The sequence below is a fragment of the Watersipora subatra genome, chromosome 10 (assembly GCF_963576615.1).
Source record: "Watersipora subatra chromosome 10, tzWatSuba1.1, whole genome shotgun sequence".
NCBI lineage: Eukaryota > Metazoa > Bryozoa > Gymnolaemata > Cheilostomatida > Watersiporidae > Watersipora > Watersipora subatra.
In genome coordinates this window covers 54820435-54944525 of record NC_088717.1, presented here as the reverse complement: position 1 = coordinate 54944525, position 124091 = coordinate 54820435, and the positions used below count along the sequence as shown (strand labels likewise).

The 124091-nt window shown below is 35.7% G+C and overlaps 2 protein-coding genes and 1 long non-coding RNA gene across 7 annotated transcripts in view; 1 reads left to right on the top strand and 2 right to left on the bottom strand.

The window, feature by feature from the left end:
- The window catches only part of LOC137405613 (uncharacterized), a 3082-nt gene extending 2427 nt beyond the window's left edge, over positions 1 to 655 (top strand). Inside the window, exons 2-3 of the long non-coding RNA XR_010979785.1 lie at positions 62 to 180; positions 571 to 655. This is a non-coding gene — a long non-coding RNA (uncharacterized lncRNA). The remainder of the gene's footprint in view (positions 1 to 61; positions 181 to 570) is intronic.
- A 38119-nt stretch (positions 656 to 38774) lies between these two features.
- LOC137405604 (AF4/FMR2 family member 4-like) lies at positions 38775 to 103664 on the bottom strand. Of its 4 annotated transcripts, none has more exons than XM_068091923.1 (21): positions 103581 to 103664; positions 92494 to 92610; positions 79702 to 79822; positions 74492 to 74565; positions 68681 to 68902; positions 65240 to 65608; positions 63964 to 64147; positions 63091 to 63234; positions 61971 to 62095; positions 55784 to 55846; positions 50419 to 50716; positions 49611 to 49775; positions 48347 to 48667; positions 46185 to 46415; positions 45803 to 45918; positions 45487 to 45646; positions 44424 to 44575; positions 44158 to 44238; positions 41541 to 41742; positions 41081 to 41252; positions 38775 to 40045 (listed from the first exon to the last, which is right to left on the bottom strand). In XM_068091923.1, exons 2-21 carry the CDS (start codon positions 92517 to 92519, stop codon positions 39897 to 39899), a joined length of 3375 nt encoding a protein of 1124 aa, XP_067948024.1. In that variant the 5' UTR covers positions 92520 to 92610; positions 103581 to 103664; the 3' UTR covers positions 38775 to 39896. The 4 variants fall into 4 exon arrangements, with proteins under 4 accessions (XP_067948024.1, XP_067948025.1, XP_067948023.1 ...); XM_068091924.1 differs by having other exon boundaries at positions 79702 to 79819; XM_068091922.1 differs by lacking the exons at positions 92494 to 92610; positions 103581 to 103664 and adding an exon at positions 88458 to 88537 and having other exon boundaries at positions 79702 to 79819.
- Positions 103665 to 104581: 917 nt separating this feature from the next.
- On the bottom strand, positions 104582 to 123425 carry LOC137406609 (histidine--tRNA ligase-like). 2 transcript variants are annotated; one of them, XM_068093205.1, is made up of 13 exons: positions 123301 to 123410; positions 122217 to 122406; positions 121790 to 121885; positions 120676 to 120871; positions 117543 to 117688; positions 117152 to 117259; positions 116210 to 116308; positions 112239 to 112332; positions 111714 to 111841; positions 108823 to 108985; positions 106846 to 107036; positions 105142 to 105288; positions 104582 to 104948 (listed from the first exon to the last, which is right to left on the bottom strand). In XM_068093205.1, exons 2-13 carry the CDS (start codon positions 122328 to 122330, stop codon positions 104877 to 104879), a joined length of 1554 nt encoding a protein of 517 aa, XP_067949306.1. In that variant the 5' UTR covers positions 122331 to 122406; positions 123301 to 123410; the 3' UTR covers positions 104582 to 104876. The 2 variants fall into 2 exon arrangements, with proteins under 2 accessions (XP_067949306.1, XP_067949308.1); XM_068093207.1 differs by lacking the exon at positions 122217 to 122406 and having other exon boundaries at positions 123301 to 123425.
- Positions 123426 to 124091: the final 666 nt, after the last annotated feature.

Sequence of the window (124091 nt, the reverse complement as noted above, 5' to 3'; positions counted from 1 at the left end):
CTCTTATGTTCATATGATGCTAAGGCTGATAACATAAAGTTCAATTATTTTCTATTGTTAGAGTTGTGTCTGACAGTACGAGCCGTCATGAGCAAAACACGCAATGAGAAGACAACTTCAATAGCAGGTGGATGTTTGGCAGAAAAAGGAATTGGCGAACTTTTCATCCTAAATATCAACGTAAGACAAAGATAGAATATCTTTATAACTGTCTATGGAACTATTACACGTACATGCTATATCCAGATATAGCATGTTACTCTGCAATAGATTCGCTCTGTATATTTGGAACCGACAATTTCCAGTATGTTGTGCATATCCGGTTTAATAACAAACACACTTTAATTTACCTCGTTGTAAACAAGAACATAATTTTATGTCTAGAATTGTACTGCTCTGTGTGATAATATATGGTAATGTACAGTACTGACTGCATAGCGATGTACACTACCGTACACTACCGTACTGTATCATGCTAAGCACACTGCATTGTACTGTACATTGCTGTACTGAACACTACTGTACTATATTACCAGACTGTCATACATTCGTCTGTTTTTATTCTTTTAGGTTGAAAACCTACAGTGCAATACCAAGTATCAATAGAGGCTGCCGACAGCACTCTAGAAACACCTGACTCATACGACAATCATCTGCTATTTATTAACATTTTTTCTAAACTTTCATTTTTGAGACAAATTTTGTAACAATAAAAGCCAACAATCCAGAACTTGTATCACAACGCTGGGCTGCACGGAGGAAAGTTTTTCCTCACTACAGAATATCAAAAAATTCATCTCTGTTGTATATCAGGCATAAGTCTCCGAAATTCAAGGTATATCTCATTTGAACATAAGCCATTCCTTGTGTTTAGTGCTTACAAAAAGACACCAGGTTTTTTAGCCAGTAGAGTAGTTTTATCTTTAGTTTATTTGAGTTAACATCAAATATGAACTTTTCCGAAAGTTACCCCAACAGCCATGTTGAGTTGATTGCTTGCTCTCTCACTTCTGAATTTATATGGACAAACAGGCACTGGCCTCTCCAGCTGTTTCAGTCCGCACTGTTTTGTGCTTCCTTGATAAATTCCACACCTAGCAGACAATGTACGCGCAAGCCCCTCGCTTGTTAGCAGAAGTGTTATAGCGATACTATAAAATACTAGCAAAGAACGCTCAAAGAACTCACTCTAGTAGGACTTAGGATGAAGGCTGGTAGTAGACATAGTAACTTAGTGATTGTGTTCAAAGGGAAATACATATACATGAACTAGTTTAAAAGCTTATTAGTTTACTCACATCTTCAAATCAAAAGTCATCACATGAGGCAGCAAAACTCAGACTTGCATTTTTAACTTAACCCTTTATGATTGACACAGAGAACTATTTCAGCTTCCCTACTTGTTGTTATAGCTAAACTTCTTTTTCCACAAACACTAGCATTCCTGCAACCCCAGGCTCACAGATGAACCCGCAAATCTCGCAAGTTGTAGAAAGTTTGCCATCAGCTGCTTATTGCTTTGCACAATGAGGGTCATTTTAATGTGTTTGGTATGATGTTAGTACCATGGTTACCATGGGGACATGATTGACAAAAGTCTGTTACGGACATAATGGGAATTGAACGCTCATCAAAAGACAATTTATAAGTGTCTGACAAAAGCTAACTTCAGAAAAGTTCTAGTTAGTCATGAAGGGTTAGTTAGTCATTCAGGGTTAGTTAGTCATGAAGGGTTAGTTAGTAATACAGGGTTAGTTAGTCATGAAGGATTAGTTAGTCATACAGGGTTAGTTAGTCATAAAGGGTTAGTTAGTCATACAGGGTTAGTTAGTCAAGAAGGGTTAGTTAGTCATGAAGGGTTCGTTAGTCATGCAGGGTAAGTTAGTCATACAGGGTTAGTTACTCATGAAGGGTTAGTTAGTCATACAGGGTTAGTTAGTCATGAAGGATTAGTTAGTCATACAGGGTTAGTTAGTCATGAAGGGTTAGTTAGTCATACAGGGTTAGTTAGTCAAGAAGGGTTAGTTAGTCATGAAGGGTCCGTTAGTCATGCAGGGTTAGTTAGTCTTACATGGTTAGTTAGTCATGAAGGCTTAGTTAGTCATACAGGGTTAGTTAGTCATGCAGGGTTAGTTACTAAATTCAATTTCAGTATCAGGGTACAACATGGTGTATGACAGCGTATACATCATAGTGTATGGTAGAATGTATGACATGGTGTATGGTAGAGTGTATAACATGGTATATGGTAAAGTGTATAACATAGTGCATGGTAGAGTGTATAACAAGGTGTATGATAGGGTGTACGACATGGTGTTTTTAATAGAGTGTATTATTTGGTGTATGATAGAGTGTATGACAATGTGTATTATAGAGTGTATGACACAGTGTATATTAAACTGTCCAACAAGGTGTATGATAGAGTGTACAACATGGTGTATGATAGAGTATGGAGTAGCATATGATATAGCATATGACATGATGTATGATAGTGTATGACATAGTGTATGGCATGTCATGTGACATATCATATCACATAACCTTCCACACAGTTTGTGATATCATGTATGGTACAGTTTGATCACATGAAAAAGATCTATAAATAGACTTTTTGTTGTTAGTATCATAATTAGTAAAACAAGATAAGGACATGCAGTTGAAAGGTCGTCATTTTTTGGCAAAACTTGTTTCTTTATTCACTGAATGTTACAAAGTTGATTATTGGACCAAACTTAGAATTATCCGGTCTCGTACAGGCCTAAGTATATAATACAATTATGTTGTCTGATTCAAGCACTTGTTGATCGCTGTCAGCTCTGATACTCTCCGTCTTGTCCTCATTCTAGACTTTCTCTTAGTAGAGTACTGCCGCTCTATCTGGTTAATGATATGCATTTCATATTCATTCACAGCCTCTTCGGAGCTCTGCACTTCTATAGCCTCTTGACCGCCTCCTTGTTTTTCTCTGATTGCAGTATTACCCTGGTTAAGAAAAATTACTTGTTATGATATCTATTTATAGAATTGTAATGCGCAAAATATTCAGCCTATAAACTGTGAAAGACAAATGCTAGTACTACATACCATGCTAACAGACAATCCAATAATGCACTAGGGTCTAATGTAGGCCTATCTAAGTCTATATATATATATATATATATATATATATATATATATATATATATATATATATATATATATAAAATTGAGTAAAAATGAAAGTTAAAGTTAAGTTTAAAACAACTTTATTACTAATAGTTTCATATTGCCATGCAATAATCATCAGATAAAATTGTTAGCACTGAAAACGACTTATATATAGATGGAAATAAAAGCGTAGGTCTTAAAATACCTAAATACACCACTGATACGTAGGATTAAAATTAGCAAGCAACACGATTTAAAGCCTCAACAATGCAGAAGTTGTTGAGGCTGAGGCTGTCGTGTTGCTTGCTAATTTCACTACATACTCTATACACCCTTTTATCGATTGCATACACTAAATGAAGTATTAATTGAAACTCTAGGAACTCTATTAACTCTATGAAACACAATGATTTTTCGTGTTTTAGTAAACTTCTATTTCCGGTTGTTCGTAAGGTTCAATTGTGGTAAAGGCTAATACTTTTTACGCAAACAATTGTATTATCTCGAGTAGGAATAACCTCTACATTCCCTCTCCGTTCAGTCAGACAAAGTACCAGACAAGGACAGTCCGATATCTCATTTCTTCATTTGTACCAGTATCAAGAGGTACCAGTATCGTCATATTCAAAGTTTCTGCTGGAACAGTAACTTTCTTGATACACTCACACTTATATGCAGGAATTGTTATTATTAATTCAACAAAATCAGTATTTTTATTTTTTTTCAGTTCTTATTAATGGTATCATTACCGAATCATCTTATATTGTAATAGTAGCAACAATGAGAGAATTTGTTTCTCCGGTTTTGAATACAAAAACAGCTTGCCATGTGAAATAGTAAAGAATTCATAATCAGAATATTGCTGCCAATTAATGACAGGTTCTTATTTCAATAGAAAAGCTTTAAAACAAAAATCAGTTTTAAAATTACAGAAAATATTTTTGCTTTCTGTAGTTGTCTCCTCTATCTTACACAGCATTCTTCTGCGAGTCAATAAAAACATATTTTAAAATAGGTTTATTTAATACTTCCAACTAGGTTTCATTTCTCAGATTTAAATGCAATTAAATATTCAGTAGACTCTTTATATGTTGCACATGTTACATTTTGCACAGTTACAGTGGCATTGAAATTGTGTCTTGCAATATATAATTTAAATTCCACATGTTGTCTAAATTCTATTATTTAAATATAATATATTTAGTTAACAGTAAAAATCACATAAAAAATAATCAACTGACGTTTTCAGATTTTAGTGAGAACTTCGCCTAATATGAATCTTTGTTGTGTTCTAGATAAAATTGTAGTTTAAAAGTTCTAGTAGTGAATTTTTTCAACTGCAGCAGACACACCTTTTTCTGACTTTTGGGGTATATATATATCTGCAACCAACAAATTCAATAATACCATGGCAAAGAAGCTATCTAGTGAAGTGGATTCTATTAGGGTCAGGAGTAAACAACTCATTTTTCAGTAAGTTGGTACTTATCTCAGGGATAAGTTAATCAGATGACCTTACAAGACCACTTTTCAGATTCAATAGCAGTAATAAAGAACAGTGTGGCAGGTGACAAATGCCAGGTGGCAGATGTGGCAGGTGAGTTACAACAATTATTGTAATAAGAACAAAAGTATAAACGTTACGTTACACTGAAGACTAGTTATACAGTCAGTTACAGTCATTCAGAAACAAAGAGGATATTCTGTGTAATTCTTGAACCAGACAGATATATCACACAGTAAAATTACAACATATCAGTCCTAGCTTTTGGAAACACGTTTCTTTAGAAAGCTAGCCTTAGCGCCAAAGCAGATTACCGCAGAAACAGGGTAGCCATCAGTAGTTTTTTGCACGCAGCAAGTAAGCTAGAAGACTTAGTCTCATTGACTCGCTACATTAGAAATACATATCAATACATACATAGAACCATAATAGCCGCTATATCTATGGCCTCAACAATCATGCTTTACCAAACTGTATAGCTACAGCGCTGGCTCACCTTCACGTAAGCTTGTACAACGTTAGATGCTGCAATATGGTTTCCTATCAACCAGATTACTAGAAGCCCAAAGAGGCAGCCTTCATAAATCAACAGATAATTGGCCCAGACCTTGAAAACTGCGAAGCTAACCACATCGATAACCTTTTTCGTGACTACAAAAGATGTGACAGAAAACATTGTATATCAAAAGTAACTTCATGGTTTATATAAAAAAATATACAAATAAATGTATGTATGCTGTTATATTTTTATCAAATTGTAGTTATAAAAAAATCACAAAAGTAAAGAAGTCACTTTAATGACTTTAAAACAAAAACAGTTTACAAAGGATTAGCCGAGGGTGACTGATGGTTGACCGAAGGTTGAGATAGAGTTGACCAAAAAGTGGCTAAAAGTTAAATAAAATTTGACGAAAGGTCAACTAAAAGTTTATTGACAGTTGACTAAAAGTGATAAAAAAGTTATCAAGTTCTTTCATCTCGAAATCGCTTTCTGTCTTTGTTACAATGCAAAGAAACTTTCAAAAGTAGCCGCATTCTGTTCCAAGATTGTTAGCAAGATAGAGAGGAAGGGAACAAAACCTGATAGACATATAAACCTCATAGACATATAGACCTCATAGACATGTAAACCTCATAGACATATAAACCTCATAAACATATCAACCTCATAGAAATATATTTCTCTCACCAACTGTATAAATAGCTCTGTTTCTATTGCTGATCCAGCAAGAGTAACTTTCTTCATCCCAAATCGTTATGGATTCAATAACTAGCTCGCCATCAATGATCTCCCAGCGACTAGTGTTTACTTCATATTCATTTTTATGCCTGTCAGAGATATAGAGAACATTAAAATTATATTATTATATAATGATATGATAATATTAATTATATTATTATATAGAGCATATGTAAATGTCAAGCAAACTTTTATACAAACAATGTTGCTCAGAAGCCTCCTGCCATGCAAAGTGAGAGCAGGCTGAAGCATGGTTACTTCATGATAAAAAAGTGGTTAACCTAATCAATTATATATGTTGCATTACGAAATATTAGGTAATATTACACAACATTACAGTGCATAGCGTCACATCATGCAGTGATGATGGTGTCACCGTTATGTTGGGTAGCATAGCGTCATCTAGCGTTGCATTGAGTTGCATTAAATTACCCCATTAATTGCATTACTGCATTAAATGCCATTTCCTCAGCTGATGTCTCCGATGCGGAATTAACTATTAGCGATCAAGCGATTTAAGCCAAAAAAGGGTTCGACTGATACAACAGGTACATGTCAAAACCAAGGTATTTGAACCCAACTTTAGATCGCGACTTATACAGGGTCGACTTGTACACCGGATTTACGGTATATTTGTCAAATTCATAGCATCTTAACGAAATGCCAGAGAGGTTGGAGCAAACTAATTTTAACACTAAATTCCAACAGTTGATATCTGAACCAAAAGTCATGTCCTGTTTTTCTCTATTTTGCTTCATCACTATTGTAGCGCCTATAAAACCACAGCTCTACTGTAGCACCCTAATGTTTTGCAGCATGTTTATCTTAGCAGTTTTTCGTGTTTTTTTCTACTGAGTTTCAGATTTTTACCAAAAAGTAGCAATGTCAATAAGACCCCGAATATGTCGACTTATAAAATCTTCCTACTGGACTGAGATGACTAGATAGAATTAACTTTTGATGAGTTGAGACGAGCCCCAACATTCCTCAGAATGTAAGCTAGAAACTTAATAGAGTTTTGCTAAAGCTATGTTTGGAACCATTTAGAACAACACTCAGGCAGTAGAGTTTTGATTTGTGAACAGCATGTTGGTAAGTGTCTTTACTAACAAAAACTATAGCATCAGCTTTGCTAAAGACACCAATAAATCTATTGAGAGTTTTAATGGTATATTTGAAAGTTTTAGAGCGACCAAAATACACTCACATAGAACAAACTTGGTTAGATTTCATAGATGGTAACTTTACACAGATCTTTTTCAAGGTCACACTTGAAAGATTCCTGGCTAGAACAAGTTCAAGAAACATCTGAGCTCAATTTAAACTCAACTAACTGTTTCTGTTTGATTGGAACAGGAGAAGACTCATTAACTATCATTAACTATTAAACCTTATGTTAGAAGAAAAGCCTAATGAATTAAGTCTAGTCAAGACAATACTCCGAGATAGTACTAGCAGTTTTTCATCTACTAACTCAGCTATTGCTTTTTTAACTTAGTATCATTCAAAACAACACTCAGGCACTAGAGCTGTGGCTTGTGAACAACGTGTTGGTAAGTGTCCTTACAAACAACAGTTATAGCATCATAGCATTATAGCAAAATAGCATTATAGCCACTAAAGACACCAACCAACCTTTTATTATAGCAATGACTCCCAAACACTTGAGTAGTACAGTTTGGTACTCAGTTTTCAGAAAGGATTCTATGTTAGTATTATCACAGTCTGTTGAACTAAGAATGTTGTGATATATATACATTCGACACGCTAAGTCATCAATCTACACTTATATATTACCCTTATTATTACTTATATATTACAATGTATATTGCTATAAAGTAAATTCTAAGCTTTACCATTAGAAGTATGAAAAATGGTTAAAATAGAATTTAATCAACTATTATGACAATGAAGTATCTACAGATAGTGCAAATACATGGTGTCTTCAGACTGATTTATTGCCATGCTACTTTAAATACTATAGATGTTATAGATATTACAGTTAGCTTTAAAGACCTTGTTTAATATGCAAAGATTTAAATCTTTACCCTGAAGATTAAATTCTTTACCATTTCTATTCTATTAAAAATACATTTGTAACCTATAGACATGTGTATGTTTCTCAAAGTATGTCATATGTGTGTATGCATTCCGGCTATAGATCTTAAAATCTTGGAATAAAGAGTTCACACCAAAGCATCTGATCTCAGACCCTCCAAGGGCCGCAGAGATTTAGGCCGCAAAGATTGATTTGCTTGCTAGCTGACATATGTCACTATATGGGAGCAAATACCCAATGGCGTTGCGTACAATGCAGGGTCATAGCATAATGTCACGAGAAGCTGCTGGCTCTTATTAAGCGTAGTCAAATTTTCCATTGGCAATGTGTCAGGCTAATAGCAAGTGGCAGGCAACTTTTATTACTTCTCATTGTTTATAACCTCATTTTTATTACTAGGGCAACGCCGGGTAGCACAGATAGTATTTTTATATAATCAAAATGTCGAATAAGGGGCAGGTGAGTTTTTTTTTACACACTGCATGTATGACTCATGAAGGTCAAATGTGAGAAGTAAAGTTCTTCTACTGAAATGACCTTGGCCTTTAGCATTTTGACCCCTCAATTTTAACTCAACCTGATAGTGTGTTTCAACAATATTTATACTGTTATTTTGTGTTCAAGAGCAAACTAGCTTATTGTGATACAAAGTAAAATAATATGCTGCCCCTTTCTATAAAGATTCAGCAAGCATCCCAAAAAACTTTTGTTAAATAAAAGTAAGAACCTCCATGTTTAAAAGAAACATAAGACAAAAACTCTTCTTGAGAGATATTCGCATCTTGTTTTGTAACTATAAACCTGAGATTGCTTTTCTTTAATCATTACAGTAATACTTCAACTTACGAGTGCTCCAACGTACGAGAAACTTGAAATACGAGCCAGCTTTCAAGCACGTTTTAGCACTAACATACGAGCCATGTTTGAGATACGAGCACTTGAGTCAGTTGCCAAGTATGCCGGAGGTGTTTTATGAGAACAGCATCACTATGTATTTTTCAACTGCTCAGGTTATACTGTTGTACCGTGTTTTTGTGCACGATTTTCTGTGCAGAATTATGTGAATTAAAAGTACTGTGCGTAGACCGAAAGTTTGCCAGTAAAATGAAAGATATTACAAAGAAAAAGCAAATGATAACAGTCGATATTAAACGGAAAAATATTGAAAAATATGCGAAATGTGTATGTGTGATTCAGCTAGCTCGGCAATATGACAGAAATACATTCATAATTATCAAACAGAAGGATTATATTCAGGGCATTTAGTTCGCAAAAGGACTAACCATAGTTTCTAAACGATGCAGCGATCTTCACGACCGCTGATGGCATTGGACAAACAATTGGCCGGTGACAGCGTAACTGAAACGATGCTATGTGAAAAGGTCGGCGCTATCTATCCAAACTGTTTAATAGACATTCGTACAAGTTGGCTAGTGGTCGTGCGTTAACCATTTGTGGCGACACCTGTGTTCGTCCTAATCGCAACATGTTGCAAGGGCGACAAAGGCAAACGTCCTTAGATAGGTTTATCTTAAAACGGCCGGCTAGTCGTGAAAGCGAAAAAAAGGAAACATTTCTCGCTAACCAGCGAGAAATTTCAAACTAGGAACGCCGAAGAAATTTTAATTACGTTTAGTTGACAATGAGAGTTTGCTTTTTGGTTTGCTTGTAAGTTTGTCTTTTAACACTTTGATAAAATCCAAATTTACCAAAGTCACCTGTTGTAACGAAGGATAACTTATATCTCCCTCCCTGGCAAATGCGAGTGTTAACTGCTATTGTATGTATTTAATTTTACATTTTAATTAATCACATTTCCTTGCATTGTTTTTTATTTGTTGCTTTTTGAAAACATGTACTACGTAAGGACAATAACCAACATGTTCTTTCTGTTATAATATCTTGTTTTGAGTGTTTTATTTGCTTGTTTAGAGTATGGAAACCAATCAATATATATTTAATGGTTCTATATATAAATGAATTGCACCAACATGCGAGTAAATTGACATACGAGCTCAGTCTCGGAACGCATTAAGCTCGTAAGTTGAAGTATGACTGTAATGCATTCCAGAGATGTTGACTACATGTTTGCAGTTCTTAGCCCGGTAGGTAACACTGGTAAGGGGCCTTTTAAGGTAAAAGTTGGTAAATTTTGCTGTTATATTATAGATAGATCAAGTTCTATATGTTCCATTTGAGTAATACCACAATATATGCTTGCACAATTTAGTTAAAAAACTAAAAAAGTCTAGTTTATTATCAGCTTTGCTCATTTTTTAAATGTTTCACAATGTTATAATAATGATGGACTATTAAAAATAACTAACATGGTGCAACCAACAATGGAAGTTTCTATTTTTGATGATATTTGGTAATCAAAGTTAAAAAATGATACAGTTTTTGGTGATCAGATTTAATAGAAAAATATGGTAAGAGTGAATTCCTTGAATATAATACAACTATGTTTACCCTCTTTCTGGAGTTGTTTGTCATTTGTCTTGTATTTTTGAGAGTTTTTAAGAATTGCCGGATTTATCATTTTAGATGTTTCACTGATTATGACTAGTCCAACATGAAAAACAGTCAACTAATCCTCAGATTTTAGGAATAATATTGTATTTTAGCCTTAGCTGGAGTACACAAGGACATATAATAACTGAGACGGACAGAATTGATTGAAAATTGCATAGGTGGTAATGTACCAACACAAGCTAAAGCCCAAAGTATTTATACTATGTATATTATACTATTATTATATTATATATATTTATTCTAGTGTTTTTTGTGGTATGATAGCCAAACATTTGCTTTATGACGGTAAAAAGTTTTTTCTTGGATTAGTTTGCAGGTAATTACCATTTTGGTCACATATCAATGAAAGAAGCATAAAGAAGATAAATCCATGTTTATGTATTCATGTAAGACCAAACATATTCTTATCGCATTTCCATTCCATGATTGATATTTTTCAATATTTTGTCATTCGCACCCTTCTAGAGTGCGCATAGGAAATCTGAACATGCTTTTACAACAACCTGAGCTTACTAGCTGTTGAATAAAGTTGTTAGACTTTGGTTGGGACTGAAGTTGGTGCCTTAGAGATTAGCTGACTGAATTTTTAGCAGCAGATAACATTACAGATTGGAGTTGTAATATTATTTCAGTTAAATTTTGAACAAATACCAAGTTTTATTAGCATTTCCAAGTTATGGAAATGGCCAGAAAAAATTGAGATCTTCGCAAAATATTGACCAAAAACAATTGCACTGCTATATAATTATTCTAAAAGTGATTTTTTTAAATTTTTTATTCAAGGACCTTACTAATTTATGCAGAGTGTGAATCAACAGGTTTTTAACAGATGCCTTCCAAGAAAAGCTATTTATTGCAGACAATTTTTTAACTTCATATTGGTATTTCTTTGTAGCACACTCCACAAAGTAGACGAGCAAGCTAGTGCTGGGCACGAGTACTTCTTGGCCAACGAGTTTAGACTCAACCTTTTCCGTTCAAATTTTTAGAGTATAAGGTAGCTGACAGTGCTTGGCGTGAGCACTTATTGGCCAACGGGTTTACGGGTATCGGATTTGTTAATACGAACTTTATGTCTAAAATTTCCAAATATCGTACATATCTTAAAATTTACAATGCAATTATAATTCAATTCATTTATAATTTTTTACTAGTTCCTATCGACCAATATTCGTGTTCTCAATGTTAATGTCTTGAACATTGTTGTGTAGTATGTATTTAACAAACAACATCTAAGCCCTATCGTTGAGTAAACTTTTATATACATGTAGATAGTAAAAACCGATCGGCCGCATGCCAAACTGGAAAACAGGAAGTATAGGTATTTACAAACGTTTACGTAAACCAGAATATATAGAGCAGACAACTTCAACACAGTTAGTAGGCGGGTTGTTAAGAAGTGCTCATAGTGCAGGGCGCAATAGACTGAGTTTTTGCCCACTCTACTCAACGAATTTGAGTACCAAAACTCGAACTCGCGAGTCAAAACCCGAACTCGCAAGACCGAAATACTCAAAATTTCTAATACTCTAGACTCAAGAGAAGATGAACCCGCAAGGTCAACGTGTTTTATTACCCATGTTCAGCACTAATACAAGCCAATTGATGTAATTCTATTACCAACAGTTGATATTCATTTGAGATTAAAATGGTACAGACTCTTTCGGTATTAGTAAAATCTTCTTCGATTTTGTGCTATCATTATCTGCCATGTTGAGGAGTCACGACATGTAGTGTGGCATATAGGTAAGGAAAATGTATTTAAATAGCCAACAGAAGAATTTGGTATCGCATTCACCCATTGGTTAATCATAGGCTTTGACATTGTATATGATACATCTATGTTCTGCCTAAAAAGATTACCCCCTTATGTCACAGTTTAGAGTTCACATCACAAGTGTTGTTGTTTCCAAAACTGCTTTTTGCTTTTCTAGCATTACAAGAATTTATAGAAAAGGAAATATTCATGACTATACAGCTATAAATAAATGAAATTTAAAAAATTATCAGTCTACTATTAAAGTGAAGTTTTTCACTCTAAAGTTATGTATGCTTTTCGATATACAACTATGTAACTAGTCATCTCCTTATTGGGCAAACATTTTACATGAGTTTGTAATAACTAGTGCTGTCAGCGGTAAGCTAGATTACCATAAAACAGATACGAGTTGGTTCCTATTTTTAAATGTTGTTGTAGATATCTCTTCATCCTACATATAATGTCATTAACCGATGAGATCACTTATTGCATATACTGTCATTAACCGATCAGATCACTTATTGCATATACTGTCATTAACCAATCAAATCACTTAATGCATATACTGTCAATAGCCAATCAAATCACCTAATGCATATACTGTCATTAACCAATCAGATCACTTCTTGCATATACTGTCATTAACCAGTCAAATCACTTATTGCATATACTGTCATTAACCAATCAGATCACTGATTGCATATACTGTCATTAACCAATCAGATCACTTATTGCATATACTGTCATTAACCAATCAGATCACTTATTGCATATACTGTCATTAACCAATCAAATCACTTATAGCATATAATGTCATTAACCAACCAAATCACTTATTGCATATACTATCGTTAACCGTTCAAATCATTAGTTGTGTATATTGTCATTAGCTGATCAGATTACGTATTGCTATAGATTTACAATTGCAACAATTCATTATTTAGGTCATATATGCCAAATAAATCACACATAAATATAACTAGAAATTCCACTGTCATACAGCCTACGACCAAAGTGATATTGGAAAAAAGAAAGGGTACTGATGGTTGAGAAATGCAATATTAGCAGTCAAATGGCACTGCAGTGCAATAGGATAACTGCAATGGTAGCTGTAATGTACTGGGTGTGGGTGTTATTATATACAACAAATAGCAATAATGAAAGGAAAAGATTATATGTTTATATCTCTCCCCCTGCAATAGGAGAAATGCAATACTGGCCAATATTAAAAGTAAAATGCACTGATATTATTAGAATAACCAATATTATTAATATAGTAATAATATAAAACCAATACACAATTTTGTTTACATTTAAAAACGTCATAGTTTTTATAATCTCATAAGTATAATCTCATAATCTTAAAATCTCATAAGAATTGTTAGAAAAAAATATCATCGTCATTTCCTTTACTTACACTGTGTTGTACATCAGTTAGAATACCAAAGCACTCAAGAGTCTAAAATGTCAGTTACTTTGAAATCGGCAAAAATGAAACGATTTCAGTACTCCTACGTTAATACAGAAACCTTCGACAATGCTATAGACTGGTGAAATGTGCCCGTTATTTTTTCGCGAAATGCGCATGACTTTATCGTTCTATTCACTGTCGCTCGGCGTTTCAATTTCCGGTCTTAACTTTTATTAAACTAAGCTTTTCAAGCGTTTTGTGGCGATTTTCGTCCAAATTAATCTGTTTATTTGTGTATAATCCGATCAGATGGGTAAGTTTCAAGATAATACCGACGGTTTACAAAGATTTGGTAACATATTTAAATAGGCTTAAATGTGTTTTGTATCGTTATTATACTTTAACGACTCTACAAATCGATAGTGGAATTTTTTGATGAAATCTTTAGACAAGGGTTCGTCTCATTGTTGATGATTAATTTTCGTAAGTTGTGTGCACATGCATTTATCATAAAAACTCTCATACTTCGCTTCCGCTCATTGTTCGTGGGATCACATGCACAGGAAAATCAATAGAAAGATAGCACAATAGTCTGATCGTAAATGTACAATAATAAATGAGTGAATGCAATGATGAATGCAGTGAATGACTGAATGAATGAGTGAGTGAATGAGTGAGTGAATGAATGAATGGGTGAGTGAATGAATGAATGAATGGGTGAGTGAATGAATGAGTGAGTGAGTGAGTGAATGAGTGAGTGAGGGAGTGAATGAGTGAGTGAGTGAATGAGTGAGTGAATGAATGAGTGAGTGAGTAATTGAATGAATGAATGAGTGAGTGAATGAGTGAATGAGTGAATGAGTGAGTGAGTGAATGAGTGAGTGAACACATGAGTGAGTGAATGAATAAGTGAGTGAGTGAATGAATGAATGGGTGAGTGAATGAATGAGTGACTGAGTGAATGAATGAGTGAGTGAATGAATGAATGAGTGAGTGAGTGAATGAATGCAGTGAATGAATGATTGAAAAAGTGAATGCAGTGAGTGAATGAATGAATGCAGGGAACGGATGAATGCAGTGAATCAATGAATCAATGAATGAGTTACTATGAGGTGGATTAACAGGATAAATATACTTGAGCACAGATGTTCCGTTAAACCAGATGACAGTCTGTCTGGAATCCGCTCCAGGGCAGCGCAGAGTGAGTCTCGCTTCAAGTTTCACCAACAAAGTTTCCCTCAGAGTAAAGGGTGTTGTCACATTTTCTTTTACTTCTGAACTTTCAGTGGTTGTGATAATGAACCCTGCAAATAGATGTGGTTCATAGATTGGACAGTTTTGCTAGCCAGTGACCAATAGACTTGTGAGTTGGCCATTTATACTGGCCATTTGTGACAGTCAGGAAGCAGATGTCAGCTGGGTCTCAGTTAAAACACTATTTTTGCCATCTAATTTTTAATGGATGAGGAAGCCAAAAACCAATTGACAGCATGTGTTCTACTAGCAACCCAAATAGAAGCCAATTCTACTGAATATTTAAAAAACTAATCGAGTTAACAATAATCTACTTGCTTTATTATAGAAGGTTTTTTTACAAGCAAGTTTTACAATTAGATAATTACATAGGTGAGAGCCAGAAATATCCTTTGACTACAGGCTATCTTACCATCTAGGAATGACATGGGCAGCAGACATAATGAGGTAAATACAAAAATACCAATTCAAGTGTAGGTAAATTTGCAGCCCTTGCTTATGGGTAATTTCAAAAAGGGTTTTGGATCCTTTTATCTATATACATATATTTCTCAAAGTATGTCTGTATGTCGTATATCTGTCTGTCATTCCGGCTATAGCTATTATTAGAATAGCTGTAGCTGGACAACAATGCAGGCAATGGCAATGGGGCAATGAGGCAATGACTAATGCTTGAAAGTTACTGTTGTTTGACAAAGTTTTAAAACCTTTACAGTTGTTTTTATTTTTCTCTTAATTTATTTCAACTACACAAAACACTTCTATCAAGATATGTAGTTTGAAAGTTAGAATGGGAAATGTTGTTATATGTTAAAAACAAATCATTTTCTGTCCAAAGACTTTTTTATTACCCGGGCAACGCCGGGTAGCACAGCTAGTTTCTTATAGTTAATTGACTTTTTGTTATTATATCAAGTTACTAATCACTTGAGGAGTATGTTTAACCCTACATGCTTCCTAGAGGAGTTAGGACTGAGAAGAGTTTGAATAGCATATAAACTACAAGGTCATTAGAAGTCTTGTACTTCCTTTAACTCTCCAAAGAATCTCCAAAATTTTCGAGCCTTTGCAGCCATGTCAAAGCAGTCAGTTGGAGTTGTCTCTCCAGGTCTCTACTGCAGCAGGAACAGATAACTTTCTAGCTGTATCATGCGTGTGAGGGCCTACATCTCTTGATTACATGGTAGCTGAGCTTTCGGTTCTAGGCGGTTGCAAAATATCCCTTGTCATAGCTAGTACATTACTCTGTTGATTGACAGCCACAATACAGTTGTTCGGGTTATTGATGTGTAGGTGAATCACTGGGCACTGTGAGGTGTTTGAGTTTGAATCCCACCCCTCTCACATTTTTAGGGAAGTTATGGCAGTTTCAGCCTTCATTGGGGTATGTGAAAATTCATGATAATCGAGTTGAGGAACATATGTTAAAAACCAGTAAGTGCATGTTCAGTGGTATGTCATTAAAATCTGTTATGTGAAATCTTTATAATTATTTGTAACTTTTGAGGTTACAATAACCAAATACTAGCCTTATAGAAAACACATTTGGTGTATTCTATATATATTTTTTACTGAACTCACTCACTGGTGACTGAAAAAGTAATTACTATGTCATTCACATATCACTGAAAGAGGATAACTCTAAGATAATGTACACATGTATTTAGTGGTCAGTGTAATTACAAGACTACCTAGCAATGTTTTTCGTTTTAGTTGTTTTTTTATGACATAAACTCACTTTTTTATTATTTTAGACCATACATATTACAGCTACATGTATATAAATAAATTTCAGTGTTTGTCGTTTGTCTGTTATTCTGTCATGTGTCCAATTATAAATATAAAGTTATAGAAACAAAAAATTCACTTTGCGGTGGATTTGAACTCAAGTCCCTAAGCTCTACAGACAGGAGTTCTGAGTTACCAGCCTACATGTCTATCTGATCGCAACAGTGAATACTTATGATACTTATGCACCTGCCAATCTTTAATGGCTACTCACTTCGGCTATCACCGCTTCACGCTTTCCGTGAGAGCTCATGACGCAAATTTTTTCCTAACTCTGACATAATTTATAATAATGGCTCTTATTATAGTAAAGATTTAGATTAGTTTAATTTACTAAAATTCACTTAGTATAGAAAATTTACCCAAACTTTTAGAAACTTTAGCAACTTTTTTGCACAAAAACTGTTTTATTAGCCATGCGATGCCGGGCATTCATCTACCGTAGTTTATATATATAAACCTTAATCAAGTCCGTCGTCTGTCATTGGTATGTCCAGTCAATTTAAATCTAGCAACCAATAAACCGCATCACACTGAGTTTGAACTTGAAACCTCCGTTTCTGCAGGCAGACATTAACCACCCTGCTAAGCTGTCTTTATCTCTCTCACATATCATATCCTTTTTTAAAATCTAATAGTTTGGCATATTGAAGTTGTATTACCACTCTTACTTCTAGCCATGATTGCACGTTACAAGCTAAGTATGTACTTTTTATTATTAATATTACCTGTTGCGTTTGCTTTTCTTTTAAAAAAATTTTAAAAGCCATATTTATATTCATTACCTTTTTATTTTGCCATTTTCAATTGTGTTATTTCAGTTTACATGCCTTCAATTTCTTGTTCTACTAGCAACTATTCCTAAGGTTAATCGCCAAAAATTGTAAAAACTAAAAACTTTTCACACGGACAGGTGTATGTTGTATTATTTCAAATAGGAATTCTTTCTACATTGTATCTCCATTCAACCAGACAAGGTACCCTCATGTGCTTCACAGCTTCAGTGATGTATTTAATTCCAATATCTCATTTTTGTCTGTACTAGTACAGTTGTATTCAAAATTTTGAAGAATAGCTTCTGCTGCAACAGTACACTTTGTATACATTTCTATGTACTCGTTGTTATTATTTAAAATAAAATTCCTAGATATGTTGAATAAATAATAACAATTTACTCAATAAAGTCTGTTAATAACCGGATAAAGTCTGTTCTACTACAATGATTACAATGAAAAATTATTTGGTACTGATACAGTTAATGGGAACTGAGAAAACAAAATAAAAATCCTAGATATGTTGAATAAATAATAACAATTTACTTAATAAAGTCTGTTAATAACTGGATAAAGTCTTTTCTACTACAATGATTACGATGAAAAATTATTTGATACTTATACAGTTAATGGGAACTGAGAAAACAAAATAAAAATCCAGGATATGTTGAATAAATAATAACAATTTACTCAATAAAGTCTGTTAATAATCGGATAAAGTCTGTTCTACTACAATGATTACAATGAAAAATTATTTGGTACTGATACAGTTAATGGGAACTGAGAACTAACTGTATACGTATCAAATAATTTTTTATCGTAATCATTGTAGTAGAACAGACTTTATCCAGTCATTCCTTGCTAAGTATTCCACATTTAAACACCTTTACAGTTGTTTTATTTTTGCTCTAAATTTATTTGAACTGCGCTAAACACTTTTTCATGATATGAAGTTGAAAAGTTAGAATGATAAATGTAATTATGTTAAATAATTATACAGCCTAGTACTATACATATTTAAGAAGCAAGTTTTATAGATACTCTGTTTTCCAACAAAAACATTCTCAAGAATATAATCTATTTATTGGGCACCCATTTTATTCTATCCTGTGATTGACAATAAAGATCAACTAAATATTAAGATGCTGCTAATACTCTAAAGGTCAAGAAGTTACTTTTATAAAATTACATGTATGTTTATGTTCAAAATCATGTTAAAATGCCAAATTTGTTGATGAATATAAATTTAGTTTTTATTGTTTTTTGGAATAATTTGCAGCTACAGCTGTGTTACACCAAAATCAGGCTAAGTAAGCAAACAACAGCTGATATTCAACAGCATATAATAACATTCATCTGTAGAACATCCTTAGTTTTCCATTGATGTACATACTGTCATAATTCATCTAATAAATACTTAACAAACTATGAATTAATAACAAATAACGTGTTTATTCAAGTAGTCGTATGTTCACCACTGTATAATGAAATGATTGCTTGTCGCTTGATACATTCCTTGATAGTTACTGATTCAATATTTTTCCTGCTACTCCCTAAGCACACTCTAAGCATATAGGCTACACTCTAAGCATATAGCATGACCTTGACATAACTGTTTGATAGACGGACAGCTTCTAGCACCTGACAAGATAGGCTCGGCTTAGCTTCATGTATGAGCCTGGAGCTGTTTTTGAAGCTTACTAAGTCTTCGAGGTCTTATAAACTAGCAAAAGCAAATCCATGCATAGTAGTTCATAAATTGACTAGTTGTTGTAAGATTCAGATTGAAACTGAGTTCCCAATCACCATCCTCTCTTTTCATAAAATACATTCTATGGTAAATGGTTGCCTCTCAGCAGATTCTGCTGTGCACAGCATACATACGAATACATTAAAAATCATATTGAAAATATTATAAATATAATTTAATGATTTTAAATAATTTAATAAATTTATCAAATTCATAAACTTTAATTAATTTATTATTGAATAATTTTTATTTTCAATGTATTATAATAATAATAATCAATATTATATAATAAAATAGCATGCTGGTAGTCAATCAATATCAACTATTAGTCAAGTTTATAAAAGAAACAAAAATAGTAAATTGTAAATTAAAATTAAAGATCTTTGAAAAATGGGATGTTATCTACCTCGATAATGTACTCCTTCTGTTGCAATTTCACATTTTGTTGTACTAATTGAAACCTTTCTAAATTTTTCATTTCATCTAATGAAAGATTTTATTGCCCACAAAAATCGATAAAAAGTATAAAAGCTCTATTCATTTCTGATTGCTTCATCTATGGGGTCATAGATCAGGTTCATGGTTCATAATGAGTTCATTGATTGATTTACTCATAGATATATAATATATATCTATATATATTATATATCTATATATCCTTATATATCTATGGATTTACTGAATCGGTATAAGATCAAGAATTAACAGAGATTGTAATTAATGTGAAAGAAAGGGAAAGAGTAATTATTACAGAACAGTTCTTTTTAGTGTAGGAAGATGGTATTAAAAATGTGCATGTAGATACATTAATATGTAATATTAAATTAGTGTGAATATTACCCATAATTCCTATAAGCCAGGTTAACACCAATATCTCTAGTAGGTGAGTTTATTGCTTACTTGTGGTTGGCTCACATGATTTGCTGCACGATTCTTGTTGGACCTCATCAGAGATTGCGAAGAGTGAGGGAATAGTGTACAAGAAGGTGGTGTGACATTCGATAATCTTGTAGTTGTTAGATGACATTATATCATCTATGATGGCGGGTTGGACGGCTCGTTTTCTGTTGTACCTTCTGGCCACACACTTTCCTAAAAAGGTTATGTTATTATGATTATTCCTAACAAGGAATGCGTGTGCTGCAGAATTATCAGCGAGTCATGAGTTTGCGCTGCCAAATACATTGCGCCTAATCATCTCTACACTAAACCAGTTGTTATTAATCCGGGTTTGATCAAACCCTAGGTCAGCGAGGTAGTTTTTGGAGTTCAGTGGAGGTCTCTTAAAAGCAACAGCAAAAGTCACACTAATTGCAAGGTCAGTCTTTATAAGAAGGCTAGATTAATGCCCGTTGCATAAGTAGTAAAAAAGTCTTTGCATAGAAAATATATTTTTAAACGGCAAAGTTTCTTTATTCAATGAATTTGAGTAACTTAAGCTAGTCTAAATCTTTACTATAATAACAGCCAATATTATAACTTAAGCCAGCGTTAGCAAAAAAGATTGCATCATGATCTTTCATGCATTTATGACTTTCAGTGTGCTAGCTGAAGGTTGAAGCATATTATTTAACCAATCAACATTAAAGATTAGTAGTTGTAAAATGTATGGCTGCAATTATTCCATTGTGTAACACTGCAGCTGCTTGGTCTAGTGGTTAGATATGCTTATCTGCAGGTCTAGAGGTTATGAGTTCAAATCCAGTGCAAAACAAACTTTTCATTCCTTTAACTTTATCACTATAACTGGACACATAAATAACAGACAGACAAATACTGAGATTTATAAATAAAAAGCAAATATGTAATTTTTTGTTAGTTCATGCTTAGTATTGGTTTTGTTCTTTAAACAAAGTAATGTTCATGTAGTCTATTTTGTGTACTAGTAAAAGATACGTCTTGAATGTGAAACAAATATATTTTATTTTATTATAAAAATGGTTCGGTAAAACCACAACTGAAACTGATAGAGGTTCAGTTCATTCAACAAGGTTGGGAACTACTGCTTTAAACAAAGGTCAATGATTTTAACTTATGCCACCAGTGAACCTTCTAATTGTTCTAGTCTGACGGTGTAAGCAAGTTGTTTAACTAACTTCTGATCAATATGGCGGATGTGACTGAGAGAAGGTCGAATAAATATTCAACTTTTTTATGGCAACTTGAATCCTAGCTGCTAGGCTAGTTAGACACTCCAAAAATCTGGTTGGTTCATTAAAGATAAACCATTCAGTATATGTAACAGTTAGCAACCAACTGTAATAAACATTGGAGTTATCTTTACTGTATTTCGTGATTATTAGCTAGTTAAAACCTATTGAGCACTATTTTGCAGCCAAATCAAACTACAGTCAAACCTCTCGCACTACAGTCAAAACTCTCGCACTACAGTCAAACCTGTCCCATTATAGTCAAACCTCACAAACTGCAGTCAAACCTCTCACACGATAGTCAAACCCCCACACTACAATCAAACCTCACAAACTACAGTCAAACCTCTACTCATGATAGTTTCTATATTAAAATCTTTCGATATACAGCATAATATTTGAGCAAATATTTGTCACGACATAGGAAGTAATTTTTAATAGGCAACTTCGACATTTTTCAAATCATCACATTTTGTAAGTAAAAATATTGATAAAAATTAGAAATAGAGCGAAAACTATAAAAACATTAAATAGTAAATTTTAAATATATTGACCATTAATTATGCCACATATTTCTATTACACCCAACTTGACTGCTGTCGAGCCCATACTTTTGTTTACATGTCTCTAAGATAAGGCAACGGTAGAAACCATTAATTACTTTATTAATCTAATTCAGGCATATAAGTTAGGCTTGTACTTTTAGCTTCTTACATATTTTATAAAATAAAATTGTTTCACTACTAATCGTCAGTACTTAAAGTGTTCATTGGCTTTGGAACAAATTAAACAAAAAACAGTGTATTCTTATACAAAGCTTCGATTCAATATACAATGGTCCCAACATACAAGGCAAGTATTTGAACAGATCAACTTGGTAGTATGGCAGTTCTCATCTCTATGCACTCTGGCATGTCTACTGCAGAGTAAATATGGCTGAACAATAATATTTGTGTGGGCATCATAAGTGTCAGCCTCTCCAGTTATAATCACAGTGGATTTCTGCTTACCAAAAGAGTTCCGAATGTCTAATTCGCTCATCAATGATGTTATTAGTGCGAGATGTAGATGCATTTGGGTGTCAGTGATATAATAACCCAGAATACCAAGTACCACTGATGCTGTTTTAGAAATATGTTTGGATGCAGCATCATGCATCTGTGATTATCTTTATGGATCAAATCTAACTATCTTTCGGATAGAACGTACTGCTTACTCACCCCTCCTTCTTCTGTTACCCCCCGTTTCGCACCCCGAGTCGCAAATCGACCATCCTGACCACTGAGTGTAAGTTTCTAAGTTGGAATTACTGTGCAGACGTTTATTTGCGGTGCTCGGGTTACTCGTCACCTAAATGTACGAGACTGTTATCAGAAATGCTGCGAGTCAGCAGGCAAAGAAACAATCCGTATGTTAGGCCTGTCCTTCAGACCCTACTAAATATCTAAATACAGTCAAACATGGATAACTCGGCCACGGATAGCTCGAAAACATGGTTAATTCGAACGGTTTCTTTGGTCCGTTCCCACGTAATGATAAATTGCTATAGATAACTCGAACTCAACACTGTTAATTCGAACTGTTTTTTTGCCCAACGGCTACCGAAACGGTTGTTATCGCTTTAGAAAATCACTTTATTCAAAGCCATAGAGGTAAACCTCATCTTTTCGTAATTCATAAGCGTTGTTATTACCACCATCGGCAAAATAATTTTGTCAACGACTTTTCTAAAGGTTTGGTCAAATTTGATTTATACTGCTATACGATTAATAGCATGGGCTTGCCGGGTCACGCGCGCAAGGATTTTCGCCACGCACATACAAAACAAAAACAGCATGTTGTTTTGTATGTGCGTGGCGAAAATCCTTGAGTGCGTGACCCGGCTAGCCCGTGACGAATAGTTTTCCGACGTTGATTCCGTGTTGAATCAACGTCGGAGTGTAGAATGTTTAAAACGTCTTAAAATTGTTTTTATTAAACGTATACGTTGTCATAGCTAAAAAACTATTCATCGTTTGACCTAAACACAGAATACGTGTGTACATTCAATAACTATCCATTCAAAAAGCGTGAGTGATATACAATGTACCGTTAAACCTCGTAAAACTTTTAATTGAACTGCCTCGGAGTGTTGCTCTTAACGAATCCCAGGTAAAGTAAGGGATTTTTCTTTGGTAACTTTTTCTTGAAGTTGCATAAACTTCAAGAAAACTCGGCAAAATTGATCGTGGGTAAAACGCTCAAAAGAAAAAGATGTTTTTTTTTGAGCATTTCAACAACGATCAAGTTTTGCCAATGTCAAGCTAAAAAAAAACGTCCTGGCAATAACATCACCTCAAACAACAAACCAATCTCAAGTGATAGAAAAATCTCTATACTTTTTGATAAAAACGTTTTAAACTTTACATTAGAAGCATTTAATTCGAAACAAGCCATTTGTGCTTTTGATTTATATTATAGTTTGCATATGTACATGTATCTACTAATAAATAAGTAAATACATGGACTTGTGACAGTGCTCTGATAACTAGAATGCTCTGATAATTCGAACACTTTTGCTCGGTCCCTTGAAGTTCGAGTTATCCATGTTTGACTGTATCTTATAAGGAATATTAAAATGCATAGCCAGCGATGCAAACTGATGAATTATTCAATTTGTTTAAAAAAGGACTTGTCCAAAAGTAGCTTCTAAAACTAATCTTGTTCAGTTTGACTAATAACATAACGTAAATAACTTTGAGTAATTTGGAATTATCTTCTTTATTAAATACAGTACCTAGATGTAAAAGTGAAAATGACTTGAGTTTAGACTTAGTTTTATGTACCTACTTCCATTTTGAAATAAATTTTTATTAAATTTATTTCAAAATTTATTTTTTATTAAACTTTTTTATTTTAAGCACCTAGTGAATTATCTTACTAAATTATTGGTTTTTATTAAATCACTAACAGTATATTGATGAGGTGGCTTTGTGCTGTAGAAACAGCGCATCAGTATCTTTCTTGCTTTTTGTAGCTCAGTTTTGAGGCTATTTAGATAGTTTTTGTTAAATTCAACACCTAAAAAGAAAAGCTTATTGGATAGATCGTTGATTACCCTTTTAGTAATGCCAAGAGGTGGCAGCTCAACATCTACATGATACAAAACAACAGCATCATCCACCAGAGTCACCTTGGGGGTAGTTAATTCGGCTATCAAGCTTTGCCTCATGTCTGCAAAAGTACGTTCACTCGTTACAGAGTTCAACCACAGCAGGCTTATAAACGGCCCATCTTCCTCAACATTTGTATAGATATATTACTTTATTGGCAATAATTTCATTTCAAACAAAAATGTTTTACAAATTAAACCATACAATAATCATAAAAAAGGCATCAGTTAATCAATCAAGTCAAATAACTAGTTGGACAAATAGTGTTTAAAATACCTTTCTCTGCTAAGAGACTGAATATTAGGTAGAAGATTGTTAAAGCAGCTGGTAATGGTATTTTCAAAATAATTGTTAGGTGTATGTATGCAATTTGTAAGTTGAAATGAGTTGACTGTCATGTAAAAAATGAGAGCACAAACCATAAAAGATCTTGGAACCTTAAATTGACCGAAATAGATGTTAAGTATAGTTGGATACTTGTACATATGTGTAGATATGTTCTTTATATATACTACTAGTAGGCTGGTAGTCTAGTAAAAAATCATCATGTGTACTCAGTTTGTACAGAATTATTTCGATGTGCTGCAAGGTGGTCTACTGGTGCAGTTGGTAGCATGCTTAGCTGCAAAGCTGGATATCAGAGTACAGTTTTTGCTCATTGTATTTTTCCTCGTCGTAAAACTCTTCGGTTTCGGACACCTGGACGAACGGCATGGTTCTTACTATAGCAAAGATTGCACTATTTGCAAGATTAGTTTATGAAAGACAACCATGAAATTTGCGAAATGTACCCAAGTCCTTCTGCACCACTGTAGACCAAGCTGTTCAGCATAATCACTGACTATAAACTAGGAGAAGATAGCACAACAGACCTTGCTATGTAGCATCATTTAAACTTTTCTGTTAGACTGTTTATAAAAGTTTGGTCCATTTTAATAAAAGGTCTAAGTTGTCATGACTTCATATTGTAACCTGGCTGGCTCTGGCACAAGGAGATCAGAGAATTGACTCTAGTACCTCTGTTGTCATCCTCCACAGGCACACAGTTCTACATACTCCCAAAGTCACAAGCTCAGTAAGTTAAGGAATGAGAAACAGAGATGACTCATGTTCGGCGGTGTTAAGACTTTCTTTGTAAGTTTTATCAGCCATGTTCAGGTGCCTCAAGTGCTCAAGTTCAGGTGCATCAAGTGCTCAAGTTCAAGTGCCTCGAGTGACTTTGATAGGTCTCTTATGTACAATCGCCAAATTATTGATATCATTTTTTTTTCGTTGCAACCGGCTAAAATTTACATGCATTTTTGGCCACAGCCCATAAAACATCAATCGTTTTTACTAGTTTTTTCGTGTGTAAAAATTGCTGGCTATTGCTCAGGGCGGCTGACCTATGATTATTGGCATTCGATCATTACACATAGAACAAGCATGTAAGCACAGATCTTTATTTTGAAACTAGATCCTGATTGGTTGAAGCATTTAGAAACTTGTACTAGCAGTTTATAGACAGTAGCGGACAATTCTTAATATTGGTTTATATTCTTTGGCCAGTCACTTGGTGACTGGCCAAAGCCGAGGTTACATTTTGGGTCGTCACTAAATACATATTTATGTGCATTGTCATCTGATCAATGGCTTTTCATATGTTTCAATAGAAAGGGCTATTCATCTTACATAAATTTATACTAGGATTCGTGTTCTACCGACCACGTATTCCAGCGCCACGCACTTGTACTAATCGCATCACAAAATCTCTGAACATATTTTTTTATTCCAAACTTGCTTGTTTCTGCAAATCTGCTACAGGTTTCAAAATCTTGCCTAAACTATGCCCAGAATATATGTATGTATACTTCCATACATATAACAGAATAGAAAATGATGTTTGTCATATGTATACTTCTATACATATGACAAACACCATTTTCTATTCTGTGACACCGACATATTACATCCACCTTTGTGTTTTTCAGTTGATGACCTTTCTGTTACTACAACCTTCAATTCACCATCCTGACTCCTCAGCAATACTATTAGATTACCAACTTTTAAAACACGTTTGTTTAACTCACTTAATAATTCCTGATTTCTGTAATTTCAATTTTTCTTTTTTGGTATGTAACAGAAAACATCATTTTGTTGATGTTCCCCAATTTCAATAACAAGGTATACATAAACACAGGTAGGCCTACATTCTAACCAGTTACTAAAAAAACTGGTACTTGAAATGACCGGTAATTTGGTGATTCTACATAAAATAATTCGGATAATAATGTGATGTTAGGGGTCGTTTTGGTTCAACACTACTTTTAAGAAATTAGCAAACACAGTGAGTTATAAATTGACGTAAAATAAAACTAATAACAATAAAATGCTTTGTAATTATATTTGGTACAAAAAAGACACCTCACTAGCTTACTTTGACAGGTACGAGACTGAGGACTCCTTTCACATGCAGTTCTTGTAGACGTCTCCAAGTCATCTATTTTTGTGTACGACTGACAAAAGTAGGAACCTACATACCAATAATTTCTGTTTGGGACGATATTTACTCAAATCTGGTTTATCAGCTGAACAGACTGCATAAAATTGCTATGACTCATTAGTACGATATAACTCATTAGTACGATACGACTCATTAGTACGATATGACTCATTAGTACGATATAACAACATAGTCTGATATGACTCATTAGTACGATATGACTCATTAGTACAATAGAACTCATTAGTACGATATGTCTCATTAGTACGATATATCAACTTAGTACGATATGACTCACTAATACGATATGACTCATTAGTACAATATAACTCATTAGTACGATATGTCTCATTAGTACGATATAACTCACTAGTACGATATAACTAAATAGTATGATATAACTCACAAAACAGTCAAGCTGTTCAAGAACATTCTTTTATGTTCGCTTGTGTGAGGGTTGGCCTTGAAAATTAGAAATGTTGGCTGTATCTAACCTAATAGGCAAATGAATTTAAGTTTTGAGAGATATTTGCTTTTAAAGAATTGCTAGAATTATGCTAGCAAAACAATATCGACCAATGACATCTATTACTCAAACACCTTCATCTCCTGGCTGCACTTGCTCAATAATTAGTTCCTTCTCAGTGCCCACATAGACTCGGTCTAGCCTGGCGGTGCCAGTTATGTCCACATCTACCTCTTCTGCATTCGCCTACAAAATCTAATAAATACGGTATCTATCCTAATGTAACAACTACCATAGATTACAGCTTGAATATTTATTTCAGGCCTTTTTTTTGACAAAATGTCAAAATATAATACCTAAAAAGTATATTTTTGATAAACGGAAATTAAATAACAAATTCAACTTGTATAACAGTTTGATTAGTATATTACTTTATTATATTACATTATTATATCATTATTATATCATTATTATATTATTATTGTACTATTACTATATTACAATCATAAGGAACTTTGCTGAGTGCTTTTGAAAATATGCAAACTTTTGAACTAATTTTTTTTTACAGAAATTTTATTGGACGTTAGTCATGTCTGCAACAAGACTATCTTTTTTTGTTTTGAGAATTGCATGTAAATTTGTCACTCGTTCAATATCATTCAAACACTTACTGACCAGTCATTTTACATCTAACTCTGTAGTCAGTCACATGAGCCTACTCCGAGATCAGCTAAATAGCAAATTAGTAATTGTTCACTTTGTTTGATAATAATTAGACAAATTTTATGTATTATAGCAAAAACTAACAGCTTCATTACATAAACAAGATTTTTAATTTTACTCTATTATAAACTTGTAGCTCTAAGCTTACGATGTACTAAGGTTTGTAATGACAATTTCTCAGAAGGCAGAAGTTAATTTGAGATCGAGATTCACAAACATTTAGGAATTGCAGACATACATCTATTGAAACATCTATGGTTACAAAAAGTATAACTATTCATGCGCAGTTCCACAAAGGAACAATAACATTTTTTGCAAGTAAATTGTTTTGAATTGAACTGAAATTGTACGTTGTGACACACAAGCAGCATCTGCTGGTTTTACATCTATTATGAAAGCACATTTTGTAATGCTCAAGTTGATTGCCCATGAGAACTTTAATCACCTCTTCCTTTTTATCTTAATTATTTAATTATTTAAATAATTAAATTAGTTTAATTATTTAATTAAATTATTATAATTACTTAATTAAACAATTAAAATAATTTATTTTAATTATTTTAATTAACATAAATTATTTTTAATATTTTATTAAAACTAATTATTATTTTAATAAATAATTATTATTAGCTTTAATTATTTTTCTTTCTTATCTATAAATAATACAATAGTGATACTTACAAACAGCGCTTGAAGACTAATGCGCTGACGGAGCACGGCAGCGACTCTGATAGGGAGCCGCCACCATTTGATGCGGCCCCGCTGCTGTGTGTTGTTAAAGCATATAGGGCAACTGAGCACAACTCTATCTCCTATGTCTACAAAGACTGCAACTTTTTGGAGTCTATCAACCACCTGACCACCTGCCAACAAAAGATAGTTTTTGGATTGATATGTTAGCTTGTCTTGCTAGATTTCGATGTGAGGAATTTAACAGTGTGTAAACTAACTTCAACTTTGCAATGTAAACATGTTTGTATTTGTTCACTCTGTTAACTCGCGGACATGTAGAGTATTAAGCAAATCAAACAGATGGAGGCACACATAAAATTTTCAACAACGCTGGCAATCTGATTAGCTGGTGGGGTAAGATCAATATCGAATGTATAGCTTGGTATGTTTATATTCGGAGTTATCAGTCTACCTTTTATTTCTAGCTTTAGCTTCTGTTTCTCCATGTTGAATGTAGTTCACCAAATTGGAGCGATTCATCACAACTTGCAATAATTAAGTTGTTAGTTACCAGTTAGTACTCTAATCATTGTTTACGCTAATAGCTGTTCTAAAAAATGAACTAGAGCGTTTAAACACAGGAGTGGGTTACTTCATGTATTCTGTTTATTAGGAACCAGTACTGACCACGAAAAGTGAAAAAGTACAAAGAAAACCAGAATAAGAGCCACATGAACTCAAAAATCAAAAATACCTCAAAATAGCTTTTAACCCTAAATCTCAATTGTGCTCATACACCAGGTCATACTTAAGCTATATGTTGTGAGTCATACACCAGGTCATACTTAAACTATATGTTGTGAGTCCTACACCAGGTCATACTTAAACTATATGTTGTGAGTCATACACCAGGTCATACTTAAACTATATGTTGTGAGTCATACACCAGGTCATACTTAAACTATATGTTGTGAGTCATACACCAGGTCATACTTAAACTATATGTTGTGAGTCATACACCAGGTCATACTTAAACTACATGTTGTGAGTCATACACCAGGTCATACTTAAACTATATGTTGTGAGTCATACACCAGGTCATACTTAAACTATATGTTGTGAGTCATACACCAGGTCATACTTAAACTATATGTTGTGAGTCATACACCAGGTCATACTTAAACTATATGTTGTGAGTCATACACCAGATCATACTTAAACTATATGTTGTGAGTCATACACCAGGTCATACTTAAGCTATATGTTGTGAGTCATACACCAGGTCATACTTAAACTATATGTTGTGAGTCATACACCAGGTCATACTTAAACTATATGTTGTGAGTCATACACCAGGTCATACTTAAACTATATGTTGTGAGTCATACACCAGGTCATACTTAAACTATATGTTGTGAGTCATACACCAGGTCATACTTAAACTATATGTTGTGAGTCATACACCAGATCATACTTAAACTATATGTTGTGAGTCATACACCAGGTCATACTTAAGCTATATGTTGTGAGTCATACACCAGGTCATACTTAAACTATATGTTGTGAGTCATACACCAGGTCATACTTAAACTATATGTTGTGAGTCATACACCAGGTCATACTTAAACTATATGTTGTGAGTCATACACCAGGTCATACTTAAACTATATGTTGTGAGTCATACACCAGGTCATACTTAAACTATATGTTGTGAGTCATACACCAGGTCATACTTAAACTATATGTTGTGAGTCATACACCAGGTCATACTTAAACTATATGTTGTGAGTCATACACCAGGTCATACTTAAACTATATGTTGTGAGTCATACACCAGATCATACTTAAACTATATGTTGTGAGTCATACACCAGGTCATACTTAAACTATATGTTGTGAGTCATACACCAGGTCATACTTAAACTATATGTTGTGAGTCATACACCAGGTCATACTTAAACTATATGTTGTGAGTCATACACCAGGTCATACTTAAACTATATGTTGTGAGTCATACACCAGGTCATACTTAAACTATATGTTGTGAGTCATACACCAGGTCATACTTAAACTATATGTTGTGAGTCATACACCAGGTCATACTTAAACTATATGTTGTGAGTCATACACCAGGTCATACTTAAACTATATGTTGTGAGTCATACACCAGATCATACTTAAACTATATGTTGTGAGTCATACACCAGGTCATACTTAAACTATATGTTGTGAGTCATACACCAGGTCATACTTAAACTATATGTTGTGAGTCATACACCAGGTCATACTTAAACTATATGTTGTGAGTCATACACCAGGTCATACTTAAACTATATGTTGTGAGTCATACACCAGGTCATACTTAAACTATATGTTGTGAGTTCATGTTTAATTTTAATTTAGCTTTTCTTTAATTTATAATTTAATTTAACAATTTAATTTATATGTTGTGAGACAGTTTAACTTATTCTACAATTAAAACGGTTAGTTCCTCACGTTATTTTACCAGAAAACCACAATCTAAACTGATACGCTACTTCCTGTTTCCGATAGCAAAGAACACGCGGAAGTGAAATCTTGTTGCCAAAGCTATGTAGCCTTTGATAACGAAAAAGTTAGTCTAACAATGTTTGTTTCCTGAATCTAGTTGTTAGTATAAGAGTGTCAGATACTAACAGCTCGCTTCTGTGTTCAAACTGTTATTGAACTTTCATTGACTTTAATCCTTTCTTGTGTAACATACAATAAAATTGTGGTTATTAAAAAGCGTATAATTGAAAGTTTTACTTGTGGGTAACTTGAAACTAAGAACATACATATGCTACCAAAAAATTTCAGTTGTTTAAAACATTTTAAACAGGTAGAATTTTATATGGTTTTCAAGGCGTTTGTTTGCCCATATTTACTATCTTCTTTATCCAAACATAAGATGTTACACCAGTATGAGGAATTATGGATGAACTTACTTTTCATGTATTTTACGGACTTTTAAAATAAAGTTTATCTAATTGTCACCGAAAAAAAGGAGGAAACAATTTTTGGTCAAAAGAGCTGATATGCTTTTTAAGGTGGAGACACCTTCATAAAATCACTTCTAATTGGTTTTTATTAAAAAAGGATTTCGATTTAACATTTTACAAAACTGTAAGTTGTGTGGCTGGAAGAAGATGTTTTTTTTACCTTGAACAGCTTATTTTTTTAATATTTTGTAAAAGTGTAAAAAGTTACTCATGTCATGGTTGTACTTACAATTCCGTGCAGGTCGCCCGTCTTTATAGCCTTTTTGAACCGTCTTCCTCTTAACTCGGTCAACTTGTTTCTCTTTGTTCTGACAAAGTGCTGAAGGAAAAAATATCATTTGGTGAATGAAAAGATCCTATCGATATTTTAGATTTTTTTGCCGACACAGAACTAAAACATCTTTTGTGTTCACTCATCCAAGCACCATAGTTGTGATTTAAAAATTGCCAAATATTAACCATTTCTAGTGAAACGTTGTTAGAAGAAACGCTATAAGCGTACATACATGTGTATGTAATATAAAATAAATAACATACATGAGCCGTGCTTACCTGGATATACTAAAACAGTGAAAAACAGAGAAAGCAAGCAGTGTATCTTTAGTGGAAGCATAGCGCTAGTTATCTTTCATAGCACTACGTAGGGCGTAATGCAGCTCACGACATGAATATTTGACACGTTCAGGATTGTGTGCAACATTGCGTATCAGATTGGTGCGCAAACTCAATAAAATGGCTTAAACTATGTTAGTGTTTAAATTATTCTCAGACAGGTTTAGCTCGAGTTCCTTTCACCATAATACCACCAGATCAGCAGAAGTTGTAAGGGAATACCTTTGTTAGTTTAAAAGCAATATCTATTAGATAACTCATTATAATATAAAAATTTATTTTATTAGTTTTATTGAGTTCTCATGTTATTATTTTATTTGTGTGTTTTAATCTATTTTATTTATTTTTGCACGGCCTGATTTGTTTTTGTCACCATTGAATGTGAAATAAACGTACGATCAAATCACAAAACAGATTGTTTAAATTTTCCTAGAGTTTAACACTTCAGACTTACTACAACTGCTGCCTTTAATTTTGTTAGTTGAGTAACCCCATTACAGCTAAAATTTTTGTAAAAGTATTGTAAGATGGCACTTACTTGCGTATCAATAAAAACATCAATAAAGGCATCAATTATTAAGCTGTTAATGTTATTACTATCAGAGCATTGAAAGCATAAATGTACAATCAGTAATCAAAGGTCAATCAACAAAGTATATCACAAAGACAATTATATTTGATCTATATATTTATAATATGCTGGATCTTCGATGTCCTATTGATGCAGTATACATAACATAGATATTCAAATATATATTGTAATAACAATAACATTTATAAATATCAAAGTTTATGCGCCTGTACGTCGGTATGTCCAGTTATAGCTATTAAAATCTTTGAATGAAGAATCTGTATCGCAGAAGATTTGATTTCGGAACCTTCCGTTCCCCGGACGATATGCTAAACCATTGAGCTAAGCGAGATTGATGGATTCATCAGGCGATATATGTCGTTATGTGGGTGAAAATACGCTACTGCTCTCCGGCGCCTCCGCGACGTAATTTTATGCTTGCTCTCACAGGTATATATATATGAGCAATCTTTATTGTGGTAATCAATAGTCATATTTTACAACATGTTTTCCACGAGATACCACAGAAAAAGATCTTATTAGTAAGCGTACTCAAATTAGCTATTGGCAATGTGCCAGGCTAATGGCAAGTGGCAAGAAACTACACTACCCCTCACTGTTTATAAGCTGATTTTTAATATCCGTGCAGCGCCGAGCATTCCGCTAGTTTATATACAAATGAGATGTCTGTACAAAGGGCTTGAATGTCTAAATACTCATGATAGGACAACCACTGCTTGAGTAGCAAAGCTTAACAGCCATGCCACTAGAGTAAACATGGTAGTAATACTTACAGAGCAAGATTAGGTTAAGAGAATAATCAAGAGCAAAAACCGTGGAAAAATTGTGAGTATTTTTTGTTATTTCTACCTTCTGTTCCATTGCTGGCCATTGCTGACATTACAGATTTGTATCATTGCGCTCCTGGTTCTCCCAAGTGCCTCTCTAGATCAAGCAGCCATGAATCATATTTTTTTGCGATGGGAAACAGCTACGGGTTTTATACAATCCTTACTTAGATGACACTATCCAAACTTCCATAAAGACAACACCGGAACTGGTGATCAATGACTCTCTGGAACAAATGCTAGCTTTGCTGCTGCAAATGCTCCTTGCCATAGCATTTATCAACAGCATCTACATGCAGTTCATCACCTGCTGCACTCTCCATATAAACATTCATACACTTTAGTTGCCACAAGTGTTGTGGAGACTGTGGACTAGGGGAATGGTTGGATAAACGCCTCACCACCAACAAGGTCGAGGAGGCGGCCCAATATTATCACATAGTCTGGAACACTGTTTCTGAATCCAATGAAACAATGGAGACGTCAAGTAGAATGAGCAAACACCTGTTTCTAGAGAATCGGGACCTTTTTGATTGACATTTCCCTTGCCACTCTTTTCACTTACCTACTAAATAATCTCATCAGTTCTCCTTTCGGCCCTTTTCTGGACAACCACCTAATTTTAATCATCACTAGTCAAAAAGTGTAAGAATCTGATTCATTTTCTCTTTGATTTCTAAAAACATAAGAAAAAAAGAAGACAAATCCTCCTAAGATAGTTTGTTGACCTCACATTATCACTTTTTCAACTAAACAAGTCATCTAACAGTCATTTTGGTCAAGCTCTTCTCAATTTTCTTGCTTCTGTTGGTTTTATGTGGCTGAAAGTCACTCATATCATTAGCTTAGTTTTTATTGGCCAACTTGTAGTTTTTTAAATCCATGTTGTTTTTGGCTGGTCTTAGAAGGTCTTCTGCGCATAGAAGTGAGTTTTGCCTTGTGCAAAAAGTATAAAATGAGTCGCAGTAGCAGTGTTTTTTGGGCAGAGGAATTTTTCATTGGATTTGTCAGTTTACTACGATAATCTAAAACAGTCAAATTTGCCTCCTCAACGCTTCGCAGGAACGCCCATGTTCAATCTAAACTTACAGTTCATTTGCAGGCATTCCAACAATCAAGAAACATGACTGAAGCTCGATTAGTTGTGAAATTGTATCAACCCATTCAAAATACACTTTGCACCATCGCCAAAATGATCTCCCAAATAAAAAAGATTTTGTGTTCTTCTATGTCCATAAGTCTGGTTTGTAAAAGTTAAATAGTTACAAAAGTAAAATATTACATGCATGAAAATAATTTTGACCTAAATGTGCTAATTTATTCCACAACAATTGTAAGGCTTATTTACTTGAATACTCATAAGGCATCACTCACAATTCTCACCCTTCAAGCGTAAACATTCCGTCATATATCTAGGCTTTTGTGAGCAAGCCAAACATTTTCGTTGGAATCGTTTATCTTTTCCGCATAAACAGCACTCAATGTGAACTAGGATGAAAACTAACTAGTGATCACACTCAACAAGGTCTGCATTGTACATGTGTATGTATGGCAGGTCTGTATAGTACGTGTAAAACAGGTCTTCATAGTACAAGATTAAGGCAAGTCTGTATAGAGCAGGAGTAGGGCAACTCCGTATAGTACAAGCTAGTGTAAGAATGTATATTACAAATGTAAGGTAGGTCTGTATAATACAAGTGTAGTGCAGGTTGGTATAGTACAAACATAGTACAGGTTTTTATAGTACAAGTGTAAAACAGGTTGGTATAGAATAAGCATAGGACAGGTTTGTATAGTACAGGCGTGGGGCAGGTCTGTATAATCTAAGCTTAAAGGTTGACTTGCAACAAAATTCACATTAAAGTTATTTGGTATCAAAAGATTCACCATGTCTTACTCTGTTGTGTTGTAGGTGCCAAATATGTGGAAATGTGATTACAAGCTTTTAAAAGCTCAAAAACGAAAAGCCGCCGCAGATTGGAATCTCTTTATTTCTTTGACGTAGTCATTACAGTTGATTATTGCCTTGTCACATGATGTTTTCACGTGAATTGAAAGTCCAATTAAAAGCTCAATATAAAACTTATCGCAACACTAGTTTATAACAAACACTTCAGGTTTTACCAAAGACCCTGTATCAAATATAGATGCTCGCTACTTTACAGTTCTGTTTCGGCTTGATTTAATCGCCAAGTCGTAATCTGATCATGTGACCCAATACTTCGCAAATAATTTCAGCAGCACTTTTCGATTATCACAGGTGACCACCAGGCTCGTCATGATTATCAGGCAATGATATGTACTCCTTCGAGCTAAGGTTAAAAAATTAAACGAATTTTTACGGTAAGCTATAAGATATCAGTGCTAAAAGTGACAGCATTACAATGACGATAAAATAGACGCGTAAGGCCAATAGACATGGTTTTATTGAATGCGTGAATTATATTTGTGAAAATATTTCGAGGAATGAAGTTGCATGAAAGTGTAAACAGAAACCATCTTCCACAACTACATCACATTTGAGCCGTTTTGAAAAGAGAATCCAAACTACAACGGCCTCCTGTGGCTGCGATTAACTGTTTGTTTTTTAACTTTTAAGAGCTTGTAATCACATTGCTATATATTTCGCACCTACAACACAACAGAGTAAAACATGGTGAAACTTTTGATATCAAATAATTGTAATGTAAATTTTGTTGCAAGTCAACCTTTAAGATGGTCTATATAGTACAAGCATAGGGCAAGTCTACAGATGTTCATCATGATTGTGGAGTCACTCTCATTGCTGAGCTGCTTAACCAGGAAACAAATCACTTTTTATTTGTATATAGATATTCGTCACCATTTCATGCTGCTATCTATGCAGATTCGCCAGTTTGTGGGCTTAAACGCCAATTATATACACATGTACAGCAATACATGTTTACAGCAATACACGAGTACAGCAATACACGTGCACAGCAATACACGTGTACAGCAATACACGTGTACAGCAATACACGTGTACAGCAATACACGTGTACAGCATTACACGTGTACAGCAATACACGTGTACAGCAATACACGTGTACAGCAATACACGTGTACAGCAATACACGTGTACAGCAATACACGTTTACAGCTGTACACGTGTACAGCCGGTAGAAAAGTAGATAAAAAAGATTAGTTTGCTGAGTGTCTGCTAGCAAACAGCTGGGAGTCAGTTTTCAAGTTTGATTGGTAAATCTGCAGACTTCATTTTAAATGACTAAATAACAAAAAGCCCAATCGCACCAGAAGTCATTGGCATGAATGAAAAATTTACAAAATTTGTTTGTGCCATGTCAACTATGGTGAACTAAACTATAAAAAAGTATAAAAAAGATTGCTGAAATTAGATAACCTTGAGAAAGTTTTATTTAGTATAACATTACATAATAATAGTAAGCATATATATTCATAAAAATATAACATTTAAAAACATTAGCAGAGTTGAAAAGAAGGGAATTACGAAAATAAGGGAATTATAAAAATACGACAATTGTGGAAGAGTAGATTAATAAGTGGATACTTGTCTAACTTTCTTCGATTGACCTGATTGTAGAAGTTATGTTCTCTTTTGGTAAGCAATTCGGGTTCATCATAGGTTTGGATTCAATAATTCTTAGGCAGTAGTTCTTCATGTGAGTTTGATTAACCCTAGAGGCTTGGTGAGGCACTCCAATGAGTTCAGTGGAGGTCTCTCAAAGGCAACAGCAGAAGTCGCACTAATTTGCAAGGTCAGGTCCTTAGGTAAAAATAGTGTATATATAATTTGATGTGAGCTCAAGCATTGTAATGATTTTCTTTGAACACATGTTAATGTTAATCATGTGATGTGAATTAACATTACAAATTAACATTTGAACACAGTGATGTTAATGTTAATCATTTTGTGCACCAGTAAAACATATACTTATGTCTTCAATGTGAAAAAAGTCATATTTTATTTTTAAATAATGAACGGTTTGGTGAAAGTGCATATAGACATATGAAGCTGATGTGGTTAGGTACATCTAGCAAGTTAAGAAAGAACAACTATTCTTAGGTGATCGCCTGTGCGTTCAAAGCTCTGCATATATATTATACAATTGTTTATCCCTTTGTCTTAAATTTGCTCCCCTCTATTAATACATCGCTGGCTAAACTAGATCTTTTCTGATTTTAAAAACACAAGAGACGGAGTAACAATAGATACAAATACTCGATTTGACACTCAGTTGGGGCACTACTGTAGAACCTTTCAGCAATCAGTAGCTGAAAGGTGATAGCAATTACAGACTTCTCATTGTATATTAGACATAGTTCTGTCCACATTACTTCACTAAATCTATTTACGTGTTTTGTAGTACAATCAGCAGTGATAAAAATAATTATACCAGCAACCAGAAAGCTAGCTGGTGTATGTAAGACAACAATGTAAGTAATGTGGTATGCATGGCATGGAAGGTGCTGTGCCCTCCCATAACCATAATGGGCAATGCTCTTGCGGAGTGCGCGCAGTATTTAGTTGTGATTTCATAGCTTCCATCTTTCATAGCTATCCGTGGTTCACATCAATCGCAGCTTGCGTAGAAAAGCGCAACACCTCTCACGACATTGGTCTGAACCAAGGGTTGTATCCTTATACAGCAGTGCTGTACCATTAAGGTCTTTCTTTTGAAGTTTTTTGAGGTAATTTTCATTTTACAAAAGGCAAAAAATACCAATTACTGATTCATGTTCTCAGAGCCTAAATACACAAACCAACTATGGGTTTCATTCATTTAAAATCAAATAAACCGAATTATTTGCTAAATACTTAGAGTGCAACTAGAATGCTATAAGTGAAGAGACAGACATATTCATAGTTTGCTTGTTTATTTTAATTGTGACCACCAATGGTAGCTCACATAACATTTCTGACCACCAATGGTAGCTCACATAACATTTCTGACAGCAAATGCATCAGATGACCAAAACCAACAAAAAAGCGAAAGATTACCCCTAACTCAAGCTCTCTATATGCTTCAATTAGTTTGGCAAAAATATAATAACTTCTAATGTATAATAACATTTTGACTATGTTATCAGTGAGTGCTGATGTCAGATCAAGAGCCTTGCCAATGACTTATGTAAGGAAAAGGCATCAATAAAAACGCTAGTTTTCTACAAAGTATATTACAAAGACAATTATGTTCGATCTATATATATATATAATATGCTGGATGTTCGATGTCCTATTGATGCGGTATACATAACATAGATATTCAAATTTATATATAATAATAATAATAGTAATATTTATATATAAATGAGATGTCTGTACAAAGGGCTTGAATGTCTAAATACTCATGATAGGACAACCATTGCTCGAGTAGCAAAACCTAACGGCTATGCCACTAGAGTAAACATGTTGGTCGTTGAGTTGATATTGTTGCATAATAATGACAATGCATTTTAAATACTTAAATAATTATCGGTTTTTTATAATATATAGATATTAGTTGAATAAAAAACTAGTAATCAATCTTTCAATTGCATCAAAACATTTCTGCCAGTAAAAAGAAGCAAAGAGAGACAAGTGTACGCTAGTCATCTCATACATCAACGAAGGGAGAACTACAAGCGTGGGCAGCGTTATAAACACAGCAGACATGGGAGTCGTCACATCAATGTAAACATTAGTAGAAAAATGAGCTCAAGTAGGCAGGCGATAAAGCTAAAGTCATTTGGTCGTACCAAGTTGTACGGTAATTTGGGCTTCGGGTAGAAAGACCAGAGGACACGTGTCGCTAGCTGTCGGAACGAATGCTTTGACACCGTGACATTTGGCACCTGATTCTTCCATCCGTCATGGCAACACAATGTCGGGCCTGAGGGCGGAGTAGAAAAATATTTTATGGACAAAGTGACTATCTAGACTGTGCACCAAGAAGAGTTGAAGACAAGAGGGCGGAAAGGCTGATCATTGCTGAGACTGCTGTCATGAGTATGAAGATGTGTATGAAGTGGCAACGTCCAATTCCTTCTTGAGACGAAGACATGCGGTGTGCACGTAGTGGACGAAAGGCTTGCTATCGGTAAGTATGTCAATTCTATACTCTATATCCTTGTCGAAACGATCAAAGAATTCTACAAACGATAATTAAACCAAAATTCACTAGCCAATAGGAGGGAGCATTTGTAAACTAGAGTCAGCAGCTATTATGCCTGATGAAAAGGGGAACATGAAGCTGAACAAGGCCCTAAGAAGAGTTGCAATGAGCAAACAACTCCTCCTTTATAAAGTTGAACAAAGAGCCAAGGAATTAGCACAAACATCTCACTCATTGGCTAACTTCTCGACCTGCCAATGACAGAAACTACAAATCGTATAACAAACAAGACAATTTGTGGTAAATATTTAAACAAATATTAATTTACTAATATCAATAGATCTATCATGGATGGTTTCGAATTCGCTACATGTAGGGGTAGACAATTGTGTACAAGTGAGGTTAAGATTCCAATTGTTTAACTTTCCCGATTTTGGGAAAAATGATGTAGTTCTTGGCTTAGATTGAGATACATGATGATATATGAAAACAAAGTAGGGTAAGGTCTATTCACAGCGGATAAGTGAATCCATGGCAATACATAAGTACAAGTCAAGACCTGAGATATTTGTTAAGTTGGACTTCCATATAGTAATTTTTATATCAATAACGCATCGCTGAAAAGGGCATGGATAAAATAACTCCCAAGTGTTTAAACAGTCGTAAGACCAAATAATCGCTTATTATGCACCCCATTTCATAGCGGATATTTTTTGGCATTAATTCCCTTCTAGCATCCAAGTAGGAAACCCAAAAATAATTATTTTTGGGTTTTCCAAATACGTTATCACGTACTTACAGCTTATCTATTAATTCCAGCCAAATGATTTTGGCTGTTGCCACAGTCAGCTATACCTTTCCCTTGAGCCTTGCTTATCAACAAGCTTGTACAGTTACAGTGAATAGACAGCTAGTAGTTTACAGAGACTATCTAGGTAAAGCTAACAGTTGCCTTAGTCCAGACTTAATCAGAAAGTAGAGGTCACTGCGAGCCAGACCCAGGAGTAAGTTTTTGGTGAATATGGCACCATAGTAGGGCTAAACAATGCAAATAATGGAACATTATGCGAACCTTTTCGGTCATGCTGTGTTCGCCAGAAAGTTGCAGTTTTCCACTGATCGATAGAGGCAGGCAGGTAGTTCATACACTTCATGTACTCGGCCACATCTCTGAGTATTGGATCTGGAACACTGACTGCCGAAGTGTTGGGTGGCAAACTAGTACCCCTTCCTGAGTCTGAAGTCTAATTGAACAGAAACAACAGGAATACATTAGGCTAGCTGCCACACAGATACTACCTATATTTCTCATCGCAGGGCAGAAGTTAGAGTGAGGCGAGGTATTGAAAACTTGAGGTCAAACAAGAAGAGAAAATAATCTATTAAACAGCAATCCTTATAGAGTGACAGAATAGCTCCCACTAGTTCCTACTGGTCAAAGCTGTACCATACAACTTATTGTATTCGGATAGGAATTCTAAAACAGATAGGAACGTAAGCAACGCAGAGACAACATGCGAAAAAGTACTTACGAGAGAGCCGGTGGAGGTAATACTGGCAGGGCTTGGTGCAGCTGGTGAGTTGCCAGGGGGTAAACCGGTGTGGGTATGGGGTGATATGGGCTGTTTGGTTTTTTCACGGTGGAGGAAATCCTCAACACGCTTGCCAGACGAGCTCGCTTGATCTTTGAGTAGTTTGTAGCACTTGTGTCTTAGGTGGCTCAGTACATAGTGACTACAAAAGTGAGGAAAATCAACTAAATAATCGACTAATGTGGTGGACTAAGATGTCCCTACAGCGCTAGTAGCACGCAAATAAACAAACACTTTTGAAACGACTTCATATATTTTATAACATTGCCAAATGTTTTTCTTGAATGCGAGGCTATCACGCGCATACAATCAGGCTTTTCTGCTCGGTTCCCTGTGTTTTGGAACTAGAACCATCTTAATTTTATCAAAATTATTTTAGAAGAGCATTTCATGGCTACAACAAGTTAACTTATAGGTTGACTTGCAACAAAATTCACATTACAGTTATTTGGTATCATGCTATTCACCATCTCTTACTCTGCTGTGTTGTAGGTGCAAAATATGTGAAAATGTGATTACAAGATCTTAAAAACTCAAAAACAAACAGTTAATCTCAGCCACACGAAAACAGTTGTAGGTTGGAATCCTTTTCAAAACGGCTCAAATGTGATGTAGTTGAACACGATGGCTTCCGTTTTCACTTTCACGCAACCTCAGTTGTCAAAATATTTTCACATATATACTTCGCGCATTCAATAAAACCATGTCTATTGTTTTACGTGTCTATTTCATTATCATTGTAATGCCGTCACTTTGAGCACTAGTATCTTAAAACCTAGCCGAAAATTTTGTTTCATTTTTTAACCTTAGCGAGGGGGTGCATATCATTTTCTGGTAAACATGAGGAGCCTGTTGGTCACCTGTGATTGTCGAAAATTGCTGCAGAAATTGTTTGCCCCATTTGGCGAGAAATATGGGTCACATGAACAGATTATGACTAGACGATTAGACCAAGCTGAAACGAAACTGTAAAGTAGTGAGCATCTATATTTGACTATCTATATCTATATGAGGGTACCCGGTAGTACCCGAAGTGTTTGTCATAAACTAGTGCTACGAAACTTTTTATATTGAGCCTGTTATTGGCCTTTTATTTCACGTGATAACATCATGCGTCAAAACAATAAACACTTCGAGTTGAATACGTCATCAAAATAAGGAATACCGACCTACGGTCACTTTTTAACTGTTCAATTTTGAGCTTTTAAGAGCTTATAATCACATTTCCATATATTTTGAACTTACAACACAGCAGAGTAAGACATGGTGAATAGCTTGATATCAAATAACCGCAATGTAAATTTTGTTGCGAGTCAACCTTTAAGGAGAGAAACCACATATCTTAATTTTAGATAATCACCTCAAGTTGGGAATCAAACTATAAATTTCTAAGTTCATCATTCTATCCGATAGAGAAAATACAAGTTACTTATGATATTAAACACATTCCTTAAATTATTTACTATGAAACTTATTTAGCAACAAATTCCTGGAAGATTTGAAAAGCAGATCTGGATTAGGACAACTTGTTTGCAGCTCGAAACACCAGACCTACCAGACCCTATAGGTCTTTAAAAACTTTCATATAACAAAATGAAACAGGGCGAATCCGTACATTGGTTGAGTTTTATGCCATGACGACGAAAAGAAACAAGACAGTAAACTTTGAAATTGCAAAAGTTTAGTGACAAATGCAATTCTACATTATAATGTGCAGCAATCTTATCACAGTTGAAACGATTTCTAGTTGAAAAGAAAATAAAACAGGCAATTGAAGGTGGTTGGTTCAAAATGGCTGTGGTGAATGTCAGCAAAAATACAAAAAGTTCAAATAAAAATTTATGTCCATCAAATGCTTTGCAAGCAATTCTCTAAAATATTTGAATTTTTTCAATAGTAATCAGCCAAATTTCCTTTCTGTTTGATTATCACCTGGCAACTGCAGTGATTGACACCTGTCAACTGTAGTGATTGACACCAGGCAACTGTAGTGATTGACACCTATCAACTGTAGTGATTGACACATATCAACTGCAGTGATTGACACCTATCAACTGTAGTGATTGACACCTATCAACTGTAGTGATTGACACCTATCAACTGTAGTGGTTGATAAAAAGTATTGTTCAACACATCTACTCTAGTATTAATTGACACCTTGAAATTACAGCTATAAATACTGTAGCCATCTTGGCTAGAGTCTCTTTGAACTTTCTTCAACTTCCTAAAAAAATGCTGGCATCATCAATAAATCTAGATAAGCATCGTTACCAAATGGGTATTATTTAGGTCAGGAGCAGCATATTCATTGCAGAAATCACCTGAATCTTTCAAATAACTCTTGCAAGTTTCCAGAAATTTATTTTCACAAAACCTTTGGAAAAAGTCAAACGATGGTGAAATACTTTTATTTAGTATGAGACTACGTGGGGTGTAGCACCACAACTACATTTAAAAAAAAGAATTATCATTTTCTGTTTAGTGCAGACTGCATATGAAAACACTGAGATTAGCTTATTTTAATTTAAAACATCCAGTTTTCCAGTTTTGAACTTACCAAAGCACCTGAGTGCACTTGTGTATCTGTGGCTGGGTTGAGTTTGATTCCTTCAGGGCAAGACATTCACCAAGAGAAATCCTAAAGGCATAATAAAGCAAATATTACAGAAATTGACATCGCATGACCTAGGCTAAAACAAGTAAAGATTTAATAGTGAACAGAGAGAAATGTGCAAATCATTTACTCCACCGGAGGTTAAAGTCACCGGATATAATAACTAGGCCAGACTTACTCTGAGTAGGTAAGCGTAGATGTGTACTTACTCTGCATAGGTAAGCGTAGATGTGTAATATGGTTTGATTGATTGTATGGCTTTAGGGTCCTCAGCCTCTTTCCCAATGCCGCTCATCATAAAAGTAACCACAGACTCGACGGCAAGAAGATGCTTTAGGGGTTTGGCATTTGGGTTTGAGGGCTGTAATAAGAGAAAGGACGAATATTGAAATGGAGCAGTTCTCGCTAAATGTATGTCTTGCAGCTTGCTAGTGATTGGTTGACAGTTCATGACCTTGACAGTTTATTATCTCAACTCTATATAATCAAACCGAACTGAATCATAGGATGAGGCCCTACTGAAGATGACACACTATTGTCTGGTGTGTCATGGCCTGAAAATGATTACACCTGTTCAGCTGGCCAGGATTTTATTAGAAGGTCAAATTATACCTCATTTTTAAACGAGGTAAACAGCTGAGTGATGACAATTCTTGTTCTTGTTTATAACTAGGATATAGATCCTATCAGAAATCAATAAACTTTCAGTTAATCAAACATTTTGAATATGCATTTGAATATTTTAGTGAGAATGGTACATAATCTAGCGGTGTTATTCGCATTGGCATTTAACAAGGGAAAAAGGAGTGATGACAAACTTACTGTTTGTCATCACTCCTTCTATAAATATGAATAATCAAAATAATAACTCCAATCAAAATAATGAATTTTGAATAAGAATGAAGTTGAAACTTGATTATTTACCAGAAAAGACCATTTACAACTCTTTTCAATTAATTTTCCAATCATATGCATAAAGTACTGATGGAGCTTGCGTGAGGTTATGATTTACTTGAGACGAGTCTACGTACAAGCAGCCATTTTTAATCACTAATAAAAAAGCTGAATCACACATCGCTGTCACTGTAATGCTGCCAGTCAAGATGATAGTAAACACAGATCCACACATGGGAGTGACTATAATTCGTAACAAGTTGGACAGACAAAGTTGACAACAATGACAAACCTGTCTAAGACGTAGAGGCCTAACTATGATGTGAGGGTATGAGTAGTAGTTAGTAGGCAGGGCTGAGTAGACCAAGATTCACTCACCATGTTTGTACATCTGTGCTTGAGCTCTTTGGCTTGGGCATGGAAAAGGTGTGAGCCAGTGTAGGAGGGAACGACGCTGAGTCTAGGGCCTTTCCCTCCTGAGCTGTAGTCCGTCACGTCAGGCAGATCTAATGGTATATCTTCATCAGCTATTGGCTTCCTGTCACATAACGTTCTAGTTGACTATTTAAAACAGGTACTTTTTTGTGACTGGCCGACATCACAACTTGAGCTCTAGTTTACTAAAGACTGCATCATTGCATTTTTGAGATTAATTGCTAAAAACCATCCTCAGTAGTCGTACCATGACACCCACCGTTTTTTCGCTTCCTCCATGGCTTGCTGGAACGAGCTGGGTGGAGTTGATTTACGTTTGTAGGGCGGAGGAGGAGATAATTTCTCATTTTTAATACCGGGTAAAGAAGGAACATCCTATTCAAAATAGAAAGTGAGCCAGTACTGGCGATGTTGACAAGGCGGGCAGAACTGCGGAAAATGTGAAAACTGGTGTGCAGGCTCAGACTCAACATGTAAAGTATTATTTCACTTAAAGTTAAAGGGCATACAGCAAGTATAATTCAATGCATAATATACATTCGTGTAAGAAAATAACTTAGCCTAAATATATAAATCTAGTATAAACATAAAACAAGGTTTGTCCTTCTAATGAAGAAGATAACTCCAAAAGACAGACTTACCACTATGGAAGCCTTAACACTGAGAGTTTTACGAGATGGAGGTCGGTGGAGCTGTTTGAGAGGTATTCTCATTAAAAGAGTTGGCCTCCCGTTGCTCATCTGGTACTTATCAGGCAAACCAGAGCCAAAGTGATCAAATGCCTCGACCTTTGGTACAACAGGTGATATCGGTTCGTGCTTGGCCAGCAGACGGTCATGCACGGGAGATGTTACAGGCTCCGACTTGATTTTCTGTTCAGCAGCAAACGGCAATAGGAAAAGCTTGAAATGTGTACTGCATTGAATGTGTGTGCATTTATTGCTATGCTCAAAACATTCACCTTAGAAAATAAAAACAAACCTCACATATTTACAGTTTTATAGCAACAACAAGGAAACAGTTTATAAAGAAGTTTATTGGAGTTGAATCTGATGAGAATACTTAAGCAGCCATTCATGACGTTACATCAAGTGACTTCTTGTTCCATTTTATGACCTACGGTAAATACCTAACCTAATCAGGGCAGCGTTATTGTAAATATTTTTCTTGGCACGAGACCAGCTACTGCGATGACCAACAGAGAGACCAGCTACTCGATGCATCTCTTAATTACATTTAAATGATATGACTTTGCAGTCGATGAAAGTATTCAAGAAGCTGCACATATATACAGTTTACCTCTACAGTACTGCAATAATAGCGCAAGGATAAAAGCTTAAGTCACCGTGGATCAGAGGACTTAACAAAACATGTATGAAACAATCTCATACGTACTCAAATAGATACGCACATTGAATTTCTTGAGCGTGAGTAACTCTAGTCTACACCTATAGAACACTCATAGATGTCTTGAGCGTGAGTAACTCTAGTCTACACCTATAGAACACTCATAGATGTCTTGAGCGTGAGTAACTCTAGTCTACACCTATAGAACACTCATAGATGTCTTGAGCGTGAGTAACTCTAGTCTACACCTATAGAACACTCATAGATGTCTTGAGCGTGAGTAACTCTAGTCTACACCTATAGAACACTCATAGATGTCTTGAGCGTGAGTAACTCTAGTCTACACCTATAGAACACTCATAGATGTCTTGAGCGTGTGTAACTCTAGTCTACACCTATAGAACACTCATAGATGTCTTGAGCGTGTGTAACTCTAGTCTACACCTATAGAACACTCATAGATGTCTTGAGCGTGAGTAACTCTAGTCTACACCTATAGAACACTCATAGATGTCTTGAGCGTGAGTAACTCTAGTCTACACCTATAGAACACTCATAGATGTCTTGAGCGTGAGTAACTCTAGTCTACACCTATAGAACACTCATAGATGTCTTGAGCGTGAGTAACTCTAGTCTACACCTATAGAACACTCATAGATGTCTTGAGCGTGAGTAACTCTAGTCTACACCTATAGAACACTCATAGATGTCTTGAGCGTGAGTAACTCTAGTCTACACCTATAGAACACTCATAGATGTCTTGAGCGTGAGTAACTCTAGTCTACACCTATAGAACACTCATAGATGTCTTGAGCGTGAGTAACTCTAGTCTACACCTATAGAACACTCATAGATGTCTTGAGCGTGAGTAACTCTAGTCTACACCTATAGAACACTCATAGATGTCTTGAGCGTGAGTAACTCTAGTCTACACCTATAGAACACTCATAGATGTCTTGAGCGTGAGTAACTCTAGTCTACACCTATAGAACACTCATAGATGTCTTGAGCGTGAGTAACTCTAGTCTACACCTATAGAACACTCATAGATGTCTTGAGCGTGAGTAACTCTAGTCTACACCTATAGAACACTCATAGATGTCTTGAGCGTGAGTAACTCTAGTCTACACCTATAGAACACTCATAGATGTCTTGAGCGTGAGTAACTCTAGTCTACACCTATAGAACACTCATAGATGTCTTGAGCGTGAGTAACTCTAGTCTACACCTATAGAACACTCATAGATGTCTTGAGCGTGTGTAACTCTAGTCTACACCTATAGAACACTCATAGATGTCTTGAGCGTGAGTAACTCTAGTCTACACCTATAGAACACTCATAGATGTCTTGAGCGTGAGTAACTCTAGTCTACACCTATAGAACACTCATAGATGTCTTGTAGATGCCTGGGCAACAAGAAACCGAGTAGGACAAGAAAATCAAAGAGGATCTCACCTCGCGATTTTCAGCTTTGACTGGTATGAACGCTGAGTCATGTGCACCGGGCGACTTGTCAGAAACTACGTCAACATCGACATCTATGTCGATGTCATCGTCACCGCTTGACGAAGAGGATGAGATAATTGGAGCAGACGGTTTTGATGCGGAAGAGCATGTTCGAGATTCCTCGATAGAATGATTCTTGCTATGTAAACGATCGACAGAAAGAGTTGTTGAGATGATGGCCTTATTTGTCGATACTGCACTGGGTGCATGCTCATTTTCAGGTTTCTTACGTGGTCGTCCTCTCTTTGCTGTGACTTTCGAGAGATCCGACTAAAAGGCACGCAGGATACTAATGGATGCAGAAAAGAAAAGAGGGTAACAGTCACTATTCCTCTAAAAACTGTGAAAAGTTCAAGGTCTATATATGCTTGGATGAGACAGTTGTACTCATAACTAAGGGCATGAAACTGGAGCCTAATCAATAGCACTTTAGAATTTGGTTAGTCAACAGGAGTGAATAGTCATGGAGTCAATAGTGTTATAGAGCAGGAGTCTTTCGTTTTCAATAATATATAGCAAAATGACAAGTTAATAATAAATTTTAAGCAATACATTACTAAATCTATTTACAAAAGTACTCCACAAATACCCAATAGGAATTATGACCGCAAGCTACAATACTAGTAAACATGGTTATGTTGTCTAGTATAATTGTCAAGACTAGATGAAACTCAACCCATGATTGGCCGTTTGACATATAATTTTAGTCCATGATTGACTATTTGATAAATAACATCCGAGATCACGATTGGTTGATTGATATCAACTTAGCTCAACAACTGGTTGATATAATTGTAGCTCATGATTGGTCGATAGACAAATATAACTATAGCTGAGTCATGATTGGTCGATAGGCAAATATAACTATAGCTGAGTCATGATTGGTCGATAGACAAATATAACTATAGCTGAGGATTAGTTAGAAAGTCCCAGGTTTTTGAAATCAACTTGACAAAAAATCTCAAAGCCTGAAACAAGCAACATTTTTATTTGTTTTTGCTCGCCAAAACTTTTGCACCTTTGCAGCCATAAAATAATACTATAAGAGAAAATATTAACATGTCGGAACAGACTAAGACACTCCTCGAATTTGGTATATCAGATTTGGAAACAGTAAACGAAGAGCTATTTCACCTATATCAAACAAACGACCATCTCCAGCTCCAACTACTCCAACTATATACTTATACGCTTACGCGGTTGTGATACAAACCTTAGGTTTAGAAGAAGATGAGAGGCGCTTCTGTCTGTCTGTAGTAACCGTTGCCGCTACTGTAGGTAAATGTTTACCAGTTGTCGGCGGAGTGAAGTCAGGGTCAGTAATGCGTTTAGCACCCTCCTCTTTTCTAGGCCTCCCAGGACCTCGCTTTCTTTTTTCCTAAAAACATTACACAATGTCTCTAGCCAAAGGTTTCCATAAATAGTTTCACAAACAGTGATAACAAACATATTCTTTACTCGGGGATTGGTAAGCATGTTTAAAATCTTTTTGAGAAAGCAAAGCGTAACTCAGTATTGCATAGATGTAACAAACAGAAATACTTTTTAATTTACGCTAAAAGACACATGATGGAGGTTGGGGGTGCTATGCGAGTATTTATTACCAGACCGCAACAATGGCTGAGATTAGACCGAAGTACTGCCTGATGTATTTCTGTAAAGCGGTGATGAAGCCATCCTATACTATGCCTAACCATGCGCAACGTAAGCTAGCTAGTAAGGAAATACTGGCTAGTTCTACGAGATTTTCCATGTCAAATGATTAGAAAATGAGCACCTGTTACCAGTGCCAACACATAAATACAGCGTAAACAACTCGCCCTTATAAGCAGCGCTAGTCGATTGAGAAAGATAAGGATGTTTGTTGACGTTATATCATATGTTATCATTGAAAATACCTGACTGCATAAAATATGGGATGGTAAAGAAAAGTCAACGCGAAAGTGAAAAGATGAATGAAAGGGGAGACTGGATTTGCCAACACAGCGACCAATTGACTGCTGTGAAACTGAAAGCCATACCTGAACTGGTAGATCGGAGTGCTTCCCAGCCAAAGATGTACTACTGGAGACTGGCTTGGAAGAAACTGACTGGACGGCTGGTCTGGAATCAGGTTTTTTGTTGGCCACCGACGTTTGTGGATTAGCATTATAGTAAGAAGCCAAGTCCCAAACCTGAGGGCTACATTCGGTAGTTGCTGGAGGGGCGGGTGACCGTTCCAACCCGAATAGCATCGGGGGAAGTCCTTTCTTCGGCTCTTCATCACTCGAGTCACTCTCAGAGCCAGAAGAGGAAGAACTCGAGCTGTCAGAACTGTCACTGAAATCGTCAAACGGATAAGCAAATCACAGATATGAACTAATGTAGTTGGCAGATGTTCATCATATACACTAACAGGACAACCATTAATCAGTTTTCCAAGTATTCCAACAGATATGATCGTACATATGAAGGAAATAAAGACGAGTCTCTTTAAAGATGAACTTACACAAAATTTAGGTAGATTTTGTCAGAAGATACCGGTACTTTTCAATCATTTGCGATTCTTTTTGCGACTGCCAGGATGCTCCAAGATTAAAATCGACCAAACTGGATCGCGGTTAAAACGCTCAGAAGAAAAATACATGAGAAATGATGTTATTAGCTGTTATAGTAGCAATAGTTGATATTGGCTATATCGTTCATAGTCAAGCGTTACTCATTTTCAATTCTCAATTCTGTCTGTTTCTTTGCAAATATAGACGTCTGATCACCTTTTTGTCGATTTTAATCTTAAAACATCCTGGCAGTGAGATCACCTCAAACATCAAAAATGATCACGAATGATAGAAACATGCCGATACTTTCTAATAAAGTCAACTAAACTTTGTTTAAGTTCATTGTTAATGGTTTTGAAAGTTTGATCCAACGTTACAAAGCGTCACACAATGTTTCACTTATAGTAATACGCAGCGGGATGGAACCTATGGTAAATCCTTGTAATCACCCTTCTTATCACCAATTAACGGAAAAGGGATAAGCTGGCCAATCAGGATGGCCATTTCAGCTATCCTAGAACAATGGAGTTACATAACCTCCACACATATAAGGACCAGTTTCAGAAGGACAAAGACAGACGGGAGCTGAGCTTGTCTGGTTCGTGGCATCTGTGGACTGGGAGTCCTAAACCGATTTGTTGTCCTTGATACTCGGCAACATAACTTCGATTTGTCAGAGCGATTTTGCAATTTTCCGATTTTCACCTACCACCATTTTAAACGTTGAGCTTGGATCATCGCGAACATATTTGTTGATGTACATTCTTTACATCATTTTATGCTGATATTTAAATTCGAGAATCTTGAACAGCGTTTCGACATTTTTCTTAATGGTCTAGTGATTGTGAGGCGATTCGACTAGCTTCAGGCCTTATGCATAAGCTGTGCTAATAGTCGGCAGAGGTACTCTTGATTCATTACCACCACAATACATGAAATTCTCTAGCTTTTCATGAATTTTTTTCAAACTGATTGAAGCAAATATTCCGCTCACCATATGAAGTAATTTCAAATGTACGAGTTTAAAAATTATTCGTAACATTGCATTTTCGTAAAACAACATACGTATGCAGCGCTCCTTAAAATAAATACTCACTTTTAAATTTAAATAACGTTAAACAGCATTTCACACCTTGAGTTTCAACAGTTAAAATCATAGTTGCGAAGTAGATAGTGGGAAAAAGTGTTTCATGTGAAGGGGGAGAACGGAGACATTAAAAGTTGAAATTGGTAAAACGTCAGCCATGTTTATGTAACGTTACTTTCAAGTTGAAATACCTAACATTAGATAAGCTCACCGTTTCGACTCTAACCCTATACCTAGACACTTGTTGTATCATTATCAAATACTATACTACAATTACCATGTCAAACATGAGTTTTTGGTGCTATATTTTTGCATTTGTTTCAACGCTACATGTAATAGTGTATGGTACCTAATGTTAAGCTTTCGGTTAAAAGAAATTATATGTATATTAGTAAAAGATCTACTGCAACACACTGAATAACTCCAAAGCTTGACAGTGTAGCTTTTAAGGTGTAGCAATTCAGCTAGATCTTTTTATTCATCAAATATGGTAAAACAAAAGCAGTACTACACGAATACAAAATTTTAAAATCTAGATATAAACAATGCATTGTGTTCGGAAATTTTGAAATGTTGAATGCACTTGAACATAGCTTTACTGCTACAAAATAATACTGTAAAACCTCTAATTGAATGCCATAACGCTCTATTTTTTAACCCTTCTTCTATAGCTGTGGTCAATTGGGGAAGGCGTTCGCGAGATGCTCGCATTTTATTTTTCAAATGGCTCGTCAAATTTTAGGGAAAACAAATTTAGCTCTGTTACGGGTGAAGCGAATGTCGCCTATAATTTGCTCTCTTTTTTTAGTGAAGTGGCTCTAAAATTTTTTGATGCAAATCTGCTAGCTTACCTCCAACTTGTCAAATATCTCTTAATAAAATATGCATTGAAAAACCGGTTTATACCAGTTTACCAGTTACCAGCTACCAGTTTATATCTATCGCTTGCAATTAACCTGTGTCCTGCTTTGCAATTGGTTCGAGCTTTTCATTTTTATTTCTTTTTAAATTTGAAGACATATTTTTATTGTATATCTATATTTACCAATGTTGCATTAAATAAAGCTCATTGCACCCATTGATATGTTTGCTACAATTCGCAGCCAAAACTAGCTATTTATGTGCAATAGGAGTTACGAGCGCAGATCAATTGTAAGATCAGATTACCGCAATCATGCTATCAAATAATACGCCAAAAATCTGCAAATTTTCAAGTTCTAAAAATAGACTATCAAATCCTACAAATATATATTCATGAACAAGTGACACAAACGAACCATACTTATATTACATGTAGAAACAAAGATTAACATTTTTCAAACAAAAATATTTGCATCGCTTGCTAGGATAGCTGCGTTCTGATTGTTGCTTTCTATCGAATGCAACAATCTTGTGGTTGTCCAATACCTTCCACAATGTCATCTGACCTCGATTTTTCTTCTGCACTGTTGAACTAGCATTCAGCACAAATGCAATGGTACCGATATATTTAGCACAAATGCAACGAGTAAAAGTTTTGCTCGCTAAACGTAACCTTTGGCCCAGAACTTGAAGATCATTTATGTATATGTACAAGGAACTATACGTTAAACAAGGAACTACTATTAGCCTGAGACGGTTATTAATCATTTCTATGGTGTTGATTTCAAAGTTCATCTACCATCGTAAATTCAAACCATTTTTATATATGTACATGTACTTCGAAGTATCAAGACGGCATTAAGCAAGACGGTTATTAATTAGTATTATTAGCCTGATACAATTATTAATTATTTCTATGGTGTTGTTTTTAAAGTTTTCATGGAAAAAGCGAAAAGCTTCAAAGTTGGACAACAAGAGAATTGATTGTTATTAATGTAAGCGATTCATTATTAATACATGTTTTTATTGATCACTTGATATTATGGGTTCATAAAGATCAAAGATAGTCAAAGTGGCATCAAATGAAGGTGACGTTTATATAGAGGGTGGTGCTCTATTTTTCAACTCTTCTCTCATAGTGACAGTCAAATAGAGGTGGCGTTCAATTAGAGGTTTTATAGTAATCTATTATCTATGATAATCTCAGTATCTATAAGTTGTAGTAGTTAATTGCCTCACCCAGTGAGACTTCTAGCTTTACCTTATTGTCAGTTTTAGAAATAAACCAGAGCGCAATTCATATCTAAGGAAGGGCATTGGCAGCATTTATTGATTTACATAAATAGCAGCTGATGTTTTAGCCGAATAATTTATTTGGTGTACAAAGGTTAGAACCAGGATAACAAACATGAAATTAAATACATAGGTAGACAGGAGTGAACCATGCATATTTATGCTAAGAGGGTTGTCAGGGAAATGATTCCGAAGGGTAACGATTGATGCTGTGAGTGAACACTTGTAAGTAGGCGGACAGAACATTTAAAAGAATGCTGATATTTAAAATAGATTGCCATCGTAATTTCAGCTAGTAGCAGATATACATTAGCTAGACTAATGCGATTGAGAGATGACTAACTGAGAAGGAATGAGAAAGCATTTACATACTGCATGTATGTACCTAACCTACCTCAGCTTGCGTACCTAATCTCGCGTACAATGTACCTCAGCTCGCGTATGATGTACTTCAGCTCACGCTGGCCTGCTGATTATAACCTTAATTACATTATGTACCTGGTTTGTCTGCTTATACAGCTAAAATACCATGACAATACCTTTACCACATATTATAGGTATGTTGCTGCATGCATTATACGTGCTAAGTACACTCGTACGATTCTTTTAGAGTCATAAAAAAACTTGGTACATTAGAACCTAAAATCATACCTAAGCAATTGTGCTGTTGATAGATGTGCAATGCTTTCAGGATGTACAAAATGCATCTGTACGTTTCATAATGTACAGTTGCATCCTAAACACTAGACTTGAGAATTTTGACATACAATTTGAACTACTTATCGTCTCGACACTGAAACCTTCCTCCAAACATTACAGTGTAAATATAAGAAAAAGCTAGTACAAATTTAAATAGAAACTTTGAAATATTGCAAGAATTTAAATCAAGTTAACTTGAACAATAGCTAGTATGAGTAAGAGTGGGTTGTGCCACTATGACTAAACCTACACATCGCCGTGTGTACACACCCACCTAGCTCAATGGTAATACAACAATGTAACCTTGTAACCTTATTACGTTACAAGTTACAATATATGTTTATCAGAATATTTGCTCCGATGTTTGTTTGTTATCATTTACAACCAAATAAAGCAGTAAGAAACAGCGATGAGCCATAATTAACCATTCTGTCAGCATTAGAAACACCCTACATAGAATATTTAACCACATGAACGAACAGGTATTTTCGAATTTGTTTTGAAAATGGATTCAATTTTTTCAATATGTAAAGTCTTTTCAGGTTATTTTCCTGGTCAATTTTAACAAACGCTAGTACAAGTACACTAGATATTTACTAACACGCCTGTATAGTGGAAAACACAAAAAGCTACTTTGTACATAAGTTGCATGACAGTTTATGACTAGCCTTGTGTAGTTTTTGGTATGACCTTGTTACCCGACAACGCCGATATACCCTCAAAATGAAGACATTATTGGATCTAAGTTTCACCAATCTTACAATCATTTTCAGATGTGAGACAAACACCTACTTCAAACATGTCTCACAGCACAGACTCAAGCAGCAGATAGAAAAAACTCAGCAGTAACGAATCTCTCCCGCAAGATTAAGGTGATGACAGAAACGAAGGTTATCATATCACACATACCTGCTTGAACCGCTGTCGCTACCGGCATCTGAGGGGCTGAGTTGGAGATCATCGACGATACCACTAAAAAGAAAGGAAAATAGTGGCTTGGATGTTGGTTTTAACGCGAGCATCGTGTCTACGTGCCTACATGACTTCCCCGTAGGCGTAAGAATGATGAAGTGAATGTTGACTTTAGCTGAATAGTGCAAGCATTGCATTAACCTCAGCAACCAATGAGAGAGAGAGAGAGAGTCGAGTCATTGGCATGATGTAATGAAGCATTCCCAAGTTGACAATCCTACGTCCTATAATCTATGCTAAATGAATGCTCGGTAATTTTACAGGAGAGCAAACGGAATTAAAAATTCCCCATTCTTTATCTATACTGTGTGGCAATATGGACACATGACTAATTTGTAGATCATCGATATGTGTAGATGAGCTGTACACATGTAGTGCTTCATGATTGAGAACAGTTCTAATGGATAAATGATACATAGTGCATTGCAAGAGGTCAATTTTGTGAGGTTCCAATACAGCGCAAAACAAGCAGATACATTTATTACACACAATAGGTGTGTTAGTAAGTGCTGTATCTAGTACTAGTACAGTAGACATTCTTATAACGTATACCTCCTATAACGTGAAATCCAGATAAACGTAAAAACTTTCTGTTAAATTTGCTTCCTACAACATAAAAAATTCCGTATAACGTAGTGTCAAGTCGGGGGAGGTTTTAAATTCGATTTGATTGTTAGTTTATCTCGCAGCACTTGCGAAAGAAAAACACCTTCTGTATTGCAGTTATATATACTTTCTATATATAAACTTTCTATATATACTATATATACTTATAAACTTTCACGACATTCTAGTTCGTTGTAATAGATCGTTATATGTGTCGACAAAAAGGAAAATAGGATAGCTGCGCAATTGTTCATAAATACAAAGGCAATCGATTGGTACAGGTGTTACAGCGTCAGACTACCGATCTAAATGTCATAGAGTTGGAGTATCGTCGGAAGTTATCTTTTATCCTAACCTTTTATCCCTGGATACAGATAGACGACCAACAGGTAGATCCGCTTTTATAGTAAAAAGATTGTTGTTTTGCTTTATTAGAGACGTAGGAAAAATTTGTTATTAGTTTTACTTTGCAGAATAGATTTTGCTGTTTAGAAAAAATTGGCAAATTATTGTGAATGCAAGTCGAAAATGCGCAGTCCCCACCCCATCAACTTGTTGTAAATTTACCGCAATCATGGTCTATAAAACCAGTGAGATTGATTATAAAAAGGAGAAAAGTTGTCGATGCAAACCAGTAATACTGCAGTTACGGTAGAGCCCACAAATTAAAAAAGTTAAGTCAAGTTTTTCTTTTTTGCATGGGCTAAGATATGAGTTTGGAAAGATCTTGGAACAGATTAGACAATTTACATGTATTTCACCATTCTTATAACCTAAATTACCTACAATGTAAACGTTCCTGGAATGAATTACTTACGTTGTAGGAGCGCCTACTGTCGTTCAGTTTAATCGAATGTTCCCGATATGTCAGAACTATAAATGGGAAATGGCCATTTTTAAAACCCAAACAGGAAAGGAGTTCTCTTGGTACAGCATGCCTATACCAAAGGAATACTGTACGTTTTAATGAAGGACTGCCTCATTTCAGAGTTTCCTTTTCTTGATATGTTAGAAAAAAGCTTTTTATAACTTGAAGCAGATGGTGGTTTTGTTTCCTTAGAAGTAGAAGAAAATAATAACATGCAACAAAATTATCACCACAATTACACGCAGAGATACAACAATAATTTCTGATTAGAGATTATCTGGGTGGCTTGTAATTGTGAGTACACGTTTAGCATCGCTATTCAAGATTATTGTAATATCTTGTATTATCTGGTTTTATTGACAATGACAAGAATCAATCTTCCAGATCCAACTCCACACTTGACACAAATGTTTCCGCTCAACAGCCAGTATACGATACATCATTCCTTCAAGGACTAGTGAAACAACTAACACAAAAGAAAAAGCTGACTCGACTTGGAATCGTATCATATCATGGAAAGAAGGCATGAGGAAATTATGCCGATCTGTCAGGCATCAGATGAATAAACGTGACAGAAGCAATCCTACGTATCACCTAATCACAGATGCATAAGTGTGAGCTAAACAGGGCGAGAAGCCAACAACTCATCACATCACCTCTTATCAACATATCATTTTGTTTCACACATCGGTTTGAGTGTTGTAGGTTATCTGTCAGCTCAGACGTCATAAACCAATAATATCAAAATGTTATCTACACGCCAACTCTACATTGTCAATCAATATACTAGTTATTCAGTGGCGCATATTGTCGAACTAAACTGCCAAGGAACTCGCTAGATGCGTTGAAAGGTAATTTCATTCAACTTTTCTTTAAAAATGAAAAACAAAAGTTTGCAAATAGTTCAGTCAATGTATTTCTCCGCTAGATGCTCACTATAACTGAGGACAAGCGATGAATATTTGTAAAGCTTGTTTGTTTGCTTTAGTTAAAGGCAAATGATTGTAGGACATATTAGCTATAGCTGATAGCGAGTCAAGTATGAGAGATTTATTTGTCTGACCTTATACAGATCTGGTATCTGCAGTTTGCTACATAGCGGTGTAAATATCTTAGCAATGTAATAGTTATTCAATTCCGACCAAAAGAGCTAAACTTTTAACAGCAAATCATCATTAACAACATGGAAAACCATATTAGGTGGCGCATACTAGCAACTGGCACTTAATAACGAGAAGTTACTAGTGAGCATATGTTATTTCATATTAGCACTTAAGAAAGCAAATGGTATGAATTTACAGTTTTCAAATGTGTCAGCAATCTGCGGGATTTGCAGCAGTCACAAGCCTTGCAAGTTGGCTATGTTGGTTTATAGTTTATACCATGGATTGACTATTATACTGGTCTATACAATGACAAGTTCAAAAGAATTGACGTAAGTTTTTCAACAAGTCTATCAACTACCAAAAATTGTTGACAAGCCTGGTGCAATTACAATATTGGCAAAGACTTCAAATAAAGCTTGCTATCATCTATCTAATATCTACCATCTCCGAGCATTGAGCAAATAAGGAGAGCCTTTTTTTCCTTATCTGCCCATATCAGCCCCAATCATCAACTCAAATATTGGAACTGAGTGATGCGAAATAAAAATTAATTTTTTTCACAAAATGATGGTAACTGACAAAAATGGTTACAAAACAGAGAAACACGATGAGTCTATATGTGGAGTTGTCTTTACACAAGGTGAAGTTTCACCGATTCGCCATGTAACAGCAGTAACTGGCTCTTGTAATTAAATCATGTTCTTTATGGCTACTCCTAAATTTGTCTTTCCAAGTGCACTTCTCGGCATTCAATTAATGCTCACTCGCACGTAGGTGATGAGTGGAACTGTTTTTAGGAGTCATCACAAGCAGTGTTAGGGAGATAAGCGGATAACTGATGCAGATAAAATGCACAAGGTCTACTTTCACAACTAGACATGAGAAAATCATCAGTGTACAGAGAGTGATTCGCAGCGATGTATTCCTCATCAATAAGGCCATTTAGATTAGATAAAGTTGCTGGTATCAGCCAGAAATGGTTAAAAGTAAACTTAGTGTTGCTTATTAACCCTTTTGCAGGCATAGCGACATTTTTGTCGTTTTGCGATGCCGACACCAGTGGGCAGAGCGACTAATATGTACACGAATGTTTTTAAAAATTATTTTCTGGTTAGCTAATTGCCTTTTCTTGTTTAATTTTTTATCAATAGTAAACTACAATAGATTGGTCTCTGTTAGCAACAAAAAATAAGCCATTTTGAGAAAAAAACGATCGTTTTCGCAATACTAAATGAGCGAAAAATCCGCAATAAAAACATATTTAAATAAAATTGGGAATTTGTTTGTAGCTTGCCTCTGCTTTCTGAATGTTTTCCCAGAGTGCAAAAAACTTTCTTTTACTGTCATGGTGTCCTCCAAAAGCTATAGGCATAGGCAAGGCTATAGAGAAACAAGAATAAGAACATGGTGTGAAAACTGCGATGTAGGCCACTGCAAGGTCGAATTCTTCCAAAAGTACCATAGCTAGAGAAACAGTTATATGAAGAATTGACTTGAAACATGTTTGCTTGTATTTACCTGTATTATAAAAACATAATACACCTATACAATATCATAAATAAGAGTGTATCAATGATTTTATTTTTATATCTATTTGTGAAAAACTAATTTGCCCAGGGGGTTTCGAATAGCCAAAAAACTCGCCTGCAAAAGGGCTAAAACGGAATGAAGATTTGCCAAAACATGACAAAATACGACGTATGGCACGAAACATGTTTTTTAGTTATATGGCTTAAACACAGCCATAGTTCCTGAATCCGACACACCTATGTTCAACCGACATCGAGAAGCTGCAAAACTGTAGGTAGAGATAAACCAATAGATCAGCTCTCACCAACTCTTTTGCATTTGAAATTCACTTATTAACAACAATAACTATTTCGCTTGCAATGCTTTTATCAATATATCGTATCAATATGAATAAAATATTCACTAATCCAATAATCCAAGACTTCCTTAGCAGAGCATCAATATTATTTGTAAATAACATTGACGAGTTATTTCCGCAGTCAACATCCGCACGAAACAGAAATGTTTCAGTTTTGGGTCAAGTTCAGCTAGTTGTTGCTAAAATGAAGCAGATTTTGATTATCTAATACAACTGATCTAGTTGATAAGATTATCTAATACAACTGATCTAGTTGATAAGATTATCTAATACAACTGATCTAGTTGATAAGATTATCTAATACAACTGACCTAGTTGATAAGATTATCTAATACAACTGATCTAGTTGATAAGATTATCTAATACAACTGATCTAGTTGATAAGATTATCTAATACAACTGATCTAGTTGATAAGATTATCTAATACAACTGACCTAGTTGATAAGATTATCTAATACAACTGATCTAGTTGATAAGATTATCTAATACAACTGATCTAGTTGATAAGATTATCTAATACAACTGATCTAGTTGATAAGATTATCTAATACAACTGATCTAGTTGATAAGATTATCTAATACAACTGATCTAGTTGATAAGATTATCTAATACAACTGATCTAGTTGATAAGATTATCTAATACAACTGATCTAGTTGATAAGACGTAAACACTGATTTTCAGTTTTTTGAAACATGAAGATACGAAATGCTGTACTCAAGTCTTGTTGATAAATTAATAAATTTGGACTCATAGCTTTGTAAGTTGAATCATGTAATAAATAGACATTCAAATACGCGCATAAGAAGTTAATCCATCTCAATATTTACTTCATTTGTTAAAACCATTGAATGTTGGAATGAATATTTTTGTAGTAATGTGTGAAAATTTGCCTAATTAGTTTCTAGAGTTTGAAACAATTACGTATAACACTAAAACAAAAGCTTTACAGAAACTATATACAGAGCTAAATGCGGAAAACTACGCTAACAAACTAGTAATCATAAAAATTGATTTTTATTGTTACTTAGATAATGTAAGTGTAGGCTCGGTATAAGTTAGGCTGTATAAAGAATGATAAAATGCATGGTATAAACTACTCAACTTACACTAGATCTAGATTAAATTCACCGAGTTATATAATTTTGGGTATTTTTATGTTATTATCTTCTATGAGGTTTTACAACTTTTACTAAAACCTGCAAAATTTTATGACATGGCAGACCAGATATACTGGAAATTAATTTGTGTAATGAGAAAGATATTTGATCAAATTTTGAGTCACGCATTGAGAAACTTGAGTGTAGCGGTGACAAGTCGAGGCTTGCCCCCAAGTTGTATTATATATAAAACATGAAATACATTCAATGTTATAATAGCATGAACACCAGCAGCCTATGGAAGTACAAACAGACCAAGTAATCTGGCTATGCATATATTACATCTGTATCCTACGCCATCTTGGTTCGATATCGCAACATTAGATTGGACAGACCTCTGAGCATGGGTGAAACCCTTACTTAGATAATTAAAGGTGAGGTCTACTTTCTTATTACAACAAATGGCTCAGGATACGCTATCTAAAACTTTGTTAATGGTCAACTTTTCATAGGCATATAAAAAGAAGCCAAAGCCCATTGTCTCTTCAACACTTACTTGGATTGGTTTTCTGGTTTGGGTGGTAAGGATGGCTTGTTGAGGCCACCCTTTGACATAACCTCTTTCACATTGGAAGGATGCCTTATCCTGTCTGGTTTACTAATGAGACTGTCACTGCAGGCCTACAGAAATGTGTACTACGCACATCAGATATCATATCTAGACAAGACCCTCTCCACAGATAACACCTACAGCTAAACAACATTCTTCTACAAGAAAACACCCTTTACACAGACAGACACCTCCCTTTATACATCCATATAACACCCTTTACACAGTCATATAACAACCTTTAGACAGTCATATAACACCCTTTACATAGGCAGACACCTCCCTTTATACATCCATATAACACCCTTTACACAGTCATATAACACCCCTTAGACAGTCATATAACACCCTTTACACAGACAGACACCTCCCTTTATACATCCCTATAACATCCTTTAGACAGTCATATAACACCCTTTACACAGACAGACACCTCCCTTTATACATCCATATAACACCCTTTACATAGGCAGACACCTCCCTTTATACATCCATATAACACCCTTTACACAGTCATATAACAGCCTTTATACAGTCATATATAAAACCCTTCTACCTATACAAAATACGCTATCTATAATTTGACAACTATCTGTTTCAATCATCAATTTATATCAAAGCAATTATAAGAATTTATATAGTTGTGTAAGACCTGACTAGGAAGGTAAAACTTCCCCAAGTTGGTCACCTAAGATGGGGACAAGAGGGATACCCACCAACTAGCGATAACCACCACAGAATTTTTGCTTTCAGAAAGTACCTTAAATACCTGCTATTCATTAGGAAGACTGAACATGGAAACAAGCCACCCAGCAAACAGGGTAACAGAATTTGCATTCCAAGTTGGAATCTCCATCGTAAATTACTAACGGAAACACAATGCCTAAAAGTTCACAAAACTCTCTAACACGCTGAACGCAAAGCGCTACATTATAAATACAAATTACACGTAAATGTAAGGAAGTAGACAGAACCGGAGATGTACAGCGCATGAAGATACCATTTGGTCAACAAATTGAAAAATGGGCAGAGACTGTCTGTTTTCAATTCAACAAGTCACGCATACCTCTAATGACTTGTTGATGTTCTGGAAGCGATATGGGGAAGTTGTCTCTATCTTGCACGGAGTTTGTATTTCGGTTATCTTTTCTGTAGGTTTGATGAGCATCTCTTTGAGTATCTTATTAACAGGCAGGTCATCTTTGTCACCCTAGATAGTCAAAGCTATTACTACAAGCACTGACTTACTCAGCAGGGCTGTACTGCTCAAAAGTGCAACAATAGTCAGGAAACTGGGTGTCTCTAATCCCTTGTGATCTCTATTAAAATAGCCTTCAAGTCCAAACGCATACAAATAGAGAAGAAAATATCAAGTCATTTAGTCCGTAATAAGATATAATCCTACAGCAAAATCTACATGAAGCTACAACTGAAGGTAAGTAGAACATGGAGAGTACCTATCTTTTAAAGTACTCAAATCATATCTCCAATCTGCCTGACCACCCATTACCTTCCTACTTCTCTAAAACCTGCTACACCTTATACCAGACACCAACACCTTGCCATATTACAGTATAAAACAGTGTTATGCAAAAAGAGCTTTTTTTCACTACACATAATTTACAATTTTTTGTTTTTGTTTTTTGTCTCATGGTCTGATTTGCTTTAAATGGCACTGACTGGTGTAAATAATGTTATATTTATCTAGTGTGCGAATACAAAAAGACAACTATATCTTTACCCTATTTATCTATCTATCGATCTATCTATCAATCTATCTCTCTACCTATCTACTTACCTATCATACAATACATAATCTATAATCTGCGCAAAATGACTAAAACTGAGTCAATTCCAATGCCAGAACAAAAACCGGTAAAACCGCCAGCTCTGTTGTTATGAGCAGCGAGTGTAAACAATGATCGGATAAGAGGACTACCTGAAGTGATGCGGACTGACTAGCATTGATAGATGGAATGACTAGATTAGTGGGCTTTCCTCCGGGACGAATAAGTCCGTTGATGACCCTATCCTCCTTCTCTCTCGACTTGTTCGCGCTTCTCTCATTGTTTGAGAGGTCTGTGAGCGACGTCAAGCCGGGATACTTTGTTGCACATTTGTTACTACAGAATTACACATGTGTGGATAGTACATCACGACTACTAGTTAAATTTATTTATGTTTGGTTGATGCAGAAACTTTATGATTTATTCATGTTTAAATAAAGTTTAACATCTTTTATCAGGAATGGCTTGAAGCAACCTATCTCTTGATGACATGAGTAAAAATTGATCTCCTTTGAACAGCAGTGCCAGATTTATTTGAAAATAATCGCAATGCTTCAAGGAGTCGTTTTTGCACATCTCACATAAGCCTATACAATGTAATGAGTTCTGGACGGTCTGGCTAAACAATTACTAAGTCATAAAACCTTAGTATACCACTGCAGACTAACATATTAGTTAACTTTACAGACTGACTACACAGATCTTCAATGTTCAGTTATCAGCAAGGAAACATCACTGAGGTGACTAAATCAATAACAAATGACTTTCATTTCAAATCAATCATACCAAATAGCGAATTTTATTGAGTACAAAATCTGTAATGGGGCAAAGTGAATTTATTTGGAGACATAACAAGTTATCATATAATTTGAATAAACAGTATTCAGATAATCATTACCTGGTAGGCATGAACAAATCTACTATTAATTGACTAAGCCCGGAGAGTTATTCCTTTCTACATCCCTTATAATCGATACGATACTACATCGATAGCAAGACTCCCCACAAGCGAATCCAGTAAAAACATCTTTAACATTCACTGAACACGCTTATAACATGACAAGCCATTGATTATCATAGATTACAAACATTAAATAGCGATGACGATATGTGGTCGGCTTTAATGCTACACCAACGCCATTTTAAGTGCATGCTGAGCAAATTGATAATTAAATCTAATTAAAGCATACATCTATGTAGACAGACAAATGACTGGAAACCCTGTCATTATTTTGCAGTTATAGCTGGCAGCGCCTAAGCAGCTAGAGAGAAAAAAATGTAGCTATCCTGGTCACAGCTAGAGATAGCATTTTCTGACTGACCCGCATTACAGGAAATATTAGGATACAATCTTCTTTAAAAAATAAAGCGGCTAAAATATAATAGAGTAGCATTCAGAGTGATATGAATGAGCAGACGACGACTCACCTATTGCTAGAACCCTGAGCAGTTGTCAAAGAGCCACCGAGGTTGCTCGTGTGTCGAGACGACAAACTCTGATCATGTAATGATGCCGAAGTTGATTGCGAGGCAGCACCACCACTATTTGAGTGTTTAGACTTGTTGCTGGAGTGCTTTGAGCTGTGTAAGTGATCAGTTGCATGCCTAATGCTAGTCGACTGTTTGTCAGTAGATGACCTGGCTGAGAGGTCACTACGGTCGCTGCAGACGGACGATGATCGATGCTTTATCTTCTTGGGTATCGTAAGAGCTGCCACCGGTTCCCTGACTGTCACGGGTGAATGCGTTTTTTCTTTGTCCGTAGATTTTGACTTCTTTTTAGCATGCCTATCCTCACTACAAAAGCAGTTTTAACAGGATGATAGCAAAATACAGTCAGACAACATTACACAGAGTTGTTGGTTATGTTCAATTAAAATTTAGAATAAGTGGCTGCTGGAAGCGTACACATCAGTGACAGCAAACATGGAAGTCACACCGCGAAGGCTTGCCCATCATCGGTTTACCGCAATTCAGGGCGACTGTAGTTTCAGCTTGTACACAAATGTTAAGCTCCGTGATATGATTGAATATCTACCGCTAAAACCACGACAACCGCTAAAACCACGACAACCACGACGGGTGAGAACAATTGAGGGGTGAGCACGCTTGTTTGTGTACTAAATGTAAGCTGAGCTAAGTAACTTACTATTGAAGCACCTCTCTATAGCAGCAATATAGATAAGGCACTTTGACAGATAACAGACACCATCCCTGCTACACCAATACACTTACCTGTTACCTGCCACTTTTCTTTGTTAAAATGCGCTACTACAGCAGTTATACATTTTGGCAAGCCAAAAGTGATAAGATATAAACGGTGTTTGACAGGAAATTCAGATACACGGCCAAGCAACTGAGGCAAACGTGAAAAAAATAATTTATCGTTCAGATATAAAAATGCTCACACGACCCTAGAGCCAGTTAGTACATCGCTGTTTATAGTGTAAGAAAAAGAAGCATATCCAGCTGCACGCGTCTATAAAAACGTTCTAACTTCTTAATAACAAGAAAGTATTTATGCCAATTATTGCTAGGCTGTGCCTGGTTAGCGTTTGCGCTGAATATAATGACAATGTACATGAAATGATAGAGATAGGGATAGGTAATTACAAGTCTAATGCTTGCACTAGGACACTGTACTTTCCATCCATCCTTCTCCTGGATAGCATAGGAACCCAAGTATCACGAATACAGTCAAACTATCATGAACAATATTCAGATCTTGTTTTGAATGACATGTTATAATTTCTACTGTCGGCATTCCCACAGTAATCAGACCATAAAGGACTGCACAATAAGTTAACAATCAGACAGTAAACCTAATTTGATCTCAACACACCAATGAACAAAATTTTATGGAATTTTGTGGCATACAATCTTCCTTGACTGTATGGAAACCCATTGGCACTATAGTCTTTCAAGAAATAACAACTCCCATGAAGACAATCTGCATAGCATCACGCAGGTGGACGCAGTACCTGCATGCGCTGGCTAAATTCAAAGTTTAATGATGAAACAAACTTTTGCATGACACTAAGTTAACCTAATTTCCGTGCCAACCGATCAAGGTTACACGTTTGGCAATGTCAGCAGTTCTCACACATTTGGTCACTTGCTATGGTTAGTCAATCTTTCAAGCGTTTTGATAGGAACTTTTTCTCCTAAAAGTCAAGACGTCGTTAAAAGTCTATTTAGGACTATTCAAATTTCAGACCATGTGAATCGTGATAACGGTTCATTGTAATATTGATAAAACTTCCTAATTATCATGCTTTTATCTATTTATAGACACAAACACCTAAATAAAGCAAACCATCGCGACTAGCGTGTCATAACTGGATTGAAATTATTTCTATTAAAATGAATAACATTCTGCAGATATACCTAATTGCTGTTCACAGGAGGGATGACTTTCATTCCATCGCTTGTGCCACTGCATTTCGGTGGAAACAAGAAACACACAATCATTGATGGTATCAAAATATCAATGACATCAAATTGGGCAACACTGAAACCAATCAACTAGCATTTAGATAAAACAAACAGAGAAATAATAAAAAACAAGTTATTCCTTCTGGAAGACTGCGAGCCACTTGGCAAACCTCTTCAGTAGTTGTCACCTCTGTAATAGTAGTTTGCAATTGTAGCAACCGGCACCGAGTCCCCTTGCCGTGAGTTGCGCAGGAACTAGACATGACATGTTTTACCATCTGAGAGAATATACTGACCACTTCTAACAAGCTACCAATGATTAACATAGAAAAATATTTACTTATGTATATTTATTATGACACTCATCAATAGACATTTGATGGTGCCACTGCTTTGTATTAAAGAACAGATCAATGTGTGAATAGGTTTCAAAGAGGAACCAGTTTCAGTAATTAAATTGGGGCAACACTGAAACCAACCAACTACATAGCTTTTGGATGAAACAAACAGAGAAATCCCATCATAGAAACATGATAGGCTTGCTAGGACATGTTAGTCAACCACATTCCATTGGTATGAATTATGGGTGTAGCTACTACTAAGCTATGATCAACGGCGACATTACCACCACATAACGGGAGAAGGCCAAAACAAACAATATTTTCCAGTTTGTTTTTATTGAAAAAACATGCATAATCCTTGTTATTATCATGAGAAAGTTAGCTAGCCATAAAAACCACTGTCACATCAATTCGTCTAGTCTTTGGAGCAAAATATATACCCAAAGGTTTAGCCATTCCCAAACTTTGCATATTTATGTTTGCAACTATATTTGACTCTGTCCCAAGAAAAATATATGTTCAAGGACATGGATGGCATAATAAAGAATAGGGTTGACAAAATTGAACTTTTTTGCCTTCTAAAGTTACACAGCCACAGCAAAATAACTCCATTTTATTAATCAAATTTCGTTATATAGTTTTAATAAATTAACCAAACAAGGCAGTTATGAGAATTTGCTACAACGTAAACGGCTGTTTTCAAAGGACTGCTTCCGAAGGGCAACCCAGATTGCTTATAAAGCAAAGCTGACAAGAGTACATGCTAAGTATCACTGGATTGGTAGAAGAAAAGATTGTGAAGAAGAAATATCTGTTCATAGTGATGTTATCTTAGGTTAAGACACTTACACGAGTAAAATATTCTACAGCTGAGTGCACATACTGCAAGCACAGTACTACTAACTACTCAAGGGAACGATACCTCAGAGTCGACAGACAGGGTGGCACCAAACACCCTCACTATGAAAAGGACATCCCATAGGAATGCGTATAAAAAGGCACAGCATCCACTCAAAAGAAAATCGTAATTTCCTGTAGTTGGAGAACGCGGGTTGTTAAGCTTTGCATGTGGCATGCACCGATATTCACTTACCTATGTGAAGATTTACGCTTCTTATCCTTGTCTCGTTCCTTGTGTTTGTGTTTATGCTCTGAGCTGTCCGATTTCTTTTTGGGTTCACGACCTGTTTTGTTGTGTTTGTCCTTATCTGTTGGCTGTGGACCACCCTCTGGATGTGTGGACACACGCTCAACACCACCACGCTGACTGTTTTGTTGAGCTTTACTTACTGATGGTGCCTTCGGATAGGCAGGGCTAAAAACAAGAAATACATAATTGGAGACTGCTAGGTGAATTCGATTGTAATTATTATCATTTAAAAAAGTAATCATAGCCCGGCGTGTTAGACAAAGATAAATGGTAGTGACTGTGACCTTTCCAAGTAGCTCACTTGGACCGAGGAATGAACCCCAAGTCTCCGTGGTCCAGCAACTAAAAATTCTACACTGGTAACTAGTGTGAATGCAAGGAGTTGTCTATACAATTAGTCTATACAAAACTATCTTTATAAACGTAGCGTGTAGGATTTGGAATACTTGACTGATTTTTGTACATATGTACATGAGTAGTTAGCATTGCTATTTGCGCCATTTGTTATGCAACCATGATTCCCTCAAATACATTTAATTCATTAACAATTCATGTTGAGCCTTGAAGTGAAAATTTTGCGGGAGTGTTCATTAGATATTCTGAAAAAGGAATATTGAAGTCATAGTACATGAGCGAATGTTTGGTGCATAATTCAATGTGTCTATTGCTAAAAACTGACTTCTCTGGTACGCAAACATGAGTTTACAAAAAATTGTTTTGAAAAGGAACACCTATTTTTGAGCTGGTGTAAGTAGATTGGATGGAAATTTAAAATTTTTTTTATCACAAGATATTGGGAAAAATATAGCAAATGCAACAGCTATTCATTAGTTTTCAGTAAATTACGTGTATGGCAGTGTCGTTGACTTGAATTACAGTGCATCCTCGGGTTACGATGACCCTGTTCTACGATTACGATGACCCTGTTCTATGATTTTTTCATCCTGCGATGTTGAACAAGCTGATTTCTTGCCCTCTCCATACGAAATATTTTTCGCCATACAAGACAACAAAAATTTCTCTGGGAATTCAAATTTGGCAGTCGGTGTGCTAATTACATCGGATTAAGAAATATGCCGATATGCTTTTCATCAAAATCCTTCTAACAGCAAATGAAATAGATACAATTCTCGATCTCACTCAGTTCGGCGTTATTCATTATTAGTTATTGTGAAGACGAAACCGGAAACAGATATGTGATGAAATTTCAGCGATGAAAAAGTTGAAGTTCGGTAAAATAGTTAAAAACACATACTAAAACTTAGCTTCAAGTCTGTGTTTAGTAAGCTAAATTCATCAAGTTAAATTCAATGTTTATTTTTTTTTTTGCCTCAAAAGTAAGAACTCCCTACGGTACGCACTGCACATAATACATCGTAACATTACATTTTATCGTTACAGATCATAACCACTAAATATACTAACGTTACTGTAGGTAACTATAGTTACCATAGTTATATTTTTGGTACCTATTTTTAGTATGTAGCCTACATTACATATATAGAATTTTAAATGATTTTATCGGGGGGGGGGGGGGGGTGTTTTGCATTAGATATTTACTATGGGTTTCTATACCATTCTATACGCAATTTTCATCTTATGATGCCAACACTGGGACGAACTAAAATCGTATGGCGAGGGTTCACTGTGTTTTGCATGTGAGTGAAATTGCCATAAAAGAAAAATCTTCAGTTGTACTCCAACAACAAAATCTGCCTGATCTAAAGATATATATGTAATCATATAATGAAGTGGAACAGCCGGCGTTGCCCTTTTTTTCTACTAGATGAACTCCCAACGAATGGAGAACAACTCGACAGCAATCCAGTCCACTTCGAGCTCAATAAGCGCTCCGGAAAATTATTTGCTTGTATGAGCCGTGGTGTAATTCAATCAGCTCCATGTAACCACGATTATAATGTATGTAACAATAGCTTTGTTAAACATAATAAACAAGGAAGTGTAGAATGATTGTTTAAAATTTATATTTAAATTTATGTTTAAAATTTAATTACACAGCAACAATGCCAAATGAGATGAGCAAATTAGTTGGATGGAATGACAGAGTTGGAAACTTGTTTACACCTAAAGGCTGGTTCACACTATATCCCTGTATCAATACTTTGGTGATCATCGAAGATAACAATGTTCACACTGTCACAAACCCATCCGCGTTTGCATCAGCAACTACTCCGTGACGTAGTGCTCTCGTTTTTCTTTCTAACTTTTCACGAAGAAACCTCTTTATTTTGGCGTGATCAAATTAATTACTATTTCTGCAGCAACTGTCATAAATGGAAATAAATAAATCACGCTATCTGCAAAAACACTATCGCCGAAATGGTTCACATTGTACAGGCTGTCGTCGATGCTGGGCAAAATATCGAAAAGGTTTTCCGGAAAAACTGCAAACTTTCCTGACATATCCGTGTTGCTTCGTCGATGCTATCGGTCCCTGGAGCACAAAGTCGATGACGTAGGTCGAAGGACAACGCCGACATACAGCGATATAGGGTGAACCTGCCTTGACAGGAGTTAACAACTTTGTAATGCTCACCATAGTCTTCCTCTAATCATATTCAGTGAAACTTCCAAAAAAAATCCTCATGAATAAATATAAAAGGTACTCAACCAAGTGCCAACCGCCACTCTGGATTACTGTGTTCGAGAATGATATGGGGCCTGTACTTATGGGAGAGAGAGAGAGAGTAGAGAGAGTAGAGAGGAGAAGGAGAGGAAGGAGAGAGAGAGGCCAGGGCTGAAGCAAGATAACATTATAGGCAAGAACGTGATAGGGGAAGATGGTGAATATAATCCACCAGCATGATTAATGATGAACGTGACGTATGTATGTTGGGCTGGGAAAGCCAATGTCAAAGGAAGGTTTCTACTAGGTTTTTGTTAGTTTCCAAGCTTCCAGCATTGGACAATAAAATCAATTGCCCTTGTATCTCCTAGCGTGGTTACAACACGTCGCCACACTGACCATACAGCAATAACGAGAGTCCCTCTCTCTGGCAAAGATCTTAATAGGCTGCACACACGTGATATCATTAAAACGCTTCAACAGGTAGAACCGTAGCACAGATTAGTAAGTTGTTTGGTAACTAAAAGTTACTTGTTTGAACTAAACTTCTAGTCCAGCAAGTGGAAGCTGTTTAGAATCATGATTACAACACTGAATTACAGAGCATTGAATCATGATTAGTGTCTCAGTTTTGCTGCAATTACTAGCTAATAAAAGTAGGGACTGATTTGATTTCTAGCTTATGATTGACATATTTTCTTCATAGTGCTGCTTTACCAAAAACAGTGGTTTAACTGGTTCACTTGTCCATCCTTGTGATAGTAAGAAAAGTTCTCAAGACTAACCGTCACACTGTATATAGCATTTGAGAAACAGCATAACACATTTGTTAGTCCAGTATTGTGTCCTAAACCTGGTTAGTTCTCAACCTAATAGGCTCATAAGCTAACAGCACACTTTTAATTTGTTTGAACCATTGATAAATTTACATCAACCCTAACCCCTTTACGTCAACCCTATACCCTTCATGTCAACCCTATACCCTTTACGTCAACCCTATACCCTTTACGTCAACCCTATCCCCTTTACGTCAACCCTAACCCCTTCACATCAACCATATCCCCTTTACGTGAACCCTATACCCTTTAAGCCAACCCAATACCCTTTACGTCAAGCATAACCCAATTATGTTGACTTTACAATAGGGGAGGCAAGATAGGGGGCTAAATATTGAGTCATTGCTGTAGGTCTACCATAAATATTTACTCTTTTTAAAATATATTACAACTGTCAACAAACGTCGGGACATTTGTTCATACAAAGCTGGAAAAATAAGTTGTTTACACCTTTCCACAAACCAGCTAATCAAACTCAATACAAAATCCTTATTGGCAAAACAAAACAATAACAAATGTAATGGTAATAAATGGTAATAACCAACAACGGTAATATGACAATGCTCACGCAAGAAATTGGCCCGGTTACTGTTGCATGAAAGTACGAAACACAACAGATTTCTAGACAACCACGATAGAAATGCTGAGTTTTTAACTCAATCTTCGCAACATTTACTCATTGTCAACTCATTTTCTCTCCTAGGCATGACACTCGGATAAAGACCTTCAGATGCGGATATGACACGAAATGGAATCTTCTTACAATCATTCTTTTTACATCAAGAGAGTCAAGGCTATTCCGTGTAAATCTGGGAATCGTGACATACTGCGACCATAATGCGATTAGAAATTCCTTGAAGCTTCCATGAGCACAAATAGAAACAGAAAAGGACTGAAACAGCATCGGCAAGCAGTGATAGGATATGGATTGAAACATTGACGCGATCAAAGAAATATCACTTTGCTAGAAGGGTTTCGCATAACAATGGAATGTATAAATGATTCTTTCACACAAGTATTTTACATGGCTACTTTTGATGAGCAATAGGATGGAGGGATATTATTTCAACTAACATATCTTTTTTATTTTTTAGCAAAAACAAGTTTATCCTTTTTATGTATAAATGCATGACAAATCACAAATGTATAACTATCACTTTCAATGGCTTGTGAAAGTGACCAAGATGCTTTGCCTGTCCCAGAATCAAATACACTTGAACCTCGACTTACAATCACCTCTACATATGAATTTTTCAACACGAGATGTCAAATTTGAACCCATATTTGTCTTGACATATGAAGGCATTTTTATTTTTAACATATAGGCCTAATGATAACATCTGATATTTATTAAAAAATTAGTTTTGAAAATAAAAATAGAAAAACTGACAAAAATTAAACTAAAATGTAATAATAAAAATCCATAGAAATTAAAAATACAAATTAGGTCAAATACAAATTAGGTCAATGTAAATAATAATAACTAGTATAAGTTTGAGTACCACAGAATCTAAGCATTGCGCAACACGTACTTCACGCAAGTGTCTCATAGGTAAAGTCGCGCAATAACATTAAACAAAAATATTGCTTTTTAATAATTTTTCATGTGATATATGTCTTATATGCAAATAGTTGAAGTATTTACCACTGTTTTTTGTATTCCAAAATAAATTAATAACATGTTTTCATGTAAGAATACTTGCTCCAACATGCAAACGGTTTCGACAGGTGACAAACAAAGCAAATTAACTTTTTAACTTTGCCAAAGGTTTGACTAAAATGCTACACTGCTTTAGAATAGATGGCAACATATATTTAACTCGACTTTGATGTCAATTAACATATGCATTTAAATATGCAAGTTCTTGTCATGCCCATGTATAGCTTGCTATCAACACTAACGTGTTAGATGCACAATGTTAGTGTTGATGATAACATGTATAACATGTTATCATCAACACTAATATGTTAAATGTACCATACGAAGCACATTTGAGAGGCATGAGCTTCTGTCTGAGCTTTCTTTTGCAGTGTAAAACTCACGCAGCCATACCAGTGATTCATAAAAACACAACGGAGAACAATGAGAACCTTGCTGAAGGTACAAAGAAATGATGGCATAAGATGACAAGTAGAACAAGTTGGATGAACAAGTTGGATGAATCGAGGCGTGAAATAATAAAATGTTTTACACTAAAGAATAGATCAGCGGATTAGCTGATTATCACCACAAAAACGGATTACCCAAAACGCTGAACAATCGCAGGTTTCTTGCGATAGGACAAAGAAATGCAATAGAACAGGTGCAAGAGGAGAAAATGGAGATGATACCTGCTAGAAAAATGGTGTGGTTGATGTAAAAGGTCCTTGATTCTGTTTGATATTTGATCATTCTGTCTTTTTACCTGCAACAAAGGCGTATATTATTACTGAAGGCCATCAGAAGGAGTGAAAAGCGGTCAACTATTAGGAAATCTATAAATGACGTTCAATAAGGTGGATGAGAACTTGATGCTCCATAAGACAATGTGTAGTTAACTTAAAAGGAATGCCATGATAATCACCAGGGGCCACTAATGTCGGACCGAGTCAGTAGCCCTTTCATTGAAAACAAGAAGTACAAACTATGAAGACTTGGTTAGCCAGTCTGGTATCGCCAGTCTAGGAAGATTGCCTTGCCCCATTCATATTAGTGTATTTAAACCGGTCAATAGTAGCAAGGGTTAGTAGATATTACTAACATGAGTTGATGTACTAAAGCTATGAGAAGGACATTAGCCACCTCAGCTACAATAATTAGCGCGGTTGGTTATTGCAGTCATTATGCAATCATCGTCATAACACTGTAGTGAACCTTTGCATATATTAAACAAATTCAAGTCCCACAATGATGAATTACTACATTATGCCCGAGACATTTATTTGAACTTTGTCATTCTTGTAAACGAAGTAAATGAATACATCTTGTAATGAAGCACCACACTGGATGCATGTAACAGTGTACACCTACTTATTGAAAAACCTTTGCCCACAAAGGTTTTTAGCCACTAAGGGTACCTGTGACAGGTATGAATACATACGCTTGCATGGTTTATCGCTGTTTTTAGCTAAAATCATAAGGGCAGTGAACATTGAAAATAACAAAAATGAATGTTTGTTATTGCTCCAGCTATGCAGCCATTGATCGGAAGATAAGTAGGCGAGGACTCTTGATGAAATTGGCATTCACTTTCATCGGCGTAAATTTTTGAGCAATCTGAGGTGTAATATATTAGCTAAAGGATGCGAGATTTGTTCTGGCATCCTTTAGCCCCCATCCTAGTGACCAAGTAGTTAAAGAAACACTTCGTTCTTGTTTTTGTCCATGCAATAACAGGGACTAATGTCAGCATTCGGTAATACCTACATACGAAAACAACAACACAAAATATCACACGGTCAATTAATCAGGTGGCTTCCTGGTTTGATTAACTGATTGATTTCATGAGGTCACTTGCATGAGGTCATTGTATAATACATTTGCTAATATACATTCGGCTTACAAAAAGTATTTGTTATGAGATATGAGTAGATTTTAAATGTTAATAGAAATGCATATCATCAGAAAGATTAAAATCTGTTCTTCAAAAGCTTGACACGCTAGAGCATTAAATATGTTCACCTCATACCAGCAAAGGTTTTATTAACTTCCAAATAGCATGCGAGCTGGGTCACATTCAAGGCTGCAAAATCGGCACACTCTTAGCAGCACACTCAAATAACTATAAGAAAAACTGCGAGTTCATTTTCCTGGTAAGGAATACAGATTTGAAATTACGACCGCTCATCAGTCTACAGGTAGACCGACAGAAATGAGAGGATGTCAATGGCTCACTTTTCAAATTTTTATTGAACTCAAAAGTTTATTCATAAAGAATGCTCTTAGGTATATAAGAGCTTTTTAAGTATTCAGTGTTAAACTATTGTTTTCATGGAGTTCCTAGAAGCGCTCGCGGTGACAGCTGATTGTATAGATATGTAACAGGCTTGATAAATTCTCACTTGACAAGGGCAATTTATGACACTCGCCGCAGCCTGTAGTTTATCTACCACCGCCTTCCCTACCACTCTTAATTATCATCAATAAATAACTCGTACACGTATTGAAATTTTACTAGATTACGTAAGACAGAGTCTGTAGAGCTATAGATAGCAGAGCCTATAGTGTTTACAATTCGCCGGATGTGGACAAACCTCAGCTGCTATTACTATTGGCATATACGAAACACTTTAGGATAAAGCTATTTATAATTCGCACCCCCCCCCCATCGGAATAGATATGTACTCCTAGGCAGAAGAACAGTGTTAAATCTCTATGAACAAGTTGTTACTCGCTATACCAAGAGAAAATATTTGAATAATGTTTAGGTAAATTTTGTTATCTACATTATGTTTAGCTAATTGAAGATGTAAAGAGAATTTCAAGCAGAGCTGTAGTATTCATGCCTGCAAATAACTTTAATGACACAATATACTATTTTAGCTCAAGATTGTTTAGTGAACGTTTGATATCATTCAGTACATGCAAACCGACGGGTGCTAAACAAAAACAGCACTGGATTAGGCCAACTAAATGCAGTAGTTTGATTTTTTTGGATCTACAAGAAAGCATCAGAGCCTAATCATGGTGAAGATTGTGATAAAATAACAAAATACTATCATAGTATTTAAAATCACCTAAAACGGTACCTTTAAACTTTTAGCTTTGCTACGTATGTTCTGACTAACCTTTTTTGCTGATGGCTGATGTATGGTAAATCACATATTTGGTATCTATGACTTACTGCAGAATTATTTTGTACTAATGATAAACTGATAAAATACCAATGTTAAAATTTTTAAAATTAATTTTCCCCTTTTTAACATACCGTAAAACCTGTATTTGAACGCCACCTTTATTTGACAGCACCTTCTATTTGTGTCCACTACGGGAGAAAGACTAAAGAATAGAGTGCCACACTTTAATAAACAAATCATTTATATTTTACTGCCACCATTTGACATTTTTGATTTTCTATGACCCCATAATAGCAAGTGATCAGTAGTAAAGTGTCCACAAAACCTAACAATGACTCGATTACATCAATCACAATTAATTTGTTTGCCGTTTCTGTTTTTATCGAAGCCCATTTTCCAACTCCAAGTCTTTACAGTTTTTTTCCGTTAAAACTCTGAATACAACTCCATAAAAATGATTAGCAACTGTGTCAGGCTAAAGCCGTGGTCACACGGGCACCGAACCGAACTAAATGACGCAAAACGACGTCGTTTTCAGCTCTAAAAAGTTCGGCTGAGGACATTTCTGGCCGAAACGAACTATTTCGGTACTGCTCGAAATTTCGTGCCGAACCCTTGCTCTTATTGGCTGGTTAAAATTCTAGAATTCTAGCGAGCACGCGTCACATTTCTTCTTACGTGCGTGTGAGTAAAGTTAAAAAAGAAATGGGACGATACTTTTATTTCGTTAAATAAACAACATGAAGCAATTTACGACAAGGTTCACCCGGACTTGTGATTGGGTTGCATAAATGTAAGATGTTGCACTTAAGTTTTGCATAAATGTAAGGGAATGGTTGTGATTTTCTTTCGTGTAGAATATAAGTAATGAGTCATATTCATCCTGATGAACTATCGTTGACTGATTTATTTATGTAAAACCACAGTACTATGATAAAGACTGTTTTTGTTTGTTATGTACTCAGCATAGAAAAACATTCATATGTTATTAAAAAAATATAATTATGTTGATGGGAAGGGTTAGCAAAATCTTTGTATCGAGTGATTTATTTTGAGCAGCTGAACGATCTTCTGATAAATCTGCTGTGTAATTATGATTTATAATAGTTCCTCAAAGTTTTTTGTTTACAATAGAAATATTTAACTCAAATACATAAAAACTACTAATGAAACCGTGTCCTGTCTCTATACGTATGGTATCTAAGAAGCGAAGTTACTTCGGTGGCCGTGTGACATGTGCCACGAACCGAACCAGCCTCCGAACTGAACCGATCCTACGTCGGTTCGGTGCTCGTGTGACCACGCCTTAAAGGGACAGCCGCATGTAACGAATTATTCGTTCAATCTCACCGAATTCACGAAATTCACAGAATTATTCGGCTGAATATCACAGAATTATCTGAGCATGCATACCGACGAACCGCTTTAAATTGGCTAAACGAGTTATTAGAGAGCACGATTCTAGCAGCTTTTGCAATTAGTGTAGTCCAAGGTATGACGACACACAATAAAAGTACGAGTGCAATTCAACATAGTACATACGATGCTACTGCTTAGATCGCGCTATTGTTGGTTTTTTATCGTCCGGACACCATGGCTACAAATCGTTTCTTTTTTAATAATAACAATTTTCTATTTAGCAGCAAAAGTTCTGTAGTAGAAAAAGTTGCCATCTTTAGCGCAATCAAGTCAGTTGCATCGTATTCACTATGGCGAATTACCATAATATTTTTCTTGCGTGTCGCCTATGTGCTTCGGACTGCGTACAACCGCAACCTAAGCAATTTCATTATAATTCAGTATAAAAGTTAAAATGTCTGAAATGTTCATATACTCAAAATAGTGAAGCTTGCATAACTGTTTCCCGGGTTGCAACATTTCCATAAAAACAACCTTTCATAACTATGAAAAATATAAAGCTACAGCTCATATTTATTGCAGGTGTCTCATAGCCTTGACATTTCTGTGAAATATTGAGATACTTGCTTATCGAGAAACCAGAAGACAGCATTCTCGGCACCCAACGTTCTCCCCATCCAACGTTCTCCGCAACTAACGTTCTCCGCAACTAACGTTCTCCGCAACTAACGTTCTCCGCAACTAACGTTTTCCGCAACTAACGTTCTCCGCAACTAACGTTCTCCGCAACTAACGTTCTCCGCAACTAACGTTCTCCGCAACTAACGTTCTCCGCAACTAACGTTCTCCGCAACTAACGTTCTCCGCAACTAACGTTCTCCGCAACTAACGTTCTCAGCAACTAACGTTCTCCGCAACTAACGTTCTCCTAGCATTTGATGAGTCTTTAAGACTTTCACCGGTCATTATAAGAAACAGAGTGAAAGCTTTTGCTGCGATTTATGTAACTTTACAGTCCCTGCAATGCATGCTCACACTGGCATTATACAAGTGTTATCCCTTTCAGTAGAAGCCGAGTATAACATGAGTCCGTATGTTGTGATGAATCCAATTGGTGGAAATAATTTGTTTGCCAACTGCGAATCAGCGATTTAATGTACTGTCACAACTCACAATATACTGATTTACAACTAATAACTATCTATTTTTCAATATAATGCATATGAGGAAGAATAAGCGATCGTAACGGAAATATAGTATTTCCGATGAATTTTCAAATAGTGACTCAAGCCAGTTGGTAAAATGGTAATACAGTCATTTGAGGGCCTCAGCTCCCACGAGAGTTCTAAATTGAAAGACGAACGAAAACCTAGGAAAGACGGAAGATTATGAAAAGGTATTCTTACCCGCACTGCCGGAACTGGAAACAGACTCCCATCAACATTAGATGGCTCGGAGGCAACTCCTGCCAGATTGACAGTTGCATGTGCTTTATTCCGCCTTTCTCTTGCCTCCTGTCTGTCACTGCTTCAAGTAGAAAACACAGAAGAATGTCAGATGAGTCTTGTCTCCACATAAGAATATATCTCCATTTCTAGCGTGTTCTTTTTCAAATTTAGTAATTTTAATAAGCACGATGAGCTAGATTTCTCAAGCCTTTTTGAAATCTTAGCTATTGGAATATGCACTACTGACAAATTTTTCTCGTGTTATAGGGAAATTCAAAGAATTAACAAAATAAAGTGATAAAACATCAGACTTGGAATCATCTGAATCATGAATACCAAAGGGTAAACGTAATGTAAGGGTGTTAAACAACAAAAGATCTTTCAGTATATCTTATAGTTTATTACATTCTGTGTTGTAATTTTTTTTTACGATGATTGTCTCCTCGATCACATATACCTTTATTGTTAGTACATTACATAACCTTGAAGCCGATTACATCATGTCCTGACATAAAAAACTATTTCTTTCATCATTTTTCTTTACTAACTTTTGCTTGTTTGAGATTAGTTATTAATTTTGGATCGTTTCTGACTAAAATTTCAATCATGTTATAGAGAGTCCTGAATTCGTTAAATGGTACAAACTACATCTTCAAAAAAAGAAAAAAGAGCATCTTCCAAAATGAACTGGTTAGCTTTTGTCAAACAGCAGCAATTATCACTAAGTATTTGACTTCAAAGCAAGCTATCATACCAGTGAAGTTGTGATGTTCACTGCAATAGCTATAAACATGAAAAATAATTAATTAGTCTAGTGCAACCTTGCCTGTGATTCAGAAGTTTAAGGCCATTAACTTTACCCTTCTTTTACAATAAATTCATAATTCCCGAGTATGCAAATGAATCAGCAAAGCGAAGTCATGCATCTTTTTACAGTTCCTGTGAACTATTGTCCAAGTTGCAAAATTTACCGAAAACTTCTATATTCATACTTGGTAAGTTTAAATTTTTTTTGGAACTATTTTGGATAGTTGTGAAGTGCTGATTCTGGAAAGCTGTGGCATCTTAATCCCGAGATTAATAAAATAATAACAACAACACAAGAGTTAAATGTCAAGGATGGTATCTGTGGCCAGTCAAGTGACCCAGTCAAGTGACCCAGTCAAGTGACCCAGTCTAGTGACCCAGTCAAGTGACCCAGTCAAGTGACCCAGTCAAGTGACCCAGTCAAGTGACCCAGTCAAGTGACCCAGTCAAGTGACCCAGTCAAGTGACCCAGCCAAGTGACCCAGTCAAGTGACCCAGTCAAGTGACCCAGTCAAGTGACCGTTAACTAACTAGCTGTTGGAATCTGTGCTGTTTGTACCAAAGTTGAAAGTAAGCTACCGCATAGAAATTGCACAGGCAACTCCGAACTAATATCCTTTCCATTTTCTTTTTAATTTTAGCAAAGCAAAATTTAAACTAGGACTTGAGTAGCAGGTGTGAATACGACGACGAATATTTGAAATACAGTTTCACAAGCTTCAGTAAAAACCTAAAATAATGAAGCTTTCACACATATCAGCCGATTTGACACAAATTTTAGAGTCAACAGTACAGTAATTCCCTTTATCTAATGTTCCCATAATTGGTTATCAATTCCATAAAACTGTAGTGCACCGGTAAACTTCTTCCTACAACTTTGGCAGGACCCAGCTAGCCATCCATTTTAAACATTGGTTGATGTTTAATTACTCTCCAGCAAAATATTGCGCAAGGCAACATAGGCCATGTGACGTACATGCCAACATAAATAAAAGGCTCTAATATATGCTGGAAGGTGTGACAGTGACAAAGTTACACACTTGAAAAACCATCTATAAAACTGACAAATTAATTTACCAGAATGCTTTTAACACTTTAACCCAACACGGCTTATAATTGTGCTGCCACGTGACCAGCTTACGGCACCAGTGTATACAAATGCTGTTACCTTTTACAAGTCTTTGGGGAACAAAGTTTACAGCCCATTCCACAAATTTATTTTATTGGGTCGCCTGTTGTTTTTTCTTCGGAATGCAATAAATATCAAAAACTAATAACACCGCATTGTGGTGATTCCCTGACCAAATTTGACAGCGAACTTTACATTGAGTATTATCGATGTATTTGAGAAAAACATAGTTGCAGTTAGATGATTAGGTTTGCACTGTGGCACATGACCTTTTATTCCAAATATACATCAAACAACCATTTCAATCGCAACAACCATTCAAGGAAAGATCTCATTAATGTTAGTAGTATGACATTGTCAATAATTTGAACGCCATTCATTCAGTTTAAAATAAGCCTGTGTGACTAACAATAATTCCGCCTTCCCACTAAAGCCTTAGCACTAAAAACTTCGAACAACAAATTTGGCTGTTTGTAGAAGTTTTCGGGTCGGTGACTGCCTAGCGTTTATCAGTCCCTGGAAGGACACCAGCCATGACACGAGTGTTCATGGATCTGGTGTCTAAATAAAAGCTTGCCCATGATTACCTAATATTAGAAAAATATCAAAGCACTGATACCGATAACAATCGCAGTGCTTAGGTATCAAAAAAAGAGTCTAAAGTTGCACCAACAGGTCTACTGCACAAGTACGCAAGTTGCCATCTACTAGGTATGTACGCAGATGTCTCTAAACGTGTTACAGACTTACAAAGCATACTGTTGCATATATAAGGGTTATCAGGCATTACAATTTTCTTATGCGCATTAGACATTTACAGCTATTGTAACTGCGCTCCTGCTGCACAAATGTATTACGACGCGTACTACTGCAATATACGTATATACGGGTCTACTGCACAGGAACACAATAATTGCAGTACCCTAGGACACTTATATTTCGCTAGTATTTAGTTTCGTGAGTAGCACACAGAGTAAAATTTCGCTGCAACTTATTTTCGCAGCTCTGATGAGTGCGAAAATATAGTGATGTGAAAATAAATACAGTGGAACAAACAAATTAGATTCCTCAGGTCCGGTCCTCTAGTAAAAAAAGTTTTTATATTTGCGACTAGTTCGTATTTGTAACCCGCAGGTATAAATGTATGGCAGAAATCGATAATTCAACGTGATCGCTTGCTGCCATTTGTTTCTTGGACTATTAATGACGTCTCGGTCCTTTCCGTCGTGACCGATATGGTACCAATATTAGATTTCAAGTATTTATAGCAAGCGATGGCCATGGCACGTTTTGAGTTCACAATATTTCAAATTTAAAAAAAATCAAATACAGTAGTATACATGTCTCATAAAAAAGAAAATAGATAACAACCAACATCACAACCAGAACTGTATAACATGGTTGGACCTGGTGAGGGTTGTTATCGTTTTTGGTTGGCAGTAAAATTCATCACTACAATAAGTATTATTTAATTGTATGACTTCACCTACCAGACTTTCATCCTCATCAGTTACAAATTCGGTGACTAAACTGATATCATCATCTTCTTCGTTTGTCTTGGCTTTTCCAAAAAAACTTGTTATCTTAATTTGCTTTGCCATGCTGCTCATTCGGTGTACTAACGAATTTACTAGAAATTTTCCAATGAGCTCAATCACACACAAAATTATCTGCATTTCTAATATCACGATTTTGTTGTGGATATCAATGAACTACAGGGCCGTATTCCCTTGGACAGCTGGCCGGCTAAGACGCCCCAACTTTTTAGGAATTTCATAGTCCAACGGCTATAGAAAGGTTTTTATCGCTGTAGAATATCACTTTATTCGAAGCCATAGATACAAACATCAACTTTTAGTAGTTCTTAGGCGTCATTATTATCTTCATCAGCGGCAAAATATTCTTGTTAACGACTTTTATAAAGGTTTGCAAAATATCAAGTTTTAGCAAACATCTGCTTGCCCATATCCTACTTAATGAACTTGAAATAAAATCGGCAAAAATGATCTTTGTTAAAACGCTTAAAAGAAAAAGATGTCTTCTTTCTGAGCTTTTTAACTGCATACAAGTTTTGCCTGTTTTATTTTTAAAACGTTTTGTCAGTCACATCAGCTAAAACAAAGCAAATCTCAAAAAATAGAAAAATGTTGATACTTGCCAATAAAATTTTTTAAAACTTCACGTGAGAGGCCCGGCTGAGGCCTTACATAAGAGAAACCTGTTGGGAGTTTACAGCACCCCCCCTCCTTCTCCACACCCCAGATGTTCATAACTAGTCGTCTAACATTAGCCCCCCAACTTGCAACCAGTGAATACAGGCCTGTGTAGAACATAGCTATTTAATTTCGAATTTTCGCTAGTTCGTTATGATAGTTTAGTTTCGCGCATGAATTTTTCGCGTGATGATGACTCCGCGAAAACGCGAAAGTTAGATGCCGCGAATACTTAAGTGTCCTAGGGTATACTAGGTACATACATAAACGTTCCTCATTGTCTTATAGAGCCTGTTACTGCAATATTTTGAAGTAATCAAACCTTACTCACTGTCATGTAAACATGATGAAATCATGAATTTGGAAGTGCCGATTTTAGCTCTGAGCGAGATAAAATCTGATTATTTTTTCTTTATACAAGTAGCTGTAAAAATGCACTGTCGTGAGTGCTTGAACATAGGATTGGGCCAACAAGAAAAGCCAAGTAATTCAACTTTACAATTTTGTTAAACACTAAATCAAAGATGCACAATTGTAACTTATAAAGTATCTACTATTCAGGGACAATGTGGTCATGGTACAGTATGGTCTACTTGAGGGATAGTGATCAGGGCTTGAGCAGAGCATAGGTAGCGACTCAGGTATTTTGATGCCGTTTAATGCCTACAGTAGACTACTACAAACCTATACTTGACTAGGGATACAGGAGACTCAAGTATTAATGCCCTTCATGCCAATCAATTATGTAGCCGATTTCCGGAAGACAGGCTATTAACAGTGGAGCCGTGAATCATCACATCACAAGCTGTACACACTGTCACGACTGACTTTAGTCGCTTGCAATTGCCATAAGTAAATCCTCTAGTCTGAAATATGTTGCCAGGTCTCCTTATAATATGCTAATTGTCAACCTGACTGCCTCTGCTCTGTCTAGCACTCGGTGTAAATACCACAGACAAAAGCTGGCCTGGCTAGATGGTACCCAGTGGACTCATTCATCGATACGTTTATGGTCACCATGCTAGACCAATGAGAGGAAATGCACATCGGTGGCCATGTACTGAAGCAACTAAACTTTTGCACTTTTGGAGCAATGCTAAGCATTCCGCTAGTAGTTTGTTTACGAATATAAATATGGAAACATCCTGATACTGCGTAGTCACCGCTCTATGCTAGTAGTAGTTGTGTTGAGCACGCATTGCTCGGGCATCAGCTGCTCTCCTGTTTTCTCGCCGTACTCAGCTTACACGCAAATGGAAGGCTGATAAGACTTCACCGAGGTACAGCCAAGGTGTCAGTTAACTTATTAGCTTAGTGTTTGTTTGAAATCTTCACAATGATGAATGGCTGCAAGTGACACTCCTGAACAAACAGTGATTGAAAAGCACGGCACAACTAACTGCTTGAAGATGGGTGCTGAAAATACTGAAACTCACTGGTTGGTTAAAAAGGGAAGGGTGAGTGACAGACATGTGAAATTACTTCTGGTCGGCTACACTTTAGCAACATCAAATGATGTCACCTTAAATGACAGAGTAATACCGTACAAAAGCCTGAGAAATGGAATCAGGATCAGAACACTACTTTAGCCTTTGGTCATAACAGGTTAAAATACCAAAAGCTGCCAATTGGTGTTCTCCTTACATAAAAGCTACATTAAAAACAAACTTTCGTCAATACCAAATCAGACAAAAGATATCTTACTCAAACAAGTTATTTTAAATATTCAGTCACTGAAATGTAGACAATAATGTGACTAACAAACCTTAGGGTAGCGAGTTGCTGCTAAAGCTTGGACTGATGGACATGAGGAAATTCAAAGCCTACACCCTTCCGTGTGCCAATAAACTTTCCTACCCCTAGACATTCATTGATATTGTGTGAGGTTATGCAGTTATACTGTGTGGGAAAATTTATAATAACAGTTACCCTAATGGATGCATCACTTTTTCTATCAAGTTTGTAGTTGCATCTACTCGAAATTGATCTTGTATTTACACATCAAAACAATTGTAAGTTAATTGATTGGATGCTATTAAAGCAATGAACAAGTTCTGCCATTTGTAGGCGCTGTTGCAAAAATGATATAAATAATTTTGCTATTTCAATTACAGGACATGAGGTTCGTTTAAAACATCAACAAAAGTTCTTGGCAAAGCATGAACAGAATGACAGTAATTTTAGTTTTTTATGAATACCAAATCAACAAAACACAAAATTTGAAGACCGAAGTGTTGGGCGCTTGTAGAAAACATAGCGTAATGAGCAGACAAACTACACCACCAAAGTACCAGTTTACGTCAGAGCCAACTGGTCCCAATTCTTCGGTATGTCACATTTACGTTTTAAAAAAATTGGTAAACAGTTTTGTATAAAAAAAACTTTCTAACAAGCTGCGATTTCATGTTGGAATGTTATTATCATCTATTGATGATTTCAGTTCCGTGTTGACAAAGTCATTTTCAATTCCGCATAAAAATTAGCCATTTTATTAATCTTTCTAGTACTAAGGAAGATCAGTAGTCATATTTGCTATCAACATACAACTAAGAATTTCTTTTCAACGAGCTAGTTTATTTGCAATATATTACAACTAACTTTGTTGAAAAACTACCTTGAATAATTAATGAAATCACATTATTTTATCAATGTAACGTAACAACAAAAAAACAAGGAGATCCGCTGGACACCTGTCCATGATATAATAAATTCCAGATGTTCTCTAAATCAAACATGGAAATCTTATCTCTTCTTATTGTGAGAGCTGATACGAGCTGTCTTACTAATTTTTTTTATTCAAAGAGCAATGTATTTGAAAGAAATTTATTAAGCCAGTCAATCAGAATAACTCAGAAATGGGCTAGGACATTGATCTCAAGTCATTTGACAGATATGGGGGCACACTTGTCAATGAAATCTTGGACAAGCCCTAGGCTGTTCTATTAAAAGACCAATGCAATTACAAGTGTTATATTTGTGATTCTCAATTCCTGTTCTAAAAAAATTCATAATACGTCTCTATAAAACTATTTCTAGTTAGTTGCTCCTTTCTTAACAATCTGATTTGCTATAAATAATTAGTGTTGCAATGGACTAGTTAGTTACAAGACCTACATTCAACTAGAGTCACTATTTCAACAAGACAATAGTCCCTTGGGCTACCTAAAGATGTAATAGCAAATGTTTATTTACCCATCATGCAACTACTCAATGCGATAGTGCCAACCTTCCGCTATTATAACCGATACTAAATGTCATTGGTTCAAATGATTTTCTGTACATCACCACACTACTAAAAATCATCCTGCAACACGCTAAAGGTTTATTTATGCATATGTTAATGAACCAATGTAGAAAACAATTTTTCAAGTCTCAGAACAACGACAGCCAAAATGTTTTGTAATGCAATGCCTGACAATGCATTGCCTGACCACCATTTTGTGACTGTTCTAAAACTACCATCCAGTATCCTACTAGCGATAGTAGTATTATATATGCAAACCATAATTAACATGCATGGATCAGTCAGGAACACAAGCTAAAGAACTCAGCTGTAACGACTCGTATCTATGTGGAAATGGGGTGTGCGGAATGAGCTGATCAAACAGCTATAAGTAATAACTTGTTGCTACTAATATGCATATTAGGAGGCGTTCTTTTAACCGATGGTGATAATTGAACAGAGCCTAGATGCTAAATTAGATACTGTAGAATACTCTACAGTTGCCTGGTAAGCTGACAGCGGTGAGTTTGTAAATCTGGGAATAGATGACATTCCTCAACTGCCTTGATAGCTTTTGCTGACTGGCTGAATGGAAATAATTGTATCAAACGATAGCGGGCGAGATAGTAAAGAACCTGACACCTTGCTAGTTGGAGTAATAGGCAAAAAGCTTACGCAAACAATACTCTCTTCGCTAGTAGTAAAAACAACAATGGCGTGAGGAAAAACGTCAGCAAATAAACACTGCCTTATCTAATAAACTTCAACTTAATTGAATAAAGAGGCCACTTACATTCATGAAGGTTAATAACTGCATTTTTAACTGCTTGGGCACAAAAAACCAACATCCATTGATCAGTTGCTACACAAAGAAGGAAATAAACTCGGTTGGGACTTTCCGAGTATACTTATTTTGGCCCCGAACCGGTTTAGCCAGACAAACTGAAGCTTCAACCGGTAACGTTTTGTTACTGGACTGGGAACGACAACAGGTAGTTGAAATACAAGTCACAGAATGGGAGACCTCTTACAGACAAGCAAATATGATACATCCTGGAGGCTATGCAGATCTGAAATCTAGTTAAGACTTCACCAAGTTGTGCGTTATAGAACTTTGTTGCCTGCCCTGATGTATGCGGGTGCGGCATACCTCCACAACTTCCACATACAATGGACAAACTTACGACTACACATTGGAGAACATCCAGAAAGAATAGAAACCGCCAACAACTTTTGCATTTTCAAAAAACGAACATATTCTACAACACCTAAGCACGCATTGCAGGCTCAACTTAAGCTCTACCGACTAAACTGCTCAGTCATAGCTAAAATTGAAATTTACCCTTGCGTGTACCCAATAGGGTGTCTATAAATAGCTGATGTCATCTGCAGAAATATATCCTGATCTGTTCACAAGCTTTTTCGATCAACGAATAACTTGCGAATATAATAAGTCCTGTGTCAGCCGTAATATCGAGTTAGTTGACAAATCAAAATTCAAGTTTGAAGGTGCTGCGTGTAATCGCGGCTGGATATTGCAATATCCTTTCTAGTTGATACTTGTAATTAACTGCTTTCCTTCACACACAACAATACAGATTACTAGCGGGTGAATGCTAGCTCTCCATTGAACCAATCAAAGTTCAGCTATGTCCATAGGCTTAGGAAGCTATTATGCGTGATAGCCAATAAAGGAACAGACTAGTGCACCCGCATTGCACCAGAGTTGACAACTATTGATTATGGGGAGTTTTGTATGGATAAACCTATGTACTTGCAATTCGTGGAGAGGAAACAATAGGCATTCCATGCTTTGTAAAACCCAATAAGAACAAATGTCATCAGAAAAGCTGCTCAAATTAATTCCACAATCAGATACACAATGGCAGTGCCAACCAGCTTTAAAGAGAGAGAGAAAGCTCTCACAGATGGATGGAGCATTTCCACAGTTTTATTAGGAACTCTTAGGAGTGTATTATACTCGCTACATACAAAAGTCTTCAACACTTTCCAAAGAGGTCCTGTTTATGACCAAACGTCCAGAATGTAAAAGCCTAATAAAAATGAAAAAGAAAGAACAGTTAAAAAGTTATTCAAAAAAACTCGTTTGTTATCATTAATCATTTGTTATATCATATTAGTTAATACAGAAACAATGAAGAAACAAGATGACATCGGAATATGACAAAAAAACCAAATGTATAAACAGAAGACTGACTCGGACTACATTTGAACAACATGCTGACATCCTCATGAAGCAGCTAAAACCTATTTTCGATATGCTGTACATGGTAGCTAGCACAGCCTCAAGCTAAAATGATTCTGTTATTATGTAATGTCAACCCGCTAATACAGCAAGTAAACCTGGGCCCTCTGACAATCACTGTAAAATGAGCAGATTCTAATAGCTTGCTTCAGCACTCATTCACCTCTCATTATTCTCACGCTAACCTAGCAGACTCAACAAAACTGACTGCGGTTTGGCTGGGTCAATTTAAATGGAGTAGCATCCCAGACAAAAAACTTAGGCATTCAGAAAGACCAACGGCGGGGAAAAATTTTCCCCTGCTTCAAGTCCCTAAACAGAGTACATACTAACGTTCGATGTCTGCATGTAGAAAGAATCAATGAAATCAATGTGAAACGATAGACTCGTATTGCAAGCTTAATTGTAGGTGCTTCCTTTTAGCCTTGCCAGACAATGGGGTCTGTGGTACCAGCTACACCGGTACAGCTATCTTTTGGACCATGTTGTATTACCATGAATCGCAACTATTTTTATCTTCCCGATCTTTTTAAAATTTTCGATTTTTAGAGACCTAACTATGTATAACAACGTGCTAATGTTTCAATTGCTTTTATAAAAACTGTTTACAATATACTTCTTAGACCATAGCAAAAATGTGAACTTGGTACTTCTCAAATGTTCTATTGAATATAAAGAACAAAAAATACATTCAAATTCAGCTGCAGTAGAAAGAGAAAATTTTTTTCAAGTTGAAAAAGATAGTATTATTGTTGTTATCATTGCAAATCCTTTGGTGATGAGACATGGGATCATGTACGTACACTGCTGAAACAAAAGTGATCCATCCCATGTAAAGCTATTTCCCTATCAAACCACAATATGGTCAGCACCCTATTAATGACATGATGTCACTCAACCAAATACTAGCAATGCATTTACAGCTGTAAGGGCTTAGGCACACTCCCTGTACGCTGATAGCAAATACTCAACGTAGTCCGGTGTCATTTAGTAGAACCTCGAGTGTAAGTCATTACTTACATACTAATATTCTATACTAGTTGTCTACGAGTCCAGAGTACTAGGAGATTGGAGCGCGTGATAACTGTGCAGCAACCGTGTGCCCCTGCTGGGCTGCCCATTAAATAAAACAATAACTATCGGTGGAGGGGTAGTTTGCCTAATCCTGAATCAACATACTGTAGTTTGTCCTTGATATCAACCAGTTGTTAGGAAATGGATTCTCGCTGAAGTGCGTCAGCTGGCTTACATTCTGAAGCTTAGGCTGGGGATCATTCTTAAATTTAGTCAGATTAACCTAGAGTTCAATCGTTTAATCATAATATAGCCATATTTTAATCATCACCATAGCAACAACATACAGTAATATGCAACGAGTTTTTGAGACTGATACAGCGATAATGTTACAGTCAATAAGAATCGATGTCAGTATCCTATTAATTGCCTATAAAAGTTTTTGAAACAAACGTTCATCTTCGAGTTTTCATTTTTTACACAATAGGGTTGATATGGTAATGATGGAATGATATGGTAATGATGGAATGACAAATGTAGTTTAGAACGCTTGTTTGATTTGGTCTTCACGCTGATCAATACAAACAAATCGGTTAGCTTGGCTAGCTTTAATGAATACTAATCTTTGGTTTTATCTTATAGCTTTGTTAACATATTTAAGGTAAGGCCACACGAGACAAAATTCTCACGAAATCGGCGAAATTTGGACGAAACAATTCGTACGAATTGACATTTGGACGAATTCGTCCATCGTTGGTTGCGCACGATGAACGAATCCTGAATTGGACGAAACGTCAGAAATCCCTACGAATCGTTGTTTGATTGGTCGGTTGAAAAGGTTAGTTGAATGTTGAAGGTCATTTTCTTTGGCGCATGTTTGTACTGAAGCAAATGATTGAAACGGAATCGGCTTCAATTTATCACCGCGTTATGATTGGCTAGTTGAAAGTGAGTTTCGTACGAATCCGTGGTGGGAAAACTCCGTGTGGCAGGTCAGAAATTTCGTACGAATGGAATTTCCCAGATTAGTTGAAATTACACGATACGTGTGGCCTTACCTTAAATCTGAGAAGACTGTAGAACATCAAGTAGCATTCGAACATAAGCAACTAGCTTGTGCAATGATTAAGTATTGGACTTTCTTGCGAATGCAAAATATGATGAAATCAGGCAACACTGCCAATGGCATCATTAATAGGTACCAATGTTGTCATTCGTTGAAAAAACTTGCAAGATAATGCTGCATTGGTCAACTCTAGAAGATGCGAGTTCACTTTAAGTTTGCTAGGAAGGGACTGGAGATGATAGCTCACCATTTGCATTAGTTCTTACAGCAACTAGCATCGATGGAAAGAATAATTAAAAACGACCTTGAATGTGTAACGTCATTGGCCAATATACAACAAGCCAAGCATGGTCCTCATACACCCTATATGACCTGGTATCAATCACTGAAATGGCTTAGTGAAGCTGAAAGAGAATAGGTATTCTATTGCCACTGCAACGTCAGCCTGTCACTACGTTTTCATGATGCGGATGTTGTGTTTTATGGACATTTGCGTGTTGCGTATTAACGTAGGCTCTTCGTTACAAAAAGTAAGAAATTGTACGCCAGAGGTCATAGCAGCACACTCCTGTCTCACTTAGCAGCACGCGTTCGAAATAGGAATGACTCAAGTGCAAAAAATGTTTAAAATGGAATAGCTTGCGAGGCATTTTAGTGCACATCACCCGCGAGTGCTATTTCCATCTTCCGCTAAAATAGAGCTTTCAATAAAAATTTGCGAATAACAAAACTCGCTTAACTTGTGGGTTTCTGCCGCTTCCAGCTTGCTGATGACGGAAATATGCGGATTAACTACATCACTGAAACATAATGTTTGTAGTTAAGATAGTAGCTAACAGAACAGGCTTGCTCTGAATAGCTAGTTACTACAACTGATTCAAAGAATGAGCAATATGTTGATTCCAATGACACCCTTTGAATAACTTACATAACTAGCACTATGTTCTTAAAGTTTGTTTTGAAAATATGAAAAGAGGCATACATTAGGATGTCATCACCAAAAGGCTAGAAAGAAGAAGAAGAGAAACTGACTGTGTAGTGGAAGCCATGGCAAGCATTCTCAAAGCAGAGCAACTGTTATAAATTCAAATGACTCGTGATGTTGTCTCTGCAAGAAGACTGTTATGGCACCGAACCTCCATCAACCACCTGCAAACAATGCCAACAATGAATCTCAAGGGATACATACACAACAGCATGCAGTTTCAAAGGTGTATTAAGATTAGCAATGTCCAACTGTTACTATTGTTAGCTGGAGCCCCAGATTGTCGCAAATACATCAGTGAGCAGACTGCCGGATTGTTTCTACCTCCCACCCCCACCCCCACCCCTGGTGTTCGTGTAAGTACGGAATGCGCTAGCAGCGAATAGCTTTCAATTACCAACCAAATTTATTCAACAGTTGATATTTTTCATCCTGTTTTATGGAAAACTGTGTTCGCATTAGTTGAACAACCAAAAACTTGAAAACTAAATACAGGTCTAAATTACTAAGACTTGGTAAGGGATTGGTTCTTGCATACCCACTGGACCATAGCAAATGCGTGATGGCTAAGCAAAGCAAACGATATTTAATCCCATAACTGTTATGCAACGCCATTACATTAGTGGCAAGCCAGGCTTGTTGGGTTAGCACGTACAATTATTTGCACAGAAAATCTGTTTACCAGAAGTGAGCTTTAACAAATACATAGGTTTTGCAACTTTCGTGTAAGAAATGTAGGCCTACACTCAGTTTCTAGTATACAATCAAAACATTTTTGAAAAAGACTATCCTAAATCTTAAAGAAGACAACTTTCAAACGAAAAGGTGTATCGTGGAATAATCCACGAGTTAAAACAAGCTATGGTGACTAAAATTTATTGCACTAAAACATTTGTTGGTACGGTTTACAATAAAAGTAAAAGAAGCTTTAATTCTGAGCAAACCACACCTATAAGGTGCTAAAAGCACTCAAAGTTCATTCAGTTGTATATATCCACTGATAGCTACCAAAAGAAAAGTTAAATATATAAATGTGCTATGTGATATTACACGTCTGCAAGCACTGATTAGCCCGTTTCTATTGATTATGGGCGCCAACACTACCGTGTAAAACACTAAAATAAAATAAATTTTAATCACTCTATAACTTGTTTTATGCGAGCTCTTTTTACAAGTAAACTGGTTTTACATTGCAGACTGTAAAGTTTTGAGCTGTGTTGTAGTAATTATTGCATCACAAAAGACTTTCTTAAGCCTGGTTCCATATTGATTGCGAGACTCCAGTGGTAACTCGCGCAGCAAAAACGCTTGCAACGCCAGGCGGCTTCTGTTCAAATATAAAGCCGCATTGCTAAACATAATCGCATAATCACATAAAATGTTCGCTCGCCATGCCGATAACGTTGACCTTCACCTGTACAGTGCACTTCAGGAAGGTTTTGCCTGCGGCTTTACGCGAAATTTAAACATCACTAAACTCTTGCGTTGACCGCCGGCAACTACCGGCGGTACTAGGCGTGTAGGTTCACATTTCACCACAATAGCTTGCGGTGCTGTCACCGGTGCTTTGCGACGTATATGGGAACCAGGCTTTAGGAAGAAAGCTTCAAGCATGTTGCAAGCATATATCAATACTGCTGTCAACATTCCAGACATACCCATATTGTAGACAAAAAACAGCCTACCTAATAAATCTAACCAAAGCGTTACGTTGATTTCATTATAATCTAAGAACAAAAGCCTTTTTAGCAAATTTGTGTACATTTTTATCAGGCGGTTATAGTAGATGGAAGTTAACTGCGGCAAATTTTGTTAATACCCTAAAATTGAACATTATATGAGCTGCATCTGAGCTGATTCGAGAATGAGCAGGACGTGCAACCAATATCACAATTTTTTCCTTTTGGCATGTGATTAAAAACTTCTTTTTGTTGAAGGATACCAATACCAATAAAAAGTTATACATATTTGTACATATTTGTCCATCAGAATACAACACTAATGAGTATCACCAATGTAATACTACTGGTATGCGTTTTCAACATGATTGCAATAAAGTTCTCATAAATAATCATGAGTTATATATAGTAACAATATTTCAAGACTTGTGTCCGCAAAACTACTTATCATTATGTTGGAATACGTGGGTCGCTTTCATACATTGTTTTTGGCAACTAAAAATATGCGCGATGTAGCTATTCTATCTGCATAGTGGCAATTACACTATGTGCAAGAAACTATTTATAGCCCGAATAAACTGGCTAAATTACAACTAAATTATGTACATAAAGGAAAATAAAAATCTGATGAAATTGTACAAAAAAATTACAATGATATATTAGTAGTAAATCAAAGCATTTCAAGTGACACTTCAAGTCCTTGGTAATACGGAGAAGACAACTTGTCTATACTCTATAATATTTGCACAACTTATAGGCCTACCCAGCAAAGAATTATTCGAATGTTGTGGTCTGTAGAATGCTTAAATTTGGCCAAGTGTCAGAATATTACAAACTCCTATAGCTTAATAGAGAATCAGATAAACGAGTTATTCAGTAGTTAGTTTGTCAGTCTTTAAAAATCGAAAAAATAAATCGATTATCATTGCTGATCATGCAGGATTGTGCCAATATTATTTTGACAGAGTTGAGAAGCAGTTGAACAACTCCATTTTTGTATAGAGCGAACCTCAAAGAATCAAACAAATCTAGTTTCCACTCTAGCACTGAATCTGGGCTTGTTCTGGACTTACAAGAGTTCAAAATGATTTAGTTGATGATGCTAATACATGAAAACCAGTTCTTCGCATTTCACATTGTCTTGTCTGTTTAGAGTGTTACAGGTATATACAGATACTAGCTGTGCTACCCGGCGTTGCCCGGGTAATAAGAAAGTCTTTAGTCAGAAAATTGATTTGTATTTAACATATAACAACATTTGCCATTCTCACTTTCAAACTAGATATCATGAGAAAAGTGTTAGTTGAAATAATTTAATAGAAAATAAAAACAACTGTAAAAGTTTTAAAACTTTGTCCAACAACTTTTAAACTAATATTTCCTCATATCATGAGGAAAATGTTTCGTGCAGAACAAATAACAAAAAAGACTAAAAAGGTTAAGATGTAAATGGGAAACAATTATCAAGTAATAGCTAAACTAAGTTGGTTTTGCTACAGTAATGATACAATTAATACGAACTGACAAAACAAAATAAAAATCTTGAATATGCAGAATTAATAGTAACAGTTCTTGTAATAGTAACAATTCTTGCATAGAAGTGCGTGTGAATAACAAATGTTACAGTGCCACCAAAAGCTATCCCTCAAAACTTTGAATATTGAGACACTCGTACTCTACGGAGACTCTTTTCACGGAGACAATGTAATTGTCTGCGCGGAAAGATTTGGCCTGTTGAAAAAAATTTTTTTTTCAACAGGGGCGCCGTAACGCGTGGCTGCATCGGTAAAATAATCAACGTGCGCTATAGCTATATCTATAGCCGGAATGAGTACAAAATAAAAATCCACATACGGACATACTTTGAGAAATATATTTATATATAAGATGAAAAGATGGTGCAACATGATTTTAAACCTTTTGGCTCCTAACTCAAGGTAAACTTTTCTCAAAAATTTGTTTTTTGAGTGCTCAGCAGAGAAGCTAATATTGACCACATGGTCATTACAGCTAGAGTTGTAAAGGTATGACAGTGGGGGTCTAAACATTTTTCAAAAATAATAATGGACAACTTGATTGAATTCAGAATGAGTTGCCCATAGAAAAATTATCGATTATTTAGTACTGGTCTACAAGAGCAATAACATGAACCAATCACAATACATACTATTGTCAGTATTACGATATAGCTGACTATCAATTCCACTAGCGGAACCATTTTATGCAACTGACGATGTAGCATTATCAAACAATTTCCTATAATCAAGTTTGGTAAAACATTTATCAAGATAATAAAAATCCTATTACTGGTACAGAGCCTACTTCTTTAGGTCTGTATTGTAAGTATAAGTCTGTGAGTCTAATTCCTTAAGTCAAAAGTTTATATCTATAATGGAGTGCTGTCGATTGATACAAGTTACTTGGTATCTATTGGAATCAATAGCAACTACAAAAATGCATTACTAACTAAACAACTATTCTTTTTCTCAAATTACTTGAAGATAAAAATGGAGTTCGCAGAATTTCCAAATTTCAATTGGACTAAAATATGAAAAAAAAAACATATTTTTACTTAATATATATATACTAATCTAAACTATCGTACAAAGGGATGCGCAAATGTGTAGCGAGCAGCATTTAAACCTGACTTTATGAAGACCGAAGGAGGAAGATTTAAAATTACTTTTTACAGAGCTCCATATATGCAAAAGTTGTTAGTGCTTACAGTTGAGAACATTCTGATATCCAGCATCCTTCAACTAATTTTGGAACAACGGTTAGGAGATACTCGCAACACCTCTACTGTTATTAGCCAATACTAACACTAGAACACAAAAGTGAATGTTTTGGTGAAGAAAGTGAAATAGTGACGCTGAAAACCAATAATCTTTGATCACCAACTATTCTACAGAAAAAACCACATTTGATTTACACATGTATGCGGATAGATATATTTTGATGCCAAGAATAGTGGGAATTTTAAGACAGTTAGAACAATTAAAGGATTACAAATAATAAAAGTGCAAGTTTCCCTGTTCATAATTCATGCCTATCATAAAGCAGATGAATAATTTTTTGATCCAACATACACTAGTGTTACATGCTGCAAATTTTTGTCGTATTTTTCACCTTCGCAGCATGTAAATGGTTTTAAACGTCACATATTTAATTCTTTGAAGCTATTCAAACCTGCGATTCAAGGGGGCTATTTTTAAAAACATCATATCAACAACGAAGTACTGCGTATGATGTAAACATCAATGTTTGTATTATTGCATAAATCTTTGCATTCGTAAGTTGGATTTTCATTGTCTTCATTGATGATGTCCTTACAGCATCCCTACGCAGGTCTGTTTTCAATGCACATGTTTTAAAAAGATTATCTCCGAAATAAAATATATTAACTCTGATTTTGAAGAAAAAAATTTCCCACACGCTTTGACATTGACACTTGACCTTGGATGCACTTTAATAGTGTCAGAAGAGATATAAAATATGCGCCCCGTTGTAGCTGAAAGCGCAACAGGCTAATATAGAACAAGCGGAGTTGTGCGACAATTTCTTCGTAGCATGTAAACTCATCAGCTACGACCAATTGGGAGTTGTGTGACTACTCCTGCGTATCATGAAAATATGTCCTCCTCATTCCTACGATTAAAACCACAACTTCGAAGCTCAAAATTTTGTAGCATGTAACACTAGTGTTACGAAGGCCTAACTAACAGATTAATACTTCCCATCAACACAAGTCTCAAATGCCTGAACTGATGTATTTGATAATGCCATGCAATTACATCGCCATTGACCAAAATGTTTTTTGTTTGCTCAGAAACTTGCATAATCTATTGCATTTATTACGTTTTCATAAGTTACTAGAAATGATAAGACTTAATTTACCAGGTAATATTAAAAAAATGATGATTAAATATAACCTTCATTAAAATTAAATAAACTTCATTGGTGTATACAAGACAGGCGCAATATGGTGTAAAAATCCATGATTTTTATGTAAAACAATGTAAAATAAATGTCAACAAGACAACGCGTTGATGTAATACTGCCTGCATAACCAAGGTCATAGCTCCATAAGCAAAAGATATACAAAAGCATGATTATTTTCAAGACCTATTAAAAGTCTTCAAGTCACCAAAGTAGTGATTCATAAATGATATCACTACTTATGTGACTTGGTGTAATACATGTAAGGTTGATCTCTGCTTAGAAAATAGCCAGAATGGTCGGCATTATGTGCCAAATATTGGTACAGCTGTACAAGCCTAGATGTAAGTATGGTTATACGTATGAAAGGAGAAATGTCCAGTATTACAGTCACAGATTCCTCCAAACTTCTCGCCAAAGCAACAAGATTGGTCATATAAGTTTAAAATTGCATACAGAACTTTTTGCATTTTGCACACTGATCAGAATGGGCAGTAAACAGCATTTTATCCTGGGGGATTACAGAATAAAATTTTTTGCTATCAATTGAAATGTTTTTATATGGATAATAAAATCCTGCTAAGTATTTTTTTTAAGTTCACACTCTCAAATGTGTTGAACAGAAAATATTAATTATATTTCTCACTAATAAAAAGGGTGACGTAACCTTTTTCCTAATATGTGAAAAAATGCTATTACAAGCAAACTGTGGTATTGAAATCATTATTTTGGTTAAAAATGTCATAAATTGTAGTCACAGATAGAAAACCATAAAAAGAAAAAATAAACATATTTATATAGAGAGAATTCCACATAATAAACATTGTTTGCTTTACATTTATAAACTGAATATTTGATATGACATACAAATTGAAGCCAAGCCTTAAAGGTTGACTTGCAACAAAATTCACATTACAGTTATTTGGTATCAAAAGATTCACCATGTCTTACTCTGTTGTGTTCTAAGTGCCAAATATGTGGAAATGTGATTACAAGCTCTTAAAAGCTCAAAAACGAAAAGCCGCCGTAGATTGGAATCTCTTCATTTCGATACATAGCCACGAAATTTGGTTATCGTCTTGTCACATATGTTCTCACGTGAATTGAAAGGCCAATAAAAAGCTCAATATAAATTTATCGTAGCACTAGTTTATGACAAACACTTCGGGTTTTACCGAAGACCCGGTATCAAATATAGATGTTCGCTACTTTACAGTTTTGTTTCTGCCTGGTTTAATCGGCAAGTCGTAATCTGATCATGTAACCCAATACTTCGCAAATAATTTCTGCAACACTTTTCGATTATCACAAGTGACCAACAGGCTCGTCATGATTATCAGACAATGATATGTACTCCTTCGAGCTAAGGCTAAAAAATAAACGAATTTTTACGGTAAATCATAAGATATCAGTGCTAAAAGTGACAGCATTACGATGACAATAAAGCAGACGCGTAAGAACAATAGACATAGTTTTATTGACTGCACGAAGTATACTTGTGAAAAAATTTCGACGAATAAGGTTGCAAGAAAGTGTAAACAGAAGCAATCTCTCACAACTACATCACATTTGAACCGTTTTGGAAAGGGAATCCAAACTACAGCGGTCTTGTGTGGCTGCGATTTTCTGTTCGTTTTTGAACTTTTAAGAGCTTGTAATCACCTTTCCACATATTTTACACCTACAACACAACAGAGTAAGACATGGTGAATATTTTCCTATCAAATAACGGTAATGTGAATTTTGTTGCAAGTCAACCTTTAAAGTTTTGATATAGTCAGTGTCGATTAATCACTAACAGAAGGAACACAAATGTACGATCAATTAAATAAGGCATCCTGTGTACTTATTTGAATACGCACTTACAAAATCTTGATATGTCAAGATACTTTTAAACTATTCAAAGTAATTTGACATTCATGATGTACGGCACAGGTTGAAGATATTACCTTTAATTGGTGTGCAATTTTAAAGTGATAATTAACTACATGTACTGCTAATTAAAAACTGCAACGTTTTCCAATTCATGATACTACATCTAGAAATAAAACAAACAATAATAAAAGCAATTAATTTCGTTGAAGTATACAACATGTGGAATTTTGAGAAAAGCCAAGATTCTTTTGTTTTAAGACTCCTTCAAAACACAAACTTCTATTTATATGCTACATAATATGCCAGCTTTATGATGGGGATTGTAACAACAAGCTTTAAGCTAAAGTGTAAAGTATCAACAAGTGTGTCAAAAACAGGCAGACTTAAAATAATGGTTTATGCTGGTGCCAAAAGCAATTTTAGCTCTATTCTAAAAAAATTCTTGTTACAGCAATGTTGCTAGAAAGGCACAACTTAATCCAAGATGATAGAAACCTAAAAACTACGGTGTACCACAATACCATTTTGCTGAATCAGTTTATTATCTATATGTGTGTGCGCGTGTGTGTCCACACGTCACGTGCATATGCTCTGTACCTTCCGCCAGGTCATTAAATATATTTGGTTTTTAAACTCCACCTGGTTGCTGAGAACCAGCCTCTTTAAGACACCTACTTGTGGGCTATCTGATTGAAAATGAAAGGAATGGTTGCGCTTACTGCTAGTCAACGGTAAGGCAATGATGGTTCAGCTAACTCAATAGTTACAAAATTAATTGCACATAGAGATTGTTGCAGATGAAACGGGCGAACTGGATTTTTGCTGGGTGATCATACAGGCGAACTGGATTTTTGCTGGGTGATCATTGCTGAGGTTTGCTGAGAAAAATTATATATTGGTTAGAAAAAAATTTCATTATACTGTACTTTTCGGACTATTAGCCGCTACTTTTTTCTGATGATTTGTGCCATGCGGCTTAAATAAGGGTGTGGCTAATCTGTGGCTTTTTCTTTCACCGCTAGGGCGCATTAACGGGAATCTCCAATTAGTGAGCTTCTAGTGGTGAAAGAAAATACGAAACAATGCCTCACGGCACTGTTCCGTTAGGCACTAAGTTAAAAAGCGTCGGATAATACAAAACTGTGCCGTTCGGCACTGTTCCGTTTTAAGCCGCAAAGTTGCTGCAGCGTTAAAAAGCCCAGTCCTGAGTTCTGCGACCTACACAAAGGTGCGGCTTATGTATTGTTTTATTATCATTTTTTCGAAAATAAAGCAGATGCGGCTTATATAGGGGTGCGGTTTATAGTCCGAAAAGTACGGTAAACATTTCAAGGTTTGTGTGTGAATTGCCATTGAATTGTGCTGATTTATGCCACCAAATCGTTCTCCAAGTGCATAAAAAGAGATTTATAGACTAGTTATTTGAACAAATGGTTTGCTTGCTTGCTGATGTGGCGGATGGAACATGCCCAGAATGAAAGCCGAAAGCTTTGAAATTATTTAAAATAAATACAGTCAAACATGGATAACTCGAACTTCACGGGACCGAGCGAAAGTGTTCGAATTATCAGAGCGTTCAATTTATCAGAGCACTGTCACAAGTCCATGTATTTACTTATTTATTAGTAGATACATGTACATATACAAACTATAATATTAATCAAAAGCACAAATGGCTTGTTTCAAATTAAATGCTTCTAATGTAAAGTTTAAAACGTTTTTATCAAAAAGTATAGAGATTTTTCTATCACTTGAGATTGGTTCGTTGTTTGAGGTGATGTTATTGCCAGGACGTTTTAAGATTGACATTGGCAAAACTTGATCGTTGTTGAAATGCTCAAAAGAAAAGACATCTTTTTCTTTTGAGCGTTTTACCCACAATCAATTTTGCCGATTTTTCTTGAAGTTTATACAAAGATTACTTCACTTTACCTTGCTTCCGAAGGGCGATCGCTAAGCGAATGTTTGGTATAAATCAAATTTCACCAAACCTTTAGAAAAGTCGTTGACAAAAATATTTTGCCGATGGTGGTAATAACGACGCTTATGAATTACGAAAAGTTGAGGTTTACCTATATGGCTTGGAATAAAGTGATTTTCTAAAGCGATAACAACCGTTTCGGTAGCCGTTGGGCAAAAAACAATTCGAGTTAACAGTGTTGAGTTCGAGTTATCTATAGCAATTTATCATTATGTGGGAACGGACCAAAGAAACCGTTCGAATTAACCATGTGTTCGAGCTATCCGTGGGCGAGTTATCCATGTTTGACTGTATCTTAATGCTCCAACAAAATTTTATCAATTTTCAATTAAATTCTTACACAAATCTGCTAGAATACAGTGTTGAACTTAGGTTATTAGTATATGGTCAGTGCCAGAACCTGAATTTGTGGTTAATGAGATATAATCGATGCAATACAGTAAGTTTGTTTAGGGTTACTAGATATCAGTTATGTTCACTAGCTGTTATTACTTTAAAACAGAGACTTATGTAGCGTCCTAAGATTTCAAGTCACTTAAACCATCAGTTTACTTGTAACTGGCTAAAATATACACACATATTTTGCCATGGCTAAAAAAAGACTGTGCTCTTAACCAGTCATTTGATGACGTATATAAATAATTGTGTGTTATTACTCATCGAGTACTACTCTAGGCTCCTAAATGCATAAACTCATCATAGCATACTTACGAAGTAAAGATTTTTCACCAGCATTGTTACATTCACACAGGCACTGATAACGTTTCATGGAACTAGCATGAGATTCGACCTCAAACTACAAACTCTAACCAGACATCGCTAGAAAATATTACACTTTGGAAGTCTACCAACTTTTTGATATTATTAGAAACTATTAAAGAAGCAGATGCGAGTGAAGCTTTATCAGCTTTATTTGACAAAAATTTAGCATTGTTTAATAAGACAGTATGAAAAATCGGCTATCATTTTTTGCACGACTGTTCTTATGGTAAGGTTTGAGCACTATCAATTTATTGGACGGACAACACACAATTCTTCATATACGTCATCAAATGACTGCTTGAGAGTGTTTTTAGCCATAGCCAAAAACACATGTATATTTTTAGTCAGTTACAACAAAACTGGTGCTCTACATGACCCTAAATAGCCCAACATAACCGTTAATGTTCGAATAGTCCTGTTTTCAAAACATGTTCTGATTGTGAAGTCATTACTTTATTTATCCACAGTTGAACGATGCTAAAAATAATCAGATATAAATTTAGCATTGAAATAAAATAATCAAGTAGTATTTTTTGGATATGTAACCAACACTTTTCAGCTAAACCTTAAGCATTAGCGACGATAGATCTGCTAATCTTACGATTGCAAAAGTGGCTGAACTAAAATATTAAGTGCTTGTGTAGTTTAAGAGTTGTACAGAGGATGTCAATTTAACAAAACGTAGTTTTCACCACTAAAATCCTATCATTAGCAACGTATTAGAATCGATACTGGTTTTATTAGTTAGTGATGCTGTTAACTGCATATACGTACATGTAAACTATTCGGCCATGGCTTAGAAAGGGTTATTTTTAAAGATGTCGGCCTAGTTAAAAATAAGTACTTATACTAACTGCATAAAGAGAAAACAATATATGCTACAACAAACTTGGTCAACCTGTGTGATGGTGAGTGGAAAGTTTATAAAACTTGTCCGAATATGCTTCTACTGTGGACATGAATTCAACACCGGATCTGCGCCATGATTGTCGGAGAATCACAGAAATTAGTTCGCTTGCAAATTTCAACTTTTAGCTGTCGTTTGGCATTCATTGTTTAAAATTTTAAACGTATGAGTTGCGTTAACAATTTAATTGTTATAAAGTTTATCAGTTGTTTCGAAAAATAAACATACATAGAAAGTCATTTGCTCATTAAATTCTGAGCGCATTAAACTACGCACAGACCGTTTAAGGTAGTTTCGCTTTCGTTCTCAGAGCTTTAATTATGATAGTGTAACTCCAGTTATAAATAAACAATGTCAACACGTGTTACACGAACCTCAAAACAAGAGAAGACAAATACGAAAACAATATAGGTAGGTTGTTTGATACGCACGTTTTTGTACTGTCTAACATTATCCTGGTTATCGCCAAATAAGGAAAACATTCATGACAGAAAATTTTCAAACTTTTGTGAAGTCCTTCTGAGATAACTATACGTGGTGACCGAATTGTTAGAAGATACACTAGAATAAAACCTTGGGAGGCATGCTGAGTAATATTGATTTTTGTAGCAACTACTAGTAACTATTATTCAATAACCAAATTGCAAATCGTTGTTATAAAACCTCTTTTCCGAAGTCAGCATCAAAGTGCTTATATGTATGAAAACCGAAGAAAATTTCATTGCGCGAGACCGTTGTATGTTGGCTAATAATTTGTTTATAACCCAATTCTCCTACTTAAATCAAGTGTATTTGTTGAAGAGTAAACCATTTTAGTAAACTTTGCCCAAACACAATTAATCTATGAAACAGAGTTACTACGAGAAGAAACATTTGTATGAACACAAAAGATTCCGGAGTTCATAAAAGACAGGTGGACAGGACACTCTCAAAATTCACCCCCATAAGATGACACCATCTTAACCATGCGAAATAAAAGCTTAACATGCCACTGACGGAGCATTGGCATAACTTTAATGCAGTGCCATAAAGCAAATCATAAAAATGACAACAGCAGATTTTTCAGAAATACAATAACTGAGAGCTACACAAGCATGAAAAACAACTCTACCGACAGACATAAGAACACTGTCTAGAAAAAGCTTACAAATACAGCTGATACAGACAATATTGAAATGCACGCATAATCTTTCTAGATTATAACTGTACATGTAAGTACTGTACATATGCCATGTAAGTTCTCAACCATGTTACATGCATTTATTAATCTAAATAGATGAGTGTTTGTCAAGAAGTTTGCTTCATAAGAGACAATCGCTGTCTTATCTCCTCTATCATATTTTCTCGTGGCACTTCAATCTGTTCAAATAGATAAATAAAATGGCAAAGCAATAATAAAATGATGTTCATTTTGTATACAAAAGTTCCAACCGCATATTAGAAAGCATAGAAAGATAAACATGAGATAGCAAAGAGAGGACACAGGAGTGTTTTGAGTGTATCAGGTGGTATGACAAAAAACAACTGGATAGATAAATATTAGCCCACTAACATCAGATCGGTCAGCTACATCTCGGAGTTTAACCACGCCTCTCTCAAGCTCACTAGACCCAATAACAACGGCTAATGGAATTCCCTCATCTTCACACGTCTGATATTGCCTGAGGATTTTGGGGTTTGTCTTATATGAATGCTCCGTCTGCCAAAAAGTCATCAACATTAATTGACTACAGTACAAAGGATACACTACTATCACTGACTAGTGTACAGAGATTTTACTCCTACTACTGACTAGTTTACAGAGTATATACTCCTACTATTGACTAGTGTATAGAGTATATACTCCTACTAATGACTAGTATGCAGAACTTATACTCCTACTACTGACTAGTGTTCAGAGTATATACTCCTACTACTGACTAGTGTACAGAGTATATACTTCTACTATTGACTAGTGTACAGAGTTTATACTCCTACTACTAACTAGTGTACAGAGTATATACTCCTCCTACTGACTAGTGTACAGAGTAAATACTCCTACTACTAACTAGTGTACAGAGTATATACTCCTCCTACTGACTAGTGTACAGAGTAAATACTCCGACTATTGACTAGTGTACATGTCTTATACAAATATTACTGACTAATGCAAATCAGCGATACACTGGATAAACTACCAGCGATACAACGGTATTGCTGATATCACTGATACTTGTATCACAGATGGCACTCGTATTACTGATACTGATATCACTGATACTGGTATCACAGATGGCACTCGTATCACTGATACTGATATCACTGATACTGGTATCACAGATAGCACTGATATCACTGATACTGGTATCACAGATAGCACTGGTATCACTGATACTGGTTTCACAGATGGCATTGGTATCACAGATGGCACTGGTATCACTGATACTGGTATCGCTAATACTGGTATCGCTGATACTGGTATCGCTGATAATGATATCGCAGATACTGGTATCGCTGATACTGATATTGCGGATACTGGTATCACGGAGACCAGTATCGCTGATTTTGGTTTTGCAGATATTGATATCGCGGATATCGATATCACTGATACTGGTATTGTGGATTTTGGTATGACAGATACTGGTATCGCGGATACTGATATCGCGGATACTGATATCGCGGATACTGGTATCGCGGATACTGGTATCGCGGATACTGGTATCGCGGATGCTGGTATCGTGGATGCTGGTATCGTGGATACTGTTGGTATCGCGGATACTGGTATCGCGGATACTGGTATCGTGGATGCTGGTATCGTGGATACTGTTGGTATCGCGAATACTGGTATCGCGGATACTGGTATCGCGGATACTGGTATCGCGGATACTGATATCGCGAACACTGATATCGCGAACACTGATATCGCGAACACTGATATCGCGGATACTGGTATCGCGGCTACTGGTATCGCGGCTACTGGTATCCCGGATACTGGTATCGCGGATACTGATATCGCGGATACTGGTATCGCGGATACTGGTATCGCGGATACTGATATCGCGGATACTGATATCGAGGATACTGGCATCCCAAATACTGATATCAGGGATACTGGCATCGCGGATACTGGCATCGCGGATACTGGTATCGCGGATACTGGTATCCCGGATACTGGTATCGCAGATACTGGTATTGTGGATAGTGATATCGCGGATACTGGTATCACAGATGCTCTTATCACTAGAAGCGAGTAGAGTGACACGCGACACAAACATACACTTATGCCAGCTTCCCAGAGTTCAGTGGCCAATTTCATTCTTTCCTCGACAAGGTCCTTGTGAGCAGAGACTATGTAGACCTGCGTGTCAGTTGTCCTTATTTTCTTATCGGCTGCCTCATGTTGCTGCTCGAGAATAGTGAAAAGTCTCTCTATGCCTATGCTCACGCCAACGCATGGCACATTCTTACCTGTGGACAAACAATACAATATCAAATGTCAAGTCATAGACATTTACTTGCAGTTGCTTGTCGGGTATAAGTCAGACCTTTTCGACACATGTGGGCTCCGTAACTTATTAACGCTATTACAAACACTCAAACCTTTGCAAGGATCGACTTTCCATCAAAGTTGTTTAGCCATAAATATGCTACAGTTTCGCAAGCAAATAAGAATTGGAATAGCTTGCTTACAATTAAAATCTCCACGGCAACATAATTCTTATGTTACTTGAGATATTTTCTTTTGTCTTCAGGTTACAAAATGGACTATTCAGTTTTTTGCAGCCACAGAAGGAAATGGAAATAATATCTCCCAAACTCACTATAACAGTGGATGCAAAAGCAATCTAATCTTAGAAGGCATAACAATATTACTACAGTCGAACCAAGCCGAGTACCTATATAGCAGATAAACTCGATGTTAATGGTCTAGAAGCAATGGTTGGTTCAAAATAGTCATCAGTAAGAGCGAAAAACTTGAAACACAAAAAAATTACCATTCATCAAATGATCTGTAATATTTGAGTTTTTCAACTATGATAACCAAAACATTCTTCCTACGTGTACTAATTTTGACGAAAAACATATGATAGCCGCCTTGAATTCTGTAATGAGCTTAAATATTGACAGCCTAAAATTGGTGAGCTGTGATATAAATTATGGCTCCTCACGTCTAGCACTACTTGACACCTTGCAATTGCAGCGATAAATACTGCAGTCACCTTTAATAGTCTCTCCTTGAACCTTCATCCCCCTAACGACATCTTTGCGATTTGTTCTCAATTAAAAACTGAGAATTTTCTCCAAATGAGTAAAAACAGTGTCAGCAGTAGCCTTACCATATATGTTGCAAAGCCCATTTTAAAATTCATGGTCGGATTCTGAGTCAGACTTTAAATCTTCAATACAGTTGTTGTTCAGAGCCACCACAGCTTTGCTTTCACAAAACTTTTGGGATAAATTCAAACAAAGGTGACAGGTAAATAAATTATACTTTTTTAAACTTCAAAATGGCCATTCAGAATCTACAAAACTTGAATTTCATAAACTATGTGGAAGGAAGATGTAAATAATAGTGAACGGTATTTTTATCGAGTGCAAGAGCTACACAAAAACCATATAGAAAAATTTGTGAAGCCCCGCAACTGCGTGTTCAGAAAAAAAGCTTTTTCGTTCTTTATCACAGCTAATAATTAGCCCACCCATTAATAAAACATACCACGGTTGGCAAAGTTTAATAACATATTCAAAGTCTGCCTGTCGTAACAGTCTAAGAGAAAAGATAACTGATTAAAAAGGTTTTACTATTCAGCAATATCTCGCTTCTTCACGGTTCAGCTTCCGTAGCTCCAGTACTTAACTGAAAAAAAAATTAATTAAAGAAAATAAATAAACTAAAATGCATAAAATAGATCAATCTCCCCCATATTCTTACCTACAGAGATCCCTTTTTAACCGTCATTGTGAGAGCTGTCGCAGTTCGCTGTTTTATGTTGCGTTTTATGCAGTGTAAAATATTTATGACACCTTTCATTATGCCTTCTAAACGGCATCAACTCAAAATCGTTTGTTGAACAACAAAAATGAGGACAAAGCTTATGAATCATGAGAACGTGACTCCATTAGATAGGAGTTTATTAGTTGCTACTTGGCAGATTTTCACTTTTCACCTTTTCCCAGTCCCTTTTTCACCAGTCCCGATTAACCGCAACAACTGATGTTCAACTGTATTAATAATTGGAACTATCCTACAAACCTTTGGTGTCAAACATTCCAACCAACTCGTCATATCTGCCTCCACCGGCAACACTTCCCACGTTATTCTCTTCGTCCTTCCCTTCAGCACCCTTGAGCACCGCCTCGTATATAACGCCAGTGTAGTAGTCAAGGCCTCGGGCTAAGCTCAAGTCAAATGACACCTAAAGATCACAGTAACTACATTAGTTAGCAACTGGATATTTCACATTCATTAGTTGTTTCTAAAGTAGCAAAAGTTATCTCAGAGATGCAGTCTGCCTCATAGCACAGCAAAATGAGACGAGCCGTGGGTGCCCTAGCATGAAGTGTGCTAGTATTAGTAGCAGGGCCAGTTTGCAACGAGGGACCAAACAGGTCTTAAACGAACTCAAAAATTAACATCATTATAGCTCATTATTGTTACATAGTCAAGCGGCTCCATTTGTTAAAACTTATATCACAACTTGCTGAATGTGTTGCACAGGTTGAATGCTGGGCGTTGCACGGGTAAGAAAAAAGTTTTTGCCCAGAAAATTTATTTTTAATCAACATATACAACTTTTAAATGAAAGTGTTTGTTCATGTCTATGTATGCTTTAAGTTTAATCAAGTTTATGTTATATACATATATACATTTAAAGCACATTGGGTAAGTCTGAGCATATATTTTTCTTATAGTAAAATTTTTCTTCTAGCTAGCGTGCTAGCTGAAGCGTGGGTATTTTAACTAGAGTTGCCCCGATTTCAATATCGGAATCGGTATCGGTGCCGATATGGGTGTTAAGTATCTGAATCGGTATCGGCCGATATTTTCTTAAAAATCGGAAACTTCAGATACTTTTTGCAGATCAACTATTTAGCGGAAAGCCGTATTTTAGCCTGCTGCACTAATCAAAAATCATCAGCTGCAAGTTCCTTACTTTCACCTAATGAATTCCAAGCCTGTCACAGAATCTATTTCATGTCTATAGCCTGATAAACGTCAATACAGCCGAGGAATCTTTTGGCTTTAGACAGGACGTAATCAACAAGTGCAGTATTTCCCAATTACAGCGATATGATTTATTGCAGCCAATCACGAACAAGAGACCCATGATGGAAACAAGAATGCGTGCGTGCGGTGTAACATTTCTATGTACTAGCATTACGAAAGTAATTTGAGCAGTCAATGCATAAAGTTATTTACGTATCTCTCTTGATCCTGATGATATGATGTATCGTTTGCATCGCATAAAATAACCTGAGTGGCTTATCGGTATTTAGCCTGTCCTCCATCATCTGTTGCAAGTTAATCCTTCTTCAGTACGACTGGCTACATCGCTAGTGATGGAAGATAAGGACGTCTCACTGAGATAATTGAATCACAAATGGTAATTTAGATAAACGTTTATTTGCTCTAAACTTGTACCGGTGCATCAGTTCGTTCAGCAGTAGAAGACAGACTTCGTTATCACAGAGAAAGATGTACCGCTAACAGTAATTACCATTATTAATAGCAGATTACAAGAAACATGGACTGTTTTGTTACTAGATGCACGGTATGTCAGTATGTGAATTTAATATACATGTATATCTTTTTCCATAAATACAAACAAATAAATGCATCAATATTTATATTTTCTTTGCATTAAGTTTATATTTGCATAATAAAATTAATGATTATCTATGCAACACAAAAGATCTGAATCGGTATCTGAATCGGATTATTTTTCTATAAGAATCGGTATATCGGATCGGTATCTGAATCGGCTGGTGAAGTTAGAATCGGGGCATCTCTAATTTTAACCAATCACCATTGAAAACTGGCAAGTGTAATAAGTAGGCGAACAAGTATTCCATGTAGTATAGTGGATAGCGTGCCTGCAAAACTGGGGTTTCCGAGTTCAAACCTGATACGAAGCGGTTTTTAATTCCTAAAACTTTATCGCTATAACTGAATGACGCTATAACATACGAACGACGAACACTCACATTTATATATATACAGTAGATTGAATCAACCGCTCGGAAAAGGTACTGCAAATATTACATTCTCTATTGATAAATTGTCCAATAAACTGTAAGCTCTAGTTCCTCCTAAATCGAGCAAGATCAATAGTTGACATTATAAAAAGTTGGTTTATATTATTTCTGGCCAACCTGCTGTGAAAACAAACAGTAGAATAAAATAGAATCAATAAGATTGGCTACTAAAACATCTGAGACAAAACCATAAACTACTTCATTTGCAAATTTTAGTCGATGCTGAGGTAACTGCTGTGGTGTCGTATGGAATAAAAGTTGACAAAATCTAAGATCGCAGGATGATGCGACGGCAGTAATAAAAATGTTTGAAAGGTTGACCGTTCCGAAGATTAGCGAGAGGTTAAATGAGAAAATGTTTGGTAGCTTTATTGTTACAGTGCACATTGCAGTTTGATGGATGATGGAATGAACCATTTCGTATTGAAGCTTTGAGATGCTGAAACAAATAGAAATATTTACAAGTATGATTGTTGTACATATTGGTGCTCCCCATGTTTGACACCATAATGTTCAGTCAGCACGAGCCAGCTTACTTTCTCCATAAGTGCAACCATAGCATGTTTGAGCAGGGATTCCTATCTCCTAATTAGTTTCACAGGCAAAACGCCTACACATAGTAAATAAGGCGGGTAATTAATCACAAACAAAAACATATATTATAACATTATAGTATTAAAACAAACCGTAATAAAAAACTAAGGCAAACAAAAAATTATATTCACACATTTAAAAACTGATCCCTATCGCGGTGCTGCCTTGGATGAATAATGTGAGAGAAGAAAATCAAATGCATCATGATCAGTATAAATACTTACTTCACTAAAACATACTTTACCTGAAGCTAGTCTGTCTAATGGACAAGCCTGAAGATAATGCAGGACTCACCCAATCTTGAACCTTGTACAGTTGGCAGTATTTTAGCAACGTCTCCATCTCCGCCAGAGCTTTCATACAATCCTTGTTTCCAATCATCTGTAAATCTGCCTTTAAAGTGTCTACGAGCTGAAGTCCACCTATTAGCCAAGATTTTTCAAAAAATAATGAGCTTATTATTTACAGACTCGCAAATGTATTACATAGCACCACAATGTGTTTACAGAACACTACATAAAAAAAGGTTCTAGGATAGCACACTATCTATAATACGCGCTTGCTTGCTCGTATGCTATAATATTCGCACTACATGGCTATCTCACTAGAGGAATTCGCTAACAAATTCACAATTTAAAGGAAGCTAGTCAGTTGGTATACTTCCTTAAATTTAGTTAGAAAATGCCTATACTGATTTCTTACAGTTACAGAATACTGCATAATGGCTAAACCATATGTGTACACTATTCAACTTTTGAGAGAAGTGTATTGGAGTTGTGCTCACATTGTGAGAGGCAAATCCAATGCTAGTCTACTCACCACTCATTTTCACATACTCTCCAATTCGGTCTGCTGTCTTTTCATCCAACCCTTTCTCCTCCACCATCTCTTTCCTTACCTCCTCCCAAGTAGCCTGCAATCAGAAACACTAGTAAAACTAGTCAGGGTCTGGGTAGAGGATGCAACAACAAATTCAACACAGTCAAATATCTAGACCAGGGGTCAGGAACCTTTTGGACTGAGAGAGTCACAAAAACCGTATATTTTGAAATATAATATTGTGAGAGCCATACAATATGTTTACAACTAAAAACACAAATAAGTTGTGCGTTTTAATTAATTTCAACACTTCAAGCACAATATGTCACTGGATTCTGTTTAATAATATTACTATACTGTTGCTAATGAGTCTTTCTCAACATTAATGCGATTTCTGGTGCTGCATGGATTTGCTGATGGCTTTGTAGTCTGGTTTATATGTAGTGAGGTTAAGCTTCATGCAAGCATTGAGACTTCCATCCCTCAAAGGCGATCGTAGGTTGGTCTTAATGTTCCTCAGATGTGAGAAAGACTGCTCACATGCATACGTAGAGCCAAACATTGTCAGTACAGCAATACTAACACTATGCAGTGTGTGGTATGTGACTGGAAGTGTGTTCCAAGTTTTGACAATCAGCTGGTCTGCGGGTTGAAGTTTTTTCATTTCTGCCCACTTGTGCTGGCTCGCCAACTCTGCTTGATGTCGTGCAAGTCTTTCCAAATCTTCATTCAGTGACTTGAACTTATTTACCCACACGTCCGAGGCCCTCAGGTCAGCCGCTTGTAGCTCGAAATCTCTGACGGAGACCCCAGGAATGTAACTCAGGTCAGTGCTGTCCACTGCACACTCGTGTGGATGGGTGATGAACTTAAAAAGACGACTGCACTCACGAAATTCTCTAAAGCGCCCTTTGAATGACTGCAGAAGATTAGATGTGAAACCTGCTAGCTGCTGAAGATCAAGATATTGAGCAGGATCACTTGCTGTGCACACATCTCTAAATTCTCCTAATTTTTCAAAGTGTAGTAGACGACCTGTGTCGATGTCTCTGATGAAAACTTCCAGCTTGTTTTCAAATGCAAACACTGCTTGTTGGAGGGATAAGATTGGATTTCCAACGCCTTGCATTTTCACATTGAGCTGGTTTAGATGTTCAGTCATGTCCACGAGATAGTAAAACTTCAGGAGCCACTCAGTGTCCGCTAACTCAGGATGCTCAACATTTTTCATTGCAAGAAAAGCCTGGATTTCGCTCAGACAAGCCGCAAAACGACTGAGAACCTTTCCTCTTGACAACTAACGCACGTTGCTGTGCAGAAGCAAACCAGGATAATTATTCCCAACTTCATCCAGCAGTGTTTTAAACTGGCGATCATTTAAAGCTCGAGCAACAATAAAGTTGACCACCTGAATGACCAGCGACATCACCTCACCAAGCGGCCCGCCACGCATCTGAGCACAAAGCGCCTCCTGGTGTAGGATGCAGTGAAAACTTAAAATGCGTCTCTTTTCATGTTCACGAAGAAGCGCCACAAATCCTCTATTTTTGCCCACCATGCACGGAGCACCGTCAGTGCACACAGAAACAAGTTTATTCATCGGTAAATTTTTTTTTTTAGAGAACTCAATGAAGGACTTGAATAAATCCTCCCCTCTTGTTGTCCCTTTCATAGGTAAAACAGCAAGACTTTCCTCAAGCAGCGTGTCACCGACAACATACCTTGCAATCACGCTGAACTGGGATAAATTGCTTACATCTGTTGACTCATCCACAGCAAGAGAAAAAAATTGTCTAGCATTTATGTCTTTCACTTGTGTTGCTTCAATTTGATTTGACAGCATGATGGTACGACCGTGAACAGTTCTTGCTGACAGAGGCATGTCTTTTATTCGTTTAATTATTTTTTCTTTTTCTGAAAAGTCGTCAAAAAGTTCATTTGCGACATCAAGCATGAATGCTTTGGCATACTCCCCATCTGTGAAAGGCTTTCCGTTTCGCACAATTGCTAAAGCGCCAGCAAAGCTAGCCGAGTTACAGTCACCTTGTTGGGTCCAAGCACGGAGTTGCTGCTGACTAGCTTGCACTCTTGATAATAGGTCTTGACATGCTTTTTTCCTGCTGCTCCCCTCAGGATATTTCGATGCAAATGTAGTATGATGCGTGTCAAAGTGCCGCTTTATATTAGAACGTTTCATAGATGCAATTTTATCGTTGCGTACTAGACATACTGCAGAGCCTGCTCTCTCCACAAAGGCAAATTGCTCTGTCCATTCTTGCTGAAAAGTACGATACTGCTCGCCTGTTTTTCTTTTAGCCATCTTCTCAAAAGGGCTTCAAAGTTATTAATTAGCTGACAACGCCAGAAAACGTGGCAGGTTTAAGTCTTGACCTCACAACAAGCCGTAATGCGAACCCTTTTGCACACGCGCAAAGGAGTCTAACGGCCACGTTCTTCATAATTTATTTTTGTTATGATATACCTGTAGAAAGATTTTCAATATTATTTTTTTGCCCAAAATTAATCTATTATTATTATATCATAAATAATACAAATAAATTGACATGCAAAATGTTGCTCACACAAAGGTAGGACAATGATTGTAAACTTACATCTGAACTCATATGCCAAGTCTGCGAAAACAATTAGCAAATCTCTGATTCAAATCGCGCTTTCCTAGTTGTGACAGGATTACACTTCGTCCAGTCAATAAAATAACATTGACCTTTTAGCAAGTAGGTGGAGCTAAGAGTAACTAGCTTATTGTCCCGGTTTTGCCTACGAATAATAACTATTTAGATATATAACGCAATGGGAGCACGGGGGGGGGGGGGGGGGGTTGGGGGGAGGGATAGCACACTCACTGCTTTCAAGGACTAAGTCTATAACTAGCTATGCAGTGAAGTGAATGCCTTCGTGAGCACGGCTGCGAGCGCAAGTAAAATTAAAAGTCTACTAGATTTGTTTTGATTGGCCAATTTCACTGCTTGCTTATTTGACTGAAAGAGCCATATGCAGCCATCAAAAGAGCCACATATGGCTCGCAAGCCATAGGTTCCCGACCCCTGATCTAGACTGTTATAAGAAACAGGAAACAGAGGAGACAGAGTTAATGCATAGGCATTTTGTAATAATCTAGGAATTACTTCGCGATGTCAAGAGAAATATGTGCTCAAACTTTACGTTTCCTATCAAAAAATTTGAAACAAGACAAGAGTAGGTAAAAGGTATTTGTAAGTAAACTAACTATGAAAATCTCTTTTTATTGATCACTACTTTATTAAGTTTTTACATTAAATTTATGTTTTTGCTTTTTAATTTTTATATAATGCATCTTTTACAATATATATTTGATTTTTATCATGGTTTAGTGAACTGGAATGAATCAACAGAATACAAAGTATTCTTATAAGAACATAAGATCCAACATGTGACAATTCCAACATGTGACAGTTTCAACATGTGACAATTCCAACATGTGACAGTTCCAAAATGTGACACTTCCAACATGTGACAGTTCCAAAATGTGACAGTTCCAACATGTGACAGTTTCAACATGTGACAGTTCCAACATGTGACAGTTCCAACATGTGACAGTTCCAACGTGTGAAAATTCAAACATACGAAATAAATACCGGAGTGAATTAACTTTGTATGTCGAGGTTTGGTTGTTTAATATTTTTCACTTCATAGAAATACAGATAAGCTCATGGTAAACATTAACACATTATTCTGTCCTCTGTTATTCTGTTATGTCCTCCGTTATTCTGTTATCTCCTCTGTTGTTCTTAGTTGGAAGTTGCATGTCCTTTGTGTTCCAGCAAATAATTTGCTATTAAAATTTCTGGATGTGTATTAATTAAGTGGATCATATCACTTTCATTTTAATGCTTGAAAAACTTTTAAATTTCATCCCCAATGCAGATAAGGTGATGTAGCAACTCAATTACATAACCCAAATGTGTTTTTACCTTGTCAAGCTTGTCAACAGAAGAGCAAATAGTCCTAAACTTGTCTGCCCTAACTCCACATACTTTGAACATACCATCCAGCAGTCGCCTATGGTTTACCTGCAATTATAAAGAATGGCATAAAGTGTTCATAAATTGAACTACGGAGTACTATGCTGAAAAATAAAACTAGGTGAACGACTGTAGATATATGACCTTAGGAGTTTAACCCTAGGAGTATGATCATCAGTATATGCATCTAAGCGTATGATCTAAGGCGCCAGTAAATGTACTCATTCAATAAAGCACATAAACAATTACTAAAACAATAATTGGTGAATAAAACAATAATTGGTGAAACAATAAATGGATTGAATAATTGGTGCTTCAGAGTGTTCGTCAACTCAGAATAACTGCTTTTTCCTCAGAATAACTGCTTTTTCCTCAGAATAACTGCTTTTTCCGGTTATATCTTGCAGAACAATCATGGCGGAGGCTCTAGACATCTAACATCTGGCTAGATAAACATTGCATTTAACCTAACCAAAAAGATTTTCAAAGCTAGTAAGACTTATCAAAAATTAAAAAAGTTATTAGACTACTAAAAACTTTGCTTAAGCTCATAATAAAATATAGTAGCTAGTATAACTAATAAAACAATGAATGCGTTAAATAAGCACACATTTAAAATATACCTGCTAATACTCTGACACTCTAGTATGCTGTGAGAGATTGTCAGGTCTACTCATAAAACACAGAGAGCAACTATCTGTATAATAGTTTTAAATACATGTACCAAAAGGCGATTGAATAGGGCAGGTGCTGAAGTGAATGCTGAATGTCAGAGTTTGAATCCCGTACAAAGTCATCTTTTATTCTATCGCTAATCATAGATCATACTGATGGACGGACTTAGCCCTTATTGTAGTAAACATGAGCACAACACCCAGAGCATAAACCCACCTTTATAACAAACTTTCCAACTTCCAGCTTACTGAGGATCTCATAGACAATTCTAATACATTCCACGTCAGGCACCATAACATCGTATTGGCCTGCGATGTCTATGTCCTAAAAGAAAACTATAAAATGTAGAAAGCAATCAAGTTTTTGCTTTATGAAAACCAACAATGCTGACATGAATAATTTGTTTTATAAACAAAGCCATAAGCATGCGCATTAAGGCATACATTGGCCAAGCTAATAAGGTACATGTAGATAGCAGACCATATGGCACACAATTATCTTGTGAAGGCAAGCACCTGTGACAACCAGTCAACCACATCTGCAAGAACCCGCATACAATTTGAGTAATTGAAAGCATTATTTACACAGAACGTTAAAAATTGCTTACACATTGATAAAATTCTCTATAGCGTCCTTTAGTCATGACTGGCTGATCCCTCCTATAAACCTTGGCTATGTGATACCGTTTGATATTTGTTATCTTATTCATAGCGAGATACCTCGCAAACGGCACCGTCAAATCATACCGCAGAGCTGTAAAAATAAACCAATCATGAGACAGGACAGATGTAGCAGCAACTCTTTTTATTGAGACGAGACACATCCATGATTAGTTTGAACTACTAAAAGAGGCAAGAGATGGTGGAAAAGGAATAAATATGAATTTTAATAATGCAATCAAAATAGCAGCTCAAAAAAAATCAATTACAGTAAACGCTGCTTTACAGTAAATCTCCCCTTAACTTACCGTAATCATGGACCCTAAACTATGTGAAAGTAATAAAAAAAAGAGAGAAGTTGTCGGTACAAACCAACAATACCAGTTACTGTACAGTCATTAATTTAAATAGTTATGTTTTCTTTTCTTATTTGAATGGCCAAAGGGGCTAGGTTGGCATGATAGTGCAATATACATACATTTTACTGTTTGTATAACGTAAAAACCTAATAACGCAAACATTCTCAGAACATTTACATTGTAGAAACGCCTGCTGTACTAAATACTGTAAACTACCAATTATACAAATAATACATTACATGTATGTGTGTAACAAACCCGAGTCAGCGACTGTATGTTGTAAAGCTTACGGCTTGAACTTATACTTATTAAATACTGCTCTCTGATGATCTTTTACCGGCTTGCATCCACAAAAATGAAAACTACTTCATAAAAACAAATGATCTAGTGATGATAGATCTGACCCACCGCCAGTGATAGGAAATAGGAGGAAAGTTGTCGATACAAACCAATAATAACACAGTTACTGTACAGTCATTAAATTAAATAGTCAAGTCGAGTCTTTTCCTATTTGAAGGGCCAAAGGGGTGAGTTCTTGGAACGATCTTGGAACGGACTAGACAATTCACACGTATTTTACTGTTTGTAGAATGTAAAATCTCTATAATGTAAATGTTCTCGTAACGGATTATTTACGTTATAGGAGTATCTATTGTATAGAGTTATATAAGAGTGGCATCACAGACATAGAAATGCACAATGTATAATTTGGCGTTTTGTGGTGAAGTGTCTTTGTACCAAAAGGCATTCAAATGTGCCTGAGTTAAGACAGAGATCAATAAGATAGTTACTTTACAAAGTATTTGACTGGGTGACAGTTTTACAGACAAAAATCAGTAAAATAAATAAAAACATCGTCATAGCCCATAAAATTTGTAAGAAATCTAATCTAATGAAGCAGGAGAAGTGTTTAGGAAACCGACAAGTGAAACAGAAAAGATAAGTATGTGGGATGAAGTGAGATGCCCGTTTCACATTAACAAGCAACGCACTCAATCAAAGAATAATCAATAAACAATAATCTATAAACAGCGCGTACTGTACTGTCCCTCATTACTTCACGGTTTCAGTTGCAGTTGAAAGATAGTCATTAAAAAATAAAAAACAAAGAAACGTTAATTGAGATCACATTGAAAAAGTATGATTACATGAACACACATGAATTACTTAATTACAAACATGTGACTTTCATCTCACAATGAACCCAGTTAATCCAAACTGCGCCCGTACTACCTATGTGCATTCTTGGGCTTAAAATACTGTTGAAATATAAACTAAAAGTCAATCAAGATAACTTCCCTGGAAATTATTGAGTTTATCCCCGACAGTGGGGAAAAATTGGTATTTACCTGTATATACCAATTACTGATTACCTGTGAATACCAATTACTGATTACCTGTAAATACCACAGAAGAAATTAAAAAAGTGGTAAATTGTATTTTTATTAAAACAGTATCACAAATTTCAAAGCTTTTTTTAGAGAAAATATGGGTTTGTGTTGTTCAGCCTTTCAGGAAATTAAAATGTATACAATTAACCAGTTAATGCACTTTTGACAGCTCTATTACACCAATTAACATAGAGGTGTCATAATTTAGAATAACCAAAAGACCTAAACTCAGGTTGCACTTGAAAAATTAGCTTCTATTATCAACCTAGATAACAAGGATTGGATTTATTGTTGCAACTAGTCCGTATTTTGCTAAAATCTTTCATCGAATTTAAATATTGGTTGAAAAGAATTTTACCGAAAAGAAGACTTCTACAATTCAACCCTCGCCGGATGTTTAGCCATTGAGTGTAATAAAGTGATAATCCTTGAATAGTACTAGTTGCTATCAACAGACAATAGTACTAGTTGCTATCAACAGACAATAGTACTAGTTGCTATCAACAGACAATAGTACTAGTTGCTATCAACAGACAATAGTACTAGTTGCTATCAACAGACAATAGTACCAGTTGCTATCGACAGACAATAGTACCAGTTGCTATCAACAGACAATAGTACTAGTTGCTATCAACAGACAATAGTACTAGTTGCTATCAACAGACAATAGTACTAGTTGCTATCAACAGACAATAGTACTAGTTGCTATCAACAGACAATAGTACCAGTTGCTATCGACAGACAATAGTACTAGTTGCTATCAACAGACAATAGTGTAATACCTATAATTAAGGGTTAGGGTGTTAAAATTTTAGCTCAAGCAAATACTATAAAAATAAGTTTCTATTTTAAGGATCTCATGTCTCACAGAAGACACGAAGTCCTTATTAATCGCGAAAAGTGAGATATTACTGCAGATCTTTATAGCTCAGCAGACAACCAGCTGTATTATTTCTCGTGTAAAAACTTTGCTGTTTCTTATTTGAAGACTACTTCAGTGAAGATTGCAGAAACATATTTATAGCGAGTATAAAGAAAGAAGACATCCATGAAAATTAATAAAAAATGAATATTGTGATAAGCAAGCATGCGATATCATGTGATCGTGTGATCATGTAATCGTGTGATCATAATCAGAAAGTACAAAACTTGTAATATTGCCATAACCTGAACAGATTCTGTCTACAAATGGAAACGTGATGCCAAACAGAAATGATTTCGAAACTAGTTTATGTGCATAGAGCAGTTTCTATAAAGAACAGTACAATAACCTAATTGATACTTGTAATAGTGTTAACCAAGCAAATAATGATCAAAGAGTTGAGACTGACCTAAGATTTCTCCACCCTGGTCCTTCAAGTCATAGATTAGTTTACTGTCTTCACCATATTTGCCTGTTAGCGTCTCCTTTAGCTCAAAGACAGGTGTGTCTATGTTAACTGCTCCATGCCGTTTAAATGCCTCTATGACCACTTTGAACACTTTTTCACGGATAGTCATTTTATCCGGTCCATAGTCTCTAGTCCCCTGAACAAAAAGGACAGACTCTAAACCGCTTTAAATACCTTCTAACAAAAAGTCATTTTGTTAAGACCACAGTTCTAAATATATGCATCAGTTCCATTTCGATGTAACTGAAAAATAATACGTAATAGTCAGTAACCAAGTTAAATACATATTGCAAGAAAAAGCTCTGAAAACCTAAAAAGCCCTGGCTATTTAATAAGCACTTGTATATAATTTTCCTAGGAATAAGTAATTACACAATTTAAAATTGAATCACAAAGCAGATTATTGTCATCGCACGAATATGCTATGTAAAAACTGGCCTACCTATCAAGTGTAGAATGGTGGCTTCGCGTAATATTAGGCTAAATTATTAAGTTATTATTAGGTAATTATTAGTGATTATTAAGATAGTTATAGGAGATATTAGGATAATAGTAACTTTCCTTCTATTTACGTTACTGAGCACTGCTGCTATTTTTATAATATATTATTAAGATATACATTTATCGTAATAATATATATATTACAATATGTCAAACATTGTAATTATAAATATATATATATATATATATACATATATTACTTTAATTATAAGATGTTCCAGGGCATATTGATGTTATTCGTGTGTGAGATGGTTTCATAATCAGCTTTTCAATATTCTGGTATATCCTGTTTAATCATACGATTCAAACTGATATATTTCCAGGTAGTATGTAACAATTTGACTGGAAGATGCTCCAATAAAAACCTTTCAGATGTTGATATTGCGTGAAATATGGGCATTACATTATTCAAACACATTTCAAACATGGTGAACCTTTACTGAGATAACAAACTTACTAGCGCTTAGTGATCAAACATTACTGAAATGCCAAATAAGACCCAAACAACATATAAATTGAGAGCAGGTAAGTCAAGTAAACTGTTCCTACCTACCTTGGGGTTCTTCAAAACAAAATGTTTTGAGCTCGCTGCTTCACCATCATTCAGCTTAGCCTTGAGAGCTAATAGTTTAGCTACCTCCTCATCAATCTGTGCTTGAAGAAACACAAAAATTATTATTTTTAAACTCTAAAACTTTATGGAATTGATACAAATTGATACGGTAGAAAAGATAAATGGTGAAAATAATAAAAAATGCAAATCAGCTTTAATACCATTTTTATTGATACATTTATTATTGATATTTATTATTATTGATATCAGACACTAGGAAAACACTACGATTCATGTAGTGAACGATGTTAAATTCAGCGTACATCAATCAGCCAACAATACATACAAAATATAGGCGTATTGTAAGCCTAAAAAGAAAAAGCCTATCTACATCATAGCTGCATTCGCTATAAAGACACTGACTTACCTGTGGTAATGACATCAAGGCATTTGGTGATTGTGCGGTAGAAATAGATTGAAGACGCAGATAGTTACGTAAGGAGCAAATGAGACGGCGGGTAGGATTATATATGGCAATCATCGTCCAAAGTTCCAAGAAGACAGCAATTGAAATGAGAAGAAAATGTCCGAATGTTATGTCCTCAGTTCAACTAGTACTAAAGTTTGGATAAAATCAACAAAACAAAGCTGTGGTTTTAATTTGGAATAATTTCGAATAAACAAATTAAATATAAACTAGTAAATATGACCTTCAAACCGACAGAATGCTGATAATCAAATACATACTTAGTAGGCAGCTAAATTTCAACTAAAGTCTTCTTATAGAAACATAAGATTGAATGTTTTATTCTGTAGGTTTTTTGCGTAATTAGTTACACTGCTAAGTTTTGTTTTTTAATTTTGGCAGTCATTTTGTATTACCATTTCCACCAATTACCAAGATTTATGTGCAAAGAAAATCAAATTAAAGGCATCATTGCTTTGGTTTATTTCTAACTCTGAAATATTCTCATTGTTGATATAAGTAATAAATAAAAAGAAGTCTATGAATACATCATCAAATTAATTTTACTTTTTTAAAGAAAGCCTCCAGCATAAAAACAAAATTTTAGCATAAACCTTATAATTTTACAAACACTGAGCAACGAATGTTGCACATACAATTTAGATTTTTAAAATTATTTGCTTCGCACAAGCCAATAACACAACAAAAATTTATATGTAGCCTGATCCAAATGCATTCAAAAGTGGGTAATTTGGTTAATCATGGACCCTATAGATATGCTCCAAGATAGTAGACGGGCTGAGTATTTGACAGTAGGGTTAATCTTATTAAGAGCACAACTACTGAACAATTCAGAATCAAGTACTATAATTTGAACCTAATAAAAGACATAGGTAAACTAGTATATCACAAATAAAGTAACAGATCAGATACTTGTTACAAAGTGCCTATGTAAAACATCAGATGAGAAAACGTTTATTCCTTTTCAGCAGTTAAAAGAGGCAAAACAAAACTGAGTGAAATTTCTCCATGAATGTGATAATACCTCAGCTTTTGTCGCTTTTTCTGATTTGAGTTTTCTTACTATGTCCCCTTGATTTTTTATTTGCTTGCTCAAATCGTCGTCCATGTTGCCATCTAAAAGCAAGAAAGTCGTGTCGTTCTTGACCTAGCATAGAAAATCTTCACTGTGAGTTGTCAAGAGTTCTCAAGGTCAGAACGCAACTTTCCCCTTTCAATCGAGGGAACCCTATGCCTAAAGCTAAAGTGTTTTTTGTTTATTAAATTTGTCTCTGCGTTAGTTATTACTATGACACTTACTTATTAAAATTAATATTTTTACTTTATAGTTAATTAAAATAAAAATTTTAATTATTTTAGGTAACGTGAGTCGTATTTTGCCGCATTTGTAGTTCCGGAAAAAGCCACGAAGGCGGCTAGTTTAGATTTTTCTGCAAAGGCTTGTCCGAACGTATATCGATTGACTCCTTTTAATAGAATTTTTTTAGTGTTTTTGTCAAAGTATGTTGATATGTTTTTATTAAAATACTGTGAAAAAATAAAATTATCAAAGTCAATCTGGTAATCCCCTATTATTTGCAACCAGGAGCTACCTTTTTCGCGCTTATACTTTAAAGCAAATCAAAGATTAACGACTCATAGGTGGAAATTGTTAAAACTGATACTAACTTTTTGTTCATACAAAGGAAGGATATAATAGGCCATAATAGATTACGGTTTTACAAGTAAGTCACATTTTCTCCATAGAAATGGTTTGCAATAGTCACTGAAGAAAACTCGATGGAGTGGAGGGGATACAACTCTTACTTTTTGGCG

Coding starts and splice junctions, on each gene's coding strand:
- LOC137405604 (XM_068091921.1), bottom strand. CDS start 88,501: ATGACATCAGCTATTTATAGACACCCTATTGGGTACACGCAAGG. Junction 41,743..44,157: donor AAGTGCACTCAGGTGCTTTG/GTAAGTTCAAAA, acceptor TCACTTTTGTAG/TCACTATGTACTGAGCCACC. Junction 41,253..41,540: donor TTACCTCCACCGGCTCTCTC/GTAAGTACTTTT, acceptor CTGTTCAATTAG/ACTTCAGACTCAGGAAGGGG.
- LOC137406609 (XM_068093205.1), bottom strand. CDS start 122,330: ATGATTGCCATATATAATCCTACCCGCCGTCTCATTTGCTCCTTACGT. Junction 121,886..122,216: donor CCTTGATGTCATTACCACAG/GTAAGTCAGTGT, acceptor CTTCAAGCACAG/ATTGATGAGGAGGTAGCTAA. Junction 120,872..121,789: donor TTGTTTTGAAGAACCCCAAG/GTAGGTAGGAAC, acceptor CTTTTTGTTCAG/GGGACTAGAGACTATGGACC.